Source organism: Mobula birostris, chromosome 10 (assembly GCF_030028105.1).
Source record: "Mobula birostris isolate sMobBir1 chromosome 10, sMobBir1.hap1, whole genome shotgun sequence".
NCBI lineage: Eukaryota > Metazoa > Chordata > Chondrichthyes > Myliobatiformes > Myliobatidae > Mobula > Mobula birostris.
In genome coordinates this window covers 66,317,716-66,461,894 of record NC_092379.1, presented here as the reverse complement: position 1 = coordinate 66,461,894, position 144,179 = coordinate 66,317,716, and the positions used below count along the sequence as shown (strand labels likewise).

General features: G+C 41.7%; 1 protein-coding gene across 3 annotated transcripts; it reads right to left on the bottom strand.

Moving 5' to 3' along the window:
- Positions 1 to 45,642: 45,642 nt before the first annotated feature.
- Positions 45,643 to 126,332, bottom strand: wdr44 (WD repeat domain 44). Of its 3 annotated transcripts, none has more exons than XM_072270385.1 (20): positions 126,131 to 126,332; positions 110,771 to 110,801; positions 101,895 to 101,960; positions 96,641 to 97,322; positions 89,201 to 89,331; positions 79,642 to 79,746; positions 73,415 to 73,551; positions 72,897 to 72,980; positions 70,931 to 71,037; positions 70,037 to 70,188; positions 68,903 to 69,041; positions 65,116 to 65,177; positions 64,375 to 64,491; positions 62,606 to 62,728; positions 61,484 to 61,675; positions 59,631 to 59,732; positions 59,426 to 59,541; positions 59,134 to 59,261; positions 53,568 to 53,693; positions 45,643 to 46,784 (listed from the first exon to the last, which is right to left on the bottom strand). In XM_072270385.1, the coding sequence occupies exons 1-20, from the start codon at positions 126,205 to 126,207 to the stop codon at positions 46,696 to 46,698; spliced, it is 2,766 nt and encodes a 921-aa protein (XP_072126486.1). In that variant the 5' UTR covers positions 126,208 to 126,332; the 3' UTR covers positions 45,643 to 46,695. The 3 variants fall into 3 exon arrangements, with proteins under 3 accessions (XP_072126486.1, XP_072126487.1, XP_072126488.1); XM_072270386.1 differs by having other exon boundaries at positions 70,937 to 71,037; XM_072270387.1 differs by lacking the exon at positions 101,895 to 101,960.
- Between the last annotated feature and the right edge of the window lie 17,847 nt (positions 126,333 to 144,179).

Genomic DNA, 144,179 nt, shown 5'->3' with positions numbered 1-144,179 from the left:
TTCAATTAGTCCTACCAAAATGTGGCACCTCACACTTGTCAGCCTTAAACTCCATCTGCCATCTTTCAGCCCACTCCTCTAACTGGCCTAAATCTCTCTGCAAGCTTTGAAAACCTACTTTATTATCCACAACTCCACCTATCTTAGTATCATCTGCATACTTACTCATCCAATTTACCACCCCATCATCCAGATCATTAATATATATGACAAATAACATTGGGCCCAGTACAGATCCCTGAGGCACACCACTAGTCACCAGCCTCCAACCTGACAAACAGTTATCCATCACTACTCTCTGGCATCTCCCATCCAGCCACTGCTGAATCCATTTTACTACTTCAATATTAATACCTAATGATTGAACCTTCCTAACCAACCTTCCGTGTGGGACCTTGTCAAAGGCAAGTTTGTTGCTAGTTGGGTGCCGATGACTAGTAGTGTTCACAGGGATCTGTGTTGGGACTGCTTCTTTTTACGTTATATGTCAATGATTTGGATGATGGAATTGATGGCTTTGTTGAAAAGTTTGCAGATGATAAGAAGATACATCGGTGGAGGGACAGGTAGTTTTGAGGAGTAGAGAGGCTACAGAAAGACAGATTAGAAGAATGGGCAAAGAAGTGGCAAATGGAATACAGTGTCGGGAAGTGTATGGTCACGCACTTTGGTAGAAGAAATGAAAGAGTTGACTATTTTCCAAGTGGAAAGTAAATTCAAAACACTGAGGTGCAAAGGGACTTGGGAGTCCTTGTGCATAAGTCCCTAAAGGTTAATTTGCAGGTTGAGTCTGTGGTGAGGAAGGCAAATGCAATGTTAGCATTCATTTCATAAGGACTAGAATATAAAAGCAAGATTCTTTATATGGCACTGGCGAGGCCTCACTTGGAGTATTGTGAGCAAATTCAGGCCCCTTATCTTAGAAAGGATGTGCTGAAACTGGAGAGGTTTCAAAGGATATTCATGAAAATGATTCAAGAATTGAATGGCTTGTCGGCCTGTATTCGCTAGAATTCAGAAAAGTAAGGGGTGACCTCATTGAAACCTATCGAATGGTGAAAGGCCTTGACATAGTGGATGTGGAGAGGATGTTTCTTATAGTGTGAGAGTCTAGGCCCAGACGACACAGCCTCAGAACAGAGGGGTACCCTTTTAGAACAGAGATGAGGAGGAATTTCTTTAACTGAGGTGGTGAATCTGTGGAATTCTTTGCCACAGGCAGCTGTGGAGGCCGAGTCTTTATGTATATTTAAGGCAAAGGTTGATAGATTCTTGATTGGTCAGGGCTGGAAGGGATATGGGGAGAAGGCAGGAGATTGGAGCTGAGAGGTAAATTGGATCAGCCAAGTTGAAATGGTGGAGCAGACTCGAAGGGCCATATGGCCTAATTCTGTTCCTATATCTTATGGTCTTGTGTTTTGAAATTATCTGTACAGACAACATGCAGAACAAAGTTTTTCACTGTGTCTCGGTACATGTGGCAATAATAACCAATGACCAATATTCAAGTGGGTGAAGGGGTGATGAGTTTTCTCACAGGAGTGAAGAATGTGGACACCGAACCGGCAGACCAGTGGCTGATCAGTAAGAACAGAGTGAAGCAGACAGCAGTTTCAAAGTGGCAATGGCACTGAGCCCCTGAGGTGAAGTTCGGAGAAAACTTCTGGAACTTTCACCAGAGGCTCACCTTATAGTTCAATTTCAGAGATAACTTCAGACCATCAGACGTAGGAACAGCGTTGGGTCATTTGGCCCAACAAGTATGCTCCACCATTCCATCATGGCTGATTTATTATCCCTCTGAACACATTCTCCTGCCTTCTCCCCACAAACTTTGACAACTTTACTAATCAAGAAACTATTAACCTCCACTTTAAATGTACTCGATGACAACCTCAACAGCCATCCATGGTAATGGATTTCACAGATTCACCACCCTCTGGCTAAAGAAATTCCTTCTCATCTCTGTTGTAAACGGACATCCTTGTATTCTGAGGTTGTGTCAAACATCATCAAATCACAATGGAAAAGGCTGTAAGGCCAATTTATATTAAGACAGTTCAGCAAAGAGACAATACATAATATAATTCATGGGAAAGAAAGCCCAGCCATTCACAGAATATTTATTGCAGGTCATTTTAATGATTTAATTCAGTATTCTCATTTTTAGTTCATTACCAGTTGAGCAGAGGCTTGTTCCAAACCAGTACTGCAAGCTAACAAGTTATAAAATTACAACCGTAACACAATGTTAAATTTTGCAGCCTGGTAATCAGTGATTCATTAAAGGCTGCATGCATTCAGAGTTCAATGCAGCAAATTACCCCTAGGCACTCCACAGGATAACAATATATTGTTAGGGAGAAGGGCAAAGGAAAATGTGCTAAAAGGGATTTTCAGTTGTTAGAGAGTTATTTGTGGCAGCTTTGTCCTTTGTTAATGACTAAAAACACATCCATCGGGGACAAAGCTGCTTCCCTTCACATACATGATATTCTTAGAAGTGTTACAATTTAATGTCCAACCTTGTTAGAAGCTGCAGAAAGTTGGTGGACTCAGCCCAGCGTATCAATGGTACATCCCTCCCACTACTGGTTGCACCAACATGAGGCATTGCCTCATGAAGCCAAGATCAAAGATACCCACTATTCAGGATCAAAGATACCCGCCATTCAGGATCAAAGATACCCGCCGTTCAGGATCAAAGATACCCGCCATTCAGGATCAAAGATACCCACCATTCAGGATCAAAGATACCCGCCATTCAGGATCAAAGATGCCCACTGTTCAGGATCAAAGGTACCCACTACTCAGGATCAAAGATACCTGCTGTTCAGGATCAAAGATACCTGCTATTCAGGATCAAAAATACCCACTACTCAGGATCAAAGATACCACTATTCAGCATCAAAAATACCTGCTATTCAGGATCAAAGGTACCCACTATTCAGGATCAAAAATACCTGCTATTCAGGATCAAAGATACCCACTATTCAGGATCAAAGATACCTGCTACTCAGGACCAAAGGTACCCACTATTCAGGATCAAAGATACCCACCATTCAGGATCAAAAATACCTGCTATTCAGGATCAAAGGTACCCACTATTCAGGATCAAAGATACCCACTATTCAGGATCAAAGATACCCGCTATTCAGGCCCTGCATCTTCTCACACCCTCCATAAGACAGCATAGAAGTCTGAAGTTCCACACCACCACGTTTAAGAAGAGCAGCTATTCAGTTCTTGAACCAACCTGCACAACTCTTATTACTCTCTTATTAGAGGAACAATATTTCCACTTCTATCTGTTCTAACTCAACAAACTTATCTTTAATTTGTTTTTCTTGTAAATGTTGTGTATCTGATGCTCCGTGCCAATGGTGCTGCTGCAAGTAGAGTTTTCATTGCACCTGTGCTTACAGGTACTTACAAATTCAACTTTGACTTTGACCTTCTCTCCCTTGCTTTAAGGGAAGGCACTTCAGATTGATGCTGTTGTTGGACGTCAGAGTCAGTCAGACAGTGCAGAAGCAGTTGCTTTGGTCCACTATGACCATGCCAATCATTCTGTGCTAATCCCAACTGTCTGCTTTCAGAACCATATCCTTCTATCCCTTACCTATTTAAATGTCTGTCCAAATGTCTCTTAAATATCGTGATTGTATCTGGTTCCATCTCCTTCTCTGGGAGCACATTCTAGATATCGAGCACAGTCTGTGTGGCAAAGTTTACCCCTCTGATTCTCTTTACAACTCCTTCTGCCCACCTTAGTCATATGCCCACTTGATTTTTCACATCCTATCCATGGGAAAAAGATCTAGACCATTTAAAGAGTCAAAACCTCCTGTAAAATACAACATCACACAGATGGCATAAATTCTGCCTTGCTTACTTGACCCATTCCATACCAAGTTCAGTGATATCCTTGTCACAGGCTCGTAGATGATTCTAGTTGGTCTATTAGTCCGATATGGTATCGATCAATTGATTTCATTCCAAATGTAACAATGCTTTAGCAATACTTCACTGTACAAAGCTATATGCTGACGTTTCAAAGATGCACACAATGTGTTTTTTTGCTCTCTCTCTCTTTATCACCGCTGTGAAAATGTTCAACTCCATAAATTAGATACACTGCAGGATTTGAACACTTCTCACGGCTGGTCAAACCACTTCACTATCCCCTGGATCAGGTGTTCTCCAAGTGGCCCGATCCAATCTCTAATAATAACAAAGCATATCCCATGGGTAATAATTATTTTGTGATGTAAATTCTGTGGATGGAGATCAGCCAACCTGAGAGGCACACGTCGGCACAGACCCATGGGAAAGCCACAAGCTCAAAGGCACTTTAGAATCCCAGAGGGCTCAAACGTGAGTGTCAGGGCTGTAGATTTTCAACTGAATCAAAGTAGTCATGTGTTAGGATGGCTCCCACCAGCTTTAAGTATCAACTAGACTGTGGAACAGCTCGCACTTGGGTGGGGAGAATGTGGGGAGAGGGGCAGGTGGCACATTGGCTGAAGATGGTGAATTGGAGGTCAATGGACCAGTTGCTGTGCAATGAAGTTCTTTCTTCTATGCGGGAGGGGATGGAGGAGCACAGCAGTACAAGAGCAAGGAATAGCAAGGAACCAAGAGCATGGTATAGAACATAATGAATATAACACAGGAACAGACACTTTGGTCCAAAATCTGGTATAGAACTAATTAAACAAGCAATTAAATTCCTAACTAATCTAGTCCCTGTCGTCTGTACAAGTCCATAAACTCACTCCATTTTCTGTATACTTGTACTTATCTCAGGGCCTTTCAAACTCCACTACCAACCCAAACAGTGCATTCCAGGCACCCAGCATGTTCTGTGTAAAAGAAATGTCTTGACCCACACACTTACCCTGAACTTAACCCCCCTCACCTTAAATGCATGCTGTCTAGTATTAGACATTTCATCCTTGGGAAAGACATACTGACTGTCTACTCAGAATCTTATAAACTTCTATCAGATTTCCCCTCAGCCCCCCAGGTTTGTTCAACCAATGCTCATCTCATAACATGCACCCTCTGATTCAGTTAGCATCTTGGTAAAACTCTTCACGTCTGCTCCAGAGCCTCAACATCTTTCCCATAACCCGGATCTGGGCCGTACCCTCCAAATATCTGGACCTGCATCTCGCTTATTTTGCACTACCTTACTTTCCATTTTTCTATTTTCTATTTATGATTTATAATTTAAATGTTTAATATTTACTGTCAATTTGTAATCCAGGTTTGTAATTTGTAATTGATTTGTAATTTGTAATTCTCACGTACGGATGCGAGACGTGGACACTCACCAAGACAATGCGAAATTCTCTAGATGGTTGCTATACACGAATGCTCCGGCTGGCTCTTGATGTGAGTTGGCAACAACACATGACGAACTTTGAGCTCTATAATAACCTACCGATGCTCTCCACTAAAATCGAGGTGAGAAGACTGCAACTAGCGGGGCACTGTCTCCACCACCCCGAGCTACCTGCCAGCCTAGTCATCATACGGGAGCCCAAGCACGGGAGGATGAACCCTGGGTGCCCTCCCAAGACAATGGTCAACATGCTCCTAGAAGACAGCGGCGCGGCTAATGGAGATGAACTGAACACACTGATGATGGAGAGGGAGAAGTGGAGAGTCCGTCATCGTGCCTGATACCGGCCCCCTAGGCCTGAGTCGACGTAGTAGTAGTAGTGTAATCCAGGGAGTGGGAAGCGCAGAATCAAATATCGCTGTGATGATTGTACGTTCTAGTATCAATTGTTTGGCGACTATAAAGTATAATAGGTGGCCAGAACTGACTGCAATATTCCAGGTGCTGCTAACAAGAGATTTATATAGCTTCAGCATAACTTCCTGACTCTTGAACTAAATGCGTCGGCATTTAGTCGAATTAGTCGAATTAGTGGTATTAGTTCTTCTGCGGAGATGTCTGCTGTTTTTGTGCAGGTTAACAGCATGACCCCTCCCTTCATGTCCACTCCACTGCCCTGGCTGACACCGTAGATCAGCCGTTAATGTTGAACTGCATCTCACCTCCACCCTGCGTCCATCGAAGGTTTCACACCTTGTCACACCCTTGCCTGTCAAATTCTCTCCAACTCCCGACTGAAGTGGTGCTCACGCTCTAAGTCTTCGCAAGAGGCTCCCAGTTTTTCATCAGCCTGTCTCCAGAAATACTTCCTAACTTCAATTTTCAATGAACTAGTTCTAATTTGAAGAATAGATTCCCTGGTTCTATATAATCAAATGCTGAGAAATGTTGATGTGAGAGATTGTCAGAATCCCACTGAAATAATTTATAAAATCCCTTAGTCACTTTGTTGCTCACTGCAAAGCACTCTGAGACATATTGAGGTCACAATCAGCACTTCATAACCAGACTGTCACAAACATCATTGTTAACTGGTGTGGCTACTGGACGCAGTGACTCGATAACTGTTTACCGAGTAACTGTGCATTGGACACAACATCTGAGGTATATTTAAAAAAATAGGCATCTGCAATTGCAAGATTAGCCTCAAATACTAAGGTATATAATAGCTTTCTCTCTTCTCCAGTTCTTCTATTATCCCAACTCCCATCACCCTCTTTCTACCCTTTCCCCTACCCAATCCATCTGTCCATCACCCACACAATCAATCACTGCATCTCCTTCCCCTACTGTTCCCATCTGCCCAGCCACCTCTCTTTGCCTTTCCTTTCCTATCAGATTCCATCATCCTTTGTTGCCTCCACCCTTCACTTCCCAGCCCTGCAATGATTACCACCTTCCACTCCTCCATCTGCCCAACACCCTTCCAAATCTGAGTCCACTTATCACTTGCCAGCCCTTGCCTCACCTCTACCCTTCACCTCTTTAAATTGGCTATCTCCGCTCTGTCTTTCAGTCCAGGTGAATGGTCTTGACCTGAAACAGTTACTATTCCCTCCACAGATGCTGCCAGACCTGCTGAGTTCCTCCAGCATATTGCTCCATATTCCAGCATCTGCAGTCTCCTTTGTCCCTCTATAATAACTTTATTGCACAGACAGATGTATCATTATTTATTCAGCGGGTGTATAATATTCCCACGGATACATCAGATCACAGTATCTTTAGTGTAACATCTTTCCTGCCACTTCAGTAGAGGTGACAGTGGTAACTTCATTAGAATGTTTTCTCTCAGATAAGTGATTACTTATAATTGGAGAGTGTCTCTTGCATCAAAACAAGCACAGCTGCTGCTGAGATAACCCTGGATGTGATGCATTCAGATCCATGGATATCCGAGCCATGCTCATTATCTCATTCGCTTTCAGATCATTCCCAGAATACTGTTTGCTTTATCTCAGGAATAGCCACTAAGAACTGCAATTTGTTAAGTCTTACCTGTGGAAAGTTTCCTGCAGTCGTAAGGAATTTTCTAAAAAAATTCTTTCAAAAATGCTGCTGAGCAGAGAGAGGCAATCTGCAGACAATGATCAAGAGACGGTCGGCAAAGATGGCACACTCTCACCCTCTTGTGTTCAGTTAACAGAACAAGCTACATACAGCTAACACCAGAGGCTGTGATCTGTCAGATACAACCTAAAAAAAAGCAAAGTAATTGTAACTAGCCTTAAAAAGCATGTAATATAGACAGTGAAAGACTTTGTTCATTATATAAATACATGTGACATGATGTGTGGAAAAACTTGGCAGTAAATCAGTAAGTCATACCTGATGTGATTAATTTTCTCTCCACCCCCCAAACCCGGTTACATTACTTCAGAATGCTCATTAGTATTAAATAGCTGATGCTTGCTCTTAAAATAGTATCAACTGGCAATATAATTTTAAAACTGTTATAATTAAATGAAATTGTATATTATCTATACATACACACATTACCGAATGCTCCCATGCCTGGTGCTACTGCCAATCAGCTAGTCACTTGACCATACACAAGCAAATCAGATGAAAGACTTGGCTATTAGTGTGCAAGCTTTCTGTCCCATTCTGTCTCTCTCCTCCTAATACAGGCTCTCCTGATCACAGACCTGTTCAGTGTGTTTATTTATTCCGCCTTTTCATACATGCGTGTGTTAATATCAATCTGAACAACCACTGGTATTTGTGCAAAGTCACCTTTGAAAGGGAACAAAAGGTCTGTTGGAAAACTGAAAGCAGAACCAAAAAGAATTCCTTTTGCAGGAGAAACAACCAGAGGAAATGATCCTCTGGGCATTCTGTGACGGAGCAGATGGGCATAAGGCAACAAGCCAGCACAGAGCACAGGAATGGACTGTGACAATTAGCTGTGGTCATGACTTTAGCTGCGCCAGGATGAGGATGCATCAAGTGAGAGCATTGCAGGGAGTTGCCATGTGAGAGGAAGCCTCTGCAGAGGCAAAAGGGAGAGTGGAGAAAGTCATCTTTCTGCGCCAACTCCCTGGAAAGGTAAAAGCACAGCACTGTGAAATTCCCTGATGTCCTCTGCTTCACTTCGACGAGGCACTCAGAAAGGCGGATGACTCTTTACAGGCTGCAAAGTGCACAGTTCGAGAGGGAGCACAGAGAGTGGATCTAAAGTGCAGTTACCAGCAGTGGAAGGCGGCGGCTCACTGTATTTCACAAGGCTTATTGCTGGGGCTACTACTGGTCACTGTTCATGTCTGGGATAAAAAGCAATTTTTCCATTTGCAGATGGTACCAAATGGGGGGAGAGCTGAGAGGTGCTCAATAGAGGGGAAATCATCAGGTGTTGGGAGCACAGGAATAAATTTGTGGAAATGGTAAATGAATTTGAACAGGAGTAAATGTGAGGCAGTACATTTTGAGAGCAAGGATCGTGGGGTGACGGTGGATGGATTTGGAAGAGGGTCTTTCCATTGTTGGCGCTGAGACCCTCAGAGTACAACAACACTGACCAGTAAGAGTTAACTGCAGGTTAACAAACTGGTGGGAGGTGGGGTGGGGGAGGGGTTGGAGTGAACATGGAACTATACATAGAAACATAGAAAATAGGTGCAGGAGTAGGCCATTCGGCCCTTTGAGCCTGCACCGCCATTTATTATGATCATAGCTGATCATCCAACTCAGAACCCCGCCCCAGCCTTCCCTCCATACCCCCTGACCCCCATAGCCACAAGGGCCATATCTAACTCCCTCTTAAATATAGCCAATGAACTGGCCTCAACTGTTTCCTGTGGCAGAGAATTCCACAGATTCACCACTCTCTGTGTGAAGAAGTTTTTCCTAATCTCGGTCCTAAAAGGCTTCCCCTCTATCCTCAAACTGTGGCCCCTCGTTCTGGACTTCCCCAACATCGGGAACAATCTTCCTGCATCTAGCCTGTCCAATCCCTTTAGGATCTTATACGTTTCAATCAGATCCCCCCTCAATCTTCTAAATTCCAACGAGTACAAGCCCAGTTCATCCAGTCTTTCTTCATATGAAAGTCCTGCCATCCCAGGAATCAATCTGGTGAACCTTCTTTGTACTCCCTCTATGGCAAGGATGTCTTTCCTCAGATTAGGGGACCAAAACTGCACACAATACTCCAGGTGTGGTCTCACCAAGGCCTTGTACAACTGCAGTAGTACCTCCCTGCTCCTGTACTCGAATCCTCTCGCTATAAATGCCAGCATACCATTCGCCTTTTTCACCGCCTGCTGTACCTGTATGCCCACTTTCAATGACTGGTGTATAATGACACCCAGGTCTCGTTGCACCTCCCCTTTTCCTAATTGGCCACCATTCAGATAATAATCTGTTTTCCTATTTTTGCCACCAAAGTGGACAACTTCACATTTATCCACATTAAATTGCATCTGCCATGAATTTGCCCACTCACCCAACCTGTCCAAGTCACCCTGCATCCTCTTAGCATCCTCCTCACAGCTAACACTGCCACCCAGCTTCGTGTCATCCGCAAACTTGGAGATGCTGCATTTAATTCCCTCATCCAAGTCATTAATATATATTGTAAACAACTGGGGTCCCAGCACTGAGCCTTGCGGTACCCCACTAGTCACCGCCTGCCATTCTGAAAAGGTCCCGTTTATTCCCACCCTTTGCTTCCTGTCTGCTAACCAATTCTCCACCCACACTAATACCTTACCCCCAATACCGTGTGCTTTAAGTTTGCACACTAACCTCCTGTGTGGGACCTTGTCAAAAGCCTTTTGAAAATCCAAATATACCACATTCACTGGTTCTCCCCTATCCACTCTACTAGTTACATCCTCAAAAAATTCTATGAGATTCGTCAGACATAATTTTCCTTTCACAAATCCATGCTGACTTTGTCTGATCATTTCACCGCTTTCCAAATGTGCTGTTATCACATCTTTGATAACTGACTCCAGCAGTTTCCCCACCACTGACGTTAGGCTAACCGGTCTATAATTCCCCGGTTTCTCTCTCCCTCCTTTTTTAAAAAGTGGAGTTACATTAGCCACCCTCCAATCCTCAGGAACTAGTCCAGAATCTAACGAGTTTTGAAAAATTATCACTAATGCATCCACTATTTCTTGGGCTACTTCCTTAAGCACTCTAGGATGCAGACCATCTGGCCCTGGGGATTTATCTGCCTTCAATCCCTTCAATTTACCTAACACCACTTCCCTACTGACATGTATTTCGCTCAGTTCCTCCATCTCACTGGACCCTCTGTCCCCTACTATTTCTGGAAGATTACAGCATTTCAGCCCACCTTGTCTGTGCCAACAAAGATACCAATTTAAACAAATGTCATCTGTCTGCATTGATTTTCCCCACCTGCTCATGTGCTGGTCTAAATGACTCTTCAATGTTGCCATTGTTTCTGTTTCCACCGCCTCCTCTGGCAGTATATTCCAGGCACCTACCATTCCCTGGTTCGCACATGTTGTTTAAACTTTTCTCATAAAATTAATGCCCTGTAGTGTTTGAAAAGTTATGCCCTCTAGTGTTTGACATTACACACCATGGTAGTGTAGCTGTTACAGCTTGGGGCGCTTCCGAATTCGGAGTTCATTGCTGGAGTTTGTACGTTCTTCCCATGACTGTGTGGGTTTCCTCTGGATGCTCTGGTTTCCTCCCCCAGCCCAAAGACATATCAATTAGTAGGTTAATTGGTCATTGCAAATTGTTTTGTGATTAGATGTGTTAAATAGGTGGTTTGCTGGGCAGGGTGGCTCGTTGGACTGGAAAGGCCTGTTCTGTGCTCTGTCTCTACATAAATAAATAGTAAAGTGTTTCCACCTTGGGGAAAAGACCCTGACTCTCTACCCTTTTCTCATAATCTTTATACTTCTGTCACACTGCTCTGCAGCCTCCAGCAATAATAATGCCAGCCACATGGCTCCCCATGCACAAAGTCGAGCTGATTTTCTCCAGTAAGCCCACGCTTTAACAGATGTTGGTAATTCCAATCTTTAAGAATCTCCTCTAGTAATTTCCTGAGCATTGATGTAAGGTTCATCGGCCTTTGGTTTGTTGGATTGCCCCTCCTGCCCTTCTTAAAGAAAGAAATCTCATTGATTATTCTCCAATCCATAGAAAAGAACATAGAGGTATTGCAGAAGGTGCAGAGGAGAAATGCGAAGGCAAGGTCAATGGGTAGTATTTAAAAAAAGAAACAAATAAGAAGAGGACTGAAAGCTGGTTAATATTGTTCCATTGTTTAAGAAAGTTAGCAAGGACAAGACAGGGAATACAGTCTGACATCAAAGTGGGAATGCTAGTAGAGGGAATTCCCAGGGACAGGACCTAGCAGCATTTGGATAGACAGGGTCTGATTAGGAGGAGTCCGCATAGCTTTGTGCAGGGGAAGTCATGAGTGATGAACTCCTCAGAGTTTTATGAAGAGGTAACCAAAAAGGTAGATGAGGGAAGAACAGTGGATTTGTCTTTAGTAAGGCCTTCAAAAAGATCCTACATGGTAGACTGATCTGGAAGATTAGGTCCCATGGAATCCAGGAGAAACTAGTTTGGGAGATTGCACAGGGGTAGGAAGCAGAGGGTGGTGGTTAAAGGGCATTCATCAGAAGTGACACTGGTGTCTAATGGTGTGCGCAGGTGTCACCATGGAAACTCTTGTTAGTAATTATTTTTGTAAATGATTTGGATGACAATGTACAAGGCTTCATCAGTAAGTTTAGGAAACATACAAAATTAGGTGGTGGTGTTGATAATGAAGACAGATTACAGGGCGATCTTGATCAGTTAGAGAAGTGGTCAGAAGAGTGGCAAATCACTTCCAGTACAGGTAGGTGTGAGGCGATGCAATTTGGAAAGTCAAACTGGTGTAGGACTTGTGTGATGAATGGAAGGGCACTAGGGAGTGGAATGGAGCTGAGGGACTCAGGAGTACAATTGCAGTTTGTTGAAAGCAGCACCATAGACAGGCTGGTGAAAGCATTTAGCTTGCTAGTTTTCATTCATTAAGTAGAGAAGAAGTGACATTATATTCCAGTTGTGTAAGTTGTTGAGGCTGCACTTGGAGTACTGGGCACAGTTTTGCTCAACCTGTTACAGGAAAGACGTGCAGTAGTGAGGACCAAGAGTGATTATGCCAAAAGTTTGAGGAGATGAGTTATTAACTTCAAACTTTCGGCATAATCACTCAAAGAATTGAACTGCACGTGCATGTAATGAGAGCTGTATAACTCATTTCCTTCTACCTTAGGCCACAGACTTATCAATCATCCCTGCTGAGGACACTTCCTGGAGGTCCAAGATCCATATGCTCCAGGACCGCTGGACTAAGTGTGTAAATGTAGGAGGGGACTATGTTGAGGAATAAATGGGCTAGGTTTTCTAAAATTGACTCCTTCTACCTTGGGCCACAAACTTATCAATCACCCCTCATATTTCTGGTTTTTGCACTTTTTAAAAACCTATTCTATATATGTATACTGTAATTGATTTACTTATTTATTCATTACTTTTGTTTCTTCTTTTCTATATTATGTATTGCATTGAACTGCTGGTGCTGAGTTGACAAATTTCCCGTCACATGCCGGTGATAATAAACCTGATTCTGATTAAGCTGGAAAGAATTACGAGGATTTGGCCGGGATTAGAGGGCCTGAGTTAAAGGGTAAGGTTGGCCAGCGGAGGTCTTTATTCCTGAGTTAAAGGGTAAGGTTGGCCAGCGGAGGTCTTTATTCCTGAGTTAAAGGGTATGGTTGGCCAGCGGAGGTCTTTATTCCTTGGAATGTAGGAAAGTATTGGGTGAATTTATAGAACTGTTTAAAGTTATGAGAGACGAAGAAAAGGAGGATGATAACAGCCTTTTCTCCAGAATAGATGAGTCCAAAACTGGTGGGTCCATAGGTTTAGGGTGAGATTTAAAAGGGACTCGAGAAGCAACTTCTTTTCCATACAGAAAGTGGAGAGTATATGGAGTAAGATGCCAGAAGAAGTGTTTGAGGTTGGTAAAATAGGGTAAAGAAGATTCAAGATTCAAGGTTCAAAAAACTTTATTGTCATTCTAACCGTACATCAGCTCTGCAGGGCAGAATGAGACAGCGTTTCCCAGGAGCTGTGCAAACATAACATAACAAACACAACACTAAGTAATAAACATAACAATAAATAGTAAAACACAACAGCCACATGTCAGTTAAAATCAAGTTATAATTGTCCAGTGCAAGTTAAAAGTGTCCAAAGCAGAGTCAGGTAGAGCAGCTATTTAGCAGTCTGACTGCCTGTGGGAGGAAGCTGTTTAGTAGCCTTGTGGTTTTAGTTTTGATGCTCCTGTAACGTTTGCCTGATGACGGAAGAACAAACAGTTCATGGAGAGGGTGTGAGGGGTCTTTAATGATGTACCGTGTCTTCTGGAGGCATCGACTCTGAAAGAGGTCTTGGACAGAAGGTAGGGAGACCCCAATAACCTTCTCTGCTCCCCTAACCATCCTCTGCGAGGCTTAGCACTTAGATGGGTACTCGGAGTAGTGGGGCTTAGAGTGATGTGGGCCAAACACCGGAATTTGGGTCTAGCTGGATGAACAGTGTGATGAGCATCAAGTGATTGGGCCGAAAGATCTATATCTGTGCTGTAATGCTCTGTGTCTCCCTAGAACTATATATGGTTGAAGTGTTGAGGAAAAAATACAAGTGGTTTTTAATTAATAGCTTCAGTTCTAGTTTATGATTATCAGTATCCAATTCCCTTTTCAACAAAGTTGATTCAAAAAATTACATCATTTGTAATTGGCCCCGATGAAGGGTCTTGGCCCAAAACATCTGCTCGTTATTCCTCCCTGCAGATGCTGCTTGAGCTGCTGAGTTCCTCCATCATTTTGTGTGTGTTACTCTCAATCGTAATAAATTTTTCAACATCTGGACTGTCTGCCCACCAGCATTGTGGTTGCACCTACACCTGAAGAATTGTAGCGGTTCAGGAAGGCAGCTCGCCATCACCTTCTCAAGGGCAACAATGGATGGGCAAAGAAATGATGGCTGAACCTGTGAGCCCATGTCCCTTGAATTGTCTCTGTAAATATTAAAGATAGAGCTCCACCAAATATATGTTTGTAAACATCTCATGGGTATGTGGAGTGTGGTAGGGAAAACTGCCTGTCACCAAACGTTTATGCTTTAATTTTGCAGCAGCTGATCTTCACAGCAACGTGACCACAGGTATTGTATGGCCTGCGTTAAAATGCCACGGCAGGTGCTGACTTACACACTCTTGCTCAAGTAGGCACCACTCTTAGTGGGGAGGAGGATGTAAAATACCTAAAGAGAACCTCAGATTCCTGATTTAGCTTAAGCAGCCCTTGATGCCCCTGATTTTTGAATCAGGCGGCTTGTAGATAACGAACACAGAGCTGAGCTGTGCTGTAATATGTCTATTGTGATTTATTTTCTGTGTTTTCCATCATTTGCATGATTTTTATGCATGGGGGAGGGGTATTTGATGTTTTTCTTTAAACATGTTAGTTCCATGGTTCTTTGTTTTGAGACTGTCTGTGGGGAAGATGAACTTCAGGCTTGTATATGGCATACGTACTTTGATAATAAATGTGCCTTGAACTTTGATGTATCTGTTTACAAGGTAAATGCACTCCAACTTGCATTCATTTTGCAGTGTGAAAACCCCACTCCCTGTACCCTAATGAATACAACCCCTGGCACAATTGTATCTGTTGGTCCACACTGGCTCCCAGGTAACAATCTAATCCTTGTCTGAAATGACTCAGTCCTCCCTCCAGCCCCTCCATTCCTGCAAGCAATCCCTGCAGTTTCTTGCCCCTTGGGCATTCCCAGGATTAATTGTAGCCATACATTCATTTTCTAAGGGATCTCCCCCCAACAAACCTTCCTTCTTCCTTACAGTTACTTCTAAAAACCTACCATTTTATCCAAACATTCTGCTTTTCCAAGTGCAAGTCGCAATGAAGGGTCTCGACCCAAAATGTCAACGTTATGTTCTTTTCCATAGGTGCTCCCTGACCTGCTGAGTTCCACCAGCATTTTGTTTGTACTGCTTTGGATTTCCTCGAGTTTGTGATTCTGCTATTCACTTTGTATTAGCATCAGATTTTGGTCTGATTACATCCACTGATGAGGAACCACAAGCTGTTTTATGACCACACATCCACAATATAAATTCATGAGCACCAAAGGTTTGCCCTTAACAACCACACACATCACATCAAAAGCCTTTACTGATTCTGCAGTCATATGGAGATGAATGTACTGACGTGCTACCAGCAGTGACCAGAGACTCGTGTGCAACACTCAGTTTCATGCATGTTGGAAAGGAGGGTCCCAGCCACTGGCCACTCTGGATTAGATTTAGGTCAACTTGGTGGTGCCGAAGGGGGAAGTACAGCGGGTGAAGGTACATAACAGTAGGGGCGGGTGAGACACAAGATAGAATGAGAAGCACATGAGTGGGGGTCATAGGAGAGGGACAGAGTCGGGTAGGAAGATGAGGAGTAGGAGGTAGGGACCAGAACAAAGGGGAAGGGGAAAGGTGGGGATGTGGAATGTGGAAAGCAGGGAAATGGAGCGGCATTTGGGGAAGATGGTGGGTGCATGAGGATGGAGGGTAACAGGGGAGAGGGACAGTGGAGGCTGGTGGAGGGTGGGAAAGGACGATTGGAAGGGAGGTGAGGACATGGAGAAGAGGAACAGTGGAGGAGGGAAGGGAGGATTGGAGGGGAGGTGGGGAAAGAGGGACAGCGGAGGAGGGAAAGGAGGATTGGAGGGGAGGTGGGGACACTGGGGGGGAAGAGGGACAGTGGAGATGGGAAAGGAGGGTTGGAGGGGACGTGGGGACACTGGGGATGAAATTCAGATTAAAACGTGCTGATGATCTGTTTGCAGTGGAAGGGATAGGGACGTTCTTTGGCTGGACTGATGGCATTGACGCCTGATAAATCTGAAGTCCTGGGTGTTGACAGAGATGGCTTTAAGAGTCTAAATATCTGTCTACCTGCCTTTTAAACACTGTCATTCTGTCTGATTCCACTAACTCCTCTGGCAGCACGCAGTAGATATCAGCCAAAAACTTTTGAAAAATTTTTTCACCTCTCCCTTCCCTCTTCTTCCATTCCCCACTCTGGTTCCCCTCTCAACATCTTTTGTTCTCCTCACCTGTTTATCACCTCCCCCTGGTGCCTGTGGCCCATCCTTTCTCCCACGGTTCATTCTTGTTCTGCAGCTCTCTACTTTTTTCCACCAATCACGTCCCAGCTTCTCATCTTTCCCCTCCCCCACCCACCTACCATCCCCCACATCTGAATTCACCTTTCACCTTCTAGTGTGCACACCTTCCCCTCCCACCTTCTTGTGCTGGCTTCTTCCCCTTTCCTTTCCAGTCCTGATGAAGGGTCTCGTCCAAAATGTTAACTGTTTATTCTTTTCCATAAATGTTGCCTGTCCTGCCAAGTTCCTCTAGCGCCTTATCTGTGTTACTCTGGAACTCCAGCGTCTACAGAATCTCATTTTACTGCTTTGGATATTGTTGGGAACCGATGATCTAGGGGAAAGCTGTAGCGACTGGATCTCTGGCACTGAGTTTGGCTCTGTGGCTGAGGGGGAAGTGGTTGGAAGAGTAATGCCGTGTTGATAGGGGATTCCACAGTTATTGGAGCAGGTAGGAGACTCTGTGGAAGTTGAAGAGAATCTCACATGGGTACTTAGCCTCTAAGATGCTAGGGACAGGATGTCAGCGTTCTGGAGCAGGGACCCAATCGCAGACCCAGTACTGTGCACACAGTGAGATTAATTGAGTAACAAATCCCAAGGTGAAAACAAAGTCAGCATCAAAGTGCAGGCAGAAATCAAAACATCCAGAGAAATCCAAAAACCAGAATCGGGAAACAGACGGAGTCGATATTCAGACGGACAGAGTACAATCCTGAGGTGCAAACAAAGTTGGTGTTAAAGTTCAGGCAGAGATCAAAACTTCCAGAGAAATCTGAAAACCAGAATCAGGAAACAGGCAGAGTTGATATTCAGATGGACAGAGTACAGATACCAATGTTGGAAAGGGTCAGAAAATGCACTGGCACAATCTGGCAACAAACAGGTGAAAACACAGGACTGAAACACACTGAGCAATAAACAGAGAGGCAGGTGATAGGTGGAGCACAATGAGACACAGGTGGCAGTAATACAGGTGATAATGAGAAACAGGTGAGAGGTGGAGTAATCTGTGATACAGGGGCTGGAGTAGAGCAGGGGCATGGACAGGAGCACATGGGGCATGAAAACAAACAAGAGCCCATGGCAATATAAAACCACAGACTGACAGCTAGGGGGAAACACACAAAAAGACATTTCAACTGGAGGCACTGACATGGGGATGTCCTGGATTGGGCCCATAGCTTTCTTAAGAGGAAGGGTGAGCAGTCAGAGCTGTAGTACGTATTGGTAGCAATGATGAGGTCATAAAAGGAAATACGGGATGCTAGGCAAGAAGCTGAAAAGCGGGACCTCTAGAGTAGTTATCTCTGGGTTTCTGCTCTGGCATACACGAGTGAGGTAAGAACAGGATGATTTGGCAGAAGGAAGTGGTGCTGAAGGATTGGTACAGTGGGCAGGTTTCAGATGTGTGGATCATTGGGATATCCTCCGCGGAAGGTATGACCTATACAAAAGGGACGGGTTATATCTGTACACAACGGGGACCAATCTCCTTGGGGGCAAGTTTGCTGTTGGGAGGGTTTAAGTTAGATTGGCAGAGGGATGGCGACCAGAGTGATTGGTCAGAGGATGGGGTGGTTGGTGTAAATGTAGGTACACGATGTAGAGATACAGTGAGGAAGCAGAAGCAGTGAAAGAGCATTATTGCAGTCAGGTGGCTGGGCATGTCTATTTTAATACAAGAAGTATCAGGAACAAAGGTGAAGAGCTTAGAGCATGGTCAGTGCATGAAACTACAACATTGTAGCCAGCACAGAGACTTGGTTGGCACAAGCACTGGAATGGAGTGGCCACAACGTTGTAGAGCTGGATGACCAGAGTTTAGATGCTTCAAAAGAGATGGGAAGGGAGGTAAAAGAGTATCGTTAATCAGGGATGTTATCCCAGCTTCAGAAAGGGACAACCTCATGGAGAGATTGCCTACTGAGTCAGGGTGGGTGGAAGTCAGAAAGAGGAAGGGAGCAATCACTCCATTGAGAGTATTCTACAGACCACACCCCTCCCCAGTAGCAACAGAGGCAGTGAGGAATAGATCAGGAGGCAAATTTTAGAAGGGTACAAAATTAACAGAGTTGTTGTCAAAGTGCAGTGTGCTCATAAATTATTAGGAAAAGTATTAATGCTGACAAGACGATGATGTCGGGGATTAATTGTCAGGGAGAAACCTGCAGTCAGTACAACAGTACGGTGAGTAGAGTCACTGGCCGACATACACCAGAGACCTGCGGTCAATCTAGAACTCCAGCATCATCTGTGCAGAGTTTGCATGTCCTGCCTGTGACTGTGTGCTTTCCTCTGGGTTCTCTCGGATTCCCCACATAATCCCAAAGACACGTTGGTCACTTGGCTATTTGTCTGCTGCAAATATTGTCCCTGGTGAGGGTGAAAGGTATAAACTGGGAGGAGCTGAAGAGAATTGGTAAAATGGTAAACGGGTTTATCGTTGTCCCAGGTACTGAGGTACAGTGGAAAAGCTTGTCTTGCATACTGTTCACACGGATCAATTCATTACACCAGTGCAACAATATAGCGCAAGGTAAAACAGTGGCAGTGCAGAATGAAGTGTTACAGTTGTAGAGGAAGGGCAGTGCAGGTAGTCAATAAGGTGCAAAGTGATACTGAGGTAGACGGAGAGATCAAGATCCTTTTTTATGGGACTAGGGTATCATTCAATATTCATATAACAATGGGGGAGCAGCTGTCCTTGAGCCTGGTGGTACATGCTTTCAGGCTTTCATATCCTCTGCCCAGTGGAAGGAGGGAGAAGAGTGGGTCGGGCTTTTCATTACCAAGGCAATGAAAAGTCTATTAGAGTCCATAGAGGGGAGGCTGGTTTGTGTGACGTGCTGAACTGTGTCTACAATTTTCCAACCCTTATTGTGGTCACCAGCAGAGCAGTTGCCATACCAAACTGTGATACATCTGATTCAATGCTTTATACAGGGCATCAGTGAGGGGCAAGGGGGGGAGGGCCATGCTAAATTTCTTTAGCAGCCAGAGGAAGGTGAGGTGTTGCTGAGCTTTCTGGGCCATGGAGTCAATGTGTCTGGAGTAAGACGGGCTCCTGGTGATGTTCATCTGTCGGAACATGAAGCTCTCAATACTCCCCACCTCAGCATCTTTGACAAACAGGAGAATGTAGCGAATGCAGGATTACTGTGATGGCAGAGGGGCAGAATGGGTCTGTTTCTATGTTGTATCTCTCTATGACTCTGTAGTTCTACTCTCCCTGTAAAAGCATGCATAAGAGGCTTAAACTCATCTGCCATATATAAAAATCACAAAGAGCAGGGGTCTCACAGCAGATTCCTGTTGAACACCACTGGTCACCCGACTCAGGCAGAATATGCCTATCGACTACTATCTTCTGCCTTCCGTGGGTGAGCCAGTTCCGAGGTGCTGAAGGTAAGACGAATCCAAGATAAAAGAGGAAATATGTGCCTGGATTTGGGGAGGTAGGTGAGGTCCTTAATAAATGCTTCATCCTTGATCAGTCCTACCCTTACTCTAGTCATCTTCCTGATCTTCACGTGGAATGCCTTAGGTTTTTCTTAATCCTATTCATTAAGACTTCCATGTTCCTCCTTCTAGCTCTCCTACATCTCTTCTTAAATTCCTTTCTGGGTGCCTCTGGAGCACTATCCAATCTACCTTAAGTATGCTTCTTCGTCCTCAGCTCTTGTCAGCCATCCTACCATACTTTCCCTGCCTCAAGGAGACAAACCTATTCAGGACTCCATGCATGGGCCCCCTAAACAACCTCCGCATTTCTCTTGTGCATTTCCCTGAGAACATCAAATTTGCCCTCCCAATTAAATACTTTTCCATTCCTTCTATTCCTATCCGTGTCCAACATTGTGGAAAAAGTCAGGGAGTTGTGGTCATTGTCACCAAAATATTCATCTAACAAGGGATCTGCCACCTGACTGGGTTCATTGCTTAGGATTAGATCCTGTATGGCCTTTCCTCTAGTCGGCCTGTCAAATATTGACAGGAATCCTTCTGCAAACACCCAACAAATTCTGTCCCACCTAAATCTCTTGCACTAAGGAGGTTTCTCATCAGTATGTTCAATATGGAAACCAGTTATAGGGTACCATGTAGCCCTAATAGTCCAACACTTGAGCATTCCTGATTGTTTGACACCTGGGTCACCGGGTGATGTTTGCTATATTTTCTTCTGGTTGGCTAGGTTTCTGGTTCCCACATTGCCTTCCTACACACCAAGACCCTTTGTTGAAACTCTTCCACTCATCACCTCCCTGGTTCCTGCACCCCCTTTAAATTTTCCAGTTCACTGTGATATTTATTGTAATGCAAAATTGATCCTTGTGTTTCAGCATTTGAGGGAATAGAAATTCACCCTCATAGGGATTTCATAAATTACTTCCAAAGAATATGAGATACAGAGAAAATCTGGCTTTGAAATTTGTGTGAAAAGAAGTAAATTCATCAACACAGACTTTTTTTCTTGATGCATGCACAGATGTCTCTGCATTGCATTTAGAAATTCGTGTTACAATTCTAGGTACACATGCACCTCTCCTCCCCCCACCCCCATTCCCCCGTAAACTTGGGGTTTCCTGTACTGTATAATGTAAAGAAGTGATTTAACAGTGAATAATATCTGTGAATCTGCCAGCCAAATCCCAACATACTGCTTATTGGAGTTTTACCACTCAACCATTAATAGATCAGGAGCTGTTAAGATATTAAAATCCATTATACCTTATCAACCACAAATACTTTCCTACGTCTCAAAGATAAGAGCCCTTAGCTAGCTGTGGCTGTGTTGTGGCTTATGTGTTTGAACTTGAAGCTGTTGGTTAAATCGCCATTTTGAAGATTTGAGCACCAAAACCAGACTGCAGCAGGAGTGCTGTATTGTCAGACATTGGCAGCCTTTCCATTCTCCAAAAGATCCCAAGTATGACTGATAGAAGAGCAAGGTTGTTGTACCTGCTATGCTGCCTTCAAATAATACAACAAAACAATGACCTTCACATTTATTTCACTGGGCTTTCGGGACTTGCTCATGTGTGCCTACAATATTGACTGGACTTGAAAAGTAATCTATTGACTACAGAGTATTTTCAGGCACAAATCACCCCTTAAACACTCAAAAATAAATTCACGTCAAAGATAGAGTTGATTAAAATGTATGGTTTCTTGCTCACCCTATTATTCCCACACCTGTGTCTGCAAGTACATGCTAAAAGTCAAACTGCAGACATGTCAGATGGGACAGAAGGTTATTCTTCCCTCTCAGCCAGTATATCTAATCAGAAAACCTGTAGCTTGAGCAAGGAAGCTGTCACGTACCCCGTGACGGGCTAAAGAGCCAGCAGAAATGGAAAACACTTTGAAGTCCAGTATTGCTACTAAGTAATGGTATTTATTAGTAATATAAATGCAGATATATCAAACAGGTTAGAAATGATTATATATAAGTAAGCGTGGAAATATATGAAAACCAAGCTTCTTCGAGTCTAGGGGTAAATAGATAGTCTTCCGATAATGAGTAAAGTTCAGTTCAGTTCGTGGTATTGAGTTGAGTAGTTGATGGAGAGAGAGAGAGGGGGAGAGATTTGAGTCTTCAGGTGAGCTGACGCTGTCGATCTTCCCGTTGTCCTCTGAAATCTTTTAGAACTCATCAACTGTGACCACAACAAAGGGGACCATTCTTCTGTGATGCAATTATCAACCCAGGTGAGGGTTGGACACACAAATAACTCCCCACCTATCATTCCCTTTTCACACTGCGAGAGCCACTGATAGACCCTCCAAAACCCACTTTTTCTGTGGGCACAACAAAGCACATTCAGTGTCTAAAATCATGTGTCTCCAGATCTAACAGCTGACCTTCTATTTATCTCACCGTGCTGAATACTAGCTGTCCATCAAACAGCTCCTCCCTTCTCTCTCTGTAAGAACACAAAAGCTGCCAGTGTCCTTGTAGAAATTTGCGGATTTCAATCTGCAGGGGCTGCTTCCTTGCAGCACCTTGCTATGATGCAGTGACCATTTGCATTGTATTGGTGTGCTAGCAAAATCATTTTGGGAAAATCTGTGGAACATCCCGGTGAATAAAGATTTCTGATTCATTCAGGAGCTGGTCAGGTTAGAAATGCTTGCCCCACATCGGGTAAGAATTGTTTGGCTCCATTTTGTTCCAGATCCCAGTATCTGAAAACCCTTATGTCAAGAAGTGCTTGGTCTTGAGAGTAACACACAAACTCAGCAGGTCAGACCGTATCCACAGAGAGAAATGGAAGTTTTCACTTCAGGTTGAAACCCTTCATCTTCACTGCTGTTCCAGTCTGCAGGATCCTGCAGTCCAGGTGAAGGGTCTCAACCCAAAACATTGACTGTTCATTTCCCTCCACAGATGCTGGCTGATGCATTGAGTTCCTCCAGCACTTGGTGTGTTGCTCCAGATTCCAGCATCCGCAGCCACTTGTGTCTCCAGTACTTAAGAGTATTTTTTATTTATTAATCAGAAGCAATTGCAAACATATTTATACATTTCCCAAAAAGCAAATACCAATAGAGGGTAATAAGTAAGCATACCAACAGCACATTTGTCCCTTGGGGCAGGTTTCCTCAATAGCAAGGTCCCAGGCTGGAGGTTTGAGCACAAAACTACAGGATGGTATTCCTGGTGAAATGCTGGGGGAATGTCAGAGGTAACATCTTTCAGAGACAAAGAGGAGGAAATGCTTTCCTCTTGCCCTGGTCAATACTGAAACCTCAACCAGCAGTACTAAAACAGACCGTCTTGACACTTATTTTAATATTATGCACAAAAATTGGTTGTAAGACATCTCTTGTCATAGCAATACCTGTTGTTCAAAAAGCACATTCTCTGCAGCTCACTTTGGGATATCAAGGTGGTGAGTAAACACTAGTCTTTCTTGCACCAGCTTCACAGTGGTTACCATGAGCAACAGCCCAGAGCAAACAAGATAAACAATTTCTAATTGTGCATCAGCTTCAATTAGATGTGGTATCAGGGAAAATACACTGCCACAAACAGATGCCAATGTCATGTTCCTTCCATTGGTCATTTCAATGTCATCATGGAAATAGAGAAACCTATTCAGCTAGACACACAGAACAGAAAGGCATTAAGATAACTCACTGCAATCAGATAGTGATACCAAATTCAGAGTGTCACAGTGGCCAACAGAAAGACCAGCAGTAACAACCTCATGCACTTGATACCCAAATCAAAGTCATGCTTTTGGCCAAGAGATATTTATCACCTTTATGACTGGCATTTTCTTTATGATAAATATGTTTTGAAGTCTGGTCATTGGTAAAACTGGTTTGGAGTTATAACCTTCAAAATGTTTAGATGACCCTGAGGTTCTGAGGCTTCCAGTTTTCAAAGGTAAGAACTGTGAGTCACGAAGGAAGGGTCTCATAACGGACAGAGAGCTGATTCAGTGGACCTTACAACACATAGTCGCTCTTGTGAATGACTTTCTGAAAGCACCTGCTGGATGAAAGCTAGAAAAAAGAGGAGTACATAAATTCCACCACGCAGTACATGCCAGACACGAGAAACATCCGCAGAGGCTGCAAATCCAAATCCACTACATTCCTGTCTTTACCCCAGGTCCCACTTCTGTACTCAGTCAGATTGGTTTCCCCAGTCCTCGGACACCTGGATTTAAAAGTTCACACCCTGATGGGTAAATTCCACCAGGACTTTGATCCTGATTTTTCTGTTACTTACGTCAGTTGTGAAACCCTTCAAATCTCTGTTTTCTCCTGATTCTGGAATCTGATAAATCTCCTAAGTCTTTGCTCCACCACTGGTTATTTTCCATTCAGTTCTCTGGCTCCAGAGCTCCGGAATTCCCATCAAAACATTTTTTTTTCTCTTCCACAAGCAAACTCCTTGAACTCTTTGACCAAGTGTTTGCAAACTTGTACCCACGGACTCTTTGATTATGAATCACACACTATTGTACAAAGAGCTGTCCGAGGAACTCAGCAAATTAGACAGCAACTCTGAAAGGAAACAGAGTTGACCTATCAGATCAAAACCCTGAATCTCAGAACTCTGACTATGAGAGTCAGGAGCCAAGGACTAAAGGTCCACAGGCAGCCTGTACTGGCATTGGATGCCTATGTGTGTGAGGGGGTGGGACAGTGAGTAAAGGACTTGTTTTGGCTGCTGTTGTCTTGTTTTGGTCTGTTGTTGTTACTGATTGTGTTGACCATTGTGGGCATGTTGGCACCAGAGTGTGTGGCGATACTTGTTTTGATCTGTTGTTGTTACCGATTGTGTTGACCATTGTGGGCACGTTGGCACCGGAGTGTGTGGCAATACTTGCGGACTGCCCCCAGCAAATAACACGTTTCACTGTATGCTCCCATGTACATGTGCTAAACAAATCTGAACCTGAATCAGACCAGATGCAGGCTCTTGACCAGAAGCATCAACTGACAGTTTCCCTCCACAGATGCTGCCTGACCTGCTGCATTCTTCCAGCACCTCACTTTGTAATCCTGGTTCCAGCACCTTCAGTCTCTGAGTAAGGTTTACCTCCCTCTGGATTACAGCAACAGCAATAGGAGCTATCAGTATCCACATGTGCCCCATAACTAAAAATCTTTGAGAATGAGATCGGGTGGCACTGACAGGTGTTCCCCTCAACCCACATGCCCAGCTTGGACTCAGTTCTGTTAGGAACTGTTCTCTTAGCTCTAGGTGTCGTAGCAGTTCCTTCAATAATAAAGCCAACAGAAAACTGTGGATACTTTCTAGCATAAGTTAGTCATGCACTAATAGTTTCAAAGTGCCAACAGTTTCTAAGAAGAGGTTGCTCTAACACCTTTTTTACACCTGGGGTCCTATTAACTAGAAACTTAGCTAGTCTCGCCACACAAGTACGATGCTACCAGACTGAATCAGAGACTGAGTATTCTGCTGTGAGGGAGTGACTCCCTTCCTGACACCACACTAACCAGAAGGCCTTGGACATGCTCCAATAAAGTTCTACAAGTTCAGCACCATTGAGACAAAGCAGATTATAAGGGACACCCTACAAATATCACTCCCTCCAAAACTAGCATATGGTAGCTTTGGTGTACTCTTAAAAATGCACTGAAACAATTCACCAACACGTTAGTGAGGCAGTTCACGGATCCCACAGGTGAGGAGATTCACTGATCCCACTAACCAAGTCCAACTGATGAGTGATGGGACATTCTCCACATCCTCAGATCATACTACCGCTGATAGAGTTGGGTTAAAGTATCAGCTACAAAGTCAGGTTTCAATTTTCTGATACCGTAACAGATCCAGAGTGGCAGCTGCGTATTGTACCATGTAAGATTGGCATCACCAGCAAATCCCCTCAAATGAGAGCGGCCTCGGGCTGACAGGCAACTGGAATCCACCACCCCCCCACCTCCTTCCACTTCCACTCGCCGGCCATGAACCCTGCTTGTTACTGTCCGATAAGAGAGCTGCTCCAACAACTTTAGCTCTTGAGTCAGGAAACCTGGCTTTGCATAATTTTTGATAGGCTGCAGATCACTTGGTTACAGAGACATACAGCAATGCTGTCTTGTGTACATAAAGCTGGAGTTCTGGCTGTTGGGTTGGGGTTGAAGAGATGACACTACATTAAATATACATGGGGGTTCATGGTCCCACTTTCAAATAAGATTAGATTAGATTATGAAGACACTCAGTCCTCGTTTATTGTCATTTAGAAATGCATGCATTAAAAAATGATACAATGTTCCTCCAGAATGATATCACAGAAACACAGGACAAACCAAGACTAAAACTGACAAAAGCACATTATTATAACATATAGTTACAACAGTGCAAAGCAATATCGTAATTTGATAAAAGCAGACCATGGGCACAGTAAAAAAGGTCTCAAGTCCCGATAGCCCCATCATCTCACGCAGATGGTAGAAGGGAGAAACTCTTCCTGCCATGAACCTCCAGCACCGCAAACTTGCCGATGCAGCACCCTGGAAGCACCGGACCACAGCCGACTCTGAGTCCGTCCGAAAACTTCGAGCCTCCGACCAGCCCTCTGACACCGAGCACCGAGCACCATCTCTGCCGAGCGCTTCAACCCCACCCCGGCCGCCGAGCAACAAGCAAAGCCGAGGACTCGGGGCCTTCCCCTCCAGAGATTCTGGATCGCACAGTAGCAGTGGCAGCGAAACAGGCATTTCAGAAGTTTCACCAGATGTTCCTCCGTGCTCTCATGTCTGCCTCCATCAAATCAGAATTGTGTACTGTGCCCTACTTGACAGATAACAGATATTCATCACCGGAGTGGCCGCTGCGAGCTGTGTCACGCCGCCATCTTCTCCAAAGGCAAGCTCTCCCTCGACAAAACAGGCCATTCAGCCTATTGTCTATATCGGTTGTCTCATCAGAATCATTTCTCCATTAATATCCTTGAAATCTCACATGCCCATCAACACTGCACGAACAACACCCACCCACCCCACCGCCGATTCTCCCGCCACCTGTGTTTTGGAACTCTATTCTCAATATACAGAGTATCTAATTCACAACCACCTACCTTCAGATGTAATATGGCATTGCTGAGGGCGCGTGGCAACTGACTGGCCATTCCCAAGACAGGAAATATAACTAAACACTTTATTAATAACACTTTTTCCATTAAAAAAATGATGGTAAACGATCACCGCAAACAATGAAGAGGAAGCGAAGGTGAAGCTGAGTTGAGGGTCGATGTGTGCGGGTGCAAGGCAAAATCAGAGCAAGGTCAAGGCATATTCGAAATGGAGCTGGAACAAGTGGAGCAGAGAAAGTCGGAGAAAAGGAGGAAAGCCAAATTTGGGTCCCATCTGCCCAAACCAAGAGCAAGGTTTGATTGATCTAAGCGCTGGGTTGATTGGAGAGGTCAGGTACTGGTCAGAACGTGGTGGCAGGGTCCAGGCTCAGAGCATGTCAATACGACAGGGTCTCGGTCCGAGTGCGAGGAGCAACATCGATGTTTGGATGATTTAAATGCTGGGCCAGATCGAACAGGGAGGGTGCCAGGATCAGAGGCAAGGGTCAGGCCGGTTCTGCTTGCAGCTCCAAGATGTTTACTCCACTGAGGCTGAGGCTGAGGCTGAGGCTGCTCCAGGCTTGCAGTCTGGAGACTCACTTTCGTTCTAAATGCTATTTATTTCTCTCTCTCTACACATTCGGTGTTTGTTGGACTTTTCTCGGTGCATTCTTTTGGGTTTCTGGATTTGTAGCTGTAAGGAGAGAATTCTCAAGGTTGTATAATATATACATGCTTTGATAATAAAACGTACTTCGAACTTTGAGCAAGTCATCCACTTTGGAGACAATTTAAGTTGAGAGAACTATTAAAATTACTAAGAATGACTAACACAACTGGAAAGTCTGGTGAGGGACTGGTATAAAATCCATTTTCTATAGCTACCCAACATTGTATCACTTTACATACCAGGGCTATAATTCTTTCATTTTATTAAATAATCGAAGTCCAAAATTCAAGGTAATTTATTATCAAAGTGCATAGATGTTACTGTGTACAACCCTGGGATTCATTTTCTTGCAGGCATACTTAATATATCCATAGAATAATAACCATAATAGAATCAATAAAAGACCGCACCAACTTGGGCGTTCAGTCAATATGCAAATGACAACAAACTGTGCAAGTACAAAAATAAATAAGTAAACAATAAAATATCGAGAACATGACATGAAGAGTCCTTGAAAGTGAGTCCATAGGTTGTGGGAAAATTTCAATGATAGGGCAAGTAAAGTTGAGTGAAGTTATCCCCCTTGGCTGAAGAGCCTGATGGTCAAGGGGTAATAACTGTTTCATGAACTTGGTGGGGAGAATCACGGCTCCTGCACCTTCTTCCTGATGGCAGCAGTGAGAAGAGAGCATGACCTGCGTGGTGGGGTCCTTGATGACAGATGCTGCTTTCCTGTGACAGCACTTCATGTAGATGTGCTCAATGATGGGGAGGGCTTTACCTGTGATAGACTGGGCTGTATCCATTACATTTTGTAGGATTTTCCCTTCAAGGGCATTGTTGTTTCCATACCAGGCTGTGATGCAGCCTGTCTATATACTCTCCACCCCACATCTATAGAAGCTCGTCAAAGTTTTAGATATCATGCTGAATCTTCACAAACTGCCATGCTTTTTTTGTAATTGCACTCTTGTGCTGGACTTAGGGCAGGTTCTTCTAAAATAATAACAGTGAGGAATTTAAATCTGCTAACCCTGTCTATCTCTGATCCTCCAATGAGGACTGGCTCTTGGACCCCCGGTTTCCTTCTCCTAAGGTCAATAATCAGCTCCTTGGTCTTGCTGACTTTGAGGAAGAGGTTGTTGTTATGGCACCACGCAGCCAGATATTCAACCTCCTATATGCTGATTCATCACCACCTTTGTTAGGCCCATGACAGGGGTGTCATCAGCAAATGTGAATATGGCATCAGAGCTGTGCTTAGCCACACAGTCCTAAGTGTACAGTGAGTAGAGCAGGGGGCTAAGCACACAGACTTATGGTGCACCTGTGCTGATGGTGATTGTGGAGGAGATGTTGTTACCAATCTGAACTGAGTGACACCCAAAAGCTAACCAAGATTAGACTAATGGAATACACACTGTACACAGTCATTAATGAATACCATGAAGCATGTTATTATTATTATTACGACTACTATTACTTTTAAACACACTTTAAAAGTGTATGGAGAGTTCCATAAAGTTGGATCAATCATAATGTGGGGTGCCCCTGTACAGGCAGGTAGGTTATATTGATCCAGAACCACAAGATATAGGAGCAGATTTAGCCATTCAGCCAGTCGAGTGTGCTCCGCCATTCCATCACAGCTGGTTCATTAACCCTCTCAACCCCATCCTCCAGTCTTCTCCCTGTAACTTTGATGTTCTTACTAATCAAGAACCTATCAACTTCCACTTTAAATGACTTAGCCACCTGTGGCAAATGAATTCCACTGATTCACTACCTTCTGGCTAAAGAAATTCCTCCTCATCTCCGTCCTAAATGGACATACCTCTATTCTGAATCTGTGCCCTCTGGTCCTAGACATTCCAATATAGGAGACATCCTCTCCACATCCACTCTATCGAGGCCTTTCAATATTAGAAAAGTCTCAAGAGACTCCTCCCCCATGCTTCTAAACGTCAGCGAGTACAGATTTAGAGCCATCAAGTACTTCTCATACATTAACCCTTTCATTCACAGAATCATTCTTGTGAACCTCCACTGGACCTTCTCCAAAGCCAGCACATTTTTTCTTAGACAAGGGGCCCAAAACTGCTCACGGTTTTCCAAGTGTGGTCTGAACGATGCCTTAAAGCCTCAGCATTACATCCTTGTTTTTAATATTCTAGTCCTCTCAAAATGAATGCTAACATTGCATTTGCCTTCATCACCACAGAGTCAACCTCCAAATTAACCTTTAGGGAATCCTGCACAAAGACTCCCAAATCCCTTTGCACCCCTGATTTTGGACTTTTCTCCACATTTAAGAAATAGCCTATGCCTTTATTCCTTCTACCAAAGTGCATTGACAACACACTTCCATACATTATATTCCATCTGCCACTTCTCCCAATCTGTCTCAGTCCTTCTGCAGACTCCCTGATTCCTCAACACTACATGTCCCTATACCTATCTTCATATCTTCCACAAACCTCACCACTAAGCCATCAATTCTGTCATCCAAATCATTGACATATAAAGTGAAATGAAGCAGTCCCAACACAGACCCTTGCGCAACACCACTATCATCAGCAGCCAAACAGAAAAGGTCCCCTGTATTCCCTTTCTTTGCTTCCTGCCACTCAGCCGATCTTCTACCCATCCTATTATCTTTCCTGTAATACACGTGTAGCACCTGTCAAAAGGCCTTCTGAAAATCCAAGTACACAACATCCATCAACTCTCCTTTGTCTAATCTGCCTGTTATTTACTCAAAGAATTCTGACAGATTTGTCAGGCACAACTTCCCCTTAAGGAAACCATGTTGAATTTAGTCTGTGTTATCACCTGCCTCCAAGTACCATGAAAGCACTTCCTGAATGATAGATACCAACATCTTCCCATCCATTGTAGTCAAGCTAACTGGCCTATAGTTTCCTTTTGTTTTTTGCCTCGCTCCCTTCTTAAAGAGAGGAGTGATATTTGCATTTTCCAGTCCTTCACAGGCGTCCCAGAATCTAGTGATTCTTGAAAGATCATTACTAATGCCTCCACAATCTCTTCACCCACTTCTTTCACAATATGTTACGATGGCGCCAATTAACCACAGTGACGTTTTGCGGGCTGTGGATAATACTTCCAAATATACTTTTAAATATACCTCTTTCGAATTACTCTCACTGCAATCTGCAGCATGAAATTTCTCCCTAAGCAATGTACTTTTAAATCAACTTAATGATCTACAGATTTCATGATAATCATGCAACAGGCAGGTTCGGCACCCTTAAACATGGCTGGAAGTGAGGCGGGGTGGCGGGGGGAGGGGGATGGACTCCAAGACGGGCTGAAACACAGAGGAATGAGAGCCCCTCTATCCAGCATCTTGCTAGCAAGTGTGCGGTCAATGAGGAACAAAATTGAGGACCTGAGAGCAAGATTGATGTATCAGAAAAAAATGAGGGACTGTTCTCAGTATTTATTGCTTATTTGTTTATTATCAGTATTCATTTTTCTTTTGTACTTGCACAATTCGTTGTCTTTTGCACATTAGTTGTTTGTCTGTGGGTGTGGTCTTTCATTGGTTCCATTACAGTTCTTGGATTTACTGAGTATTCCTACAAGAAAATAGATCTCAGGGTTGTATATGGTGATATACACGTACCTTGATAATAAATTTACTTTGAATTTTCACTTTGAAGCTAGTATTACACCGGTGTTTTTTAGCACAATTTAATGTATGTCATAATTAAAGTACAGAGTACTGTGATATGGATGCTGCTGAGGGTGAAGATTTTCAGTTGAAGTTGCTCTCTTTTCTGAGGAATGAAGGAAAAACTCTGACTGAATGTTAAAAATCTACGAAATCCTTCAGCTGTTCTAAATTCCAAGCTGGTTTCTGCTATCACATCAGGGGTTGATAAAGCCAAAGCATACCTGCTGAGACCCACGGTAATCCCAAGGTGAGAATGTTCTCTAGAGTCAAGCCCACTCCAAATGGAGAAGAGGAGGACTGGGCTGAGCAGATATCTGATTTACTAGATAAATGGCAGTAGTCTGACAATATAAAGAAGCAGAGACTTATAGAGAGCTTAAAAGGTCGTGCTGCTGATGTAATGATGTAGAGGCAGAAAATATGTTAGCCACATCAGCTGTATGCAGGCTCTGGAAAATACTTCTGGCACTACTGAAAGTTCAGCTGATCTCATGGTGAAGTTCAGAGGAAGGAGAGAAGTTCTCTCCCTACACTTTCAGCTTAGATAAACTGCGCATTTCTTGTGCCGCAAAGGGGGCATTCAACTGTTTGAGATAAATTGCTTGAGAGGGGAACAAGTTGCGAAGGGTGCACTGTCACAACACGTTTGCTCTACGTATTCAAATTGCTCACAAGATGCGTGATCCCCCAACTTTTACTGGGTTACTAAGAGAAGTTAGAGAGGAGGAAAATATGATTGAGGAGTGAAATGTTTCCAGAAGGCGAGTAACATCTTCAGTTGCAGCCTTTGTTGCGGAAGTGACCCCTGATGCCATAGAAATAGAGCTTTTGAGAAATGAGGTAAGGACTTGGTTGATACCTGCTAATGTTGCAGCTAAATGTGACACGTTCACTGGGAAACCCAACCCACATGTGAGAATCACAAAGCAGAGAAATGCTGCTGCAAGTGCCAGTTCTGTAAACACCAGTCAACCATGTCAGACGCATAGTTTCTCAGAATGCAGTGGCTGCTGTAACCACATGGACAAGAACCAGAACTGTGAGTGTTCTGCTCTCGTTCCTTGGGTTCTGTAGGAACTACTGGAGATTTGTGAAGAACTATTCCAGAGTGAGTCACTCTTTGAATCAACTCTTGTGTGGTTATCTCCCCTCGGTGAAGAAAAGGAGAAAGCCAAAGGGTCATATTAATCTTTCGGGGAAAGATGAGATACAAAGTGTGAAGAAGCATTTCAGCTGCTGAAAGAGTTGTTGACTAAAGCAACCGTTCTTGCCTTTGCAAACCCCAGTTGTCATATGTATTGCTAGCCTTGAAGGGTTTGGCGGCATTTTACATCAAGACCAAAGTGAAGGACTGAGACCTGTTGCTCTTATTAGGAGTTTGTTGCCATAGGGACAAAACTACACTGCTCACAAATTGGAGTTTCTGGCATTGAAATGGCCAGTGGTAGACAAACTCAGTGACTTTCTATATAGAGCCAAATTTGAGGTAAGAACTGACAACAACCCACTAATTTATATTTAGACCTCAGCAAAATTGGATGCCACGGATCATAGCTGGCTGGTGGTGTTGTCTGTCTACGATTTCAGGCTTAAATATAGACCTGGGAGTCAGAACATTTATGTAGATGCGTTAACACAGCGCTCTTATGAGATGCCGGTAACTGACCAAGATTGGGAGGACATTCCTGCCTCAGGTGTTAAAACAATGTGCCAGTTTTCCACAGTTAGCAAATCAGAACAAAGACTATGGCCCAGTAGAGCTGTCGATCTTTTGGGAGCTTCTATCCATGCAATTCCACAAGCATATTGCAACCTAACTATGCTGAATACAAAATAGTTGCCTGCCTTGAGCCCTGCTTAATTTTCAGCAGCCCAGCAAGATGACCCTTGTATGGGTGAAATCAGGTCAGCCGATTTCAAGGGGGATATTTCAAAAGTTGAGAACACAGAACATCTTACTATACCCCAAATGATGACAGATGGGGAAAAACTCGACTGAGAAACAAAGTCTCATACAGGGTTACTTCTCCTCCAAACAGAACTCGATGTTCTCAGCTGATTTTGCCTGAGAAGTACGGGAAGATTGTACTGGGTCACTTCATGATGACTCAGTTGTCTGGGATTTGACAAGATGTATGAATGAGTCAGAGATTGTTTCTATTGGCCAGAATGAAGCCTGAAGTTGAGGATGACTGTAAGTCGGGCATTTGTTGTATTCAGAGAAAGACGCAACCTAAAAGAGCTTGTCTCACATTCAAAGTGGGACCACTTGATTTAGTGTGTATAGATTTTCTTTCCATAGAGCCTGAATCAAGTAACACTGCAAATGTCTGGGTCATCACTGATCACTACCCCAACATTTCCCACAAGGGATCAGAAAGCATCCACAGTTGCAAAAGTGTTACGGGAGAAACACTTCATTCAGTTTGGCCTCCCAAGAAGGATGGATAGTGTTTAGGGAAAGGAATTTGACAGCCGTCTCATTCATGACTAAGTGAGCGTGCTTGGAGTCGAGAAGTCAAGGACAATGCCATATCATCTTCAAGGTGCTCCGAGATTCAACAGTACATTGTCAGACATGCTAGGAACTCAATGCCAGGAAAGAGAGCAAATGGAGTCAATGTATTGGACATTAGGTACACTGATATAACAGCACTCAGAGTGAAGCCACCGGCTCTTCGCCGTACTACTTAAAGTTCGGATGTGAAGTCAGATTACCTATGGATCTTTGTTTTGGAACCTCTAGTGAGGACTTGCTACGGAAAACTTCTCAAGTATGTGTCCGATATGAAGAAAGAACTACAAAAACTTATGAATTAACAGCGGTTTCAGCTAGAAAACAAAACCAAGAAAACAACAAGAAATAGGATGAAAAGATTAAATTTTCTCAACTGATGCCAGGAGATAGAATTTGAACAAGAAATTTAGGACTACAAAGAAAGCATAAGTTGTCGGACTGCTGGCTTTCTACACTTTATGTAGAGGAGAGTCAGATCCCAAATTTGCCAGTTTTTCAGTTGAAACCAGAAGTTGGAATTGATCCTGTAAAAATTCTCCATCGGAACCATCTTTTATCTTTAGGGTAGGGAGTACATATTGACCCAGTGTCTGACATAGAACGTATACTTAGTAAAAGAACTCTGCAAAGGAGAGGAAAGAAAATGAAAGAACCAAGCTGAAGTCAAGTCAGACAATAGTACGGTTTTGGTGAAAAAGATATGAAGAGGAAACTATAAAAGAGAAACTAGACAAATTAATTGAATACTATACATGACTCAGAAGATGAGGAAATTGGAATGAAGTATGACTTGCCGTATACAAACCTCTCAAGAGGAGTTGATGAAGAGCTAGCCAAATCTTTCAGTCCAGACCTGGGATAATGGAGAATACAACCAATGGACACCCAGAAGTGATATTAGATAGTAAAAGGGCAATGGACTTCAATATAATTGAAGATGGAGCCTGGTCTTGTCAGAGGGCCAGAGAAACTGAGTTGCAGGAAGGAATAAATAATTGACAGGATGCGACATCTCAAAGTAAACATGGAAAGTCATGGGAAAAGACCCAAACTAATGAAATAGTGATCTGAGAATCAACTATTAAAGGGAGATGAAACTGAAGAAGCTGAAACTGAGATAAGAAATTCCCAGACTTAGGAAATCTCCAGATAGTCTGGCATATGATGCATCTGGAAATCAGAGTGCTGTGTCAATCCCCCTAATGAGATATGCTACTTCCATTTACAAATGGATTGGAGATCCTATGGTCAGTTATAAGCCATATATCTGAATACTCTCAGAACATAAGTATGAACATACTGAGTATAAATGTTGTTATTAATAATTGGCCCTTGTGGCTAACGGGATCAGGGGGTATGGAGAGAAGGCAGGTACAGAGTTCTGAGTTGGATGATCAGCCATGATCATACTGAGTGGCGGTGCAGGCTCAAAGGGCCGAATGGCCTACTCCTGCACCTATTTTCTATGTTTCTATGAGTTAAGTAAGTTCCAAAGCATTACAAAGTCACGAGGACATGCCTTTTTTGGTGGAGGGAGAATGTAAGAATGTAACATTGTGGTTTAAGACCATGTTATTTTATTAGTACAGTTATTCTGTTCGGCAGTTTATTTTCTGCTAATGGACTCAAAATGCAAATCTATATAAAAAAGATGTTGCTTTAATTACATTATACAATTGGTTATTTCATTTTTGCTGTTTAAAATTAAAAAATCAGGTGATTTAGTTAGGCTTGTTGTAATTAGCCAATAGGATTTCTCATTAACATTTTGGCGAATAAGATGATGGGAAAAGAACAGGTAGCCATTTTCAAGAGAGTGCAGGGTCAAAAAAGGAGAAAGATGCATGAAAGGAAACAGACAACAAATATAGTGGAAAAACACAGTGAACTCTCACAGAATTCAATTTGGAAGGACAGACACAAATGTCAGAAAATCTACATGCAGACTATAGTTTCACTGAAAAATGTACAGATAATTTTCAGTTAGCCAGCTAGGACATGACATCGGAGAAAGTTCAACGCCTTTTTTTCCTTAAACATTGCGTGGATATTGAATTTTCTATTTTTTTATGTGGACTGGTTCTTCAGTGCAGAACCGCTTTGGTATCATGAGTAAACAAAGTGAAGCAAACTGGATTGATTACACACAATGAGCTCACTATAGACCAATATATATGTAATGGGCCCTTTTCTTTCTTTTGTTCATTGCAGTTTAAAATATTTTGTCACTACAATTTCAATATAAGTTTATACTGGTGTAAGCCAAATTATTGCTTCCTGGCAAACAGTGAATTTGCAATGGTGTGTTAGTATTCATAAAGGTAATAGTCTTATTTTCCCTTAGAACCATTCAAACTTTTATTTTTTTGTGTTTACCAGAATTATATCAGTCTCAAACCTGTTTATTTACTAGTGATGGCCCTTTCATAATTGTTCCCCATGCATTGTAGAGTTATGTTGTTGTTCGTTTGTGTTCACAGTAATAGCTAACTTATTATGAGCCTATGGTGAGAGGGTTGCACTTAAAATTCCAAGAGCATGGGGTGATAAGTGACTGGGAGCAGGTGCTAGCTGGTACACTTTTGGAAAATGGAAGAGAGTTCATGTGCATTGGAACGGTCTTCTTGAGGTAATAAAGGTAGATGAGGCATCCAATGTTGGCAACTTGGAAGGTTCCATATTAGTCACATAAGTATTTCCAGGTCAAAAGAGTTTCTTTGCACCACACTTCCACATTGAGCTGTTAAGCTGACTCTGGGCATTGAGTGGGTATACTCCTGCACAGAATACACACTTTCCCCAGCTCCATTTTCTCATGAAGATTCCTCGGTTCACTTCACAAACACCAAACCTATCCCTTCCATCTACAATTCCCAGGACTTGTTACCGCTCACTAGATTTATTGCACATCCCTCCCTCTCCACACTTCTTCCCAGCTCCTACACCATTCCCCCTCCAACCTGCTCCTCGGTCCATTCCCTTCACCCATTCTTTCTCCTTCCGCTGTCCCATCCTCTTCCTAGCCCCATGCCCACTCCTTTCTGCCTCTAGCTTTTTCCTCTTTCTCTCCCTCCCTTCTTCTCACCCTCCTTCCATTATGTGATGATCTTAACTATATTCACTCTAGAGTCCTAAACTTAATACAGGACCTTATAGTTATGGGTATCTATAGGCAATCTCATTTTGGGGAGATTATACTACAAACTATAATTCAAAGTCTAATTTACTGAACTACTTTAGGGTCTTCAGAAGGAGTAACCTCCCCCCCCCCACTCCACCCCCAACCTTACTGCCTTCTAACATTTTTATCTATTTTTTTTAAGCAGTCATCTAGTGATTGCCTCATCTGCATATGATGCTTTCACAACTGCATTGATCAGGGCAGATGGCAGGAGCCTTATACTAAAGGATAACGATTTTTTCTAATTAGGTTGCAATCGCATTAAGTCAAAAATGGACAATATTGTATTTCAAGACAATGGCTAAGCCTTACTAATTAAAAACAGCGGTAACATCTTGCCCTGGAACAGGTTCTTCTAATGTGCTAAAAAACTGAGTTTAGCAAAAGGCCTCCTAACCCTGCATAGTGAATATCCATCACAATCTTCACTCCACTTTCTCCTTCACTCCTTTAGTCTTCCCTCACACACACTCTCTCTTCCTCTCCTTCCATTTTCACCACATGCCTCCCTCTTTCTCTCCCTCCTCCTCAACCATCACCCCATCCTCCTCTCTCCAAGCTGACTGAAATTGCCATCATACCTTAAGATCAACCACACAGCCTGTGAGGAATCCATATTCTGTAACAGAGACCTTTCCCACTGCAAGATCATTTGAGTAGTCACCCTCCCCAGACCCCCATGGGCACATGTTCCAGTCAAATTTATATCACAGAACTCTCCAGTTATGTTTCATATAGGGTGGGGGATCTTAATTCAGTAAACATGTGAAGTTAAGAAAGGGTGGGAAAATGTTATGATATATTGTTGATCAGGAACTCAATATATGATTAATGTCAAGCTAAATCCCACCCTTGCCCAAAGCTCAGCAAAAAGATTTTCATCACAACTTCAACAGCGTAGTGGGGTTCTGAAGTGACTCAAAATTCATGAACTAAATCTTTTAAATGTTACGTAACCGGCAACAATGAATATCAATCGAGACAGGTTATATAAAAACAACCAAACATTTATTAAACCCGGATAAACAATAAAAAAAACAAACGAAAATCTTAACCGGAAGTTAACCACTATGCAGCCGTTCAACAAATCGTCACTCGGCACTGGTTCTTAAAGCGTTAAATGCGGAAACAGTTCTTAAAGTGGTAAAGTCAGATATAGTTCTTAAAATGGTAAATTCTAAAGTCCAACAGATTTATACATTCAATCGGGAGAGACTTTTCTGGAGAAGGATTTCTTCATAGACGCGACTTTCCTGTTGGTTCTGTCCAAAGGATTCACGATGCAGGAAATAAACGTTTTAAAACAACTGATCTTAAATTCTAGAGAGCACCTTGCATGAACTCTTTGCTCTTTTGGCAAAAGTTATCTGCGATGCAGGTCACTACTCCTTCAATGAAGACTCAATAAGGTCGATCCTTTGTTAAACTGCTGACCGATACCGACTCTTCTCAATCCTTCGGGTCCTGTACTTCGTTAAAGTCTTCACTCTCCTGTACTACTGCTGGAATAAGGTACATCAACACACCTAGCAAAAATTTCCAGTCCAGCACTATTGTACCTTGCAACAGAACGTAACACTCCGTTTTAAAAATGAAACCGCATCATAAAAAGAAATACGCAACAGAAACGGAGACACATCAATGTTCTAGCTGGAAAACTAAAAACTAACTGCGTCATCTGAGGTCTTCCCTTATATACCCATGGTGCACATGTCATCATGTGACCTCACATCGGCGGGAAAATTACATCAGGTGACCTCCAAAAGACCATTACATCATTCTCCCAAAAAAAAATCACAGATCTCCTGAGGTATGTAACATAAACATTTACATTGCTTCATCCTAACCTAAGTTCTCTCAAATTTTTCCCTTCTGTTTCCTGTGACGGAAGCAAAGCTGGTTAATGAGCTTCCTTCTTCAAAACACTTGTCACCAGGTGTTGGAGGCATTTCTAAATCATGGCATGGATCACTTTGAAGACATTCAGACTCTACTGGCGAAGGAAAGGGGAAATGAAAGCATTGTGATGGAAAGAGAAAAATGCTCAAGTTAATGAGGAAAAGGTAACAAAAGCAAGCATGAAGTAAAAATTTATCATTGACTTATGAGTCCCTTAAATATTTTCCTTTTAAGGTAAACATGGCTGTTACTGCTGGGAAATTCAAGTACAGCAAGATAGAATAAACTTCCATGAAATAAATTACTAACTAAATATTAGGCAATATTGTAGGTATGAATCTACTGCCACAAGTCAATTCTGCTATTTAAGAGATTTCAGAGAAAGCAGTGTACAACTATGGACAACATAGTCAACAACTAGAAACTGGGTTATAATAGCTGGTAATTCAAACTCACAACAAGGCTACTTTCTGAAATAAAATGTTTTAATCAACTCTGGATGCCACACCACAAACACATAAATTGGCATTCATGCATTGATTTACGTGGATTAGCAAAGCTAAATTCTGAGATATTCCATGTTTGGCTTGAGTAATTTAGGCATAAACTGATTACTTTTTAAATAATTATTGGGAATGGAACAGAAAAAATGAGCAATGATGTTATTAAACAATTCACTTGCAGGGTATGGGTGTAGTTTGGAACTCTTGCATAAACAGTATTAATTATTAATAAATAGGAGACAAGTAAGTTTCCATTAGCCACAAGGAATAGGGAAGATTGTTTCTCCATTTCTCTAAGATTCTGGCTGAGCATCAACACATCATCCTTTAGAATGGTGAGACACTTGATTGACTAGTTAGCTTACTTTGACTATAATATTAACAGAAAGCCTGTACCCTTCAAAAACTGTCATAGGACCTTTCACGTGGAGAGATAAATAGGGATTCATTTCTTTTTTAATTCAACTTTTCTCCATTTGTTTCTAATGCTGGTATCATCAGCAAAGCCAGCATTCATCACCCATCCCATAAGTGCCCTGAACAGGCCTAATCAGTTCCCCTCTACCACCACTCTGCTCCGTCTAGCGGAATTAGTCCTTACTCTTAATAATTTCTCCTTTGGCTCCTCCCACTTCCTCCAAACTAAAGGTGTAGCTATGGGCACCCGTATGGGTCCTAGCTATGCCTGCCTTTTTGTTGGGTTTGTGGAACAATCTATGTTCCGTGCCTATTCTGGTATCTGTCCCCCACTTTTCCTTCGCTACATTGATGACTGATTGGCGCTGCTTCCTGCACGCATGCAGAACTCGTTGACTTTATTAACTTTGCCTCCAACTTTCACCCTGCCCTCAAGTTTACCTGGTCCAGTTCCGACACCTCCCTCCCCTTTCTAGATCTTTCTGTCTCTGTCTCTGGAGACAGCTTATCCACTGATGTCTACTATAAGCCTACTGACTCTCACAGCTATCTGGACTATTCCTCTTCTCACCCTGTCTCTTGCAAAAACGCCATCCCCTTCTAGCAATTCCTCCATCTCTGCCGCATCTGCTCTCAGGATGAGGCTTTTCATTCTAGGACGAGGGAGATGTCTTCATTTTTTAAAGAAAGGGGCTTCCCTTCCTCCACTATTAACTCTGCTCTTAAACGCATCTTCCCCATTTCACGTACATCTGCTCTCACTCCATCCTCCCGCCACCCCACTAGGAATAGGGTTCCCCTGGTCCTCACCTACCACCCCACCAGCGTCCGGGTCCAACATATTATTCTCCATAACTTCCGCCACCTCCAACGGGATTCCACCACTAAGCACACTTTCCCTCCCCCCGCCGCATTCCACAGGGATCGCTCCCTACGCAACTCCCTTGTCCATTCATCCCCCCCATCCCTCCCCACTGATCTCCCTCCTGGCACTTACAAGTGCTACACATGCCCTTACACTTCCTCCCTTACCACCATTCAGGGCTCCAAACAGTCCTTCCAGGTGAGGCAACACTTCACCTGTGAGTCGACTGGGGTGATATACTGCGTCTGGTACTCCCGATGTGGCTTTTTATATATTGGCGAGACCCGACGCAGACTGGGAGACCGCTTTGCTGAACATCTACGCTCTGTCCGCCAGAGAAAGCAGGATCTCCCAGTGGCCACACATTTTAATTCCACATCCCATTCCCATTCTGACATGTCTATCCACGGCCTCCTCTACTGTAAAAATGAAGCCACACTCAGGTTGGAGGAACAACACCTTATATTCCGTCTGGGTAGCCTCCAACCTGATGGCATGAACATCGACTTCTCTAACTTCCGCTGGGCCCCACCTCCCTCCTGTACCCCATCTGTTACTTATTTTTATGCACACATTCTTTCTCTCACTCTCTTTTTTCTCCCTCTGAATATACCTCTTACCCATCCTCTGGGTCCCCCCCCCCCCACTGTCTTTCTTCCCGGATCTCCTGTCCCATGATCCTCTCGTATCCCCTTTTGCCAATCATCTGTCCAGCTCTTGGCTCTATCCCTCCCCCTCCTGTCTTCTCCTATCATTTTGGATCTCCCCCTCCAACTTTCAAATCCCTTACTCACTCTTCCTTCAGTTAGTCCTGACGAAGGGTCTCGGCCTGAAACGTCAACTGCACCTCTTCCTACAGATGCTGCCTGGCCTGCTGCGTTCACCAGCAACTTTGGTGTGTGTAACTTGTCATGCTTGAGGGAATAGTTGGAAATCTATTTTTCAGACTTGAGTCACATTTAGTCAAATAGTGATGGTTCTTCAGGGCCCTTCCTCAAGGACAATTGTGAACCCATTTGATGTTTACAGCAATCTGTTAATTTTGTGGTCATTATTATAAATGCCCAATTATTCATTTTCCCCCAATTATCCAGATTATTAGCTAAAATTAAAGCCCAAAGCAGCTGTGGTATGATTTCAACTTAAATCTGTACATTGAAAGTGCAAATCTCTGGATTACAAGTCCAGAAATTTAATCATTGTCATATCCAACATAAAGCATGTGCTTATTGCTCATTTCAAACAAGTTCTCTCCTGAACAATTACATATATAATTAACAAGCTCTCAGTCTAGTTAATTGAGAATATCAGTGATGAAAGATTGTTGACAAATCTTCAGTTTAGGATATTAACCTTCACACCATTATGGTGTCATGCACTTAAACTTGTGGAAATCTGCAAATTGTGCTTTTGTTAAGTGTTGTTTGCCAAAACTTTGTGTTTTGCACAAATCTTGCCAAGATATTTTTCTACATTGAAGCATCAGTGATAGAAAGAATGAATGAATGTTTAAGGTGGTTGTGGTAAGCATTCTTAACTTGCAGAGTGTAGATCCTTACTCCGGCAATTAGTGATACTTCAATTAATAAATTTATGAACTTGAAGTCTTTACTCAGACTTAGATGTCATCTGATTGTTGGTTCTTCCCCTGTGTTGATACTTCCGTGATATTGCTTGGGGATCTGAGCATCACTAGCAAAGTCAGTACTTACTGTAGTTCCAGAGTTCTTCTTGAAAAGGTGACAGTGAACTACTTCTTTGAACCATTGCAGCCCTTCTGTTCGAGGTGCTGTCAAAGTGGGGTGGTTTCAGGATTTAGACCTAGCAATGATGAAGGAATAACAATGTATTTCCTAGTAAGGGTCCTGCACAATTTAGAGGGAAATTGGCTGCCCTTATCTATCAGGGAGTTAAAGGCCATGAGTTTGAAAGGTGCAGTCAGAGTAGCCTGATTGAACAACAGTGGAAATGGTTCATTCAGCAGACAGGCATACTGGCGCAAGAGGAAATGAATATTTAAAGTAGTTAATAGTATACCAATCAAGCAGGCTACTAATTGCTGAAAGGCATCATGAGTTGAGGATTGCTAGAGTAAACAAGTGAGGAAAATTCCATCACACTCCTGATTTATGCTTTGTCATTGGTGGGAAAATTTTTGGGTGTCATTTGGTGCTGGATACCAAGCTTCTGTCCTGATCAGGCAGTCAAAGTTCATGGACATGGTCCCAATAAATAATGATCTCAGAACGTTGATGGTGGAAAGCTTAGAAAGGATAATGCTACAGAATGTAGAGGGCAAGTGGTTACACTGTCCATCATTGAAGAGTCATTGACCACCACTTCAGTAGTGAATATTAGTCAATTATCCTATTCCTGACCTTTGGTCATTGACGAAGCAGCTGTAGAAGACTAGGTTCAGGACTCTGCTCTTATGATGCTTAGTGTAGTTTTAGCCATCTGTGCCAAGCTCTGAAGTTGCCTCCTAAAACCCTGTCACATCAGACTTCCTTTTCAGATAGGCCTCTGAACATATCATTCAATTTCATCTCCACAAACTTTAAACTTCCTTCTGTGACTCCGTGGGCTTCCCGAGGTGCTCTGCTTCATCGGTGTAAATTGCCCCTAGTAAGCAGTTGAAGTAGAATCTGGAGAAGGGACCAGGGAGTTGATGGCAATGAGGGGAGAATATAAAATGGGATTATAGTGAGTGGGTAGTTGATGTTTGGTGCAGACACAGTGGGCCGAAGGACCTGTTTCTGAGCCACATCTTTCTATGACTAAAGTGAGTGGTGAAAACTTGATGCCTTCTGTAGGTCCATGTTGATTAGATTCCCTTACAGCAGCTTGTATCATTTATCTGCATTAAAGATGCAATACAAATGCCAATACAGTTGTTGAAAGTTAATGGATTTCATCTGCCCTCGCCTTAGCAGCAGAATCACAAAGTGACAACCACCAAAACATGCATAGCTACCATATAGCTGAAGTTAAAGATAAGGAAGTGGGTGGGGTGGGGTGGGGTGCGGTGGGGTGGGGTGGGGTGGGGGAGGTTTAGTGAGAGCGACTGAGCCAATGGCAAAATAAACAGAAATTAAGCCATATGGAGGAACAGCCTATGGGCTTAGGACCTGGCTCATGCCCAGTATATTCAGTAATTAGACAACTCAAACCACTTTCATGTTGTTACATGAACAACAGCTACTTGGTAGCAGGATTCCAGCAGGAAGTAAATGCCTAAAGTCAAGGTGTAAAAAAACACATACTACAATGGCCTTTCCAGATAGCAATAGATAGGCAAATAAAATAAGCATAGCTTTCATAACCTTGCAATAAAACCTATGCCAATGTTTTCAGTAAGAGGACCTCAAGAACCTGTAAAACACAGCGCACACACACACTTAGTACTGTGCAAAAGTCTTAAGTTGTATATACATACTACTTCAATAATAAATGTACTTTGAGTACCCCAGTCCTTGTGTTTTTGTGCATAGGTAAGACTCTTGGCTTTGTTTCCACTTTGGAGGAATGGCTTTTTGGCAGCAACTCTTCCATGAAGGCCACTTATGACAGGACTTCTCCGGACTGTAGAGGTATACTTAGGTTCCAATGGTTTGTGAGAGCTCAGGGCTGATAGTCGTCTCAGACTTCTGATTCAGAAGGGACATCAGTTTGATGTATCCTCATCTGCTACAGTTTCCGCGGCTGAATACTGTGTTTCTGGTGCTCAACCTTGCACATTTCTTTGTGCTTCTTCAGAAGAGTTTGGACAGCACATCCTGTCTGCTCTAAAATTTCTGCTTGGGAGAGACCTTGCTGATGCAGGACAACCATCTTGTGTCTTGTTGCTATGCTCACTCCTGCCATGGTGTAAGAATTGATGACTTCAAGGTTAAACTGCCACATGTGCCACACCTTCACCTTTTAGTTTGGGTGTACTTCACCCAGTTTGATTCCTTCCACACCCGTTCCTGTTTCAGTTGATCAGTTTAGTTTATTCAACTCATTATGTCATTGATCATTCACCTGCTTGTTCTCTTTGTTTAATCATGCACTGGGCTAGATACCTACAAAGTAATCAAGTTTTCATTTGAAATGTGGTCCATTGCTTAATATGTTACTTTCATTAACAAAGTACAAAAATTTCTCTGTAAAACATTTAATTTTTTGGAAAATGAATGTTTGGAAATCTAAAGTTTGCTCTTTTCTACTGACACACTAATGCAGAAGGCAAAAAGTAATCACCAAAACCAAAAAGAAACCTAGGATGCCCAAGAGTTTTGCACAGTACTGTGTATACATTTATGGCAAGATAGTGATCCAACTACTTCACAGGTTCAATCCTCACTTCCAGCGCTGTCTTGTCTGGAGTCTGTAGTACGTGCTCCTCGGCCCTGTTTCCACCAGGTGCTCTGGTTTCCTCCCACGTTCCAAAGCCAGACGGATAGATAGGTTAATTGTGTAGGTGAGTGATAGAATCTGGAGGGAGCTGATGGGAATGTGAATGTGGAGAGAATAAGCTGCGAATGAAGCAGAAAGAGTGGTAATAAGCCAGTATGGACTCAGTGGGGTGGAGGGTGAAAGACCTGCTTGCATGCCACATGATGGATTTAATACACTGGAACTTCCGCAGGAGGAGAATTTCATCATAACTCTATTCTTCAGCAGACAGATGTGACCATAAAATAAAGACCCTAAGCACTTGTTGGAGCATCCTTTATTTATACATTTTATTTGCTTTAAACCTCAAAAACCATCAATAACATTTTCCAGCAGCACAAACGCAGAAATGTTATTTCATTGGTAGTTACACTGGCTCTCTTTTTCAAGAGCCATGTGCATCAATAATACATTTTCTCCACCACAAAATTAAATTTCAAAACATTATTTTGTACACATTGAACATAGTTTGTTTTAATATAACATAAAATAGTAAAAGATTGGCCAAAGATTCAATCTGCCCAGTTCCAATAAAGTAAAATCTGACAAAAACAAAAGGAAATCTGATATCCAAAGGTGGTGCAAAAGGGTAAAAAAAAGTATCAGAATTCAACATAAATTAAGCATAAGACTTAGTTAACAGAGTCTTTGTCTTTTGAAAACAACTTGCTTCCACCTCGGCTCTCGTGGATGCAACATTGGATTGAAGTTGCATTGCCCACAGTTTGACTTGGCATCAGTTTTAAAAATAGAATAACTAATTCTACTGAACAGAATACATATAATACTTTCCATTGAACTAGTTCAGTCACAAACTAAACTGAACTTCATTAGACAGCAATCATTTTTAGTATAAGTAATTTGTTCTCAATACACTAGCACAATTCCACCAGAGCTATTATGAACCAGCTTCCTTTACAAGGCACACTATGAGCTAAGGAATAAATTTCTATTCTTTGAAGCAAAAGACACAAGAACCAATTCCCAGACCAGAACTTGCACAGACATACAAATCCTAAACACAAACACTACTGCACTTGGACATAGAGAAACTTGATGGCCTTCCTACTAAGTCCCAGAAAGGTATTTACAAGTATTTTCTTCCGATTCATACTTAATAGCTCATGAGTTCTACTGCAGATCTCCTCAACCAAACCAACTCCATGCTAAACTACTGAAGTTTAAAACAACTTATGAGTTGGTCACTGCAATGCTTTTATTTCTGCTCTCATCTAATTAAAAAGCAAAGAGTTTGGAATTGAATACGATATTCCAGGTAAGAACTCAGCCAAAAATAATTAGTTCTTCTTCTTATTGATGAAAACTTTGATTGCACCAGTGAAATCTGCAGATAAGAGTACTTCAGTGATGTCTGCTTTCAATGCACCTAAATGAAAGCAAAATTGGAGAAAGATTTCACAGCAGTTAGCATGAGCATGTCCCTGCAGGGAATAAAACCTGTACCACTATTTTGATCACTGCAGTTCAAAATGTTCATCAAAAACACATGCAGCTTCCTTCCTTGTTTGTCATTTTAGTGGGGTACATCGAACCCACAGGCCATCTCCAGCCCCTGCCAAAGTGTGCTCCAACTCTCCTCAGTGAGTGGTGAGCCAGCTTCACTCCCAGTTCTCCCTACTACAGCAACCTGGTTCCTGAAACGTGCTCATATTTGATATGATTCTGTGAAGTTTAGGATGTCATTGCTCTCGTCAACTCTTTTGACAACTGGGTTGACATAACCCTAGTTGAAAATGTTGAGTAATTATCTGTGAATGCCCCTACTATTTATAAACTAAAAACTAAATGTCCTACCTAAAGCAATTTAGACCATTTATCTTACACCCCCAAACAGATGTGCATAACTGTATTAAGCTAAGCAATGTATCCTACTGAATGTCACCTGATAGTTTCTTACCCCTCCACCACTAAACTAGCACACTTATGTCTCCCAAGATATCAAACCTTGATGACTGCTTTTGTTAACTGCAGCTTATTTTGATCTTTCCCCTCACCCCCACCCCAGTTGCTCAAACATGTTGTAACTTTAAACTCATGTTCTCCTTTTCTGATCCTCTGTTTGGATCCTTCTAGTCAGGATTGTGGCCCTGCCTGCATTTCCAGAACAACTCCTCTGAACGTCATCACTAACAGCATCCTAACCAACTAAGAGAAGCAATTTATCTCTCCTTTGTAGCATATGATGTTTGACTCCTCTGAAGTCTTCCCAGCTGTATCGAACTGAGGGTGACCGTACTCACCTGCTTTCTACTCTAGCCAGACAAATATTTCTAATGGGTTCTCTTCCTGAATCTGCAAATTGGTGTCCGCCCTTCCAAGGACTACTCCCATTTAGCAACATGATCTCTTGATAACATTCCAGATAAAAATCTATTTTAACACGGGCTTTGACACTATCTCTCTCCATGCCTCTAAACAGTACACTGTATACATATAGCACTGCATGATTGGTCACTTTCCCCAACTAAACTGAGACCAAAGGAAAAGACAAAACTCTTATTTATTTATTGAGATACAATGCAGAATAGGCCTCCGGGCCTTCAAGCCGCGTCATCCAACAACACCCGATTTAATCCTAGCCCAATCATGAGACAATTTACAATGACCAATTAACCTACTAACCAGCAAGTTTTTAGACTGTGTTACATAGGCACCGATGACAACCCTATACTATCCCATATTGGAAACTAGACGTTTGGCATTCAGAGTCAGAACTGAGCTTCAAACCACACATCACCATTACTGGCAAAAATGTACATTTATATTCCCATAACGCTGCCCATCTCTGGGCCTGCCTTGGGTCTTTTGCTCATTACACATGCACATATACATCCTACCCCCACTATCAACAATTACACTCCTGGCTGGTCTTCATTCTCTCTGTTAACTCTGGAAAAGTGTAGCTCAGGTAGTTGGTGGTTGGGTTGAGGTGTTTGCTGATCTTGGCAATACATTTGCACATTTTTCATTCCCATATGAGGAGACATCATCAGTGGTCCACAAGCCAAAAGTGCACTGAGGTCTCATCGTATGATGACGAAATACTTGCAAATGGATTGTCAAAATCAGAGAACAACTCAACTCAACCAACAAAGCTTGCTGCCCATCTCTTTGATCAGAGTCCCATTCAATCATAACCCTGTATTAAGGATGAAGTTGCATCTTAACTGGAGGGGAACCAATATTCTGGCAAGGAGATTGAGGAACCAACTAGAGAGCAGGCTATTCTGGACTGGGTTTTGAGCAATGAGGAAGGGTTAATTAGCAATCTTGTCGTGAGAGGCCCCTTGGGTAAGAGTGACCATAATATGGTGGAATTCTTCATTAAGATGGAGAGTGACATAGTTAATTCAGAAACAAAGGTTCTGAACTTAAAGAGGGGTAACTTTGAAGGTATGAGACATGAATTAGCTAAGATAGACTGGCAAATGACACTTAAAGGATTGACGGTGGATATGCAATGGCAAGCATTTAAAGGTTGCATGGATGAACTACAACAATTGTTCATCCCAGTTTGGCAAAAGAATAAATCAGGGAAGGTAGTGCACCCGTGGCTGACAAGAGCAATTAGGGATAGTATCAATTCCAAAGAAGCAGCATACAAATTAGCCAGAGAAAGTGGCTCACCTGAGGACTGGGAGAAATTCAGAGTTCAGCAGAGGAGGACAAAGGGCTTAATTAGGAAGGGGAAAAAAGATTATGAGAGAAAACTGGCAGGGAACATAAAAACTGACTGTAAAAGCTTTTATAGATATGGAAAAAGGAAAAGACTGGTAAAGACAAATGTGGGTCCCCTGCAGACAGAAACAGGTGAATTGATTATGGGGAGCAAGGACATGGCAGACCAATTGAATAATTACTTTGGTTCTGTCTTCACTAAGGAGGACATAAATAATCTTCCAGAAATAGTAGGGTACAGAGGGTCCAGTGAGATGGAGGAACTGAGCGAAATACATGTTAGTAGGGAAGTGGTGTTAGGTAAATTGAAGGGATTAAAGGCAGATAAATCCCCAGGGCCAGATGGTCTGCATCCTAGAGTGCTTAAGGAAGTAGCCCAAGAAATAGTGGATGCATTAGTGATAATTTTTCAAAACTCGTTAGATTCTGGACTAGTTCCTGAGGATTGGAGGGTGGCTAATGTAACTCCACTTTTTAAAAAAGGAGGGAGAGAGAAACCGGGGAATTATAGACCGGTTAGCCTAACGTTGGTGGTGGGGAAACTGCTGGAGTCAGTTATCAAGGATGTGATAACAGCACATTTGGAAAGCGGTGAAATGATCGGACAAAGTCAGCATGGATTTGTGAAAGGAAAATCATGTCTGACGAATCTCATAGAATTTTTTGAGGATGTAACTAGTAGAGTGGATAGGGGAGAACCAGTGGATGTGGTATATCTGGATTTTCAAAAGGCTTTTGACAAGGTCCCACACAGGAGATTAGTGTGCAAACTTAAAGCACACGGTATTGGGGGTAAGGTATTGGTGTGGGCGGAGAATTGGTTAGCAGACAGGAAGCAAAGAGTGGGAATAAACGGGACCTTTTCAAAATGGCAGGCGGTGACTAGTGGGGTACCGCAAGGCTCAGTGCTGGGACCCCAGTTGTTTACAATATATATTAATGACTTGGATGAGGGAATTAAATGCAGCATCTCCAAGTTTGCGGATGACACGAAGCTGGGTGGCAGTGTTAGCTGTGAGGAGGATGCTAAGAGGATGCAGGGTGACTTGGATAGGTTGGGTGAGTGGGCAAATTCATGGCAGATGCAATTTAATGTGGATAAATGTGAAGTTATCCACTTTGGTGGCAAAAATAGGAAAACAGATTATTATCTGAATGGTGGCCGATTAGGAAAAGGGGAGGTGCAACGAGACCTGGGTGTCATTATACACCGGTCATTGAAAGTGGGCATGCAGGTACAGCAGGCGGTGAAAAAGGCAAATGGTATGCTGGCATTTATAGCGAGAGGATTCGAGTACAGGAGCAGGGAGGTACTACTGTAGTTGTACAAGGCCTTGGTGAGACCACACCTGGAGTATTGTGTGCAGTTTTCGTCCCCTAATCTGAGGAAAGACATCCTTGCCATAGAGGGAGTACAAAGAAGGTTCACCAGATTGATTCCTGGGATGGCAGGACTTTCATATGAAGAAAGACTGGATGAACTGGGCTTGTACTCGTTGGAATTTAGAAGATTGAGGGGGGATCTGATTGAAACGTATAAGATCCTAAAGGGATTGGACAGGCTAGATGCAGGAAGATTGTTCCCGATGTTGGGGAAGTCCAGAATGAGGGGCCACAGTTTGACGATAGAGGGGAAGCCTTTTAGGACTGAGATTAGGAAAAACTTCTTCACACAGAGAGTGGTGAATCTGTGGAATTCTCTGCCACAGGAAACAATTGAGGCCAGTTCATTGGCTATATTTAAGAGGGAGTTAGATATGGCCCTTGTGGCTACGGGGGTCAGGGGGTATGGAAGGAAGGCTGGGACGGGGTTCTGAGTTGGATGATCAGCCATGATCATAATAAATGGCGGTGCAGGCTTGAAGGGCCGAATGGCCTACTCCTGCACCTATTTTCTATGTTTCTATGTTTCACTCAGAAGGGTTTAAACTAATTTGACAGGGGATGGGAACCAGAGCACCAGGCCAGAAAGTGGAGGGATTGAGATGAAGGAAGACGATATGACCAGTAAGAATAGGCAAAAGGTAATAGACACAATAGGACAGACAGGGTGAAGTATGCATATTTTAATGCTAGACATATTATAGGTAAAGGTTATGAACCCAGAGCATGGAACTAAGATGTTATGGCCATAACAAGAGAGAGCGAGGAATGGACGCTTAATGTTCCAGGGTTTCAATGTATTAGAAAAGAGCGAGAGAAGGAGGTAAGGTGGGCTTTGAAATCAGAGATGATATCACAACTGCATTCAAAAGGAGACATAATGGAAGGCTCATCCACTGAGTCTGTATGGGTAGAACTCAAAAATAAGAAAGGTGAAATCACTATTGGGATAATACTACAAAGCCTCCAAAAGCCACCAGAAATGGCAGAGCAAACTTGATGAGCCAAATGGCCTAATTCTGCTCCTATATCTTATGGACATATCCTGAGAAACAGATACTCAGGCAGACTAGGGAAAGATGTAAAAATAGGATTGTTGTACTGGGTGACATCCATACTACAGACTGAGACCTTAGTGCAAGAGGTTTAAACAAGGCAGAATTTGTTAGGTGCATCCAAAAGGATTTCTTAAATCAATATGTAGATAATCCAACAAGGGGGGGGCAGATTGGATCTAGTTTTTGGAAAATAAGCCTGGCTAGGTGACTGACCTTTTCGGGGGGAAAAATAGTTAAGGAGCACTGATCACAACTTCCTGAAGTCTTAAGTTAGCTATGGATAAAGACATCGAGGTAGAGCATTAAATAGGAGCATGATAAATTACAAGGGTATTAGGCAAGGACAATGTAGAGTTAATTGGGAATAGCTGTTTAGCTGTTTCTCGGTGGAGGATGTTTATATTTATTTGCATAGAGAGAGAGGCAAGAGATGCGATTGCTGGCATCTGGACAAGGTCACTCATGCAGAAGATACAGGGGTCCATGACGAATTGGCCATTTGGATGAGGGTAGTAATTGATGGCACTATTCTGGCTGGAGGTCTGCGACTGAGATGTACAGGAAAATGACTGGATGAAAATGAACTACGTCTGCAGATGATACAAAGACTTGTGATGTTGTGGATAGCAAATAAAACCACTAAATGAAACAACAGGATACAGATCAGTTTTAAATATGGGCAGAGAAAAGGCAGATGGAGTTTAACCCAGCTAAATGTGAAGTGTTGCACTTTAGAAGATCAAATGTAAAGTACAAACGTAAATGTAAAAAGTATTAATGGCAAGATCCTTAATAATGTTGACGTGCAGAGGGATTTTGGGGTCCAAGTCTAGCTCTCAGGAGATGGCCACACAGACTGATAAGATGTTACGACAGCTATGACATTTTTATTAGTTGAGGAACTGACTTCAAGAGTTGGGAAATTATGATGCAGCTTTATAAAACTCTAGTTAGGTTGCATCTGGAGTACTGTGTTCACTTCTGGTTGCTTCATTATAGGAAAGATGTGGAGATTTTGAAGAAGGTACAGAGGAGTTTTACCAGAATGCTGCCTGGATTACAGAGCGCTTGCTATAAGGAGAGATTCGATAAACTCTAGAGCGTCAAAGGTTGAGAGGAGATCAGACACATTTTACAACATTATAAGAAGCATAAACTAGAAAAGTCATCATCTTTTTCCTGGGGTTGAAATATCAAATACTAGAGATTATGCATTTAAGAGAGGGCTAAGTTCAAAGGTGATGTGTGAGGCTTTTTTTTTTAAAAACAGGGAGCAGTAGGTGCCAGAATTGGTGGTGGAGGCAAATATGAAAGGAGCAATCAAGATGCTCTTAGATAGGCACATGAATGTAATGGAAATGGAAGGATGTGTTGGACATTTGATAACAATTTTAGTAGTCTGACAGAACATTGTGGGCCAAAGGACCTGTTCCTTTGCTGTACTGTTCTATGTGTTTGCTGGTTAAGCTACGTCTTCCTGTGATAATCCTTCCATTGCCTCATTCTTTTGCTCCTATTTCTTTTAACCATAGAACTCTCTCAATAACAGTACTCTTCTAATTTTGGGCTCGAGCACACCTGAAAGTTATTGTTCTAGCACAACTTCACTTAAATTCTTATCTGAAATATACTCAACCTCTCCCCAACTCTTCCTTGTTGAAACCATCTCTTTTACTATACATTGGTCAAATGCTCTTATTTGATTTGATGCCAATACCTTGCAGTTTCATCTGCATGAAGAGCACTATATAAAAAGTGGTCAAATGTGTTCTCAATGTTGACTTCTTCAATGCTGCTGCTAAATCTGTGATGAAGACTAGCCTCTGTAGAAATTAGACCCATGGGATAACAACCTAAACGGCTGAACGAATTGACCACCATCAAAGCCACCCACAGACGTTCCAAGCACATTTACAATGTGACATTCATGCTAAATGCCCACAAATTAGTGAACAAGAGTGCAACAAAAGAACACTATGTTTATTAGTCAAAGCAATTTCTAGTACATAGCACACAAATAGATAACTTACCAGAAGGTATGTTATCTGTATTAATACCCAAGGCATCACTCTCTGCTTTCTCTGCCTGAGGAACATCAGACAGCATCAAACTTGGATTTGGTGCAAAGATTGCTGAAGTCACAACTGCATTATGGGCTACAAAAAGAGAAGCAATTAACTACAGAATGAAGACCAACTTTGCATACATATATTCAAAATATAGGTTTGTCATGGTGTCGTTATTCAAATGCTGTCTTCTGGCTACGACCTTGATTCAGCGGGGAGATTACACTTTTTCAAGAACATTTTGAGAACATCCCAGCCCTTTCCTCTGTCCACCTGGTAATCTCTTTCTATGAGAGCTCAGAATAAAATTCTGAATTTGGAAGTCAAGTATTATGCAGACAAGTGATACGGCTTGTCCAGCAGAGTCAAATGAGACAAATAAGGCCTCAATACTAGGGATGTGGGCCTGGGAGCGGTCAGACATTAGCTTGCTTATCCAGGAATTGGAATTGGTTCATTATTGTCACAAGTATTGAGATACAGTGAAAAGCCCGTCTTATATACTGTTCATACTGATCAAAATATTACAACAGTGTATTGAGGTAGTACAAATACATCACAGGAAACAGTGCAGTGCAAGTAAATAAAGTGCATGGTAATAACAAGGTATTGTGAGGTCGACAGTCTATATATTATGGTACTAGGGAACCATTTAAAAGTCTTACAACAGTGGAGTAGAAGCTGTCCTCGAGCTACATAGAATGCACTTTCAGGTGTTTTATTTTCTGCCAATGAAAAGGGGAGAAGAAAGAATGACCAGGGTGCAGGGTGGACAGAGTCCATGCAGGGGAGGTAGATTTTCATGATGTGTTGATCTGTATCCATAATTCTCTGCAGTTTCAGGTGGTCACAGAACCAGCTGTGATGCATCTAGATAGGGTGCTTGGCATGTCCTTGTTGACTCTTACCAAAAGCTGATAAGGATTAACAGGAACATGTGAAATTTCTTTAACCTCCTGAGGAAGTAGAGATGCTGGTGAGCATTCTTACCCATGGCATCTATGTGGTCAGACCAGGACAGGCTACTGGTGATGTTCAATCTTAGGAACGTGAAGCTCTCAACCCCAGCACAGTGGATGTGGACAGCAGCAAGTGCACTGCTCCCCATCCTGAAGTCATGTTCTTTTGTTTTGTTGACAGTGAGGGGAATATTGTTGTCATGGCACTATGGTACTAGCCTCCCAACTCCTTTCTGTACTCCGATTCATGGGTATTTGATATACGGCCCACTACAGTGGTATTACCTGCACATGGGTAAATGGATTCAGAGCAGAATCTGGGCACACAGTCATGTGAGCATGAGTAGTAGCATAGAGGGCTGAGGACTCAGCTGTTGTGGAGCGCCAGCAACCATGGTGGGGGCATTGTTGCCTAACCTGGCTGATTGCAGTGTATTGGTCAGGAAGTCAAGGATCCAGTTGGAGAGGGTGGGGTTAAGTCCCAGGTTTCAGAGTTTGATTACAAGTTTTCTTGAAACTGCACTCAGTGGCCACTTTATCACATACAGCCGCTCATTAACGGAAATATCTCATCATGTGGCAGCAACTCAGCACAAAAGCATGCAGACAGTCAAAACGGTTCAGTTGTTGTTCAGGGTAAATATCAGAATGGGGAAAGAAAAGTGATCTAAGTGACTGTCAGTGGAATGATTGTTCATGCCGGACAGGGTGGTTTGATTATCTCAAAAACTGATCTCCTGGAATTTTCATGTACAACAGAGTTTACAGAGAATGATGCAAAAATTCTGTGGGCATAAACGCCTTGTTGGTAAGACAGGTCAGAGGAGAAAGGTTCAATCTGACAGGAAGGCAACAGGAACTCAAATAACCACGTGTTACTACAGTGGTGTGCAGAACAGCATCACTGAATTCACAACACGTTGAACCTTGAAGTGGAAGGGCTACAGCAGCAGAAGACCACAAACAAACACTCAGCCACTTCATTAGCTGTGGAGGTACCGAATAAAGTAACCACTAAGAGTATAGTATTGAAGGACAGCCTGTAGTCAATCCTTTCTGTCCAGACGCTCAAGACACAAGTATAAGGTCAGGGAAATGGTGTCCGCTATGGACCAGTTTCAGCCGTAGATGAATTGCGGTGAGCTGACGTTATCTGGGAGGCTGGATTTAACATGTGCCATAAGCAGCCTCCTGAAGCTCTTCATGATGGTGGATGTCTGCTACTGGGCAATACTTACTAAGACAAATTACCTTATTTTTCTTTGGTACTGATATGATATGCTCTTCTTAAACCAGGTGGGAATCTCAGACTGAAGCAGGAGGAGGTTAAAATGCCTTCAAATACCCTACCAGATGATCTGTATAGGATTGAAGGACACAGCCAGGGCCACCAACTCATCCAGTTGTGGATTCACTCTACAGAAGACTGATTTTTGTCCACAATGGTGACTGTGGGGTCAGGAGTATCGTCAGGCTTTCAGGGAGGCTGCTTCTCTTTTGTTCAAAGTGTGCAAAGAATATACTAAGTTCATTGGGAAGGGATGTGCTGTTAGTGATGATGCTGCTCGATTTTATTTTGGAACCCATTATAATACTTAAGCACTGTCACAACTAATGGCTGGTCTGCAACATGCTTTTGGACTGGTAGTATTTCTCGGCAATCTCGGTTTCCTGTAAAGGTCAAATTTACCTGATTTGAATGCTGGAGTCCCAAACTAGTAGGGAGTGGATCTCCCATATTTCTCCTGGGGTGTCCACTTTATTTTCTTTGGTACACACTTCTCAACATATCAGCTGATAAAGTTCAAAATGGTGATGGCGCATAAAAGCTGGCAGATGAGGTTCTAAACATGGACCAATCTACTGACTCAAAGCAGTTGTGCATAAGCTCATCCATTTCCTCAGACAAGCACTGAATGACTTTCAGTACTGGATCCTCATGTTTCAGCTTCTGTTTGTATACAAGGAGGAGCACAGCCTGGTGGTCAGAGTTAGCAAAGTGTAAAAAGGGAGGGGGTGGTTCAGTAGATATCTTTGGTGTTTGTATAGCAATAATCAAAGGTGTTTAGGCCCCTAGTAGGGCAGGAGATGTGCTCATATTTTGGTAACACAATCTTGAAGTTGACCTGGTTGAAATCACGGACAAAGATGAAGGCAGCCTCAGGATATCCTGTTTCAAGGATGCTGACCATACAGTATCGTTCATTAAGTGTAGGCTTCATATCCGTCTGGTGCAAGATGAAGACTACCATCAGGATAGCTGAACTGAACACCCATGGAGAGTAGAATGAGCCATTAGATATTGCAAGCAGGGTGAGCAAGAACCTGCCAGTACCACAAGGAGCTGATTAAGAAGCAGACCCTTTCACATCAAACTTTGCCTGAGAATGTCACATGGTCCATCTGGTGAACTGAGAACTCCTTAGGTTATATGGTGCAGTCTGGCAAAACAGACGCAAGTTACATTTCCTCAGTAGTCCCCCAAGTTCTCTGTGGTAGGTCAGTCTTGTCCTTAGTTCATCAACTTTGTCTTCAATGGGCTGGATGTTGTCAGAACTAAGCAGGGGAGACTGAATGGGGGAGGGGGAGGGGGTGGTTCTTGAATATATGCTGTTTCAGCATCACCTGCAGCCCAGCCTCTTACCATACCTCAGAAGGAAGTGGCTGCATCTGGTCAGTCCTGGACATCCTGGAGTGGAGCCAGCTGTACTGGAAGCTAAGTAAGTGCTTAAGGACCAGACTGGAAGACCTGGAGTGGATTCAACTGGCCTGTCAGGTAAGTTGTTGTCCTACACTAGCAGAAGGTCCTGAAGAGGAGGGAGCTGACCTAGCAAGCAAGTGGGGAGAATCTAAGGGGAGCGTTCACGTCAGGACTTGGCCCCTTGTGTTCTCCAGGGTTGGGTTTCTGTTCTACAGGGGCCCCAGGCCAGTGGTTTAGGAGAAATTTGTAGCAATTTTGCAAATTTGGAGAATTTTGTACCAATACCAATGAGCAGCATCTCTAGTGCTTTGCTGCAAATTGTCCAAATCTCAGAACCGTACATGTGAGCAGTATTCACTGCTGTTTGGCCGTCTGAGGAAAAGCCAACAGTCTACCAAAGGTCATGCTGGTACAATTTCAAGCTCCTTCTGAATTTCATCACTTAACTATCTTCGCTGGAAGATGGCTTCTCAGATACAAAATGCTCTGATTAAAGATTTTCATGCTGAAACATAAACATGGTTTCTCTTTCCAGAGGTGATGATCTGCTGAATATTTCTTGTTTTCACAATTAGATGGTAATACAGGCTCCACATGGATTCCTGACAGGAATGGGCAGGTTTAGCGGTAAAGGATTATGGTTGTATTACCAAATCAAATTGTGAAAGTAAGGGTCTTTTCAAAAACTTCCACACATCCACACTATTCATTCCTGACTAAACTTGCCTACCAAGCAAGGTTCTCTGAAGACAACCATCTAAGGATTCCTACTCCTTTGCATTTCATACCCACGTAAACCTAGTGATTGATTAATAATCTTCCCTCATAGACGTGGGTCATCACCAAACATTATGGCCAAAGATGCTAATACTGAAATGCTGATTTGAAAGGCATTCTAAGCTTCTGATTAAGACATCTGTCTGACACAGTCACCTTGGATTAGTAACCTCCTTCAATAATGTTAATCCAGATCTATTCAATAGGATTTAGAAGCTCCTTCAAACCTGAGTACTTCATGTCATTGCTAATTATTGTTTAAAATAAATGACATTTTAAAACTTAAATGAAAGAAACCTGTAATCTTTTGTAATCACATGGTTTAGCAAGTAAGTGGATTCATAGAGATTTTAGACATTAGCTGCAAGAGAGATTTCTACTTTTTTTTTTAAATCCTCCACTTTATTAAGCACATCTGTACTTCACCTGAGAAAAGCAGAGTTTCCTGGTGGCCAACCATTTTAACTCCTATCCCCATTCCAGTTCTGACACGTTGGTCCATGACCTCCTCTTCTGCCATCATGAGGTGATTGTCAGTATGGAGGATCAACACCTTGTATTCCATTTGGGTAGCCTCCAACTTGATGGCATGAACATCGCTTTCTCATTCCAGTAATTTTTTTTTCCTTTTGTTTTAAAAAAAAAACCTTTTCCCTTCAACTTCCTCCTCCTTTCATTCCCCACGGCCCCTTACCTCTTCTAGCCTGCCTATCACCTTCCTCCGGTGCCCCTCCTTCTTCCACTTACCTGACCCTTTACCTTTCCCATCCACCTGGCTTCACCTCTTAGTTTGTCCTCCTTACCCTCCCCCACCTTCTTACCCTGGTGTCTTCCCCATTCCTTTCCAGTCTTTTTGAAGGGACTCAGCTCGAAATGGTAGCTGCTTATTTAATTTTCATAAGATGCTGCCTGACCTGCTGAGTTCCTCCAGCGTTTTGTGTCCGTTGCTCTGGATTTCCAGCATCTTCAGAATCTCTTGTGTTTAAATACTTTTAAACGTTTTTCAGAAAAACCAGAACTTCAAAAAGTTTGGAGACAAACCAGTTTGGTGTTAGGTATCCTTAACAGATTATGATTAAGTAATTTCAATTACCTTTAATTCCTTCCCAGAAGTCATTGCGATCTCTTCTTACCGAAGCAAACTTACTGACATCATGGTAAGTACACCAAATATAAATGTATTTGTCTTCAGATCCACTTATGATATATGTATAATCATGACTGAAAATAAAATTTACAAGGCATGTGAAAATGCATAATTTCAGAGGAACACTTCCAAAAGTATATTTAAATTTAAAATATGCCTTAAGTGATAATCATCTGAGCATGGCTACAGAATAGCAATGAGCAGTGAGTGACGAAGCCATGAAAAAAAATTTTCTTACCTGAAACTTGCTTTGATTTGGCTGCTACTATTCATATAGCCTTTATATTTCATAGAAATGGACAAATCTCTAAGATCATACAGGCGAATTCTTGAATCATTGGAGGTCACAAGGATCTAAATTCAAGAATTCAAAATATTAAGATACACTTTTAATGAAACAAAAGCAAGCATTAGATTCTGCTTCCTAACAATTGATTACAGACCTTATTTTCACCAGGCAATGGTTCAATGCCTGTAATTTTTCTCCCAACTCTGTTTCTCCCTCTTGTGGAGCGGACATGTATCTGTGTATGGTACTTCAAATGCTGGACAGAATAATTCAGAAATAAAAAATTACATTGCCTGTTTCATTTAAATAATTGTATTGCGACAAATTGTAAATGACAAGAATCTGCAATGCTTACAAAACATAACACAATCCCTCAAGAATTGCGTACACTCGCTTTGTACCCAGGATGCATTCTCCAAAACTAGAGTGCTAATGGAATCAACACTAAAAGAGGCATTATGTCATTGAAGAGATTTAAATTGCTGATGCTACCATATTGGGAATGACTGGAGGGCTGAGCCCTCATCTGGGGCCCCCACGGCAATGAAATTGAAAAAGAAAACAAGAGAAATTCTGCAGGTGCTGGAAATCCAAGCAACACACACAAAATGCTGAAGGAACTCAGCAGGCCAGACAGCATCTATGGAAAAGAGTACAGTCAATGTTTCGGGCTGAGACCCTTCAGCAGGACTGGAGAAAAGAATGTGAGGAGTCTGAGTAAGAAGATGGCGGCGGGGGGAGGCAGGAGGAAACACAAGGTGATTGGCGAAACCAGGAGGGGTGAAGTAAAGAACTGGGAAGCTGAATGGTGAAAGAGATACAGGTCTGGAGAAGGGGGAAATCTGATAGGAGAGGGCAGAAGGCCATGGAAGAAAGAAAGGGGGAGGAGCCACCAGAGAGAGGTGATGGGCAGGTAAAGAGATAAGTGAGAGAGGGGAGAATGGGGAATGGTAAAGGGAGCAATGGCAAGTGGAGGGGGGGGGGAAGGGGGGAGAGAATTACCAGCAGAGAATTGATGTTCATGCCATCAGGTCACCCAGACGGAACACAAAAATGTTGTTCCTCCAACCTGATTGTGGCCTCATCACAACAGTAGAGGAGGCCATGGACTGACATGTCAGAATGGAGGGTAGAATTAAAATGAGTGGCCACTGGGTGATCCCGCTTTTTATGGTGGACAGAGTGTCGGTGCTCGGCAAAGCGGTCTCCCAACCTAAGTCAGGTCTCACTGATATATAGGACACTGCGAGCACCGGAAACAATAGATGACCCCAAAAGTCTCACAGGTGAAGTGTCGCCTCACCTGAAAGGACTGTTTGGGGCCCTGAATGGTAGTGAGGGAGGAGGAGTAGGGGCAGTGTAGCACTTGTTCCGCTTGCCGGGAGGGATGAATGGAGAAGGGAGTTGTGTAGGGAGTGATTCTTGCAGAAAGCAGAAAATGAGGGGGTAGGGAGGGAACGATCTCCTTGATGGTGGGATCCCGTTGGAGATGACGGAATTTATGGAGAAGCTTGAAATGAAATTGAATAATCTTTCTGTGCTAGCCTTAGTGTGGAGTGACATAACATGCAATTACTGCCTATAAGAGCTGAAGAGAAAGGTGCAGCTACTCAGATGTGAGGCTCAGGACTGCACATTAGGTGGCATAGTAAGGATGAACAGCAGCTTCTCAATGCATTGACACTACACACCTTTTGAATTATATTTTATTAACTTACTTATGGTAATACTTTGTTTTATATGTTGTGTGTGATATATGCTTTGTGGGTGCACTGTAGTCTGGAGGAACATTGTTTCGTTTTGTTGTAAATATGTACAGTTAGATGACAATGAACTTGAACTTAAAGTGATGACGTTTGAAGTATCAAGAGGTACATATCTGAATACCTGCACCGCTTACTGAAAAAAATCAGCACTCTGCTGGATAGCCAAGCGGGGTACCAGCATATTGCAAAATATAGGGACAAAAAGGCACTGAAACAATATTGACAATAAAACAAAAATCACCTCTGTGTCATAGAAGATGCATCTGCCATCATAAGTGCCAATCACAGCATATTTGCCATTCTGGCAGAAGTTTGCTGCTGTTATTAATTTTGTCTGTCCATCAATTTCATTCCAAAGTGCTACCTTCTTATCAGGAATGTTCCACAGACGAAGTTTCCCATCAAGTGATCCACTTAAGAAGTACCTGTCATCCTGAAAAAAATAAATTTCATCAAGGGTGGGATTGAACAACCTCATTCAAACCTGTACGGCTTAATTTTATCTTGGTTTGACAAGAGAAAGTGAAATAAACCAACTGAGCCATGGAGAGACACAATGGAGGAACAACAGGGTCTTGTGGGTTAGACAACATCTCTGGAAGGAGATGGACAGCTGATGTTTTGTGTCAAGACCCTTCTTCTGGACTAGAAAGAGAAGATGGTTAGTGTTATAAGATGGAGGGACATAGAACATAGAAGCAGAGCAGCATAGTACAGATCCCTTGGTCCACAATGTGGTGCACACCTTTTGACCTACTCCAAGATTAACCTAACCCTTCTCCCCCCACACAGGCACATCAAAGAATACAAAATGGAGGACTATCTAGCAGTCTCTCAAATGCCCTTAATGCAGTAGCCTCTACCAGCTTTGGCAGCAGTGCATGCAAAGCATTGACCACTGTCCGTGTAAAATGAACTACCTCCGCTATCTTTGCCGTGCTTTCCTCCAATCACCTTAAATTTTTATTTATTTTTATTAACTCTTTATTAAGTCATTGGCACCTTGGGAAAAAAAGGCATCAGAAATCCACTCCATGCTTCTTATAATCTTATATACCTCTACCATCTCATCCTCCATCACTCCAAAAAGAAAAGCTGTCACTTGCTCAACCTACCTTCGTAACACTGATTCTTGAGACTTCGGCAAAAACATGTCCCACTAGGAAAAGTGCCAATTCCATTGAAAATGAGTAACATTTTCTTATTTAAAATAATCAGGGTTGATCATCTGAGGGTCTTTTGCACAAATGGAACATTTTTTCATATGTTTGTTTTTAATTTTATAAATTATATGATTATATGATAGCCCAATATTTTCAACTATTCTTTAACAATAAGAGCAAACATTTTGCATGCTACTTACCCTTGGGTGAAAAGCTATAGCAGTGACAAAGTCTATATGCTGAAAGCAACACAAGCATTCCCTCCGTGATATATGCCACAAGCGAACTGTCTTGTCCATGGAAGAGGATAGCAGAAAGTAGTTCTAGGAGGATTTTTAAAAAAATGTCAGCGTTATTGTCTTCCACAGCATATACCAAAGTGCTCCGGTGTGAATAGCAGATTTTACAATAAAGGTTAGATATTCTGGAAAATAATCAGCTACACCATTTCTTTTGCTAAAAGCAACAAAAAGATTGATACCACAGCGGGAGAAAAATAGTAACTGAAGTGCTTAATTAGAGCCAATGCTTACACTTAACCAAATAACAATTATTTTCCCAAATTACATTTCTTGTTTTATTAGTCTTCCTCACATCATCCAATTAATAGAATTTCAAGGGTTGAAGAAAATCTCTTTAAAATTGAGTTGCTTGTTGCATAATGTTAGTTGCAACTTTCTACATTTAACAAATGAACATGGCTAATTTAAGGCTGCATCACCAATACCCCTGAACAGAAAATCCTACAGAAAGTAGTGGATATAGCGCAGTCCATCATGTGTAAAGCTACCCCACCACTGAGCACATCCACATGAAATGATATTGCAGGAAAGCAGCATCCAACATCAGCAACCCTCACCATCTAGGACATGAGCTCCGCTTGCTGCTGCCATCAGGAAGGTATAGGAGCCGCAGGACTCACACCACCAGGTTAAGGAACAGTTATTGCCTCTCAAGCTTAAGGCTCTTGAACCGAAGGGGATAACTTCACTCAACTTCACTTGCCCTATCATTAAAATATTTCCACAACCAATGGACTCACTTTCAAGGACTCTTTGATACTTATTGCTTATTATTATTTATTTATCTTTGTATTTGGACAACTTGTTGTCTTCTGCACTCTGGTGTAAAGCCCAAGTTGGTACAGTCTTAATTGATTCAATTATCATTATTATTCTATTATGGATTTATTGAGTATGCCATTAAGAAAATGAATCTCATGGTTGTATATGCTGACAGATGTATTTTGATAACAATTTTACTTTGAACTTTTTTTTGTCAATCAGAAAACCTATTGTTAAACTCCTTATGCCTCCTGTACAACAAGTGGGAGATGCTCACAATGAAATTGAGATAATATATTCAGCTTCCCATTCTCACTACCACAAAGTTCTGACTCCACCTACAGCTGCTCAGGATCTCTCCTCACCACATGTGGAATTCCTAAAAACTCATTCGTATTCCTTTGACCTAAACCACATTGTACTGATCAACCTTTCCTTCTAGTCCCCAAGATCATGTTATAAAATGTAAGGGTCATCTGCTTAAAAATCTTACCTTGTCTTGAACATGACTGGGTTATCGCTTCTAAGGTCTATACCTATCCACCTTACTAATCTAGATAGTCAAAGTTAACAAAGTAATGAAATAATATGAGAAAGTAAGAAATAATTAAACCATCCTTCTATGCTTTCGTACTGGCAACACTTTGACAAGTTTAATCCAACCTTTCTCATCTCTCCCCTGAAAATCCACAACTTCAACAAAAGTGCCTCCAAAACTGTGCACAGTATTTCAGCTGTACAACTCCAATAAAACCTCCCTGTTATTCAGAGCACACAAAAGTCCAACATGCTGTTAAAGGTCATACAAGCTTATTAAATGGTGCCACGGATAATTTCATGCACAAAACACGGCGTCACATAGGCACGGTATACGTGAACAGTGTAGGTCTGCACTATTCCCATACTTTTGACCAAGAGAGATCCAGAAGATCAGCAGTATGCCCCTTGTATTTACAAAATGGGTGCTGCCTAAAAGGTGCAGTTTTGTCTTCAGGATCGGAATCCTCAGTTCCGCTATATGCCTAAGAAAGAAAAAGATAAATTTAGATTCTGCAAGTCAACCTTCTAAATTGCACACATTCAGATTGTGTTGACAATATTTTCAAAGGATACTGATCTTAAAATAATAATTTCACTTGACATTGCTTTTACATTAATACCTATATGTTCACCAAGATAGTTCAATAAAATCTGAAAAAAGTTCTTAAGGGTTAACAAAATATATGCTCAAATGCCAAACTGTAATAGATGGATATTAAGCCTGCAGCTTAGTGGAATCATACAGCTAAAACCAGACTACACTTTAAAGCAGCCCTGGTGAATTACCTAGGAACATTACTGCATTATTTTCCTTTAAATCAGCATCATGGTAATGGAATATGCAAATATATGTAATTTTAAATTAGATTACTTCTATGATGGGAGCTGCCATTTTAGAAATGTCATTACTGCTATTTGCACATGCTCCTTGCTTCAACACAATAGCTCTTCTGTGGTTGAACACAACAGAGCAAATCAGCAACAAAGTGGAAAAGAAAATAATTCAGAGCACATAAATCCATTAATTGCTTCGTGCTATTGCTGAAAAACTAAATTTTAACCCTATCTTTGCTTTACCTGCAAGATGAATCATATTTTTTACATACCGTGTCAGTATCAGATTTCGAAGAACTCAAGCTTTCTTGTGAGGGTGACGGTGACACACGACCTGAATGAAGTTTAAAATATCGTTACCATGAACTAAGCTACAGCGCAAAATATTGGTTTACGACTTAAGATCTTTAGAAAAGGTCAATAAATCAACAACATTGTTTTTGTTTCTCTACCCAAGTTGTTCAATTGTATTACATATTCAAAGCAGAGATCATAAATTCATAATTATTTCGGTACAACCAGTTAAACCTCAATGAATCCATATCTTTTCCAAAACTACCAAGATCCAGTTAAATCAAAATGACAACTATCTGCCAAGTGATCACCAAAAGAAATGAAAATGCCAGTTATCCAAAAGTCATGGCAAAACATTTGATTCTGTTTTATCTACCCTCCCAGATAACCTGAGCTCCCGTGCAAAGATTTTCTTTTCTTGGTGCATGGGATTTGGGATTTTAGTCACTGAAATAACTCAACAGTTTTTAAGAAAAAGGGCAAAAAATAAGTAGACATGGACCAGTTAACTGGACACCAACCGCCAGAAAAATACAAGAAGCCATAAACTATATTAATAACAACCTACTTGGAAAAGCAAAATACTTCTTTAAAAAATGCTTTATAGAAGGGAAATAGTTATCTTACTTTATCTTACACTCTTGGAAAATATAACCAGTGAAATAGGTATGGGGACTGCAGTCCATGCATTTCCCAGAAGCTTTAATTAAAGTGACATGAAAAAGATGAAAGGTCGTTGACCAGGACAATTAACTTTTTCTCTGTTGATTTTGTTCCTAATGATACTTGCAGTACCTACAGTATTTACTTTTGTTTCATTCGATGAGGTGGCATGCAGCTGGGGTGACAGGACAGGAATGGGTATAAAAATAACTAAATGATGTCCCAGTTGTACAAGCTTCAGGAAAACCACACACTCAGAGTATCATGTGCAGTTCTGACCTTGCACTTGGAAGGACGTACTTTGCTTAGAGGCAGTGCAGTGTTGCTTCACTGGCTTGGTTCCCAGGTACATGATTGTCCGACAAGAAGAGAGAGTACAATGGGTCATGTCCACATGGAGCTAGATCAGGCATGAGTACTGAAATGGATGATTCTGAGAGGTATTGACAACTGATACTGAGAGTCTATTTGCTCTGGCTGGCAGGACTCAGACATATAAGGCTTTAGGAATCAAAAGATATCTTGAGCAGTTTGATTCTTTGGATTTCTCTATTAATCTAAGGATATTTAATTGTTGAAGGTACAACTGATGGATTTTTGCACACTTAAGGAAACAAAGGATATCGGACCGTTGGATTCTGATGTTTTAATCCAAGATCTTTTCAGAAGACAGGCAAAAGGCACAAAACTTGTTGCTTCACTGTCATTTTAATAAGAGCTGATAGAGCAAACAGAAATTGAAACAGAACGTGATAGGGGTCAACTAGTGCAGAAAGCCAAGATTAAAGAAGATCAAAATGGCACTGCTTTGTGTTTAGCTATTTTATACCCATAGAGATAAGGAAAATTCCATTCAAAATTATAGATAAGAATTAACCAATTAGAAAGCTACTATTCAATACTGCAGAACCAATTTAACTAATGAGAAAGCACTGTATTTAATTAATGTAGAACAAAGGAGCTCGTTGCTTCAGGGTGTTCCAGAATTATAGTTTGTATCGCCATGAGAGGATATATGCATACAAGAACTACTTAATTATCTGCATGTATTTCAATTGTTAAACTGCAAAGAAAATAATAATTAAACAGTCTAATCTAATGAAATAGTCTAATCCAACAGGAGCAGGTGGGATGGTGGACCCAAGGAGGAAGGAATGTTTGTGCAAGCACTGAAATCAAGAATTATTTTGTTTTCTTATTTTCTTAGAAATGAAAGCAGACAGTTGGTGTTAAGCTGTTGACTTCATATAAATGTTTACTTCTATAAAAAGCGCCCTTCAAAATAAGCACAAAGCTATTTCATTTAACAGCAATTTCCATTTCACTCTAAAGAGTTGAATAGTCAGTAATAAACCAAATTTCTAAACAAATCCTTTCACAATATCAAAAATCAGACATTCCTCAAGTACAAACTTAAGATTAATTTGCTGAACCACGCTGTTCCTGTGATACTGTCTCTCTCCTCCCCACAGCATCTACCCTTAAAAAGATACATCATGCAAGAATGTAAATAGGCTACTCTGCAATGATCTATTACCTCAGCATCACCTTTCTGTGCTATACCACCCCCGAGTACTCCAACATCCAAAAATCTAACAACGACGGCCTTGAACATACAAAGTGATTGAACCTCTTGGGTTGAGAATCCAAAGATTTGCTGGTCTCTGGGTGAATAAATTTCTCCTTATTCTGGTTTGCATGCCTGAACCCTTATTATGCATCTGTGACATCCGTGCCGAAGGAAATCAATTCTGAACCCACTCTGACAAGCATAGAAACATAGAAAACCTACAGCACAAACAGACCCTTGGCCCACAATGCTGTGCCGAACATGTCCTTACCTTAGAAATTCCCTTGGCTTACCCTTAGCCCTCTATTTTTCTAAGCTCCATGTACCTATCCAGGAGTCTCCGAAAAGACCCTATCGTATCCGCCTCCATCACTGCTACTGGCAGCCCATTCCACACACTCACCACCCTCTGCGTAAAAAACTTACCCCTGACTTCTCCTCTGTACCTACTTGCAAACACCTTTAAACTCTGCCCTCTCGTGTTAGCCATTTCAGCCATGGGAAAAAGCCTCTGACTATCCACGTGATCAATGAGACCAAAAAGCCTAGGAGAATTTGTTTCTCTGTAGCGTCATTCTTCCAAACCTGAGAGTACGGATTTAGTCTGTTTAATTTCTCCTCAGATGACAAATCCACCAAACCAGGAACCATTCTATTGAATCCTGCAATGGGGATGGGGAACAAACACCCAGATTGGCAGTTGATTGGGAAAAACACAAAGCTGCTGCTGCCTCAACTTCAGTGATGTAAGGTTAATCCCAGTGCTGTCTGTGTGCAGCATGCACATCTTTCCTACCACTGCACGGGTTTCCCCTTGGCTCTGCAGTTTTATCGCACATCCCAAATAAGAGTTCACTGACATTTTAACTGGTTACTAAAACATATCCCTACGTACAGGTGGATGATTCAAGGATCACGAGGGGTTCATGGGAATATGGGACTGAATTATAGCAAAGTGGTACAAATAGGGACATGAGCCTGAAGCTGCTGATATCTGGAGCAACACCCAAAGCACTAGAACATCTCTGAGACTACTGAAAGCCAGATGAAAGGCCTCAGCCTGAAATGCTGACTGTTCATTTCCCTCCAAAGATGCTTCCCAACCCACTGAGTTCCTCCAGTGCTTTGTGCGCTGGGAGAAATGAGATTGCTTTAAGAATCAGAAGAGCTAACAGACAGAATGGTCTCCCTCTGTCAATAAAAAGCCACCTAAGGCATAAATGCAATTTGGGCTCCCTAACATTCAATGTTACTGGCAGATTTCACCATCCACTCTCCAATTCCTAAACCTTAATTTACTATTTCTAATATCAAGGGATTTGAAGCTCTTGGAAGCTACATATAAACGGGCTCCACCAACTATAGAACTCAAACAATTTATGTCTCCTTGAACCAATGTTTGCACAGGATATTTCAGTCATAAATATACTTCTTCTACAACTTTCCAACTCCACATACAGAAGCTAATACTACAACTGATGCACTCGTGTATACAAAGAGTCAAAGTAGCCCCATTTGGCGATGATGATTACCTTCAGTGTTGTATTTTATTCTCATATTGTTGAAATAGTCCCAAGCATTCTTTAAAACCCAGATCCTCACAACTTTGTCTTGACCGGCTGTTGCAAGTAATCGACCACAGTGTGAAAACTTCATTGTCCACACAGCTCCCTAGAAACAAAATCTCAATTTTCATTTCCTGTGATATGTACAATAATCAAACCACTTTTCTTGTATGGCAAGTTGATTAATAGCCTAGATTCTAAGGGTAGACATCAGATAATATTATCAGCATAATTATAGATCCATGGAATGGTTAAGGCACAGGAAGAGGCCAATCAGTCCCTCAAGCTCTCAACTAGAGTAACTCTCTAGGTTGAAAACCACAATGGATTCTATTCACAAATCCATTCTCTCCGAAACCCTCATTATCCTGTAGACTTAGATCACATATCCCTTTACTTTTTTCTTTGCTAAAAATGTTCCAGCCCCTCCACTGATCCTTAATCCTTCATTCTTGGAACCACTGTCATCTACCTATGCTTTTGCTGAAAACATCATAACCTTCAAGAACTAAATCCAGTTAGAGCAGGATTAGTGTAAAAGCTTGTCATTTGATAAGGCCCAGAACCACATCTTTTTTCTTACCCACTTTCTCAATGTGCCTGCCACTTTTAATGACAGGACCCTCAAGGTCTCTCTGCACTATCATTTTGGCTCTGCCATCTTTTCATAGCTACCATCAGGCAGGAGGTACAGAAGCCTGACGACTCACATTACCAGGTTCAAGAAGAGCTATTTCCCTTCAACCATTCTGTTCTTAAACTAGTTAGCAAAACCCTAAACACTTTGTTTCAGTGAAGTTATCCCACTTGTATAAACTGTAGACCCACTGGTAGTTTGCTTTCAGTACTGATCTGGACCTAAATTCCTAATCTGGATTAAACAGCCACCACAACAGAGTTATAAAAAAAATTCAACAAAATTTGACTGTTTGCATTCAGGAAATTCCTAGCCATTGTACTGAAGGAAGTATTGTCATAAACCTGGGAGTTTCTACCTACTTGACTGTAAAGTAATACACTTGGCAAAAACAACAGAGCAAGAACCAAGAATTTAAGAAATAGAGACAGGAAATAATATGGCCTACTAAAATTAGAACTTACCATGTGTTCTCCGCTGAGATCTTGGACCATTTTAATCTGATCAAAGTCAAAAGGCCCTTTGAAACTGTGTGCTGCTTTAAACTTGACAGGCCTTGTGTAAGGCATACCCTCATCGTCACTAGAAGAAGCATCATCTTGATCCAAATGGAACACTTGAAAACAACAGAAATTGACAATATTAAGTAACGATTCAAGGTCATGAAATGATGAAACATTGCTCTAAGAATGTGATGTTACAAAACTAGTTAGAATTTGTGAAACCAAGTGTGTATTAAACATGCATAAAATGCATCATTTAAACTTCCTTGTTCTTCCTGCGTCGCCTTACAAACCAAAAGATGCGAGTCACCACGAACCATTTCCCACATCCTGGGAGTCACCTTTCAATAATGCAAATCTACAACAGCTACTATGTACCAGTCAGCCTTTAGCCAGTTGCTTATGCAGTCTATTTTGAGCTCTGCACATCAAGCAATTCAAGGAGGCCAAAAGAACTGTTCCAAGAATTTTTCAAATTCCTGGAAAAAGTGCAACTAACTTATGGGACTATCAAGAAAGCATTTGGGAAATACTAAACACAGTGCATCTCCGATGGTAGCCAGTGGAGGCCAGCAGCATCCAATATTCAGAACAACCTATTCTCAACCATCAAACTCCATCTGTGTGAAGTCTATGGATCCCACAAACGTTCACTGCAATTCAGAATTCAACCGTAGAGGAAGCAAGTCATCTCAATTCCAGAGGTCTGCCAAAGGCGGCAGCAATAATATTGTATTTGGAGCAAAGGAAAATATACAGAAGTTAAAGTTAGCCTACTAATTAATCACAAGAAATGACTCTGAGCAGATGTCATTTTACAAAATAAAAAGTAAAGTCATTTATTTTTAAATGTACCTTCACCTCGGACACTTTTAACTTTATTTACAGCTTTTTCACCATATTCTTCAGCAAGATGCTTTGCTCTCTTCACCGATTTTCCCAAAAACTTCTTTAGTTGATTACTAGAAAAGCATTAAATTCATCAGACAATATACATTTTATATCTCCTGAAAGTACTCTGATTATAGACCAGAATGCTGATGTTAAGGCAGCTAGATTTTAATACTCATATCAAACTGTAAGAATGAATAAAATTGAAAACTGTTTCCAGAAGCAACTTTTTAAAGAAGGCTCAACAACAATTTAAAATTCTTTACATTCTGTTTTGTAAAGTTGCATTACACAACAGAAAGGGATCTCAATTTGCTAAAAAAAAATAAGATGCACGTATCCTCTCCTGCTTGCATCTTGTAAACACAGTCAAAAAATAAACTATCCAAATTCTTTCTTCTTGTGGTGAGGTAGGTACAATATTGGGTGAAGACACAAGGAGGAACAGATGGGTGCATCTTACATTGTCTCTTTCAATAATTTCATCATTTTCTCCCCCACTGCTGTTTACAGTCTTCCAGAATCCCAAGTAATTAACGGTAGCATCAAATTAAAGAATAGTCTTATTTGTTATATGTACATTGAAGCACAGTGAAATGTGTTATCAGGGAGAATGTAAAAACTCCTTACAAACAGTAGTAAGAATCAAACCCTCAAATGGCAATTGAAAAAAATACACAATCAGAATAACAATTACATTAGAGAACCATAAATTTTATTTTTAAATTTCAAGGATGTAGTAACACAATGGTCTCAGGGAGGTTAATGGGATTGGATTTGCAGGCATATCCCAGTTACAGAAATCAATTGCTCAAGACCAGAGTAAATCAAGTCTGCCCAAAACAAGCACTCCACATTTTAAAGACAATTGTACCAGATAGAAAGGTTACTTGATCCAACCTACTTTGGTAATTTTCTTCGAAAGGAGCTCCTCAAATTATGCTTACCTGTATAGCCCACTACATTGCAATAAAGCAAGAAGACTCACATTAAGTACAAACGTTTGTATATTGAAACCTCAATCATTTTTGTAACATACAGTATAATCCAAATTTTGTGTTTAAACGCTGGAAAACTATCAGAATTTCTCATCATTATACAGCTATTTGGGTGTATAGACAGGATAAGGAAATCTGGAACTAAATCCCTGGAAGAAGGATACCTCAACAGATTTGCAGCATTCCACCAGGGACTGTCAGGGAATTTATATCAAATAATGCAGGAAAAAAAGTTAGAGGAAGTAATGCTGATCATGCAACTACCAGATTCTGTAAAATTTCTCCTCTTTCAGTAACGTCCTTTAGAAAATATAATCTGCCTTCTTTACCCAATCTGGTTTGTCGCAACTCCAAACAGTGACTTAATTGACTTTTTAAACTGTCTTGTAAAATTGCCAATCAAACCATTCAGTCCAAGGGCAATTAGGCATGGGCAGTAAATGCTGCCTTTGCCAATAAGACCCACATCTGCTTGATTTCTTCTATACCAACGAGGAATTTTGAATGAAGAATATATGCCTCACAGAGACACTTTCATCTGCATGTGTCATTATTAGTTCAAAATACTGCAATTTAAGGATTTTCGGCCTTTATTATATCCGCAATGAAGAACAATGGCAAATGAAAAAGCTCTTATGTGCTGTACCAAATAGTTTGAGAAAGAATGATATACGTTTTGTCTTGCACCATGGGGTTGGAGAATGCAAGATATTTATATTATGTTTCACTAACAGTTGTCAATTGTCAGGACATCATATACATTAGAAATCATGACAAAACATGCTAAAATGCAGACATAGGGAAGATAAAAGTATGCTCTAATTTGTAAATCATAATACTAATTTAAATATAAATAAAAATACTTGTTTTAAAAATATTGCCAAATATTTCTATTACAATGAAAACTGAACATTATGGGAATAAGTTCTTACGTTTTCTGTTTGATTTTATGGCCATCTTGCTCAGTCTGAGTGGGTTGAATCTTCTCTTCATCATCTGACTGTGCGGCATCATTACTAAAGTTGCAAAACCATTCTGATTAAAATCTACTTGTTAACAGATAAATAATAATCATAAACACAAGAGATTCTGCAGGTGATGAAAATCCAGAGCAACACACAAAATACTACAGAAACTCAGCAAGCCATGCAGACTGTTGGTCTAAATTCACAGAAAATCAAATCACTTTCATACATGCTTGGCTCTGTCTATTTCTGACAATCTTAGACATCAGTTTACTTAAGAAAAATTGTATCTTTACAGTTAACACTACACAGTTCAATACAACAGCCAACAGAAATCTAAACTACCAAGAAGACTGATCATAAATTCAGCTAGGATTTAATATAATTTTCCAAAGTGAATGGTATCATCAGTAACAAAGAACAGATTTCTGTGACAGGGAGGGTGTGAGGGCATGAAGGCATGAAGTGAATGATGCTTTGCGTACCTTACATACTCCTTTGTCCGACGCATAATATGTAACGTCAATGGGTTAAGACCTTTGGGAAGTTTCTCCTCAGCCATATTGAGAGGGATCTCTTCCCCTGTATCCAGATTTTTCACCATCACACTTGCAAGAATTTCCTTTTGCGAAAGAAATGTTTATTGGTGGATTTTCAAGAAAATCAAAGGAGGATTAAATGCAGAAAACCAAATCTTTTGATGTGATTTGACTAAGGAATTGTGTGCAGCATTTGTAAAGAAAATCCAAAAAGTTTTTCCGATTGCACAACAACAATTTTATTGACAGTCATACTAATGAAATAAAGATGAGCTGAAGTGCCTGCTTTTATTTTGTATCTTTCTGGGGCTGTGTCAATTACAAGTATGCCTATAAATTTTTAAATTGCAAGCTTTTCTGAAATGTCTGGTCCTCCATGCAGGAGCTCAACAGAAGCAAATGAATAGCTTGGACATAGAGGGGTGATTGATAAGTTCGTGGCCTAAGGTAGAAGGAGATGAGTTATTAACTTCGGATGCTGCCCGACCTGCTGAGTTCCTCCAGCTTGTTGTGAGTTAACAACTTCAAACTTTCTGCATAATCACTCAAAGAGTTGAACTGCATGTGCATGTAACAAGAGCTGTATAACTCATCTCTTTCTACCTTAGGCCACTAACTTACCAATCACCCCTGCCGTGGATACTTTCTGGACGTCCAAGATCTGTATGCTCCATGACTGCTGGACTAAGTGTGTAAGTGTAGGAGGGCACTATGTTGAAAAATAAATGACTCCTTCTACCTTAGGCCACGAACGTATCAATCACTCCTCGTATATCACCAGTGCAGTGTATCCTGTCCAAAGTTAGTGTATCTCTTTTTCAATTTGTGCCTAACATGTTTGTCAATATTCTGCTTTTGTGTGCTATCCACCAAGCTTTTTGCAAGATCATTTTTGTTTAACTCTTTTGCAAGCCATCTGCAATGTCATGTGATCTGGACTCTACCACCAAGACATATTGATTCAACTACGCGACTCCCTTGTCCATTCGTTCCCCCCCCATCCCTCCCCACCAATCTCTCTCCTGGCACTTATCCTTGTAAGCAGAACAAATGCTACACATGCCCTTACACTTCCTCCCTTACCACCATTCAGGGCCCCAGACAGTCCTTCCAGGTGAGGCGACACTTCACCTTTGAGTCGGCTGGGGTGATATACTGCATCTGGTGCTCCCAATGTGGCCTTCTGTGTATTGGCGAGACCCGACGCAGACTGGGAGATCGTTTCACTGAACACTTGCACTCTGTCCGCCAAAGAAAGCAGGATCTCCCAGTGGCCACACATTTTAATTCCACGTCCCATTCCCATTCTGACATGTCCATCCACGGCCTCCTCTACTGTAAAGATGAAGCCACACTCAGGTTGAAGGAACAACACCTTATATTCCGTCTGGGTAGCCTCCGACCTGATGGCATGAACACTGACTTCTTGAACTTCTGCTAATGCCCCACCTCCCCCTGCGTAGGGTCTCGCCAATATACAGAAGGCCACATCGGGAGCACCAGATGCAGTATATCACCCCAGCCTCGTACCCCATCCATTATTTATTTATATACACACATTCTTTCTCTCTCTCTCCTTTTTCTCCCTCTGTCCCCCTCACTATACCCTTTGCCCATACTCTGGTTTTTTCCCCCCCTCTCCCTTTTCTTTCTCCCTCGGCCTCCTGTCTCATGATCCTCTCATATCCCTTTTGCCAATTAACTGTCCAGCTCTTGGCTCCATCCCTCCCCCTCCTGTCTTCTATCATTTCGGATCTCCCCCTCCCACTTTCTAATCTCTTACTAGCTCTTCTTTCAGTTAGTCCTGACGAAGGGCCTCAGCCCGAAACGTCGCCTGTACCTCTTTCTATAGATGCTGCCTGGCCTGCTGCATTCACCACTAACTTTTATGTGTGTTGCTTGAAATTCTAGCATCTGCAGATTTCCTCGTGTTTGATTCAATTGGCAGCTTGTTCATGGGTAACAAAGCATCACCACTCCATCTCCTTTCACAGATGCCTAAAGAGTTCACATGGCTCATTTGGTTGGAGCAGAAGTAGTCAAAGCCCAGAAAACGTTGTACTTCAGCAACAACTGTGAAGTTCGTCATTAGTGAATAAGTGACCTGCGAGGGAGACTTCCTTTATTTGTAACTGATATTTTTGCTTGCTCTACTTCAGTTGCTTCTTCCTGTATCTGCTCACCGCAGCTTTCCTTCAGGATAAAACTATCTCTTAATGTTTTATTTCTCTATTATCATCAATGGAGTAACATACTGAAATTAGATCAATTGAAACCCACATCGAACTTTGTGTCCCAGTACCCTATTTCTGCATCAAGCACAATGAAATGCTGCTCTACTGAAATCTGGCAAATGTCTCCTATTTAGACAGGAGCAGCTTTTCCTCATGACTACATTAACTCCACTCAGTGAATTTTCAGGCAGTTGCTTGATTTTTCAAAAATGCTAGATTAGACAATGAGCATATCTATCAGGTGTTCAATCTCTGGCAAACTAAGTCAGTCCAGCTCAATTCCATGTTTCTTTGAGAGCCACAAGCAAGACTTCAGTGGGAGAGCGGCTTTTTACACTCATCTCAAATTAGAGGAAACTGTCTTGTTTCTCTGTTCTGTGAAAGTCACCTGCATGCTCTTTAATGAGTTTTGCTGATGAAATTATTACCTACAAGGAATTTTACATGGTGCACCTTTATCTCCCATCATTGTTGTAGAATACTTTCAGATATAGGCATTGAATCTTTCTAATCCACTACAAAGAAATCATCACCTCCCTCAATCTTTTGAGTTTCAAATGTTTTTGCAAACTCCAGTGTAGTTCTGATATACGAGAACAGCATGATTCATCAATTTCAAATAGTCATAGTCATACTTTATTGATCCCGGGGGAAAATGTGCTGAGATTAACTGTTTGCTACGAGACACATTGTTGTCCTTGCACTAACTTCCTGGCTTAGGCACATCTACCATGTTTTCCTTTCAATTTTAACCAAGTTTGGTGCCATATACATTGCTTTCAATTGGTATTCTAAATTTGACGTTCATTTCTGCAGGACTCATCTTGTTCAATGTCCTCCTCACCATGGATTCTAAAAATGAACTGTCAAACCACACCATACACACTCTGCTTGCCACACACATCATTTTCTTTTTCAGCAAACTACTATCACCCACAATTCCTGTAACATCTAAGCAACCTTGGCAGTACTTCCTCTCTGCAGATTTTGCACTTTGCTGCACAACCAACATTTGTCTCAGTTTGGAGAACTTTGCGTATCTGTAAACACTTTTGCTACACTGTGGAGCCACTTTCTACAGCTGAATTCACATATTTCACAATGAACATGTCCTCAAAACTGCCAAGTTGCAACCAAACCTTGTGGTTCCATTAAGACTCAGGCAATTAACCCTACTCTTGCTGTGCTCCTTTATCACTGCTAACGATCAATTATTTGATATCTCGGCGAGTTGACAAATGCTCATAATGCTCCTAACGCATCTCCTCAAATTTCAGAGGGGTTTATAGTATAGTACAACAATGTTTACTTTGCTTTGGCCTTTTCTGCCATTGCTAGCATATACCGAGAAGAGCTTACTTCTCAATCTCTGAATTGTTTGCCTGGAAATCCTGCAGCTTAACAGATCTCCTTCGTCCACATGTCAAAAAAAAAACAAAAATCACTCTATATAATAACCATACCTCTACAGTACTGTAGCACATAGCATCGGAAACATCTGTTATAAAAAGTTACTAAAAATGGAGAGAAAAGGGAAACTAGTTCTGCCACTTGTAGAAATGAACTTGTGTACGTATGGCAGATCTCTTACATTTAATAATACTATGGGAGCTATGTATGCTCAAATTAAACACAAAAATATAGTTTTGCATGCCATAGTTCACCCAAATTGCCTCTGGCATGTTTGACCAAGATAGTATTCTCCTTACTGCTGGGAAGTATATTTGAGGATGTAAAGTTAAGCAACTCTTACTTTGTTGTAATGTTATGCAGAATTAAAAATGTAATCAGTTGTCTTTTGATTTCAAATAATAATAATGATTGTTTGGATTGGATAATGAGTGAAATAAGCCAGGAATATTTGTGAAAAATGGCCAAAAAAGAGAATTAGCTTTATTCAAAAAAATTCTTACAAAGCAAAAACTTCCACTAGGAATTATGAAAACCCAAGTAACAATTGTAAATCCATTCAGCTTTTACACAAGTGGTCATGAACAGAACCTTTAATTGATACAACCTTTGTACATTGATAGAGAATACGAAAGGGTTTTCAAAATCACTCCTGAAACACTCATTGAGTACAATGTTGCACATATACTTCCAGAAATAGTAGGGGACAGAGGGTCCAGTGAGATGGAGGAACTGAGCGAAATACATGTTAGTAGGGAAGTGGTGTTAGGTAAATTGAAGGGATTGAAGGCAGATAAATCCCCAGGGCCGGATGGTCTGCATTCCAGGGTGCTTAAGGAAGTAGCCCAAGAAATAGTGGATGCATTAGTGATAATTTTTCAATACTCGTTAGATTCTGGACTAGTTCCTGAGGATTGGAGGGTGGCTAATGTAACTCCACTTTTTAAAAAAGGAGGGAGAGAGAAACCGGGGAATTATAGACCGGTTAGCCTAACGTCGGTGGTGGGGAAACTGCTGGAGTCAGTTATCAAGGATGTGATAACAGCACATTTGGAAAGCGGTGAAATGATCGGACAAAGTCAGCATGGATTTGTGAAAGGAAAATCATGTCTGACGAATCTCATAGAATTTTTTGAGGATGTAACTAGTAGAGTGGATAGGGGAGAACCAGTGGATGTGGTATATTTGGATTTTCAGAAGGCTTTTGACAAGGTCCCACACAGGAGATTAGTGTGCAAACTTAAAGCACACGGTATTGGGGGTAAGGTATTGGTGTGGGTAGAGAGTTGGTTAGCAGACAGGAAGCAAAGAGTGGGAATAAACGGGACCTTTTCAGAATGGCAGGCGGTGACTAGTGGGGTACTGCAAGGCTCAGTGCTGGGACCCCAGTTGTTTACAATATATATTAATGACTTGGATGAGGGAATTAAATGCAGCATCTCCAAGTTTGCGGATGACACGAAGCTGGGTGGCAGTGTTAGCTGTGAGGAGGATGCTAAGAGGATGCAGGGTGACTTGGATAGGTTGGGTGAGTGGGCAAATTCATGGCAGATGCAATTTAATGTGGATAAATGTGAAGTTATCCACTTTGGTGGCAAAAATAGGAAAACAGATTATTATCTGAATGGTGGCCGATTGGGAAAAGGGGAGGTGCAACGAGACCTGGGTGTCATTATACACCAGTCATTGAAAGTGGGCATGCAGGTACAGCAGGCGGTGAAAAAGGCGAATGGTATGCTGGCATTTATAGCGAGAGAATTTGAGTACAGGAGCAGGGAGGTACTACTGCAGTTGTACAAGGCCTTGGTGAGACCACACCTGGAGTATTGTGGCAGTTTTGGTCCCCTAATCTGAGGAAAGACATCCTTGCCATAGAGGGAGTACAGAGAAGGTTCACCAGATTGATTCCTGGGATGGCAGGACTTTCATATGAAGAAAGACTGGATGAACTGGGCTTGTATTCGTTGGAATTTAGAAGATTGAGGGGGGATCTGATTGAAACGTATAAGATCCTAAAGGGATTGGACAGGCTAGATGCAGGAAGATTGTTCCCGATGTTGGGGAAGTCTAGAACGAGGGGTCACAGCTTGAGGATAGAGGGGAAGCCTTTTAGGACCGAGATTAGGAAAAACTTCTTCACACAGAGAGTGGTGAATCTGTGGAATTCTCTGCCACAGGAAACAGTTGAGGCCAGTTCATTGGCTATATTTAAGAGGGAGTTAGATATGGCCCTTGTGGCTATGGGGGTTAGGGGGTATGGAGGGAAGGCTGGGGCGGGGTTCTGAGTTGGATGATCAGCCATGATCATAATAGATGGCGGTGCAGGCTCGAAGGGCCGAATGGCCTACTCCTGCACCTATTTTCTATATTTCTATGTTTCTATATCTTATCTGACTAACAACATGTGACTAACAACTTAGAATTTAATTCAAACGTTTGATTAGTCATATCATATCAATTTGCATTTCTATAAATTATATCACATCTTAGACAGGACTTCTCAATTCTACTAGACATGATAAAATTCACCTCATCTGTAAGTTCTCGTCCCGAGTTTGACCTTGGCCTTTGAGGTCCCATTTCTTCAGTTTCAGGAATACCCGATGGCAACTCACCAGCCTTTTTCCCATTTTCCTGTATTGAAGTTCAAAACAAAAAGCTCCCTCATCAAATGAAAAGGCAGCAATCAGATAAACTCAAGTTTAACATATTTAAAACAAGAGAAAAATCTGCAGATGCTGGAAATCCAAACAACACACACAAAATGCTGGAGAAACTCAGTAGGCCAGGCAGCATCTATGGAAAAGAATAGTTGACATTATGGCCCTTCAGCAGAACTGGAGAAAAAAAGCTGAGGAGTAGATCTGAAAGGTGGGGGAAGGGGAGAAACAAACGCCAGGCGATAGGTGAAAATTGAAAGGGGAGGGATGAAGCAAAGAGCTAGGAAGTTGACTGGTGACAGACAGAAGGCTATGGAAGAAAGAAAAGGGGAGGGAGGAGCACCAGAGGTGATGATGGGCAACGAGATAACATGAGAGAGGACAAGGAGATGGGAAATGGAGAAGGGGGTGGGAGAGAGAGGGATTACCAGAAGTTTGAGAAATCAGTGTTTATGCCATCAGGTTGGAGGCTACCCAAATGGAATACAAGGTGTTGTTCCTCCACCCTAAGTGTGGCCTTATCCCGACAGTGGATCCAAGTTTCACCTATCACCTGCTGTCTCTCTCTCCTTCCCCCACCTTTCAAATCTACTCCTCAATTTCTTTTCTCAAGTCCTGTTGAAGGGTTTTGGCCCAAAACATCGACTGCATTCTTTTCCATAGATGCTGCCTGGCCACCAGCATTTTGTGTGTTTGTGGTATTCACAGAAAAAAAAAGTTATGAATGGTCTGTAATTTTTTTTAAAGAAAAAGATATTTGGCTAATTTCTCTTTATTGCTTGTTAGAAAGGGTTCTGCATTGACCCAGAAAAGATTCCAGACACGATAGAGCACAAAATGATATCTGATTCTAAAATGATTTTAATGGACTAACCCCACTTTAGTAAATATACAGAAAGTTAAGTTTTATGAATTAGCAAATAGTGAAGACAAGTAAGAATTTAAAGCTATTTCCTACAACTGAGAATATTTGCTGATGTGGTCCTTTAGCAATTTCAACAGTGCAAACATGTTTGTAGTGAGACACTGCAAAATTTGGGCTAAACTTGTTAAGTAGCAAGCAATATTAATTACACACAACTGTTGGAACATAATCCTCTCTAACAAGAGTTTGCCTCTGTTTGACGTGACAGAATGGCCACAGGTTAATTCTGCACCAATATTTTTAGTGTCACCAATTACCATAAACTTAGTTAGATTGGATACAAATAATGTGGCGAGAACAGCAGGTCAAAGGGCTGAGTGGTCTGTTAAGTCAATCAGCACTGACTCTCCATAGTCTTTCCAACGCTTACAAGGTGAAAGCCAGGCCTTGGTTTTCATTCAAAAGCTATGGATGTCCCCACAAGGACCACATTTAAGGCTCATCAAGAGCTTCCCATGAGTCGCTGGTAAGGTGTTACATCCTGAACCACTGTGATGCACACAAAGAAGGTGTTCCCACAATATCATTTAGTAGGTTTCCAAAATTCTGATCGAGCAAATGAAATGTTGAGCAAACTAATTCTAAGCCATAACAACAGAAAACAGAAAATGTTGGAAATGCTCAGCAAGTCAGGCCGCATCAGTGGGAAAAGAAACAGTGCTAATGTTTCAGGTCAGAGCTGGGAAGGAAATAAAAGAAGCTTGTAAGAGTGGGGGTGGGGGGGAGATGAATGTCCCATACAGGGTAAAATCAGAGTGACAATAGGGATTAACACTAAACTGAGGTTATCGGGTCAATGAAGAAGTTGGAGAGGATGAGAACATAGACAGAAGAACCAGGCAAAAGAAAGTGGGAGGTATGAAACGCGGAGTACGACAAGCCCAGCACATCAGAGTGGGCATGTCCAGCGGCATATCTAAGGTATGGCAGGTATGGCACGTGCCCTGGGTGCCACTTGCAAGGGGGCGCCACTGAACAGTTTCTATTAAAGACAGACAAGCCATCCTCGGATAGTGACAAAAGAATTTTCTTCAGATGCATGATCTGTCTTTGATAATCATGGGTGAGAAGCACTAGGATGGCCTTATTTCAGAGCATTGTGTAAGAAGACCATGAAATGTTGCTTCACAAAGGAGGAAAGTGCAGCTGAAGAACGGAAGAGACGAACGTTGGAGGCGAAGGAAGCCAAGAAGTTGAGCAAGTTCTTCATGCCCTTCTTTGAAAAGTCCAGAACAAGTAGTTCAACACGTTCCATGGAGTCGCCTGCACCTGCTACAAGCTTGTTAGAATACGAAGGTAGATCAAGTACAAATGCGTCACAAGCCGAGGAGGAAGTCAAGTCAGGTAAATCCGAATATGACGAGATTAAGAGTGAGGCTGCCACAGAGAATGTGGACATGACAGGAGGGGAAGACGATGGTGGTGGTGGTGGTGATGTTGAGTGTACTGACGAGATTGAACCTGACAACACTGAACCTCGTGAACTGGATGGTGTCAAACAGCCTCAAACTGTCGTACCAGAAGTGACTGAATGGCATGGCATTGGACTTCTGAAGCTTGACAAGGATACTGGAAAAGCAATTCTGCCTGACGCGTTGAGAACAGAAATAATAAAGCTAGGTTCAAAATATTTCCCGAACAATGAGGGGCCTTTCCTACCAACAAATAACCGCTCAATGAACAAAACTTGGTTCAAGAGGAAATTGGGAAGTGTCATGGTGAGGAAGTGACTCACTCATGGCTGGTCTATTCCCCTTCTAAAAAGTCTGCATTTTGTATCTGTTGTCTTCTCTATGCTCGGTCAGACCATCAATCCTCATTGGAGCAGGAAAGTGGATTCAACCAGTGGAAAGCACCTGAAAGGATTATTGTTCATGAAGATGCCAAGAATCATCGGGAATGCTTCACACAGTGGAAAGAAATGGAAAGAAGTTTAGCAGAAAACAGAGGAGTTATTGATGCGGTATTTCAGTCACAGATTGAGAAGGAAAAGCAGAAGTGGCGTGATACCTTGACAACAATCCTTCACTGCATAAAATTCCTTGCGACTCAGAACCTGGCTTTGCGAGGACACAGGGAGTCACTTCAGCTAGATGATAACTCCAACATGGGGAAATTTCCTTGGCTTACTGAAACTACTGGCCATCTTTGACCCTGTCATAAAAGAACACCTCACTCATTTGGAAAGTCATCCAGGATCCACGTCTTAGCTTTCACCGGGTGTCCAGCATGAACTCATTCACATGATGGCATTCACTGTTCGCCAGAGTTTACTGAGAAGCATTCGTAAAGCCAAGTACTTGACTCCTGATCAGGCACACCGTGAGCAAATGTCAGAAGTAGTGAGGTATGTGGAAGTTGATTTCGAGAGGAAAACAGTCCATGTTAGAGAGTTCTTCCTTGGTTTTATCCAGATAAGCCAGAAGGATGCTGAGAGCTTGGTTGAAGACATCTTGAAACAGCTAGAGAAGGACGAAATGGGCCTACAAGATTGTTGGTAACAGTGCTATGACAATTCTGCTGTGATGGCTGGACACAGAAGTGGTGTTCATCAAAGAATAAGTGAGAAAAACAACCTGGCAGTGTTTGTGAATTGTGACAACCACTCACTCAACTTGGTGGGTGTACATTCAGCCAAGCAGGATACAATAATGGTCACGTTTTTTGGAACCATCGAAGCTCTCTAAAGAGTCATGAAGGGACTCGACCGTCTTCACAGAGAAATGGACGAAAGGTTCGCTTGTTTGCACGACACTGATGCCAAGTTTGGGTTCGTTCTCGCTTTCGAGGGACTGCGTTATGGCGCCGACAGTCACGACCTAAAGAAGTGCGAAAATTTGGGCAAATTGTACAGCTCTGATATTGATGAACAGTAGCTATATGAAGAAATTTTGGATTGCAGAATGTTGCTATCAAGGCGGGTCAACATGAAAATATCAAAACCTGAAGAGCTTCTTGAAGTTATTGTTCAGTATGGACTGGAGATGAGAGCGTCTTCCCCAATCTTTGCATTGCCCCATCGCAGTTTCCATCGCCAGCTGTGAGAGATCATTCAGCAAGTTAAAACTAATACTTTTGCATTTGAGAGCCTCCATGGGTCAAGGCAGACTCTGTGATCTTGCTCTGCTGAGTGTAGAAAGAGAAGAAACCGAAAAAACTGACTTTGATCACATCATAGACTAATTTGCATCAGTGAAAGCAAGGAAGGTGCAGTTATAATTTTCATGTAGTGCCATCATTTGTCAATTAAAAGATTAATGAGGTTGACTTGTATTTTTGAGCTGATATTATGGTAAAGTTATCTAAAAGATGGGTATCAGATGTTTGGATAGGGGCACAATTTCAGTGCTTGCCATAGGCGCTGTTTTCCATAGATACACCCCAGGCATGTCCTCAACGAAGAGAGAAAGAAGGGGAAAAATAACAAGATGAAAAAGTATTACAGGTGGCTGATATATAGAGAACAGTTTAGTGGAAGTGAGATGGGAAATTAAAGTGTCAGGCAATGGGAAACTCAGCAGCGCTCCTGCAAACTGAATGCACAGTGACCATGCAACGTGTGTTTTGTTCCTCCACTGGAGGAGAGCACATTGGGAACACTAAATCCAGTACTCTGGATTGAAAGAAGTGAAATGAATTACTATTGTCCCTGGAAAAGCTGGATCACTGTACAGTGGGAAGGAAAGAGCCGAAAGGACAAGAGGTGCATTACCTTTGGTTGCATGGGAAAGTGCTCTAAGTGGGGTGGTTGGCGGGAACAGAAGAGTGGACTGAGGCAACGGTCCCTGTGAAATACAGAAAGGGAAGGAGAGGGAAGATGCATCTGGTGCCTCCTCCTCTTTCAAAAGTGGCAGAAATGGCAGATAATCTGTTGAATATTAAGGCTAATGATGTGAGGACTAGTGGAACTCATTGACCTGCTATCCTTGTTCCAGGAGAGAGAAAGAGAGTAGAGGTACAAGAAATGGACGAGATGCAGTCAAGGGCTTTGTTAGCAATTTATTTATTAATTCGAGGTATAGCACAGAACATTCCCTTCTGGCCCAATGAGCTGCACTAACCAGCAACCCACTTATTTTACTGTAGCCTAATCACAGGACAATTTACAGTAACTAATTAACTTACTAACAAGTATGTCTTTGGACTGCGGGAGGATAGCAGAGTCCCCATAGGAAACTTGTGCACTTACGGGAAGAATGTACAAACTTTCTCAGAGGATGCCGGAAATGAATTTTTAACTCCGACACCTTGAGCTGTAATAGTGTCATGCTAACCACTGAGCTACTGTGGTGCCCCATGGAAGAGGGAAGGCTATAGATCAAAAAGAACGCTGACATTTCAGAGACACTTGTTCAGAAAGTCTTGCCATCAGAGTAGATACAATGAAAATGGAAGAACATGGAGAATGGAATAGTTCTTTCCGGAGGCAGAGTGAGATCAAGGCAGCTGTGGGAGGTGGTGGCTTATAAAGATACACGCAAGTCTGTAATGGATACTGGCAGTTAGCCTGTTTCCCATGTGCCCTCAGACCAACCTGCTGTGGTATGAAGGTGCAAGTAGATCATATGCCCAGGTAAAGGTAAGTCTATTGGAACCTGGGAATTAGGAACTGTCAAAACTGTGGAAGGCATTGGAAATGTCATAGATACAAGTGGGAAGGGACTGGACAAGAGGTGAAAGGAGAGAGTTAAGGTCGGAAGAAATTAGTTTGAAGGCAAAACAAGCTAAAAGCACAAACCTGCTTGTGGATTTTAGGCAGGAGATAGAAACAGACTGTTCAGCCCTGGCACGTGATAATACTGGAACTCTTGGAGGAAGATCTCATAAGGAAATGAGGTTCATGGCTGTTCGGACAACAATGGCACAATGTTCGGTGGTGGGGTCATGATCCAAAGGGAAATACAGGGAGCTGTCTGAAAGCTGACATATGGCCTCTAGTGTGGTCCACCAGGTCCAGCAGCACCACCCTGTTAGTGGGCTTGAAGATAATATCGGGGTTGGTTCTTGAGTTGGGTGCTGCATATTTAGGATGGATCAGGGTAGAGTGTGGGAGGGGAGTGGAGGCAAGAACAGACTGAAGTAATGGGTTTGCCTGGACAGTTTTTTTTCTACATTCAGTAACTTCTTCAACTCTATTCACTTTCTGCAGATCAATGGTGTTGCTGAAGGCACTCACATGGGCCCCAGCTACGCCCATCTTTTTGAGAGATATGCAGAACAGTTGGCTTCATTTCTACCACTGGCCCACTCACGCAACTCTTCCTGGTACAATGATGACAGTGGGACATGGACATGTCCCTCGGTTGTTAATCCAGACCCATAAAAATTCAAGTAGCAACCACACATGCTACTGTATCCACATCTCTCCCAGTGTTGACCAGTCAATCAATTCTCATTTTCATAGTCTACATTATATAAGCATACCAGGACACATCATTGCAAACCAACTCCCTCCGACAGCTACAGTGACTTGTTCACAACACACAGTTCATAGGCTATATTCCGTGGGCCTTTTCTTCATCACAGGTGTTCTGACAAAGTCAGTTTCCATATCAGTGCGTTGTCCTTTTACTTCTCATCCAGCATAGCTGATTGTTTCGCTCTGGTCTTTATCCTATTTCCTATATCATCTGGTATGGGAATTTCAAGGCATCTGACCACAAGTCCCCACAGAGGACTGCTGAGAGAATCATCAGGGTCTCTCTTCCACCCATCACAGATATTTACCAGGAATGCTGCATACACAGGGCCCTTAGCATTTTCAATGATCCCTCCCATCTGTCCAACAATCTCTTTGACCCCCTACCATGAGGCAGGAGGTCATAGCATTAAGAGAAGAACCATTAGGATGGGAAACGGCTTTGAATCACTTCACACTTTTCTGGATCGACACCACCTGCCACTTCTTAGTCCAGATCTGCCTCTTATCAATATTCCATTGTAATCTACAGCAACCTTCTATGCTATCCACAACCCCACCAACCTCACTAACCCACCCTTCCCCTTCCTCATCCAATTATAAAAATCACAAAGAGCAGGTCCCAGAACAGATCCCTGCGCAACACCACTGGTCACCAAATTTTAAGCAGAATATAATCCATCTACTATCACCCTCTGCCTTCTGTGGGCAAGCCACTTCTGAATCCACACAACCAAGTTTCCCTTAATATCCTGTCTCCTGACTTCCTGAATGAGCCTACAGTAGGAAGCCTTGTCAAATGCCTTACTAAAATTCATATAGACCACACTGCTATTACTTCATTGAAATGTTTTGTTACTTCAAGGAATTCAATTAGTTTCATGAGGCATGCCCTGCCCCTCACTAAGCCATTCTGACTATCCCTAACCAGACCATGCTTCTGCAGATCCTAACTCTAAGAATCCTCCAATAGTTTACCCACCACTGATGCAGGACTCACTGTCTATAATTCCTAGGACTATCCCTATTACCTTTCTAGAACAAATGAATAACATTTGCCACGTTCCAAACCTCTGGCACTACTCCCATAGACAGTGAAAACACAAAAAGTATTGCCAAAGGCACAGCAATTTCTTCCCTTGCTTCCCAAATAATCTGTGGTACATAGTGTCCAGCCCTGGAGACTGATCTATCCTATGTTTCTCCCCACAAAGGTTCCAGCACATCCTCTCTCTTAACATCAACATGTCCCAGCATATCAGTCTGTTTTACACTGTCTTCACATTCATCTCTCACTGGTGAATACTGAAGCAAAGTATTCATTAAGGATCTCCCCTACCTCCTCTGACTCCAGACGTTTCCTCTTTTATCCCTGATTGGTCCTACCCTCATATTAGTCCTCCTGTTTTTCATGTACATGTAGAATGCTTTGGGGTTTTCCTTAATCCTACTCACCAAGGCCTTCTAATGTCCTCTTCTAGCTCTCCAAATTACATTCTTAAGGACCTTCCTGGCTACCTTGCAACTCTCAAGATCCCCGCCCGACCCTTGCTTCCCAATCCTTATGCATGCTTCTTTATTACTCTTGACTAGATATTCCACATCTTTTGTCAACTCTGGTTCCTTCAATCAACCATCCTTTCCATACCTCACAGGGACAAACCTATCCAGAATCTCATGCAAGTGTTCCCTAAACAACTTCCATGTTTCTGTTGTGCATTTCCTCGAGTACATCCATTCCCAATTTCCACTCCCAAGTCTCTGCCAAATCACTTCCTAATTTACCCTCCCCCAATTAGATACTTTTGCATACTGTCTGCTCCTATTTTTGTCTAAGGCTATGGTAAAGGTCAGGGAGTTGTGGTCACTGTCTCCAAAATACATAATTAGCTTGTTCAATTTTTTCAATCTTGTGATTGATAAACTAAGCAATTTAGAAGCTCACCTTGAAAAGAGATAATACAAAACTCAACACCCACTACAAAAGTGAAGTCAGTTGTTAGTAGTACAAGTTGATCATGAACAAGCTTTCAGACCCCAGATTCCCAGTTTCTATTGCTCGTGTACACTGCTGCCTCACATTGAGTCCGGGATTTTATACTTGTTCTACATGTTGACCCCTTTAACATATTGTTTCATTGATTTACACTTGTACAACTGCTAATTTGCAAAAGTAAAATTTAGCCTGAACTAAACATGGGGTGTATAAACATCTTCAGGTTTGCAGTCATGTGAGCTAATCATTACAATCATGTTGGCCAATTGACAGAAACAACATATGAAAATTTGACTTGGGGCAGAGAAATTATTTCCATTGCATAAATATAATGTTCTGATAAAATAAATTGATTGCAAGAGATGATTCACTGAAATATGTTAAAATAATTCAATTTGTTAGATCAGAGTTAATCAGTTATAAGCATCTGGACCACCTCCAAATATTGAAGGAAACACGTTAAAAGATTTATTTATTTATTTTTAAACACAAAGGAAAAAAAATCAAATTTCCATGCACGCAAAATGCTGGAACTCAGCAAGTTTCTTGAGTGTGTCTGGAATCTCTTCTGGGACTAGACAGAACCTTCCTAACAAACATTAAAGAGAAATTAAACAAATATCTTTTCCTTTGAAAAAAAATTGCCGACTATTGGCTCAACAATCTTTCATAACTTTTTTTGTGTGTGTTACTTAAGATTTCCAGCATCTACAGAATCTCGTGTTTAAAATTTACAATTATTAGTGTGGACAAAGGCAGTCCAAGTTAGTTATCAAAAATGCAAGTATATACAATATTCCTGATAAACAACATTAGTAATATAATCAGACTCATCTTGTTAAAACCTACTGTCCTAATCTTTATACGTTCCATAAATTCACCAATAATACCACTATTGCAGGTAAAATCAACCAGCTGTGCATTTGTACTTTCAAATGGCATCAGCATGCAAGCTGCTCCACATTCACAAGTCTAAGCCCACGTACTAATTAGTGGTAAGCCTCATAAGCATAAACTGAAAAATGGTTACTTCAACATGCTCTGACTTACCAAACAGCTTCAATAAATCAGAACAATTTTCTACTTACCTGTGCAGTAACAACTTTGTCTCCACTAGTTGCGCTTGCAAGATCTAAAGAATGTTGTAGTTCTTTGGTTAGATTTTCTATAGCTGTATTGGGACTCACGAGACCAACAGATGTCTCTGAATCAGGAGGACCTATTTTTAAAAAATTATACCATTTAACAACTAGACATTTGCATTCCAATTTCTTGTATCATTGAATCAGCATTTAAATATTAGTGCAGCAATCAAACTCAATGCCTCAGTTTCAATGGAATAAATTACATCTATAGTTCAGTGTGAAGAAAAATATTGAATTACTTAGCAAGACTGGTGAAATCACTAACTATCCAAATCTAACAGGTGTTGCACTTCCAAAAAGGTTTAGAAATCGAAATGGCAAAAGAAGCTTCTTTAAAAGAAAGATTTCAAATGAAAAGCCTTTGAGTGAAATCGAAACTTCAATTAGTCCAATGTTGGATTTAATTTCGGACACTGTTCAGTTGTGACCTTCCAATTTTGCAATGTGCGCATTATAAATCCATTTGTTCAGAACATTCACAACAAACCAACATTAGTAATACAATCAGAGTCATCCTGTTGAGAATGAAGTAAAAACTCAGTATGTTCTCATCTTTGTATATTATATTAATTCTCAACCGACACCACTGTCGTTGGTAGAATTTCAGATGGCAATGAGGAGCCTTGCAGTAGTGAGATAGGTGAGTGGTGTCACAACAATATCAGTGAGACCAAAGAACTGACTGTGGATTTTGGGAAGGGGAAGATGAGACAACACATACCAGTCCTCATTCAGAGGTCAGCAGGGCAAAGTTGCTGGAAGTCAACATCTCAGAGGGTCTATCCTGAGCCCAACAGATTGATGCAATCATAAAAGCAGGCATGCCAATGGCTCAACTTCATTGGAAATTTGAGGAATTTAGAGTCAACAAAGCCTTACAAATTTCCATAAATGTGTGGTGTAATTCGTTCTGAATGGTTGCATCACAGTGTGGTATAGATTCCATACACAGAGGGTTGTAGACTCGGCATCTCCATCACAGGCACAAACCTTCTCAACCATGAAGGGCGATCAAGAGGAGGTACCTCAAGAAGTCAGCGTCCATCATCAACAGCCCTCATCATTAGGACATACCCTTTGGGAGGGGAGGCAAAGGAGTCTGAAGAAGCACATTCAATAACTCTGCAATGGCTTCTTACCCTCTTCCATCACATTCTGGTACAGTCCATGCACACCATCTTGACATTCCTTTGTTTTTACATTATTTACTTGTTTAGTTGATAGATTTTGTGGCTTTGCATTGTACTGCTGCAAAACAACAAATTCCATGTTGTATCAGTGATAAATCTGATTCTAAATCAACATTTATTCTAAAATATTCCTGCCAATTCTACATGATATTTACAGACATCCTTGTGCATTTTATGAGGAACTTTAGGATAGTATGTTGATTCTATTGCAATTCTACAAACACAAATTATTCTGTTATCCAATTCCAGATTCAATATACACTAGTTTGTTGCCATGAATGGTGAGAATTAGCCAGCTAGTAAAATTACATTCATGTATAGCCTCAGTGTCAATTGGAAGTCTGGCTTGTTTTTATGGGACCAAAACCTGTTTTGAATTTGTCATATTGTGAAAAATAATCACTGAACCCCAACACCAGACCTCCATTAATTAGCCTTTAATTAATACATACTAAGATTGTCCATATTATATTTTTTTATATAGTTTTACTATATTTGCTACATTTGAATCTGGAAGTTCCCCTAAACCTACAAGACTTCATGTAAAAAAGTTTCCTGCTTCCTTTTAAAAAGCAAAATTGACCACCATCTAATCTGCACTCCAGAAAAAAAATTTTTATTAACCAATGTTTGCCACATGGAAGTAATACTGATCCAGAAACTGATTAAATTTGTGATTTGAGCTTTAGTATATTTGTGACCTTTATACCCATTTGCTTACATAGCAATTTATTTCTTTGGTTCTCGTGGATTTCAGAGAAATTTGGTTTGGTCAGTTTCAAGAAGGTTGTAAAGACTGTAGTATTATACCCAGTGCTCAGTACGAAAACTGTGAGTACAAATGACAACAATGGGAAACAGAAGAGATGATTAGCTTTATTGGTCACATATAATTTGAAACATATAGCGAAATGTGTCGTTTGTGTCTAATCAGTGAAGATCGTGCTAGGCAACCAGTAAGTGCTGCCAATCTTCCAATACCAACATAGCATGCCCATAATTTACTAACTCTAAGTGTACATCTTTGGAATATCGGAGGAAACCAGATCACCCAGAAGAAACCTATGCAGTCAAAGAGAATGTACAATTTCCTTACAGACAACAGCGGGAATTGCACTCAGATCGCTGGCGCAGTAATAGTGTTACGTTAACCTCTACTGTGCCATCTCATTTGGCAGGATAAAGCCTGATGGAACCACGTATAGCACAGAAAACTGCAGAATCCATCAGAAAAAATGTCAAATTCTTAATACTTCTGACCTACAATTAATTAAGACTTGACTTTCAAAGGGTTATTGTGAATGTGAAATTGTTATATACAATAACTTATTTGTTACTTGTTGTAGTGTGTGGATATCCTCAGGGTGACTGGCTGTACTGTGAACCTACTTTAGTTTTGGAATAGTAATTCTTTGGCCCAATCACTTGATGGTTGGTCTACATGAAGATGCTGAGCCAGGTGATTAATACACAAGGAAAGGTCCTCCATTAATACGAGGGGAAGGGCTGGAGATGTTCAGCTGATTTGGGATGTACAGTAGCTCTCCACCCGAGTTTTTGGCTAGATCGTTGTACTTAAATTTCTTCGGTGAGGCTTAAACTTACAATCTTTACATACAAGTGAAAATGGTACTCTTTAAGCTCTTGTGCACTATGTGCAAAGATCTAGCTAAAAACTTGGGTGGAGCTACAGTACATCCCAAAGCAGCTGAATATCTCCAGCCCTTCCCCCTCATATTATTTCCTTGTGTGTTAAACACCTGGCTCAGCATCTTCATGTAAACCAACCATCAAATGATGGGGCCAAAGGACAACTATTCTAAAACTAAAGTAGGTTCACAGTACAGCCAATCACCCTGAGGAAATCCACTGACTAGAATAAATAATGTTTGCATGCGTAAGTACAGAAATGCCAAAGCTGTCAATAATGAAAGACAACAGTGGCAGATATTTCTTTACAAAACCCAGGCTATTATCTGATCAATACTAAAGTACTGTCTGTGAGAGAGTGCAATATGTACTCCACCCCTCATACCCTCTCCATGAACTGTTTGTTCTTCTGCCATCAGGCAAACATTACAGGAGCATCAAAACTAAAACCGCAAGGCTACTAAACAGCTTCCTCCCACAGGCAGTCAGACTGCTAAATAGCTGCTCTACCTGACTCTGCTTTGGACACTTTTAACTTGCACTGGACACTTATAACTCGATATTAACTGACATGTGGCTGTTGTGTTTTACTATTTATTGTTATGTTTATTACTTAGTGTTGTGTTTGTTATGTTATGATTGCACTGCTCCTGGGAAACGCTGTCTCATTCTGCCCTGCAGAGCTGATGTACGGTTAGAATGACAATAAAGTTTTTTCAATCTTTGAATCTTGAATCTTGAAATGTACATCAATAGTTACTAAGTTTTCCTGTGTCATCACAAGGTCACAAAAACCAAGCCAGTCATTCTCTCGTAACTTTCTCTGGCCATCCTGAAGTTGGAACGAATTTTTAACATCACAAATTACATTCCAAAAAAGTTAGGTGATAAAACCAGCCACATTCAAAGTTTATTTGATTTCTGCCTCAAATACATTTAAAGCACCCTGTGCATTGGTGCTTCCTGCCCTAAGAGCAAATGCCAGAATATGTCATTGATCATGCTATCACTATGCTCATGATTGCTAATCTAATCAGTCTGATCTCAAATTATCAAACTGGATCAGTCCTGCTTTCTAACAAGGGGCACACCAATCCACATTATTAGGTGGATGCCAGATAACAACTGTACTGGCCAAGGATACAACTTGTTCTGGGGCACAAGTCTCAGATACCAGTGCAAATATCATTCTACCTTTCTCTGAGAGTGAGGTTCTCAGCACGAATGAACATCTGGCCATATTAACCATAATACAATATCCAAGACTCAATCATCAGATTGGTATTTCAGTTCCTCTACAGAAAACAAACCAGTTTTTTTTTTAAATGGTAGAAATCTGTTAGCTTTAAATTCATATACAAACTCAGAGGAATCAAGTCTATGATCATCAACTCTACCCAATGTACCCAAAGCATATCAAGATCCTTCACCTTTAAGAATTCAAAGCTTCTTCCTACGCAACAGAAATTAAACTCGTATGTTAAATTAGTTTTGTGAAGAGTTCTGGAAAAATAAAATTATTTCACCCTGGCATTGCATGCTTAGGACAGTGATTACACAAAAATTATTTCAGCACAATGAACCAAAGAAATTACTCATTACATACACAACCAATATTTTGCAAATCAGGTTGTCAGCAAGAAGGGAATTAAAGTTCAAAGTATGTTTCATTATCAAGTTACATATATGTAACCATTATACAACCCTGAGATTCAAATCTACAGAATAGTAACCATAACAGAATCAATGAAAGACCATCCAATTAGGGCATTCAACCAGAGTGCAGAAAATAACAAACTGTGCAAATGCTAAAAGAGGAAACAATAATATCAATAATTAGCAATAAATATCAATAACATGAGAGGAAGAGTCATTTAAAGTGAGTCCATTGGTGTGAGAATATTTCAGTGATGGGGCAAGTGAAGTTATACCCTTCGGTTCAAAAGCCTGATGACTGCGTGGTAGTATCTATTCCTGAACCTGGTGGTGTGGATTGTCACCTTGTCGTGGTGGAGAAGCTTGTGTGGCCGAGAGCAATGCTGCCTGGAGCTATGCTCCTGGTAGGGTCACCCATGGCGGTAAGGTCGAGGGTGAGGTCCCTGACAAAGAACAATCCAACCAAGACCTCAACGGTGGAACAGGTGGACAAAGTTACTTCGAACTCAACAGCTGTGAAGGCGGAAGAAGGCTGCAACAAATCCATCAGCTCCAATCGTCGTGCCATTGGAATCAGTTGGTTGATTTGTGAACTATCATGTGCTTCTTGGAGTGCAACATCAAATACACATTAAACAAATACCCGCACAGGCGTCTTCACTCTGTGGGCCACTTCTTCAGAATGAAGACTGTCATCCTCGACCTCGAGGGATAGCCACGACAACGACGGTGTGAGTCCTGAGGCTCTTGTACCTTCCTGATGGCAGCAGTGAGAAGAGAGCAAGTCCTGGGTAGTGGGGGTTCCTAATGATGGATACTGCTTTCCTGTGACAGCATTTCAACAGTTGTGAGGTCTTTACCGGTTATGAACGGCCATATTCCTGACTTTTTGAAGGATTTTCCATTAAAAGGCATTAGTGTTTCCATACCAGGCTGTGATGCAACCAACCAATACTTTTCACCAGACACCTGTAGAAGTTTGTCAAAGTTTTAGATCCCATGTCAAATCTCCACAAATTCTGAAGGAAGTAGAGACACTGTCGTGCTTTCTTCGTAATTGCATTTACGAAGGACAGGACAGGTCATCTGAAATAGTAACACCTAGAAATTTAAAGTTACTAAACCTTTCCACCTCTGATCCTCTGATGAGGACTGGCTGATGGGCCTCTGGTTTCCTTCTCCTGAAGTCTATAATCAGTTCCCTGGTCTTGCTGACATTGAGTGGGAGGTTGTTATGACACCACTCGACTTTCACTCTCCCTCCTATAAGTTGAGTCATCACGACCTTTGATTCGGCCTACAATAGTGCTGTCATTAGCAAACTTGAATATGGCATTGGAGCTATGCTTAGCCACAGAGTCATAAGTGTAAAGCGAGTTGAGCAGAGGACTAAGCACACAGGCTTGTGGTGCACCTGTGCTGATGGAGATCGTGGAGGAGATGTTGCCAATCTGAACTGACAGAAGTCTGCTATTGAAGAAATCCAGGACCCAATTGCACAAGGAGGTATTGAGGCCAAGGTCTTAACCTTATTGATTAGTCTTCAGGGAATGATGGTATTGAATGCTGAACTGTAGTCAATAATGAGCAACCAGATGTATGTATCTTTGCTGTCCAGATGTTCCAGGATTGAGTGAAGAGCCAATGAGGTGGCATCTGCCATGGACGTGTTGCTCCGGTAGGCAAATAGGAGCGGATCTAGGTAGTTTTTCAGGCAGGAGTTGATATGTTTCATCACCAACCACTCAAAACACTTCATTGTGGGTTTAAGTGTTACTGGGCGATAGTTATTGAGACAGGTCACTATGCTCTTCTTGGTCACTGGTGTATTTGAAACCTGCTTGAAGCAGGTGGGTACCACTCACTGCTGAAGTGAGAGGTTAAAGATCGCAGTGAACACACCAGCCAGTTGATCAGCACTGGTCTTTAGTATGTGACCAGGTATCCCGCTTGGGCTGGATGATTAATGTGGGTTCGCCTTCCTGAAGACAGCTTCGCTCGTCAGCTTCAAAGACTGCAATCGGTAGGATCATCAGGGGATTGAGAGTCAAAGTGAGCATAGAAAGCATTGACTTTATCTGGAAGTGAAGCCCTGCTGTCTTGCATATCACTTGATTTAACTTTATAAGAGGTGATAGTATTCAAGCCCTGCCAAAACTGTCAAGCATCCTTTGTTGTTTCAAGTTGGTTCAGAACTTCCACTTCACCCTTGAGATGGCTACAAGGCAAAAGTGGTAGAACTGACACTGTAGAAATGATAACAGCACGTCCCATCTCCAAGAAATAATGAATTCCTCCAAATAGACAGGGCGAGAATATTCGAACAGATTATAGGTAAAAGACTGGTCCATTGTGTAAGGAGTGCATTAATTATTGGTTGAGAGCTGTTTATAACTTGTATTGACAGCAATTAAAACTGAAGACAATAGTAAATGGAAAACCACTTAATTATCATGGTGCACAATAGTAGTCTCATCAGTAATGGAAACATGATAAATACCAGATTTTACCAGAAAATACTAGATTTTTCTACCATGATTCATGAACAGGATGGAGCTATCAAGATACTAATTGTTTTGTTGAAAGTTACTCAGCACAGTAGTTAAGAGTATTCCAAAATTGTCTCCAGACAAATAAAACAGCATCAATTAAAACCAACTGTAAAACAATTAAGTAGAGAAATTTAGTTGTAACCACTATGGGTTACAAATACCCATACAAAAACAATTAAATTATTGACAGAACATTTTAAACTTAATCATACAAACATATCAACCCTGCATTATGTTAGTACCCTCTGACAACACCTTTTCAGAGGAGAGCTACAATTTTTGTCTTGTTCTATCGGATTATTTCTCCTTTCAAAGGGTACAGCTGCTCAACTTACCTTCAAGACCCAAAGGACTGTGCACATCCAAGGAAGTTTCACTTTTCTTCTTTCGAGGAGGGGGAGCAGGTCGTACAGGTGGTGGTGGCCGTGGTGGAGGAATACTTGATCCTGGTGGTGGAGGCCGTATTGGTGTAGGTTTCTTGGTGCTTGCTACTATGTCAGGTTCCATAGTTATCTGCCTTGGTGGCTTTGAATCTTGTAACTGTTCCACTGCAAGCACATCTTCCAATGCGAAGTGATCTCCTGAAACATGTTCCAAAATATCTGCTTTGTCTCTTTTGACCTCTGATGGCTGTTTTGAAGATGGACTACATAGGCAGTCCACATTGGATTTATCCGGACACACAGCATTAACACCTTTTGATTCTGCATATGCATCAGTACATGACACCACTGAGGAAGTTTCTAAAGATGACAGAGCTGTCTGAGCATCTGGCAGAACTTCTGTCTGCTCAGTTTTTACATCCAAGTTGCTCTGCTCTGTCAAATTCTTTGGCTTTGCACATAGTGGCTGATCGATGTTGAAAAGTTCAGTAACGTTGCTGAGCAGATCAGATTCAGCTGAAACAGTAAATGTAACCCCATCAGGTTTTGAACTGCACTCATCTTCACCAGTTTCTGAGGACTCAGCTTTCAACCTATCCTTCTGTTGGTCCTCTCCCTCCGGCTGGTTAAGAACCTGCCAAGAATTAAAACTCAGATGTAACCATAGCTCAGAGGAACATACAAAAATCACACAGGTTTCTAGAGAACTAGATTTTTTTAAAGAACTTTTGCAATCCAATTAAATAATATTTTAAAAATATACACACACACACACAGCTTATAAAAAGTATTTACCCGCTTTTAATATGACACACCAAATCATCACTGCTGCAGCCAATTGGTTTCAGAGGTCACATAATTAGTTAAATAGAGATCTGTTTTGTGCGGTCAAGGGGTTTAAATTGATTGTTGTAAAGATACACCTGCATCTGGAAGGTCCAACAGTTGGTGAGTCGGTATGCTGGCAAAAACTACACCATGAAAACAAAAGAACACTCCTAGCAACTCCGTGAAAAGGTTATTGAAAAGTACAAGTCAGGAAATGGATACAAGAAAATTTACAAGTCACTGAATATTCCATCAAGAAATGGAAAGAATATGTCACAGCTGTAAATCTGCCAAGAGCAGGCCATCCTCAAAAACTGAGTGACTGTGCAAGAAGGGACTACTGAGGGAAGCCACTAAGAGACCTTTGACAACTCTGTTGGAGTTACAAGGTTCAGCTGCTGAGATGGGAGATACTGCATAAACAACTGTTGCCCAGGTGCTTTACCAGTTGCAGCTCTATGGGAAAGAGGAAGCCACTGTTAAAAAAACTCACATGAAATCTCAGCTAGAGTTTGCCAGAAGGCATGTGGAAGTCTCTGAAGTCAGCTGGAAAAAGGTTCTATGGTCTGATGAAACCAAAATTGAGCTCTTTTGCCATCAGACTAAATGGTGTGTATAGCTTACGCCAAACACACCTCATCAAAAATCCACCATCCCCACTGTGAAGCATGGTGGTGGCTGCATCATGCTGTGGGGATGCTTCACTGCCACAGGGCCCAGAAGGCTTGTGAAGGTAGAGGGTAAAATGAATGCAGCAAAATACAGTGAAACCCTGGAGGAAAACCTGATGCATTCTGCAACAGATCTGCAACTTGGGAGAAGATTTGTTTTTCAGCAACACAATGACCTCAAGCATAAAGCCAAGCTGGACAGGATTGGGTTAAGAACAGCAAAGTTAATGTCCTGGAGTGGCCAAGTTAGAATCCACACCTCAATCCAACTGAGAACCTGTGGCTGGACTCACGATCCCCATGCAAGCTGAGAGAGCTTGAGCAGTTTTGTAAAGAAGAATGGGGAAAAATTGTAGTATCCGGGTGTGAAAAGCTGATAGAAACCTATCCACACAGACTCAAGGCTGTAATTCTGCCAAAGGTGCATCTACTAAATACTGACATGAAGGGTCAATACTTGTGCAATCAATTATTTTGTGTTTTATATTTGTAACTAACTTAGATCACTTTGGAGAAATCTGTTTTCACTTTGACATGATGAAATCTTTTTCTGTTGAGCAGTGTTAAAAAAAAGCCAAATTAAATGCACTGTGATTCAATGACATAAAACAATGAAACATGAAAATTTGCAAGAGCATTTTTTAAATGCTCTAATTGCCCTGATAAGCAATCTTTCTGAATCTCTGCAATCCATCCAATGAACACTTCCTGTCAGTAAAGAGCACTTAAGGACACTTCCAATAGCCTGCAAAGGAATGTAACTCTGCCAATTGTGCCTTCATTTCAGTTACAAGTCACTGAGAAAATACATTTAATTGCTACAAAAGAGAAGTGAGAGATCCTCCATAAGCATTCTTTCAGTTTTATACCAAAAATTACTCTTTCAACTTTATAACCAGAGACCAAAAGTGAAACTTCACAGCAAAACCAGCCCTGGTATCAGTTAAGACAGGGCCTACACCTTTTGTTCACTTTGCAAATAAAGTACAACTTCCTTTTGATTGTAGTATACTCACTCAAGTCAAAACTAAAGGCAGCTGGTCCATAAAAACATGGTAAATATTTCAGATATTGTACATATATATCACATAGTCGTATTTGCCACAAAACTCCACATAATATTTATCTGAGGTATACACTTATAGAAAAGAAAGGAAAGAAAGAACAAGCAAAAGGAGAAAACTATGTACAAGTAGGGAGTGATCTTTTTTTACAACATATTCATTGACTTGTGAGAATAAAATCAGGCCTATGAGGTGTTACGTAGTTAAACCATTTTTCCCAGTATGAATCAAATTGTTCCAACTTATGATTAACAGATGCTGTTATCTTATGGAAATGTTTGTTTGATGATGAACTTCAATAAAAAATAAATTACAAAAAAAAACATGGTAAATAATTTCAGGTGCTTTTTTTTGCATGACTTGTGTTTCAGCAGTAGACGATGATTTATGTTGCTGAACAGATGATGGCTATAATTGCCAAACTATACCTAGCTCACATAGCTTTCCAATTTTGAGTTTTAAAAAATACAAACCCATGAACTCCAATGAGTGGTTAAAATTCAAAGGATTAACAGCTTTATTTGGAAAGTATCAACCTTTACCCTGGTTGACTCGGAGAGAAAAGATTCTGGATAAAGCAAGAACAAGAAAAACATTGCACCAGGCTTAAGTCTGCAACTAAGTAGCAAAATACTATCTCCAGTCTTACTTTTACCACATAATAGGAGATATATTATATCATGACAGGGGATATACCATGACCACACCTTCGCTGTTGAATCTATGCCAACTCATTTGCCCTGTAACCTCTTTTCCTCCCACATTCTCACTTCCTCCCTCTCTGCAGTCCAATGATTATAGTGGCCAATTAAATTGCCAATCGTATATCTTCAGGTGTCCCTGGAGACACACCAACTCCACGCAGGAAGCACTGGAGATCAGGAATGAACTTAGCTTGCTAGATACACGAGGCAGAAGATAAGCCAGCTGCGCCACTGTGCTGTACAATGTTGCGGTGTAAATACAGCTGCAAGGAAGGCATTTTCAGTACTACCACTAGATACCACCTCCACAGGTTAATAATAAATCATTGCCATAAGCTTGGATGTGTTGCTTGCATGTGGTGATGGTCACTTCCCAGAGAACAAGAGATTACTCAACAAGGAAACAGTAAGTGGCACATCTCTGAATCCCACTTTGTTAAGTACTGGGACTGATATAGAGTTTTGACCTAAAATGCTGACATCTTCTTCCTCCTGACAGATGCTACTCGATCTGCTGACTTCCTCCAGCAGACTGTAGCTCGGGATTCCATTATCTGCACTCTTACGTATCATACATTATTTACTGTACAATGCACTTCCCTCAGAATATAGAATCAATTGTGGCAAAATAACATTTGATGTATGTCAAAATATATGACATCTACAGTACTCACTTGCATCTTGCCCAATGTTCAGAATTAGATAAGTTTAGATGGTAGCAAGTGAGGAGAAATGGGGAAAGCAACTTTCCAAAGAAATCTGCTTGTGCCTAAGATGGTCTAAGGGCAAATAGTTTTAAATGCTGATTGAAGTGCAAGTTTGAGTAAGTTAGTAAATACATCTAAATGTTACTGTCTTTTCTTTGTATTTGCAATAGTTATTTTGGGTAGCTATTCAAGTTACTCATTTCATATAGCCATTGTTTCGGAATAATGCCCTAGGTACCAAGATAGCACATAAGGGTCAAAATTCAAATGAAAATTCTGAATTGAAAATCCAGACTCAAGTGTTCACAATTCATTTGATTTGAAGCATTTTATTTTTACCTCAATGAGTCTAGCGGGGAACACTGAGCAACAATCAATAACAGGAACTGATTAACCTTTGTAAGCAAGGTCTGTTAAGGCCAGTTGTATCATTTCCAGAGCTGTTCTGAACAAAGAAACTGCACAGAAGCCAAGAATAAACCCTTGAGATTAGTACTGAATAATTCAACTCAGCTGTGGAGTACATGTGCACAGTTGAGTTCAATTTAGACTAGCAATTAATTGCATTTGGAAACCTGTGTTTTGTATATTCTTGGTTTGCAAATATTCATACAATTTCTTGAAAGCATAGTCACATTCTGAAAAACTGAAACAACTTTCATCATTAATTGCTTCTGTAATGTCAAGTCTATTTTCTTGGCTCGTGCTAACAGGCATCCATTAGTCTCGTAAGACCATGGATTTGCACCTTGGAAGGTTTCCAGCGTGTGGTTAAGTGCCTTGCTCAAGGACACTACACGCTGCCTCAGCTGAGGCTCGAACTAGCGACCTTCAGATCACTAGACCGATGCCTTAACCACTTGGCCATGCACCAACACCTTAGCTACTGCTAAGTCAATGTTTTATTAACTGAATGAAGCATCTAACTAATTTTGCATCTCAAGTCTTTTTGAAGGCACAGTTGCATGAAATACAGCGATACAAGTAGCATATGCAGGCCATGATCAAATTATTTTCTCAGTGTCTCCTCCTTTTGCAGGTGGAATCTTGATTCTGGACTCTGAGCATCAAACTAATGTGTGCTGTTATGATTCTGTAGCCCCAAGATCAAAGCCATTGTGACCAAGGAGGTCATTTACATTCTGAAACTGCTTCATTGAAACTGTAACACCTCATGTGCTGGTTATGGAAAACAAGAAAATATCTGTGTAAGCACAGGCAAAATAACTAACCTTATCTTTATAATCCTGTTCAAATGAAAAACCTTGATGTTTTTGTGCTTCATTGTTTATTTTATCCTGAAAAGGAAGAATAAAGGTGTGATACTATCATTCACCACAATCTAATTATCCAAAATATGGATATGAGGCAACAATACCTTTGATGCATTATATAACACTTTAAAATGTTTGAAAATTAAATGAGGGAGAGCTTAATGTTTCCACATTTGATTTAGAAGTGAGTTTCATCTGAAATTAATGAAGAAGGCTGCCATTGCACTATCAGAACACATAAATAATATCTTTACAAAGGGCTAACAACATTAATCAAATGCAATAATTCTAATAATATAGCTTTCATAGTTCAAATTGTGGATGGGGAGGGAAGTGCTGGCAGGACCATAATCATTTTGAACAGCCCCTTCAGTGATTTAAAGGGTATAACTGATCAAAGCCAACCTTCTAATCCAAAACATGAGCATTAAATAAGCTAAATGAAGAGGAAATGACAGTCAAGATGTGAATTAATATACTGCATATTGAATAGCATTTCTGGTGTGGAAGTGAATTCTGAATCTTTAACAGGATTAACCTATTCTATACAGCCATGGCTATCCCAACTCCACTGATGACCTTTGATACCATTGCTGAATATTATGCCCAGTTAGTAAACAAGTTGTATTTAATGCAGTAAAACATAAAATTGTTTCACAGGAAAGCTGTCACTGTACCACTCAACAGATATTAGGCTAGGTAGGTCTTGGGAGGAAAGGTAAAAGAACAGATTAAACCTGGGAGGGGATTCCATTGCGAGGAGCTGCACAAACCATCTCTGGTGAAGTGATTAAAGCTACAGATATGAAGACATCATAACTAAAGGACAAGGTTACTTCAGGGGGAGTTTGCAGGCTATAGAAGAATTATGACAAAATTCTGGAGTGTCTGAAATCATGCTAAACCAGAGCCAGATGAAGGTCATCGAGCACAGTGTTGCTCATTGAATAGGACTACCTGAGAACTAGGATGTGGGTAGAAGGTGTTCACAATTAGTTCAAGTGTCTGGAGGATCAAGACGAAATGTCAGTGTACCGTAATAACCAATCTGGTATTAGCAAAGTCAGGACAGGATTTCAGGTCAATCCGAAGTAGTAGTCTTGAATGACAAGGATAGGCACAAGTTCTTCCCAGGATCAATTATAACAACATTGGTGGTGTGGTTCTTCCCAGGGTCAATTATAACAACATTGGTGGTATGGTGGAAAACTTGAAAAGTGGGCAAAGGATTGGCAGATGGAAGTCAAACAAGTGAAGTAAAACCAGGGTAGGACACACACATGGTCTGTGGAGTATTGTCCACCAGAGAGACATTTGTGAACAAGTGTATAATTCTCTGAAAGTGGTAACACATGCAGACAGGATGGCGAAAGCAGCATATGGCAAGTTTGCCTTCATCAAAAAGATGCACTGATTGCATGAGGTAGGACATCATGTTACAGCCACACAAAATGTTGCTGAGACAACACATGGAATATTGTGTGCAATTTTTGTTGCCATGCTACAGGCAAAATACGATTAAGTAAGAGAATACAGAAAAGATTGATAAGGAGGTTGCAGGGATAGGATGGTCTGAGTACTAAGAAGAGATTAGGTAGCTGGGACTGCTGTCTCTGGAGTAAAGAAGGTGGAGTACCTTTTCAAAACTTAGAAACTCATGACAGACATACATAAAAGTGTATGATCACAGTCTTTTTCTGAGGATACTCAGCATACATTTAAGATGAGGGAGCAAGATTTATAGGAGACGCTGAGGGGCAAGTTTTTCCACAGAGGATGGTGGTTATGTAGAGGCAGATACAATTAAATGTTAAAAGATACTTGGACAGCTAAATGGATAGTAAAGGTTTAATGGTATATGGAACAAACACGGGCAAATGTGACTAGCTCTGCAAGGCTCTTTGGTTGGGAAAGATAAATTAGGCTTAAGACCTGTTTCCGTGCTACATAACTCTAAGACATTGGACCAAGAAGAATGCAAAGTCAGTGCCACTAAAGGAATGAGTCAGAGATTTAGATATAGCCAAGGCAAGAATAAAGAAGGAAATATAAATTGAATTATCATTTAACATAAATAAAGATAAACTATAGACTAAATTGGAAACAAACATTTTTTATACTTCATAGGAATTCACATATGGTTGAATGTCAATAATTGACTATTGTTAATTATTGACATTCAAACATGCATGGGAGGGTTACTCATGTTATACAAATACAGAAATTCAATGTAAAGCAATCAGTGATTCTGCTTTTGCATACCAAATTAAGCAACAACATGGTAGAAAAATGATATATTTGCATTGAATTACATATATCCCTCATCCAACTTTACTGTAACATTAATACTAGATGACAGCCAACAACCAACGTCAGCTGAATGGAATAGCATGCAAGCCTAGTGGGAGCATGAATTCAGTAAAGAGGAAGGAGGTTCATGTAATTTAAGCAAAGGGAAAACAAAGGCAACTTCACAACTGAAGCAGCAAACTGGAACTCAGCTGTGACCAGATGCCGATAATTCCAATGCCATGTGGGAATTCATGGACACTTCACATTTCCTGGTTAAAAACATTTGTAGGAAGTGGCTCAACTTGTGCAAACTTGAACTTCGGGTTTTGGAATGACTGGAGGCTGGAGTCACTACTCAACATAGAGCAGTGACAATTTCCTTAATTTAGTAGGATGAAGAGAGAGGCAGTGCAGCTATCTTCCAAGTTTGCAATGTTCTCAAACTACTTGTCAGTACTGAATATTTAAAGAGGACAATAACACTTTTGGGAAACCAGGAGAACATGATAGAACAGTTTTGCACAGGAACATGCCATTTGGCCCACAATATCATACTGAAATAATTAAATTAGTAAATCAAATGCCCAACTAAACTAATCCCTCCTGTCCATATTTTCCCATTTCCTGTACATTCGTGTGCCGACTTAAGAGCCTCTTGAACAACTCTATCATATTTGCCTCCACCATCACTCCAGGAAGCAAATTCTAGACACCCACCGCTCTGTAAAAAAATCTTGCCCGACATACCTCCGTTAAACTTAACCCCCTCACCTTAAATATATGCCCTCTGGTATTAGGCTTTTTAACCCGGGATAAAAAGATACTGCAATCTATCTATATCTTTCATAAATCTGTGAACAGCCAGATTTTCCCCAAGCACTACAAAGAAAATAACTCAAGGTTGTCCACCTTTCCTTATAGTATATGTCCTCTAATCTAGGCAGCATCCTGGTAAACCTCTTCTATACCCTCTCCAAAGCCTTGACATTACTTCTTCAAATCGAGTGATCAGAACTGAATGCAATACTTCATATGCAGCCTAACCAAAGTTTTATAAAGCTACTTCTTAACTCTTGAGCTCAATTCCTTGATTGATAAAGACAAGCATGCCATATGCCTTTTTTAACCACCTTTTCGACCTTTGTAGCCATTTACAGAGAAACTAATTCTGAACCCAAACAACCAAATCATTGCGGATTCCATTTCACTTAATCTTCTCGATGAGCCTCCCATGAGGGACCTTGTCAAACACTACTAAAATAGACAAAAGCCACAGCTCCACCTTCAATCAGTTTCATAGAAACATAGAAAATAGGTGCAGGAGTAGGCCATTCGGCCCTTCAAGCCTGTACTGCCATTTATTACGATCATGGCTGATCATCCAACTCAGAGCCCCACCCCAGCCTTCCCTCCATACCCCCTGACCCCTGTAGCCACAAGGGCCATATCTAACTCCCTCTTAAATATAGCCAATGAACTGGCCTCAACTGTTTCCTGTGGCAGAGAATTCCACAGATTCACCACTCTCTGTGTGAAGAAGTTTTTCCTAATCTCAGTCCTAAAAGGCTTCCCCTCCATCCTCAAACTGTGGCCCCTCGTTCTGGACTTCCCCAACATCGGGAACAATCTTCCTGCATCTAGCCTGTCCAATCCCTTTAGGATCTTATACGTTTCAATTAGATCCCCCCTCAATCTTCTAAATTCCAACGAGTACAAGCCCAGTTCATCCAGTCTTTCTTCATATGAAAGTCCTGCCATCCCAGGAATCAATCTGGTGAACCTTCTTTGTACTCCCTCTATTGCAAGGATGTCTTTCCTCAGATTAGGGGACCAAAACTGCACACAATACTCCAGGTGTGGTCTCACCAAGGCCTTGTACAACTGCAGTAGTACCTCCCTGCTCCTGTACTCGAATCCTCTCGCTATAAATGCCAGCATACCATTCGCCTTTTTCACCGCCTGCTGTACCTGCATGCCCACTTTCAATGACCGGTGTATAATGACACCCAGGTCTCATTGCACCTCCCCTTTTCCTAATCGGCCACCATTCAGATAATAATCTGTTTTCCTATTTTTGCCACCAAAGTGGATAACTTCACATTTATCCACATTAAATTGCATCTGCCATGAATTTGTTACCACCTCAAAAAGTAAATTAGTAAGAAACGACTTGCCCTGCACAAAGCCATGCTGACTGTTCCTAATTAAGCCATGGTTTTCCAAATAATCATAAACCCTATCCCTAGGAAAACTCTCCAGTAACTTCCCTATCACTGAGGTTAGATTCATCAGTCTACAGAGGCCAGGATTATCTCATTGCCCTTCTTGAATAATGGAACAACATCAGCTACTCACCAGTCTTCCACGACCTCTCCTGCGACTGGAGAGGATACAAAAACATTGGTCAAGGCCCCAGCAATGTCATCTCTTGCCTTCTTTATAATCTATTGCATATTCCATCAGACCCTGGAGAATTATCCACTTTAATGTTCTTTAAGAGACCCAACATTACCTCTCCTTCATCTTGAAATTATTCAGCATATTAACCTGCTCCTTACTGAACTTCCTATCTTCCACAACCTTCTCCTTGGTAAATACTGATGCAAAAGATTCATTTAAGACTTCTCCCATATGGGCAGAAGTTCCCATTTGCTTCAAAAAGGCAACAATTATACTAGCGCCTAAGAAGAATAATGTGGGCTACCTTAATGACTGTCGCCCGGTAGCACTCACATCTACAGTGATGAAATGCTTTGAGAGGTTGGTCATGGCTAGACTGATCTCCTGCCTCAGCAAGGATCTGGACCAATTGCAATTTGCCTATCGCCACAATAGGTCAATGACAGACACAATCTCAATGGCTCTCCACACAGCTTTAAACCACTTGGACAACACAAACACCTATTTGAGGATGCTGTTCATCGACTATAGCTCAGCATTTAATACCATCATTCCCACAATCCTGACTGAGAAGTTGCAGAACCTAGGCCTCTGTACCTTCCTCTGCAATTGGATCCTCGACTTCCTAACCGGAAGACCACAAACTGTGCGCATTGGTGATAACATCGCTGATGATCAACACTGGCACACCTCAGGGGTGTGTGCTTAGCCCACTGCTCTAGTCTCTGTATACTTATGACTGTGTGGCTAGGCATAGCTCAAATACCATCTATAAATTTGCTGATGATACAACCATTGTTGGTAGAATCTCAGGTGATGATGAGAGGGCGTACAGGAGTGAGATATGCCAACTAGTGGAGTGGTGCCGCAGTAACAACCTGGCATTCAACGTCTGTAAGACGAAGGAGCTGATTGTGGACTTCTGGAAGGGTAAGACAAAGGAACACATACCAATCCTCAGAAGGATCAGAAGTGGAGAGAGTGAGCAGCTTCAAGTTCCTGGGCATCAAGATCTCTGAGGATCTATCCTGGTCCCAGCATACTGATGTAGTTATAAAGAAGGCAAGACAGTGGCTATATGTCATTAGCAGTTTGAAGAGATTTGGCATGTCAACGAATACACTCAAAAGCAGGATCTCCCAGTGGCCACACATTTTAATTCCACATCCCATTCCCATTCTGATATGTCTATCCATGTCCTCCTCTACTGTCATGATGAAGCCACACTCAGGTTGGAGGAACGATACCTTATATTCCGTCTGGGTAGCCTCCAACCTGATGGCATGAACATTGACTTCTCTAACTTCCATTAACGGTCCACCTCCCCTCCATACCCCATCTGTTATTTATTTATTTATTTATTTATTTACTCTCTCTCTCTCTCTCTCTCTCCCCCTCTCCTTTTTCTCCCTCTCACTATACTCCTTGCCCATTCTCTGGGCTCCTCCCTCCCCCTTTCTTTCTCCCTAGGCCTCCCGTCCCATGATCCTCTCATATCTCTTTTGCCAATCAACTTTCCAGCTCTTGGCTCCATCCCTCCCCCTCCTGTCTTCTCCTATCATTTCAGATCTCCCCCCTCCCCTTCTCACTTTCAAATCTCTTACTATCTCTTCTTTCAGTTAGTCCTGACAAAGGATTTTGGCCCGAAGCGTCGACTGTACCTCTTCCTACAGATGCTGCTACGTTCACCAGCATTTTTTATGTGTGTTGCTTGAAATTCCAGCATCTGCAGATTTCCTCGTGTTTGCACTCAAAACCTTCTACAGTTGTACCGTGGAGGGCATTCTGACAGGCTGTACCACTGTCTGGTATGCAGGAGCTACTGCACAGGACCGAAAGAAGCTGCAGAAGGTTGTAAATCTAGTCAGCTCTCACTGTGGGCACTATCCTACAAAATACTCAGGACATCTTTAGGGAGCGGTGTCTCAGAAAGACAACGTTCATTATCAAGGACCTCCAGCACCCCCGGGCATTCCCTTTTCTCACTGTTGCCATCAGGTAGGAAGTACAGAAGCCTGAAGGCACACAACTGCGATTCAGGAACAGCTTCTTCCCCTCTGCCATCCAATTCCTAAAGGGAAATTGAAGTTCTGGGGACATTACCTCACTTTTTTAAAAAATATACAGTATTTCTGTTTTTGCATGTTTTTAAATATATTCAATATACATAATTGATTTACTTGTTTATTTATTATTAGTATTTTTTATTTTATTTATTTTTTATCTTCTCTCTGCTGGATTATGTATTGCATTGAACTGCTGCCAAGTTAACAAAGTTCACATCACGTGCCAATGATAATAAACCTGATTCTGATTCTTCTGCCTCCACATAAAAGTTCCCTCCTTCATCCTTGAGTGGTCCTGCTGCTCCCCAGATATTGTCCTGCTCTTGATGTATGCATATACCCTTGATGCTGTCAGCAAATGTTGCAGGGAAGCACAAAGTACAAGAATGCTTATTTATCAATCAGGAAAAACATTCTTGTAACCAGCAATACCAGTTCTACACAGTACATATCCTTCTTGATGTTGTGAAGTCTATCAGGGAGAAGATTTGGGACGTTATGAGGTGGTGCTGGGGTTGAGATAGAAAATAGACTTGATTCATTGCTCTCATTTGAGCAAGAATGACCAGAATACATCTAACATAACTATTTCAGGAGCTAGGGAGGAAGTTTAAAAAAAACAAGATGTCAAACACAGCAATCTACAGATTACTCTCTGTAAAAGGGACAGTAGGTTTATAAGGGTTAATGCATGACGTTATAAAAAGATGCAGGAGAGATTCTGACTTCTGAGATATTAGCATGAAGTGATCTGCTCTAAGAAAACAGATACTGTACATTTCACGAGTTGAGGAACATTTGCGCACCATAAGGTTAACATACTATGGGATTGATTTTATGGGACACTAACAACCATTGGCAAGAATGTTACCACAGTGAAATCTGTAGACTGGCGAGAAAACAGGTGGCAAAGACAGCAACCACAGGAGATCGTGGAGTAGCTACTGCCAGTCCATGAGCTGCAGTCATAGAGCTGGCAGGCAGCAAAACTGAGCTGTACAATTCCACTCAGTGGTGAACAATTGGCGCAAGAGGGATTAGGGCATAGTGTTCTTCTCAACCCAGTCGACACCAGATCTCTCACCAGTGAGCCATGGGGCAACTCATTATTGAGGCAGTACCAGTGGTCAGATATTCACATCATATGGAAAATGGATCCAGTGCTTAATCTCACCATATTTCTGCCATCCAGCTTCCTGATATAGCAGCAACAGGAAGAGCAGGAGCTTACTCTAGGTTCCCAGCATAGTATGAGCAGATGTCTTTTTTTAAAAATTGACAGGATACACACTTACAAGTGTTCTGGCTCAAGGATCATGAGTACGATTACAAACTGGCATTCTGCAGGGTGGCACTCAGAGACGTACCAATTAAGTATTGTTGGAGTTATTATCTAAGCACTAAAGAAAATAGCAACTTTAAAATAATATGTCAAAATTGGAGAGGAACCAAAGTGCTCCAGAAGAATTAATTATTTTTGAATGAAGGATTGATGTTAGCAAATATATCAGGTACTCAATACCAACAATTCACCACAGGCAGCAAAACCTGAAATGTTTTAAGAGTATAGTCTAAGAAAGAAATATTGATAATTTACACATGGAAGTGACTCTTTGAACCACAATGGTAACTTACCATAACAAAATAACTTAGTTTACAACTCTAAAGATTCCACATGAATAACTCATGACCCCTAGTGTACTATTAGACCATGTGAATAACCTTTAATTTGAATATATTTACTTCTCCTGAACAAGCTCACACCCAAGTAGGCTATAGTAAAACACAATATGAACACCAGGTCAGCTTCCATCTGCATGCCCATGCTTGTGCACTTTCATTTACTACTTGCCACAGATGGCTCTGGGATCTTTCCTGATGTAGTAACAGACAAACCCAATTTGATTTCCTAAAGTTATTAATTATAGCTTTTCATTTTAGGTTTATTCTTTCATTCTTACCAATCCCCACTCTCCCTTCCAGTTATTAGAATAGGGGGGGAGGACCAGAGCTCTAGTCTTCAAAACCTACCCTGTTTGCTAGATTTTGATAATAAGGTGAACTTGCAGAACGTACCTTGGTTGAGGTAATGATCTTTGTTGGTGACCTAAGGGAAGAGGGGAAATAAAGAGGTGTTATTCTGACATTGTAATAATTGCAACATCTTCATTTTACAGTTAATGGCAACCACAACCTGTGCACTGCTCTGAACTAGGAGTCAAAGAAATACATTGTTGCTTTCACAAGTACATAGAAAGAGCAGCTAAACATCAATTCTTTGCTGACCATCTTTGTGCTTCTACACATGCTGCCTGACCTGCTGAGTTTTTCCCAATTTATTTTTTTGCTCCAGATTCCAAATTCTGAAGGGCCTGTATTACGCTGTAGGTTTTCTATGTTTCTGTCTCCAGTCTTTCATCTCTAGACACCAGTTCTGCTGTTCCAACAGGAAATTTTCCGTACTGAAATTAGAATTCTCTAAAACTGAAAGGAATGATTTAGAAGCATCACACTTATCTCAAAAACTGCAAACAAAAATCATTGTGAATAAAAATAACTCAGTCGTTTCCAAATAAGCTAAGTATCATTATACATCAGCAAAATGATTTCAAATTGTTTGTCTGCAAATAAGTGTACAAATGTTCAGAATTTTAAACAAAATCCCCTATGCATATCTATTATGTATTAAATCACTATGTAGCATTTCCTCAAGGTAGACAAGAAACCACTTATTTGATATAAAGACCAAAATTCTTGTTTCAGCAGGTCAAAATAATTTTTTTGATTAACCACCTCTTTTCATGTTATATCTTCACACCCCTAAATCCCCTCTGCTTGATCTCCCTGACATTAAAATCTGACTTTTATTCACAACTAAGTCTGCGATTCTAGAATTATCCTTCTGGTCTTCCATGTCAATTCCAGATGGAATAGTGTTGTCAAATAAACAACCTCATACTCAATGTCAGCAAGACCAAGGAGCAGATTATTGACATCAGAAGGAAACCAGAGGTCCATGAACCAGTCCTCATCTGAGAATCAGACGCAGAGAGGGGTGGCAGCTTTAAATTCCTTGGCGTTATTATTTCAGAGAATCTGTCCTATGCCTGGTGTTTAAGTGCAATTAAAAAGAAAGCAGTACGGCAGCACTTCTGCAGAGATTCAACATGACATCCAAAACTTTGACAAACTTCTATAGTCATGTAGTGGACTGGCTGCATCAAAGGTCCATTTATTATCAAAGTATACACCTCTGAAATTTTTCTTCAGATAGCCTCAAAACAAAGAAAGAAAAAAATGACAGCTCGATCACCAATCCTCAAATCCTCACTCCCCACACAAAAAAAAACCAAAAATGGAACAGGTACATTGACCCCAAATCTTCCTCCCCTGCACACTCATAAAAAGAGGAAGATAGATCGAAAAACACAGATTATTACAAAAACAAGATTGAAAAAAGTCAATAGTCCAAGTCCATATCCATAATGCAGAAAACATGGGTAACATTCTCCTGGTGCAGCGGCAGGACATACAGGCTTCCCACTTCAGCAGCAGAGCAAACCCACCAGCGATCAAAAGGCAGTCTCCCCTCTCCAGCAGCACATAGATCCCACCAGCAATCAAAAGGCAGTCTCCCCTCTCCAGCAGCACATAGATCCCACCAGCGATCAAAAGGTAGTCTCCCCTCTCTGGCAACAGAGCGATATCACCAGCGATCAAAAGGTAGTCTCCCCTCTCCAGCAGCACAGAGATCCCACCAGCGATCAAAAGGCAGTCTCCCCTCTCTGGCAGCAGAGCGATATCACCAGTGATCAAAAGGGAGGCAGCCAACATTTGCCTCAAAGTTTCGATCTCCCTTGTCACTTTAATTGGTGAACAATGGAGGCTTTACTCACCAAAAACATCAGCTCCCAGCCTAGTATGAAAACACCAATGTCCTTGAACGGAAAATATAACAAAACCTGGATATGGCTCAGTTCATTAAGGGTGAAGCCCTTCCCACCATTGTGCAAATCTACATGAACCATTGCCGCAGGAAAGCAGTATCTATCATCTGGGACCCCCAACACCTTGGACATGCTCTTCTCTCACTGCTACCATCAGGAAGGTGGTACACAAGCCTCAGGACTCACACCACTAGATTCAGAAACAGTTATTACCCCTCAATCATCAGGTTCTTGAATCAAAGGGGGTAACTTTACTTAACTTCACTTGACCCATCACTGAATTGTTTCCACATCTATAGACTCACTTTCAACGACTATTGATCTCACGTTCCTAATATTTTATTGCTCATTTATTTTATTATTTCTCTCTTTTTGCATTTACGTAGTTGTCTTTTCAACACTGGTTGAATGCCCAAGCTGATGCAGTTTTTCATTGATTCTGTTACGGTTATTTTTCTGCTGTGGATTATTGAATACGTCTGCAAGAAAATGAATCTCAGGGTTGTATATAGTGACATCTATGCAATTTAATAATAATTTTACTTTTAACTAAATGTGGATGCTTCTGTTCTTCCTGAAGGACTGAATGCATTAAATAATTAGCCAGATGACACCAAGTGTAAAGCAACTTTACAATGGCAAACCATTTCCAATTCAACAATACAACTCAGACTTTACTTCATTGTTCATTTGAAATGCAAACACCAAACCTGATGTGTTGGGAGTCTGTTCCCGAACATTTTACACCTTCTTTCAATTAATTTCATGTCTTCCACCAAATTTTACCTTGATTGATATATAGTTTCACAGTATTATCTATGCAGATCTAGAATGCTAAACCATACACAGAGTGGGGGCAAATACTGAGCATTCAGAACACAAAAATTCACACAAAATTATTCCTAAGTGGCTTCTGGAAACACATGGGCTATATCTATAATTGTGATATTTATTCTTTGGCTCCTATTAAAAAGTCAAAATACACTGATAGAAAATTAACCTTTGAAAGAAAAGAATACCAGACCATTGAGAGGAGAAGGGTTGAAGATGGAAAATAAAATTATTCCAAAACAAACTTGTGTATGGTAAATGTTCTTCCTTTCTTTCTCTCTCTTTAGCATTTCCTTGTCCTAAAATTTATACAACATTGAAGTCAATTTACAATCCCAACTTCTAGTACCGTCTACTTGTATTTTCAGCAGATTAAATAATATCTTTGTGCCTTATTTTGCATCTCTAATAATGGTTCGATGATAAAATAGAATACAGTATAAATTATTTAAATATAATAATTTTGGCCCCAATTAAATTCTGTGACGTAGAAAAGCAAGAAGGCACACAAGCCGAGAAATTCAAAGGCATTGGATTAAATGGTTGCTACATAGTGTGCCAACCACCATTTTTGCCCGAGGCCTGTAGCTGCTAATTCAGTACTGCCTAAAGTCAATGCACTCTGCCAGCAAACCAACTTCATGTACTTAACACTGAGAAACACAGCATCATCACATTTCTGGGCAACAGACCATTTAAAACAACGATTGTGAAACTCATTAAGCTTCAGAAGCTTCAAATGTTTCAGCTTGACAAGTATATTTATGAACAAGAATTCTTCTAAAAACTTCAAATCAACATCAACTACATCAGTAAAATATTCCAAGAATAATCCCAACAGAATAAAGGCCACAACTGCTGAGGTCAGTAACAAAGGTTGGGACAGTGATCACATGATTAAAGGTAGCACCAGAAAGCTTATTAAAATGAAATTAGCCACAGCACAAACTCCATGTCAACAAAAACTATAAGAAACTAGGCTTTCTGACAGGTCACAGAAGCAAAGACAGTCCCTGTAAAGCATCAAAAACCACAAACCTCAAAAACTGAAATGGGTGTTAGACTTGCTGAGATACATCATAGCAGTGGCAACTATGACTGTTAATGTCACCAACTTATCTCTCAACCATCTAGGTACCTGATAAACAATGCTTTAATCAGCAACAAAAATCAACACTTGTGCATCAAACCAGGATACAGAAAATATTGAAATAGCTTTTGCTTTTCTGTTCTATAATAACATGCTCTTGTACGAAGGGAAAATGTCCTTTAGCCCGATCTTTGAATGGCAATGACAAAAAAAAGCTTAGAGATATTCGTGAATTTTAAATGTATGTAGCTAAAACACAGTACTTATACACATATGACAGTTTATTTAGCATTCAGAGTTTGTATTAAATTATACAACATAATCTCCATCAGCACAGGTGCACTGCAAGACTATATGCTTAGCCCCCTGCTCTAGCCATTTTATACTTGTGACTATGAGGCTAACCATAGCTCAAAAGCCATATTCAAGTTTGCTGACAACACCACTGTCATTTGCTGAATCAAAGGGGGTGATGAATCAGCATATAGGAGGGAGATTGAAAACCTGGCTGAGTGGCTCGATGACAGCCAGACCAAGGAGCTGATTATTATCTTCAAGAGGAGGAAACCAGAGGTCAGTGAGCCAGTCGTCATAGGAGGATCAGAGGTGGAACAGGTCAGCAACTTTAATTGCCTTTTAGTTCAGAGGACCTGTCCTGGGCCCAGCACATATGCAATTACAAAGAAAGCACAGCAGCACTCTACTTCCTCTGAAGTTTGAAAAGATTCAGCATGACATCTAAAACTTTGACAAACTTCTATAGATGTGTAGTGGAGAGTATATTGACTGGTTACATCACAGATGGGTACGGAGACACCAAAGCCCTTGAACAAAAAATCCTACAAAATGTGTTAGATACGGTCCAGTCTATCACAGGTAAAGTCCTCGCCATCATTGAGCAGATCTACATGCAACATTGTCACAGGAAAGCAGCATCCATCAGAGACCCCCACCACCCAGGATATACTCTCTTCTCACTGCTGCCATCAGGAAGAAGATACAGAAGCTTCGAGCTGAATCGTTGCAAACTCCATAAGTCAGGGAGAAGTCTAAAAAAAAGAGCATTTCGCAGAGGCTTGGTGCATTAGTGTCAGAGCAATTGATTCACAGAGAGAGCGCTTTGCACAGATTGGGGAAAAGAGTTTAAAAAAGGAGCATTTCGCAGGACTTGGAGCAGTAGTAGCGGACCAGTCAATTTGTGATTCATTGGGAGCAAATAAAAGTAAAGCAGGGTCAAAGTGGAGTGGCCATTGTGTGCGTGGACCAATGTAGGAGTAGGAACTTGAGGCTTTGGCAAGGAGGCAAAAGTACGGCTTTTGTAGTGGTTAAATAAAAAGTCACTAAATTACAGCAAAGTAAATAAAGCAGAGATGATGCAGGATCAGGTGCTGTGCTGTAGCTGCATGATGTGGGAGCTGGTGGACCCCACTGTGGTTCCTGGTGACCACATCTGCAGCAAGTGTTGGCTGCTTGAGGAACTCAAGCTCAGTTGTTGACCTGGAATCTGAGCTTCAAACTGCTACACATCAGGGAGGGGGAGAGTTACCTGGATTCTCTGTTTCAGGAGGTAGTCACACGCATTAGATTAGCTGCCTCAAGTTCGGTCTGTGGTCAGGGATAAGAGGGTGCAACTGTGAGTGAGATGTATAGTGAGATCCAAGAGACATTGCTGGAGGAGCCTCACTCCTTAAGCTTGTCCAGCAGGTCAGAGGTTCTTGATTCCTGTGTGGAGGAGAGTGGGGGCTAGAGGCAGGATGAGCAACTTAACTGTGGCACCGTAGTTCAGGGAGCCATTCAAGAAGGGGGAAGAGAAGTGGTAGAATTAGGGATAGTATAGTCAGGGGAATAGACAGAGTTCACTGTCACAAGGATAGAGCATCCCAAAGGCTGTATTACCTGCCTAGTGCCCAGGTTCAGGGTATCTCATATGATCTGCAGAGGAATTTGCAGTGGGAGGGGAAACAGCCAGTTGTCATTGTCCATGTGAGTACCAACGACATAGGTAGAATGAAGAAAGAGGTTCTGTTGAGGGAATTTGAGCAGCTATGGACTAAATTAAAAAGCAAAACCAAAAAGGTGGTAATCTCTGGATTACTACCTGAGCTACGCGTAAATTGGCATAGGGTCAAGAATAATAGAGTTAAACGCATGGCTCAAGGATTGGTATGGGAGAAGTGGGTTTGAATTCATGGGAAATTAACACCAGTATTGGAGGAGGAGGAAGCTGGTCTAATGGGACGGGCTCCACCCAAACCGTGATGGGACCTGGATCCTGGTGAATCACATAACTACACCTGTGGACAGGGCTTTAAACTAAATAGTAAAGGGGGGAGGTTCAACAGATTGGAGAAGTATGGATAAAGTAAAAGAGAAAATTGTAGATAAAGTAAAAGCAAAAGAGAAAAAAGAGAAAAGTAAGAGTGGAGTGAAGAAAAGTCAAGTGCAAAAGAAAAAAAGATTACAAGATTTTAGAAGCACAATGAGTGTAAGGGCACTTTATCTGAATGCCTGTGGTATTCAAAACAAGGTCAGTGACTCGTGGTACAAATCAGTACAAAGGGGTATGATTTAGTGGCCATTACAGAATCATGGTTGCAGGATGGAGAGGATTGGGAATTAAATATCTAAGGATATCAGGTAATACAGAAGGATGGGCAGGAAGGTAAAGGAGGTGGGGTAGCATTCTTAATTAAAGATGAGATCAGGGCAATAGTGAGAGACAACACAAGATCTAAGGAGCAGAATGCTGAATCCATCTGGGTAGAGATTTGGAATAGCGAAGGAAAAAAAATCACTGATGGGAGTTATTTATAGGCCACCGAATAATAATATTACAGTGGCACAGGCAATAAACAGAAATATCTGAGGCATGTGAGAATGGAACAGCAGCTATCATGGGGAGCTTTAACTTGCACATAGATTGGGTGAATCAAGTTGGTTGAGGCAGTCGTGAGGAGGACTGAATGCATCTGTGATAGCTTTCTCGCACAGCATGTTATTGAACCTACAAGGGAATGTACTATCTTGGTTCTGTCCAGTGCAATGAGACAGGTAAAAATCAGTGATCTTGTAGTTAGGGATCCTCTTGGAAAGAGTGATCACAATATGAATAAGTTTCTCATACAAATGGAGAGTGCAATAGTTCAATCTAAAACTAGTGTATTATGCATAAACAATGGATTCAACAATGGGTTGAGGAAGGATTTGACTAGTATAGACTGGGAACCACGGTTGAAGAACAGTCGAAGACTTTCAAAGAGATGTTTCACAGTGCTCAACAGAAGTATATTCCAGTTAAAAGCATGGATAGTAAGGGTGGGGAGGGCCCTCCTTGGATAACTAAGGAAATAAAAGAAGGCATCAAACTGAAAGCTCGTGTGTACAAAGTCACTAAGAGTAGTGGGAAACTGGAAGATTGGGAAAACTTGAAAAAGCAACAAAGAACCACTAAGCGAGCAATAAAGAAATAGAAGCTAGATTATGAAAATAAATAGCATAAAATATAAAAACAGATAGTAATTTTTTTATAATTACAAACATATATAAAGCTGAAAAGGGTGGCTAAAGTGAACATTGGCCTTGGAGGATGAGAAGGGGTAATTGATATTGAGTAGTGAGGAAATGGCTGAGGCTTTGAAATTACTATTTTGTGTCAGTCTTCACAGTGGAAGACACGTCTAACAAGCCAAAGAGAGATGTGATGGGATGGGAGGTGAGGACCGCGATACAATACAAAAGAGGTAGTGCTGAGCAAACTTGTGGGCGTGAAGATAGATAAGTCCCCTGGTCCTGATGGAATGCATCCCAGGGTACTGAAAGAAATGGCAGATATTATAGTTGAGGCTTTGGTGAAAATTTATCAAAATTCTCTGGAGTCTAGGCAGGTCCCGGCAGATTGGAAGAAAGCGAATGTCATATCACTGTTCAAAAAAAAGGGTGCAGGCAAAAGGCTAGTTAGTTCAACATATGAAACTATCATTAAAGAAGAAACAGTAAGGCATCTGGAAAGAAATAGATTCATCAGGCAGATGCAGCATGGATTCAGCAAAGGCAGGTCCTGTTTGACAAACTTACTGGAGTCCTTTGAGGATATAATGAGTGCAGTGGTTAGAGGGGAACAGATAAACATTATTTACTTGGATTTCCAGAAGGTATTCAATAAGGTGCTGCATAAAAGACTTATCCATAAGATAAGGATGCATAGAGTTGGGGGTGATGTATTAGCATGGATAGAGGATTGGTTAACTAATAGAAAGCAGAGTTGGGATACATGGATGTTACTCTGGCTGGCAATTAGTGGTGAGCGGTATGCCGCAGGGGTCAATGCTGGGCCCACAACTGTTCATGATATACATTTAACAATCTTGAAGAGGGGACTAAGTGTAGTGTATCAAAGTTTGCTGTTGACTCTAAAATGAGTGGAAAAGCAAATTGTGCAGAAGATACAGAGAGTATGCAGAGAAATAAAAGGTAAGTGAGTGGGCAAGGGTCTGGCAGATGGAGTAAAATGTTAATAAATAAAAGGTCATCCATTTTGGAAGGAAGAATAAAAGATCAGATTATTATTTAAATGGTAAAAAATTGCAGTATGCTGCTGTGCAGAGGGACTTGGGAGTGCTTGTGCATGAATCACAAAAGGTTCGTTTGCAGGTACAACAGGCTGTCAAGAAGGCAAATGGGATGTTGGCCTTCATTGCTAGAGGGATTGAATTTAAGAGCAGGGAGGTTATGCTGCAACTGTACAGGATACTGGTGAGGCTGCACCTGGGGTACAGCGTGCAGTTCTAGTCTCCTTACTTGAAGAATGATATATTGGCTTTGGAGGTGGTGCAGAGGAGGTCCATCAGCTTTACTGCCAAGATTAGGGGGTTAGACTTGAGCTGCTTGGGACAGTACTCGCTGGAATTCAGAAGAATGAGAGGAGTTGTTATAAAAACATAAAATTATGAAAGGGAATGAAAAGGTAGAGGTAGGAAAGTTGTTTCCACTGGTAGGTGAGACTAGAACTAGGGGGCATAGCCTCCTATTCGGGGTAGTAGATTTAGGATGGAGATGAGGAGGAACTGCTTTACTCAGAGAGTGGTGAATCTGGTGGAATTCTCTGCCCAATGAAGCAGTGGAGGCTAAATATATTTACAACAAGGTTGGATAGATTTTTGCATAGTAGGGGAATTAAGGGTTATGGGAAAAAGGCAGGTAGATGGAGATGAGTCCATGGCCAGATCAGCCATGATCTTATTGAATGGCGGAGCAAGCTCAACAGGCCAGATGACCCACTCCTGCTCCTATTTCTTATGTTCTTAATGAGACTCACCACCACCAGGTTCAGGATTAGTTATTACCCCTCAACCAGCAGGATCTTGAACCAAAGGAGATAACTTCAACTTTATTTCATTATTCAAATGTTCCCGCAACCCAAGGACTCACTTTCAATGACTCTTCATAATCATTGCTCATTTATTACTTCTTTCTTTTTGTATTTGCACAATTTGTCTTTTGCACTCGTTGAACACCCATGTTGGCGCAATCCTTCATTGATTCTACTATAGTTATGGATTATTAAGTATGCTTACAAGAAAATTAATCTCAGGGTTGTATGTGGTAGTATAACCGAATAATTGTTCTTAACGCCTCTCCCCTTTGTCGGGTGGATGGAGGGAAGGTGTCAATTTCTTGGAATTTTACAGATGTCAGTTTTCAGCATTACTCAAAACAACATAGCATCAACAGAAATTAAACCCAAAAGAGAGATTTTGCTTCAGCATTTAAAGCATTTCTCAATGGAAAACACAATTGCCTCAACAGCTCAACAATTTTATAATCCATAACTGAATAAAATCTCAAATAATTGAATAGCTTGAATAAATAAGGCAGGCATCACAGGAAGGCACAGTATTATTTAAATAGTGATAGATTGAGAAATGTTGAATTCCTTCTAAACAAAACACAGGTCCAGCAAATATAGGAAGGGCTATAGTATGCAGGCATTCAATGCAACAGGAATAAACACATCTTGCTACGATTACACATGGCCTATTTTCCAAAAAACCTCCCCCACCACAAAACAGTCATTGACCTCAGCAAATCAGGCAGATTATACTCCCATGTAAATTTTTTTTCCAAAATCTTCCAGATCTTTAAATTCTCCCCACTTCAAAATCAATATTAATCATTTTAATGCTGCAAATCTGGACAGGGAAAAGTTTAAGGGATATGGCCCAAATGTGGACAAATGGCACATGCTTAGATGGGAATCGTGGTCCTTATGATTGATCTGGGTAGATCGACCTGTTTCTGCGCCGCATTATCATATGGTTAAGTTGGGCTGAAGGACCCATTTCTGTGCCATATTACCATATGGCTGATCTGGATTGAAAGCCTGTTTCTGTGCCATATTACCATATGGTTAAGTTCGACTGAAGAGCCTGTTTCTGTGCCAAATTACTCAATCACAATTTAACATTTTTCTCATTCTCATCTCACTCTTCAACACAATCCTAGCAACCACCTTCCAGCACACATCTTTGAAGGTTTATATTAAAACTTAAATGATTAACTATTACTGTAGTTTAAAAGCAAAATTGACTTCAACCAACCTGAATATCAAGCATTGAGTTGTCTGCTTATAATATCTTCCACAATGTGGAGTGCCTCAAGCCAAGGAAACAGGGCAATTTTCCCATGGCAAGTTAGCACAAACAGTAATTAAATGAACAATTAATACGAAGAGCATCTATTGACCAGCAGAACTCTAACATTGTGTTGGAGTCAATTATGTTTATATCATCATTATTTTAATGGAAGTTGCTTCAATCACAGCAACATGCCAAAAACAGATCAAAAATTAACACTGAAGTCCAGGTGGAGCCATTGCTGATCCACTGCCCATAATCACCACTCAAAACATCCAAGCCACTCCATCTGGATGTGCATGCCCATTCTTATTGTTCTGAACAATCCTAAAATCCAGTAATGTGGTTCAAGCAAAGCAGGTAAGCAGGCACTACAGTTAGAAACCATCCACCCCAAAGTTTTAATGGTTGAAGTCACTCTCCAAAAACATTTTCCAGATACAAAAAAATCTTAACACCAACAGAACCATTTAAAAATATTAAAATTTTAGAAATATATATAAAATCAAAAACTTAACAGCATAATTTAAAACTCAATATAGAATAATTGAAAATATAACTCCCAATATGCATCCTAATTCCCAAGGAAATTAAAGGGCATTTTATCAAAGAAATAATTCTTTGTGCAGTGCTGAGTAACTTCTACAAGGCTGACACTGAAACAAGCTGATCAATTCATCCTTCCAAGACCATTAATAGGGTGGAGACTCTTGTACTTGACAGTGCATGCGCTAATGTCCTGGACACAGCCACACCACCCACATTAACTGAATACATCTGGCTCACTTCTACAAATTAATACTGCTCCAGATTCAGCTAAAACCAAGTCAAATCTATCTCAAGTATCCTATCTTAATTGTAGTTATATCCTACCTTATGTCACCTTGCTGTGAACCCAAATCAGTCCTCATGCACAAATTCTACCTTGGAACTTTATAAAATTTCACTCATCATAATGAAAGCTTTCAAACATGTGTTTAAGCAACACACATCAAAGTTGCTGGTGAACGCAGCAGGCCAGGCAGCATCTCTAGGAAGAGGTACAGTCGACGTTTCAGGCCGAGACCCCTCGTCAGGACTAATGAAGGAAGAGCTAATAAGAGATTTGAAAGTGGGAGGGGGAGGGGGAGATCCAAAATGATAGGAGAAGACAGGAGGGGAGGGATGGAGCCAAGAGCTGGACAGGTGATTGGCAAAGGGGATACGAGAGGATCATGGGACAGGAGGCCTAGGGAGAAAGAGAAGGGGGAGGGGGGAACCCAGAGGAAGGGCAAGGGGTATAGTGAGAGGGACAGAGGGAGAAAAAGGAGAAAGAAAGAATGTGTGTATATAAATAAATAACGGATGGGGTACGAGGTGAGGCATTAACGGAAGTTAGAGAAGTCAATGTTCATGCCATCAGGTTGGCGGCTACCCAGACGGAATATAAGGTGTTGTTCCTCCAACCTGAGTGTGGCTTCATCTTTACAGTAGAGGAGGCCGTGGATAGTCATATCAGAATTGGGAATGGGACGTGGAATTAAAATGTGTGGCCGCTGGGAGATCCTGCTTTCTCTGGCGGACAAAGCGTAGGTGTTCAGTGAAACGATCTCCCAGTCTGCGCCGGGTCTCACCAATATATAAAAGGCCACATCGGGAGCACCGGATGCAGTATATCACCCCAGCCGACTCACAGGTGAAGTGTTGCCTCACCTGGAAGGACTGCGTGGGGCCCTGAATGGTGTTACGGGAGGAAGTGTAAGGGCATGTGTAGCATTTGTTGCCATGAGCATGAGCACTTGAGCATGTGCCACACTCAGGTTGGAGGAACAACACCTTATATTCCGTCTGGGGAGCCTCCAACCTGATGGCATGAACGTTGACTTCTCAAACTTCAGCTAATGCCCCACCTCTCCCTCGTACCCCATCCGTTATTTATTTATATACACACATTCTTTTTCTCTCTCTCTTTTTTCTCCCTCTGTCCCTCTGACTATACTCCTTGCTCATCCTCTGCGTTTTCATCCCCTCCCCCTTGTCTTTCTCCCTGGCCCTCCTGTCCCATGATCCTCTCGTATCCTCTTTTGCCAATCACCTGTCCAGCTCTTGGCTCCATCCCTCCCCCTCCTGTCTTCTCCTATCATTTTGGATCTCTCCCTCCCCGTCCCACTTTCAAATTTCTTACTAACTCTTCCTTCAGTTGGTCCTGATGAAGGGTCTCGGCCTGAAACGTCGACTGTACCTCTTCCTAGAGATGCTGCCTGGCCTGCTGCGCTCACCAGCAACTTTGATATGTGTTGCTTGAATTTCCAGCATCTGCAGAATTCCTCGTGTTTGCGTTTTTAAACGTGTTTAAAGTAGCCAGGTACTTCAAGGACCAATCATGACATCTATTTTCCAGTTCCTGACAATACAGGCCATAATCCAATTAAAAAGTACAAGTATTAATTCAGATGATACGGACAGGAGCCAGGTTATTCTACTCATACATGTACAATGTACTACAGGCAAAAAAAGTGCAATTGCAGCATGGTTTCACTCTCCAAAGCATAGGCCAAAGTAACCGGAATATTTTAAGCAAAAATATTTTTTCCACATATTGGATCAACAGTTCCCAGACTAAGGATTAATCATAGTTAATTAAATATGCATTCCTTGCAAAACAAATCCAATTTCACTCTCACGGAAGGAGCAACTTCCTACCTCAGTTTATAACAAGTCCTCTGACAGGCTCAACTACTGCCACAGCTTCTTGGGCAACAAACCTCTACTGTGGACCCATATCAAAGTCAGGTCTTCGTGCTCAAATAGAGCTCATGCTGATACATGTCATTACACCACACAAAAATATCATTGTGAGACAAATACTTCACTCTGGCTTACCACTAGTACTACCCCGCAAATACTTTCACAACCCACTGCTAACATGAATATATCTAAATGAATTGCATTATTAGCAATTTGTATTTTGCCATCACAGGTCACTTACTTCTTTTAAATGACAACAGCATAATCCATTTCACCTTTAAAGCTACACATATCAAAGTTGCTGGTGAACGCAGCAGGCCAGGCAGCATCTGTAGGAAGAGGTGCAGTCGACGTTTCAGGCCGAGACCAGTCCTGACGAAGGGTCTCGGCCTGAAACGTCGACTGCACCTCTTCCTACAGATGCTGCCTGGCCTGCTGCGTTCACCAGCAACTTTGATGTGTTGCTTGAATTTCCAGCGTCTGCAGAATTCCTGTTGTTCACCTTTAAAGCTATCACTTTTTATCAATTATGTGACTGTGTTCAACTAAAGTAAGGAAATCATAATCAGTTACCTAAGAAATAACTGACTGCGATTTCTATACTTTCTAGCATAGTCTCATTTTCTTCTGCTATAAAAATACAGAGGTATACTTGAGTTCTTTAACGTGAATTGGAAGCTTTTTTTCCCAATATTTCTGTACTCAGCCCTAATGTAAACACAGATGCAATTATAAATGTTAAGTACCAGAGACCAGTACATTTTTGGTAAAAACAAGTTTTTATTGCTGCGCACTTTGTACTGTTCTGCCACCATGCCATTTAACCTCTCTCCTCCCAACAGTTAAGGTGCTGACTCATGATGGGTTACAATGCCAGGTCGCCCCTCTCTCAAACTGTAAGCTGTTTAGGACTGATCAGCGTGCACAAACTGATTATTTGTTCTACCATAAAGCCTGACCCCATAAAGCTGTTGACATCCAAGAATCTCTTCATGGAAACTAAAAGATAAAAGAAGCTCTGGGCAATATTACTCCAACTGAAAAGTACTGAGCTAACTGCAGTGCTTCTCCTGTCATCAGGGCTGTGATCACCTCATGGCTTCTGCTAACATTGGCATATTTAAATTCCTTCTCGCCTGTTCCAACTGAAACAGAAATTCTCAACTGACAGATCAGCAAAACTGTTCAGCTACAGTTTAGAAATAAAGCATACACATAAAGGAACAGAAAGCAAAATTACAGAGACAACATGAGTAACGCTCTGAAAATAATCTTTTACTGGTGCAGCTGCCACGTGAAATATCGTTACTAATTTTGACACTCTTCACAAGACAATGCTCATTGAACATGTCTTTTAAATTTATAATGTTATAAATCATCCTCCATGGTCATTGTCTAATCTTCCCTCTTCCACTGGGCAGAAGATACAAAGGCCTGGGTACAACAGTGGGGTAGCAGCTGTTCTTAAGGCTGGTGGTATGTACCAGCCTTAAGAACAGCTGCTACCCCACTGTTTGGAATGGGTCTCCAGGACAATTAGAAGGACTCTTGACCTCACAATCTACCTTGAAATGATCTACACTTGATTCTGTATTTGTTAGTGTTTTACCTTGGACTACCTCAACGCACTATGTAATGAAATGACCTGTATGACAAGCATGTGACAATCATAAAGCAAAGCAGACCAATAACAACTGCAGCGCTCATTATACATTGAACCAAAGTGTGTTGTGACTTGAGAGAATGGGCCGCACTAACATCAGGTGAGTGAATGGGTGGTTGTGGGAACAAGTGAAAATGAGCGGAGACGTGTGGTGATGAGGGACAGTGAGTGGTGGAAGGAGATACAGGTCAGTGGGGCAGGGCAGACGGGGGTTTAACTAGAATGCAAGACAGCGGGAGGGAGAGAAGCCAAAGGGAGGTTAAATGGGGGAGGAGCGACTAGGGCACAGGACAGAGGGGGATGGGAGGGGAGGGGTAATAAGTTGCCAGGGTGCCAGACAGAGGAAAGTATGCCGGCCCGGAGGACACGGGCATCAGTCGGGGGTGCGGAGGTGGTAACGTACTGACGGGTGGGGATGGAGGTGAGACATTATAGGGGAGGGAGCAAGAACGCTGGTTTGCGGGAACCTAATTGCACAGCCACGGGTTCACCGCACTCCGGCCTCCCCCGTTAGCCCGCGCAACCCCCTAGCCCCCCATCACTTACGCAACCGGCGACGGGACAGGGTTAACCTCCTCAGCCGCGTCATAGAATTCCTCGGCGTCACTGTTATCAGACGCCATTTACATCCCGGGAGGGGGAGGGAGGGGTTGAACTGTCAGCCGCAACCGCCCAAGTCACCGCCGGAACACGCCAGCTGGTCTCTCCGAGAGCGAAGCCTCGCCCGTGTGCGTGTACGTGCGCGTGCACGCACGCTGACGCTCACGCGCGCGAATGGCCGTTCCGAGACCCTCTGCGTCACCAGTCGAAGACTCGGCTCCTCCCCGCGACGAGGCAAAACTTCGCGAGAACTGATAGCAGCCGGAGGGGGAGGGAGAAGTCAGCTGGTAGGTTCCGGGCCGATGAGGTTGAGGATTTACTGAGGGGTTATGCTATATCACTGCAGTTGTTTTAGTGCCTGTTCAGGTTGGAAATGGCCGGGGCAAATGATTTATAGTGGCACTTTAGATCTAGTGTCCATAATTCAATCGTTTTAAACTATTGCGGGAAGAAATTGAGATCCTAAACTGGGGAAAAACTAATCATAGGCATTGGGTAGACTCTTGAAAGTTTGAGTGGGAGCGGCTGTTTGTGGGTTGTCTAGTAAGTGGGAGACTTTTAAGAGTGAGATGTGGAGAGTTCAGAAGGCTAGTGTGTACCTGTTAAGCGAAAACTGGCGGGAGTAGGGATATTGAAGGGAAAAAAAGTGTATGTTAGATGTATACTACTGGATCCCGAAACAGTAGAAGAGATACAGTACATATAAGGGAGAAATCTGGAGCAGCGGGGGCTAAAGAGGATTTGAGATAGCTGGAGCAGATAGGGTTAATGAGAACTCTAAATATTCTATAAGACTATTAAGTGCAAAAAGGGTAGCTAGGGAGAGAACAGATCTTCTTAACGATCAACGTGATTGTTTCTGTGGATGGAGCCACAACAGATGGACAAGGTCTTAAATACTTTCCATCGTATTTACCTTGGAGAAGCTGAGGAATTAAGGAAAATAAATGGTGATGGTTAAGAACATTACAAAAGAGGTCATAATGGTCTTGAATATATTAAGCTGGATGAATTCCCAACATAACCAAGTATATGCAACAACATTGAAGGAAAGCAGAATGAAGAAATTGCAGACGACCTTGCAGAGCTATTTTCATCATGATTAGCCACAGGTGAGGACTCAAAAGTCTGGAGCTTAGCTAATATGGTGTGTATGTTTAAAAAGGGCTCCAGGGATTGGCCAGGGAACTACAGGTTGGTGAATCTTCCATTACTGGAAAGTTCTGTAGGGATTCTTAGAAAAAAGATCTATTTGTATTTGGAAAAGCAAGTACTTGGTTAGTATTGACTACGGACAGGCAGCAGTGGGGTTTTGTGTTTGGGAAATAGTGTTTCGCACATCTGAGTTTTTTTGAAGAGGTGAAAAAAGAGTACTTAAATGTGTGTTTTAAAAAACCTGATCTGCAGGATCAAACATAATAGAGGGAAATTTGAGTAGAGTGAGGAGCTTTTTCTGATACCTACCTTAGCCTGTCCCTGTTGTCAAGTTCAAGTTTAATTAGCCAACCAAAGCATTGTTCCTCTGGGCCCAAGCTGCAAGACACATTACCAACAGCAGACTGCACATATGGTGATGATTTCAGAAAAAGTGTGCAGTCACAAAGGAAAAAATATAATTAGCCCAAGTCTCTGAGTGGCATGTCCGTGGATTATCCTGGTCCAGTTTATTTTCCCACTGAGCGATCACCAGAGGGCAGCACTAACAGGAGTCTCCAGCCTCTAAGCTAGCATGGGCTGGGGGCTGGACACCCAGCAGAGGCCCTTGCATTCTCCCACACCACCTTGGCTCTGCTCTCCTCCCCTGGGCACTGCAACAGGCGACCCTGTGGCCTCAGCCTAGCCCTCACCACAACCGAGGCAGTGAACCAGACTTGCAGTAGTCTGTTTTACCTCTGTCCAACAGGGTCTCGCAATCACAAAGGAAAACGTTCAGGACAATCACAAACTCCCTTTGTTTTTACGCGCACCTTAGCACAATGGTACGCAACAGGTCCAGGTGACAACACAACAGCAAGTCCAGTTCTTTTGCTATCGAGCAACCTGCTGATGGGGTAGTCCTGCAGAACTTGATTATCCAACATAGAATTGAAAAAAATTTACAAGAGGTACACCTTTGATAGAGCCCAGGGTGGGTTCTGCATCCACATGGGCTTCCATCTTGCCCTTAATGTTCTATTTTTTTCAAGTATTATGCCAGTTAATTGTAAACCTCACAGATATTTTTCTCAGATTACGTGCCAATTTGTTGAGCGATCTTTGCCTCTAATATTCACCCCATAATTATTTGCATTCCTTCTCAGATGTTCAAGGCATCAGAAAACTCTGTTTATTTATTCTCAAATTTCAATACTCCTTTTATATTTAGTTTTCTTTTGTACTCTGATGAGAGTTACACCTGAAATCTTCACAGCTGTTCTTTCTATAAATAATGGCTGACTTATTGAATATTTTTATCAGCAGATTCAAAAGTTCTGAAATTCACTGCCAATATCCCCACCCCTCCTTAGTTTACTTTACATCTTTCTTTAAAACTTATTTCTTTGACCAAAACTTTAGCCACCTGCCTTAACACTGCATGTCCTTGTTTTGCTCAACAGCATTATTTTGTTTGGTTGCTCTCGTGTCTTGGAGTTGTTTTCTTCTTCAGATAAAAGTAATACATAAATAACAATTATGTTATTTCTTTTTTTATATCAGATTTCAATCAATTACAGAGATTTTCCTTCCAAAAATATACCTCCATTTCAAATTATATTTGCCTGGTGTTAGAATTTAAAACTGATTTCTCTTTTTGCTGAGTGAAATGCAGTAACCACTATTTTTGTGTTGTTTTGCATCACTGAGGAAATTTGATCAGGCATTTCTGGGTATGAATCATCCTTGCACTATGACGTGATTTCCATTCCTTGGGTGCATATCGTATGTGCATTCCTTTGAGAACAATTTGCGGGAACTTGATTTATGTTATCAAAGGAGTGAAGTGAGCAGCTTTGAGCAATCCAGAATAATCTGGTTTTATGTACAACTCTTATCAGGTCAGTTGCTTTCTTATAGTGTACTGATTCTCCCCAACCACCCCTATCCATTCTCATGATCCTCAAGATCCCAATCACCTAGCCAACACTGATTCTTCAAGATACAAGCCACTCTCTCCCATTGTTCCAACTCTGTGATAAGCCCAGTTGTCCATTAGAAATCTTGCTATCCCAGCATCCTTCCTCAGAGTCAACCCACTCTGCTACCAACTTTAATAGCATTATTATTAATTTCATAAGCATTTTAATTCCTTAAAGCTACCCACATCAAGTTACGATATACAGTCACTCCTTATTGAGAGAAACATCTCTGGTTCCATCATGCTGAGCACCAGTTCCCCCTGAGGCCACAGGCTTACCCCGCTGCTGTTCCTGCTGCTGACTCATGACTGCCCAGCTAGATCCAGTTCAAACTGAGGCATCAAGTTTGCTGATGACACAACAGTGGCTGGTCTCATCCATAATGTTGACGAGACTGCATAGAACCTACTGGTAGAGTGATGCACACACAACAACTTGAGTCTCAGTGTACACAAGACCAAAGATGATTGTGGACTTATTTTAGGAAGGTGCAGGCTGGCCGTTCCTCTCAAGGAATACGACAACTCTGTGGAGAGAATTAGGAGCACCAATCTTCTGGGAATGCACATAATGGATGATCTTACCTGGTTCCTCAGCACAACCTCTTTGGTCAAGAAGCACAGCAGCATCTGGGGAGATGGAGGCAAGTGAAGCTCCTGCCCCCATTTAACCAATTTTTAAAGGAGAACCATTGTGAGTGCCCGGACCAACTGCAGCACTGTTGGGTTCGGGAATTACAAAGCATCTGACCGGAAGTCCCTACAGAGGACTGCAGGGACTGCTGAGAGGATCAGCGGGGTCTCTCTTTGCCCTTCAGTGATATTTATCTGGCGTGCCCGGTACACAAGGCCCTTAGTATTGTCACTGATCCTTCCCATCCGTTCTAACTATCTCTTTGACCTCCTCCCATCAGGCAGGAGGTACCATAGCATTAGGAAAAGAACTGTTAGGATGGAAAAAAGCTTCTCCTCCAGGCCATAAGACTACTGAGCTCCTGCCACCATGTCTCATCACACATGAAGTGCCAGTAGAGTTGTACTGCTTATTTTTTATCTTGTGTTATTTGTTAGTTTACTTGTGGTGATATTACTTTATGTGTCCTGTGTGTGCATTATATGTACCATGTGGTGCACCATGGTCCAAGGGAAGATGTTGTGGAGGGATTGTCCACTGAGTCAGTGTGGGTTGAAGTCAGAAACAGGAAGGGAGCAATCATTCTATTGAGAGTATTCTATACAATTTCCCCCATCTCCCCCAAACAGCAACAGAGACACCGAAGAGCAGATCGGGAGACAGATTTTGGAAAGTAGGAAAATAACACAGTTGTTGTCATGAGGACATCAACTTCCTTAAAATTGATTGGCTCCTCCTTGATGCAAAAGATTTGTGTTAAATATTAAGCAGAATGTGTTAACTGTTCTTGACACAATATGTAGACAGACCGACTAGAGGAGAGAGCGTACTACAGATCAGGTGACAACTCTTGGTGTGTGAGCAGCTTGTTGACAGTGACCACAACTCCCAGACCTTTACCATAGCCTTGAACAAGGATAAGAGTAGATCATATGAGAGAGTATTTAATTGGGGGAAGGGTAAATATGCTATTAGTGTTGGATGGCAGGGTAGAGATGGGTCTCTACTGAAGGAGGTATAAGGCACTCTTCCCTCCGCTAACCTGCAGGTCACCCTTGGGCAAGGTGTAGCAGCTGCTCAGGCCCTGATCAGAGTCACGTGAAGCCATGGCAGCAGGTGGTGGATGGTCGTATGAGCAGCTGTTTCACACCAGAAGTCCTGGATGTGCGATCGCTGACACCAGGCAGGCAATCTCTGAAGAGTATTGATAATGTCTGGGGTCACCATCTTGTAAAGACCCTGCCCAGAAGAAGGCAATGGAAAACAACATCTGTAGAAAAATCTGCTGAGAGCAATCATGGTCAAGACTATGATCGCCCACATCATATGACACGACACAATATGAATATAGAGAGTGTCAATAGGGAACAGATGTACTCGGAGAAATGTGGGTGTAGCTTAGGGAGCGCTCGCAAGGCATTCTGGATAGATTTATCCCGTTGAGGCAAAGAAAGGATGGTAGAGTGAAGGAACTATGGTTAACTAGAGATGTAGAACATCTAGTCAAGAGGAAGAAAGAAGCATATTTATGGTTTGGGAATCAAAGATCAGACAGGTCTCTAGAAAGTGAGAAGATAGTGAGGAAGGAGCTTAAGAATGGACTTAGGACAGCTGGAAGAGACTCATAGATAGGCACATGGTTGAAAGAAAAATGGAAGGTCATTTAAAAGGGAAGGGTTGATTTGATCTTAGAGTAGGGTAGAAGTCAGTACAACCTTATGGGCCAAATGGTTTGTTGTGTGCTGTACTGTTCTGTGTTCTAAGGTAGGACTGGTCCTAAAGGGGGCATGAGGTATCCTCAGCAGGCAAGATAAAACAATTTTGGAGGTATATTAAGAGCAAAATGTAGCCAGAAAGGCAGTAGGTCTCTGTGATGTCAGTGTAGTGATCTGTATAGAACAATGGAAAGCAGTGGAGGTCATAAATAAATTCTTCTCGCCTACATTTACTGCAGAGAAGGACATGGAAGCAAGTGAGTTGAGGGGAGGGAGTGGTGGTATCTTGGAGCATTATTAACATTATGCTCCATTACAAAGGTGGTGTTGGGGATCTTGAAATGCATAATGGTGGATAAACGTCCAGTCTTAATCAGTTGTACCCTATGATGCTACGGGAAGCAAGCGAGGAGATTGCTGGGGGCCTTGGCAGAGATCTTTCCATCTTTGTAGGCCACTGCTGAGGTACTGTAAGACTGGAGGATATGGTGTGTTTAATAAGGGCTTCAGGGATAAGCCAGAGATCTACGGGTCAATGAGCCTTACATCAAAGGTGCAAAGGATATTGGAAGGGATTCTGAGAGACAGAATTTAGTTGTCTTTGGAAAGGTAAGGACCGATTAGAGATAGTTAGCAATAAAGCAATTCATAGGAAGCACTCAGTGGTGGAACAGCAAAGAGATCAGTGACATTTCAAGTTGTGACCCTACATCAGGACTAAGTGTGTGATGGGAAGAGACCCAGCATAAAGAGTTGAGAAGGAGGGATAAGATGGAGTCTGTTAGATGACTAGTGGAATTGAGTGAAGTGGGGGATGAACATAGAAACCTACAGCACATTACAGGCCCTTTGGCTCACAATGTTGTGCCGACCATGTAACCTACTCTAGAAACTGCCTAGAATTTCCCTAGCGCATATCCTTTATATTTCTAAGTTCCATGTACCTGCCTAAAGAGGCTCTGAAAAGACCCTATTGTATGATGGACAGATGGAACCAGGTGGGGAAGGTGGAGACAATACACCTGGGTGATCAGTGGAAACGGATAAGGAAAAATCAAAACAAAACACAAACAAGTCCTGCTACTCCAGAAATTGCTCTAGTGAACTTGCTGCATTCTTTCTATGCCAAGTATATTCTTCCTTAGGTAAGAAGAACAAAATGTACTGTACATGGTCCTTTGGATATTTTCTTCCCATGACCCCGTTTAATCGTAGCACGACATCGTTATTCTTTACTGAAACCTTCTTTCTGTGAAGGCCAACATACCATTTGCAATTCTGGCTATTGTACTTGCCTGTGTGTTTGTTTTCAGTATCTGCTGCAGAAGGACATCCACATTTCCCAGTCTCTTATCTTTCAATAATTCACTGCCTTTCTCTTTTTCCCATTGAAGTAAATACTTCGACATTTATCCTTCTGAAGCTGTACATGCAAAATATTTTCCATGTTACAAACCTTTCTAAATTCCTTTGAAGTTCTTACGGTATAGTTTCCTGCAGGTGACTATGAAACATTAACCCGGGCAGTTGAATCAAAGCTGCTTCATGCTGATCACACATGGAAGAAGGATTGAGCTGGTACAGAATATAATCTAGATGGAGAATTAAATGCCCATTGTCAAGAGTGGCTTGACACCACTAGTACCAACCAAACTGGCAAGTTCAGGAGGAAATGCCTGCCAGACAGTCTGCTGCAGGTAATGAGAAAGCTAACACAAGAAATAAATCACATAATGTTGTCCTTCTACCATCCACCTGTTGCAAACACATTACAAGTATTCTTTGAGAGGACCAACACACAGTTTATATGGGGACAGTCATAACACGCCGAGGACATCCTTCATTGTCTTTGTCATCATCATCATTCTAATCCAGGGGTTCCCAACCTGGGGTCCATGGACCTTTTGGTTAATTGTAAGGCTGCATGGCATTAAAAATAGTTGGGAACCTCTGCTCCAATCTAGACAGTAAATTATGAGAAATTTGGTGGCTTGAAATTGGGTATGAGGTGCTGAAAGCCATCAGCAGCAGCAGAGTCTTGTCCCTTAAGCCAGGCATGGTGACAGCAGAACTAACAAGTCTAAAAATTTAGTCCTTATCAGCTAAAGGTGCAGAATAGAACAAGCCTTCCCAACAGCAAGCAACAGACAGTAAATCAGGTGAAAGTCAACAGCAGATACAATTTCATTGGCCCTCCATTCATCCCTTGAACATCTCCACAGTGAACATGGATACTTTAAGATAGATAGATAGATACTTCTTTGATCCCAAGGAAAATAACAGTGTTCGTGTAGCATTCCAAATGCAGAGATATACAAAGATTACAAGAGAAGTAAAAAAGAATCAAAAAGTTACTTTAAAAATAAGATGTACAAGATTTACAACAAAGATTACAAGATGATTTCCCCAGTTGACTCATTATATAGCCTGGCGGCCGAGGGTAAGAATGACCTCATATAGTGCACTTTGGAGCAGTGCTGTTGTCTTAGTCTATTATGAAAAGTACCCCTGTTCAGCCAAGGTAGCATGCAGAGGGTGAGAAACATTGTCCAGAATTGCCAAGTCTTTCTGTAGGGTACTCTGTTCCACCAAAGCCTCCAGTGTGTCCAGTTTTGACTCCGATAACAGAGCCAGCCTTTCTAATCAGTTTATTGAGCCTGTTGGCATCGCCAGTATTGATACCATTGCCCCAGCACACCACCACATAGAAGATTGTATTGGCAACAACAGACTGGTAGAACATGTGAAAGAGAGGCCTGCATTCTCCAAAGTACCACAGTCTCCTCAGGAAGTAGAGGCAACTCTGGTCCTTCTTGTACACAACCTCTGTGTTGGTGCCCCACTCAAGTCTGTCATCCAGGTGGATCCCCAGTTACTTGTGGGATCCTCACCACATCCTCGTCATCAATAGTAACAGGGAGCAAAACAGACGTGGTCTTCCTAAGGTCCATCACCTTCTCCTTTGTCATACTGATGTTGAGCTGCAGATGATTCAGCTTGCATCATTTTGCAAAGTCCTGCACCGAGGCTCTGTATTCATCCTCCTGTCCTCCTTTTATACACCCAACTATTGCTGAGTCATCAGAGAATTTCTGCAGATGACATGACTCAGTGTTGTATCTAAAGCCTGAGGAATACAGGGTAAACAGGAAGGGAGCCAATACAGTTTGCTGTGGGGCCCCAGTGCTGCTTATAACCATGTCTGATACACAGCTCTGAAGCCGCGCAAACTGTGGTCTGCCAGTCAGGTAGTCCATTATCCAGGATACAATGGAAGTGTCAACCTCCATTGAACAGAGCTTTTCTCCCAGTGGTGAGGGCTGTATGGTATTGAAGGCACTAGAAAAATCAAAAAAGCGTGATCCTCACAGTGCTGCCCTGCGTATCCAAATGGCAGTAGGCCCAGTTCAGCAGGCAGATGACTTCATCATTGGCTCCAATATTCTGGTAAGCAAATTGCAGTTGATCGAGGGCTGATCTGACCCAGTGCCGGAGGTGAGCCAGGACCAGCCTCATTGACTACTGTTCTGCATTCAACACTATCATGCCCTCAAAGCCATTTAAAAAGCTCCAAGACGAAGCCTTGATGCTTCCTTGTGCAACTGGATCCTCAGTTTCCTCACTTTCAGACCCCAGTCAGTTCGGATTAGCAACAACATCTCTTCCACAATTGCCATCAGCTCAGGTGCACCATGGGACTGTAGCTTAGCCCCCTGTTCTACGCACTTTATAATTATGACTGTGACAGCTCCAATGCTATATTTAAGTTTTCTGACAACACCACTGTTGTTGGCCAAATGGTGAATCGGTGTATAAGATGGAGATTGAGACTGAAAGACGCCAATGTCAGGATGCTTGTCATTGATAACAGCTCGGCCTTTAACACCACAGTACCAACCAAGCTGACTGTCAAGCTCCACAACCTAGGTCTTAGCACATCAGCTTGTAACTGGATCTTAGACTTCCTTATTAGATGCAACCAGGTGGTGAAACTAGGCAAATGCACACCAACTCACTCTCCCCTCCCCTCAAAACACTGAACACCGGTGCCCCATAGGGGTGTGTACTGAGCCCACTTCTCCACTCTCTCTTCACCTATGACTGCACTCCTATTCGTGCTACAAACTCAATCATCAGATTTGCAGATGACACAACTGTGATTGACCTAATCGTTAGCAATGATGATTCTGCATATAGAGAGGAGGTGCTGAAACTGTCCGATTGGTGTAGGAACCACAACCTATCACTCAACATCAAGAAGACAAAAGAAATGATAACTGACTTCAGGAAGACGAGGTTCCAAACAAGCCCCACTATTCGTAACTGATGAGGTAGTGGAAAGGGTCTCCAGCTTCAAGTTTTTGGGGATGAACATCACCAAGGAGTTCTCTTGGTCCGTTAACATGACCTTGATAGAGGGGAAAGTAGAACAGTGACTATACTACCAGAGGAGTTTAGTAGGGGTAATCTGCCCCAAAATTACTGGCCATCTTTTATCCGTGTGTGATAGAGCATACTGACATACGGAATGACAGGTTGGTACTCTAGCTGCAGCAAGACAGATCACAAAGCACTCCAGTGAGTGATTAGGACGGCTCAGCACACCGCTGGGACTCAACTACCGGACTTCAAGACAATCTACAACTGCCAATGCCAACATCATTAAAGACCCATCTGATCCCAGACACTGTTCAATTTCCTGCCATCTGGTAGGAGATACATAAACATCTTAGCCAAGATAGTAAGACTGAAAAACAGCTTCTTGCCAAGGTCTGTTGTGCAGCTGAATAATGCTACACCCCAGCTTGCCAATGACCTTTGAGTTATGGACTATTGGAGTCACCTTTTGCATGTAAATATGGGATCTTTAAATTATTGTTAAATTTTATGCATTGTAGATATCTGTTTTGCATAGACTGGAGTAGCACCATAATCTCATTGTCTTGAGCAATGACAATAAGGTTCTATTCTAACTGGCAGAATTGTGGCACAACAACCTCTCACTGAACGTCAGCAAAAGCTGATTAATGACTATGGGAGGAAGAAACTAGAGCCACTCCTCATCAGGACATCAGAGGTGGCGTGAGTCAGTAACTTTAAATTCCTTGGCGTTATTTCAGAGATCTGACCTGGGATCAGCAAGTAAGTGCCATTGCGAAGAAGGGACAGTAGCACTTCTACTTAGAAGTTTGAGAAGATTCAGCATGGCATCTAAAACTTTGACAAACTTCTATTGATGCACAGTGGAGAGTAATTGCAACCTGGTACGGAACCACCAATGCCCATGAATGGAAGAATCTTCAAGAATTAGTGGATACAGCCCATTTCATCACAAGAAAAGTCCACTCCACCATTGAAGGCATCTACGAGGAACACTTCCACAAGAAATCAGCATCCATTATCAAAGACCCCCACCATTCATACCATGCTCTCTCTCCCTGCTGCCGTCAGGAAGTAGGTCCCACACTACCAGGTTCAGGAACATTTATTAGCCTTCAACCATCAGGGTCCTGAACCAGTGTGGATAACTCAGGTCACCTCAACACTGAACTGACTCCACAACCTATGGACTTACTTTCAAGGATTCCACTACTCATGTTCTCAATATTCTTTATTAATTATTATTTTGTATTTGTACTGTTTGTCTTTTGCATATTAGTTCTTTGCCAGTCTTTTGATGTGTGTAGCATTGCTTCTATTGTATTTCTTTGTTCTACTGAGAATGCCTGTAAGAAGATGAATTTCAGGGCAGTATATAGTAACATTTATGTACTTTGATAATGAATTTCCTTTGAGCATTGCACATTTATACATAGTTAGTCATCGGTGATGGTGTACAGTTAAGCAACTACCAGGAGGAGCAGGCTAGAATATACATCCTGACCGTCAATAATGTTGGGGCCCAATCTGTGCATGCCAATTACATCTTGGTTTTCTTCTGGAATCTCCAACATCACAGAAGACAGCCTTCAGCAAAGTGGATTCACTCATAATATCGAGAACCAGCTGACAGAGCTGGATACAGCAGACTATGGAACCAGATCACATTCCAGTTGTAGCACTGACAACTGGAGCTGCATCTCTACCCAAGCAGTTCTAGTTTATTTACAACACTGGCATCTATCCAGCCATGTGAAAAATTGTCCAAGTGTATGCTTTCAACTAAAAGCAGCACAAATCTAATCTGGCTAATTACCATTCAGTCAGCATACTCTCCATTATCAGTACAGTAATGTGAATGAAGTTTCTGTCATGGTTATAAAATGGCACATAATCACAAATATTTTATCCAGTTATACTTAGTTTGGGTTATTCCAAGATTACTCAGTGCCAGACTTCATCTTACCTTTGGTCCAAAGACTAAACTAATCAACCAAGGGGTTATGATAGGAAGCCAATCACATCAGCCCAGGACATATCGACAGGAATTCCTCAGGGCAGTTTTCAAGGCCCAATCATTTTCACTACCTTCTGTCATGTCAGAAGTAACAATGTTTGCTTAAAATTGAACAATGTTCAACATCTCAGTAAATGAAACTGTTATGCCTGCATGCAGGAAGACCAAGACAATATTCAGGCAGTTGTTGAGATGTGTTCATGTTATGTGTGCCAGGCAAATATGACCATTTTTAACAAATGACATCTAATTGCCTACTCTTGACATTCAATAACATCACCTTTCTCAGGTCCTGCACCGTAAGCATCTGGGGGTCACCACGGACCAGAAACTTGACTGGACCAGCCACACATGTACTATGTCCACAAAAGGAGGTTTCCTCATTTCTTAACTTCCAAAGATCTTTCCACATCAGCAAAGCATGTCTACTGTCCTGGATTAGCAAAGCTTTAATGATATCATTCAGGATAAAGCAGCTGACTTGGTTGGCATTTCATCTCCATCCCAACCATTCACTCTTTCCACCAATGCGATATTGTATCTGCAGTGAGTTGCACCTATAAATGCATTTCAGTGCTCCATAAAAAGTGGAGAATGTTAATCACAGGCCTTTGTAAGCCTAACTTCAAAGACCCTAAACAACACTCAAATTCATTTACTTGCGTACCAACCACAAGTGAAAATAAATGTTAAGAAACTTGAATGACACATTTTGGTTATCGGTTATGTTTTGCACAAATCATGAAAGGCAGTCACAAACAAACCAATGCAATGTATTTGGATGCATTCAAAATAATATACAGTAATTTTTGCTTGGCCATACATTCTCTCAATGCCTTGTATATCAATGTGTCCCCTCTACGATGCAGTGATCTCCCAGCTGCATTATCCTGATGAATGGTTGCTTTTTTTAGAATGGAGGAAGTTCAAATGGCTGAGAGTAGTATTCTGAATCTGCTCAAATTCTGTATTTCCTTGTGTAGTCGCAGTCTGAGCGAGATGACTGATGGAAAATTGTGAGAGTAAAACTGATACAGCTGTGGTGGTATTCTGAGAGTGCACATAAGATTACTGTCATTCAGCTTCCATTGAGGTTGACAGGTTGCTAGGATGGACCTTCAAAGCTACCACCAAGAATGAAATCTACAGCCCTGTATCAGATCTTTCACAGACACCACCCCAGTGTTGGCAGGAAGCTGGTGCCCATGTTCATGTAGGAATGGATAGATTCCAGATTTCATGAAAACGTCTGTGTGAGGTTGGCACAGGTCCTTCTTGAATCTCAGACACTGCACTCAAGCTTTCAGGCAAGTCAGGAAATGCCCCAAACATCTCTTTTGTGGGTACTTTCAACAACCCTGCTCATCTCAGTTCTTCACAACTTGTGTGTGATCTAGCCATATGGGTGATTATCATATGAGATAACCTGCCTTATTGTCAGCACTAGGCCAGCGTAGGCTCTACTGTCATGGTTAGCAGCTGTTGCCCATCTATGACTGTCCTTGGAAACCGGGTGCTGAGCCACCCTTTGAAGCATTGTAATCATGGTAAAAGTATCAGAAATGCAAGAGGATTTAAGATTCCTTATGCAAGAATTCAGAAGAATGAGGAGATCTCTAAATTGAAAAGCCTGAAGTAGATGTGGAGAGGATGTCTCCAAAAGTTGGGGAGTCTAGGATCAGAGGCTGCAATCCCTTAATTGCTTCAGAGCAGAGGTGAGGAGGAATCTCTTCAGCCAGAGACTTCATTGCCACAGACTGCTGTGAAGACCAAGCCAGTTGGTATATTTAAAGCGAAGACAGATAGGTTCTCAATTAATAAGGGTGTCAAAGGTTACTGGGGGAAAGCAGGAGAATGGGGTTGAGAGGGATAATAAATCAGAACGGTGGAGCAGACTCAATGGGTTGAATGGTCCCATTCTGCTCCTACATATGTTATGGTCTTATTATCTATGCTGATCAAAATTCCTATTTGGCTCATATCCCTCTAAACCTTTTCTATCTGTGTACCTGTCCAAGTAGCCAGCTGGTGGTGCAGTGACATCAGCACCAGACTCCGGAGCGAAGGTGCACGAGTTTGAATCCAGTTGGCCCACTCCTGGACACGCTTTCCATCCGTGCCGGGTTGAGTGTCGAGCTTGCAACTCGGCCTTGTAAAAAAAAAACTGCTGTGAGGCGGATGTGGGGGACCTCCCACAGAATCTTTCCTCCAAGACAACCACTTGAAAAAGTGGTCGCCTACGCTCTGGCAGAGTATGGCACATACAGAAAAACCTGTCCAAGTAGTTTTTAAGTGTTGTTAATATACCTGCCTCAGCTACTTCCTGTGACAGTTCATTCCATATACTGATGACCCTTTTGGTCAACAAGATCCCCCGCAGGTTTCTATTAAATCTGTTCTTTCTCACCTCAAGTCTATGACCTTTAGTTGTCGATTCCCCAACCCTGGGATAAAGACTGCCCATTCACCCTATCTTTCCCCATCATGATTTTATGCACCTGTGTAAGATCATCCCTCATCCTACTATTCTCCAATTAATATAGCCCCAGTCTGTTCAACCTGTCTACATAACTGTCCACCAAGTCACAACAACATCCCTGTAAATCTCCTCTGTGCACTTTCCAGCTTAATGACATCTTTCCAGAGCAGAGTGTCCAAAACTGAACATAATATTCTAAATGTGGCCTTACCAACGTTTTGCACAACAGTATTATAATGTACCAAATTCTATATTCAATGCCATGACTAATGAAGGCCAGTGTACCAAATGCCTTCTTTGCTGTCTTGTCTACCAGCATCACTATCTTCAGGGAAATGTACTTATAACCCTATATCCCTCTTTACTGAGTATGGAGTTCCTGGATTTAAAGTGAAGAACAGCGATATGTTTACAAATCAGGATGATGTGTGGTACTAAGTAGGAGCTACAGGTTATGGTGTTGTTATAACCCTGGCAAGTTTCCCCAGTCCGGATGAAGGGTCACAGCCTGAAACATTGACTGTCCATTTCCCTCCATAGATGCTGCTTATCCCCTGATGTCATCCAGCACTATGTTTGTTGCACTAGATGCAAGCTCTTGTGTCTCCAACTTTGCCCTTCTTGGTGGTAAAGGCAGCTAATACATGAAATGGTATTAGACCGGCAAGTAATTACCTTGCTAAATAATATTAGGGCAAATCAATTTAATGCTACAATTCAATTGTAGAGCACAGAAAACATGTGATACCCAGCTGTATTTCTCGGTCAACGTAAGTTAGGTGACACTATTAAACAGTGCAATTCATTTGTGTCAAATAAATTGAAAATGTAACTTGGAAATTTTGTTTTTCTTCTATTCCTAATGGATGTGACTTTGTGAAAATGTATTTGCCGCACAGTCCAAGAAATTCACAAATTGTTTCCAACACCTGTAAGTGTTTTTTTTTATTATCAGTCTTTCACTTGAATGAAAAGGTGTTTAAGTATGCCAAGAAAAAATGATGTGGCTCAGTTCACATTGTTACTGAAAGAAATTCAATGTTGAAAACATTCAGATACAGAGAACCACTGAGGAATGGATTTAACTGATTCACTAACGCAAGAAGAGAATTTAAAACACCAAAAAAAAGTCATGCCTTAAATGAGCAAAATGATATATTGATCTGTAAGGAAGCCAGGTTAAAACAGTGGAGGCATTGGTATACTCTGCCTAAATCCTCTGAATACTCGACATGTTCCTGATGATTGGCAAACTACAAAAGGAATGCCACTATTGCAGAAAGACAAGAGATTGTTAAAAATACCAGGCCAGTTAGCTTCACACTTGCCTTATTAAGAAAATAAAATCAGTATATTTAGAAATTTAGGAGTGGACTCCAAAGTTTTACATCAGTTGGGTCCTACTATAACATGGTGCAATGCATAATGGCTATCTTTACTAAAGACACTAAAGGGTGATCTATAACATGGGGAACAGACATAATTTGTTACAGCAAACAACAGGAATTCTGCAGATGCTGGAAATTAAAGCAACACACATCAAAGTTGCTGGTGAACGCAGCAGGCCAGGCAGCATCTGTAGGAAGAGGTGCCGTCGACGTTTCAGGCCGAGACCCTTCGTCAGGACTAACTGAAGGAAGAGTGAGTAAGGGATTTGAAAGTTGGAGGGGGAGGGAGAGATCCAAAATGATAGGAGAAGACAGGAGGGGGAGGGATAGAGCCAAGAGCTGGACAGGTGATAGGCAAAAGGGGATATGAGAGGATCATGGGACAGGAGGTCCGGGAAGAAAGACAAGGGGGGGGATGGGAGATGAACATCGACTTCTCTAACTTCCGCTAGGTCCCCACCTCCCCCTCGTACCCCATCTGTTACTTATTTTTATGCACACATTCTTTCTCTCACTCTCCTTTTTCTCCCTCTGTCCCTCTGAATATACCTCTTGCCCATCCTCTGGGTTCCCCCCCCCACTGTCTTTCTTCCCGGACCTCCTGTCCCATGATCCTCTCGTATCCCCTTTTGCCTATCACCTGTCCAGCTCTTGGCTCTATCCCTCCCCGTCCTGTCTTCTCCTATCATTTTGGATCTCCCCCTCCCCCTCCAACTTTCAAATCCCTTACTCACTCTTCCTTCAGTTAGTCTTGACGAAGGGTCTCGGCCTGAAACGTCGACTGCACCTCTTCCTACAGATGCTGCCTGGCCTGCTGCGTTCACCAGCAACTTTGATGTGTGTTGCTATAATTTGTTACAGATCTGGTGCTAAAAAGGAACAGAAGCAGAAGTGTGCTGATCAGTTCATTGAGTCTGTTTTATCATTCAATAAGATCATGGCTAATCGGATTTTGACCTTAACATACTTGTCCTACTGTTCCCCAATATTCTTTGACTCTCTTGCAGATTAAATGTTGGATAGTCTTCACCTTGAATGTATTTCATAACTCCACCTCCACAGAAAATATCAACATCATCACTTCAAAGCAACTAAATCTTCATTCCTTGCATTGCACATGCATTTTGAATGCAGTGTACCATCTAAGTGGACTGGAGCTTCCAAACCTGTGACCTCCCTCATGATGAAGGACAAGGGTAGCAACAGCATGACGACACCTCCTCCTAGCTTCCCCACCAAGCTGTGATCTATTGTGACTTGGACATCCACCACAATTCCTACAGTGTGGCTAGGTCTAAAACTTGGATCAACTCCCTGACGGTACCCTGCGAGTGTCTTCACCAGAAGGATTGCTATGCCTTGCCACATTCTTAAACAGGAAAAGAGAAAAAGCTCCCTGCCTTCATTGTTTTCAGTTCTTGTTCCAATTGACTATTGACTTTATCAGCTATTGCTGAATGGGACTTAACCACTGTTAGTTGTAGTCACAAAATCACCACTTAGATGTGTTTTATTCTTGCTTTCTTGCCAACATGACTGGAGTACTTGATGCTGTTGGAAATGCAATAACCAACGTATACAGATTGGACATCTCCAAACTGCAATTAGCTACTAACCAGATAATTTATCTATATGATGTAGGTTCAGAAAATAGTAAAACTCCAAAACCTCAGCACCCTGGGACTGACAAATTTTCTCAACTATTAGTACTTAATTCTATTAATAGCCTAACACACTTTGATTTTTCCCTTTTAATATATTATACATTCATAATATATTTTCTAGTAAATCTATTGAATTAAAGAAAGGGGTAAATAAAACTGGTATGTTTCATCCTATATTTTGCATTGACCAGCCCTCCAAACCACAGCTCTGTCTACATGCCTGCCCATGTTCCTGACCCCTAATGTTCCCAACCCAAGAACAGGGTCATATTCCTGCCTCTGGTCCTGACAGCACACCCAGTGCACACTCTGGGGTCCAAGTTTTTGGAACCTCAGCTCAGTCTACTGGCTAATGAATGAACCAGATGCCAAACCAACATACAGATTCTGGGTTACTGGAGTTCCATCCTACTTCCGTATCAGGTCCTCCCCAGATTACAAACACCCAACTTTTTGTATAGCCCATACACACAAATATGTACTTTTAGCATCTTCTGCTGTGGGAACTTGGTTGGTGGCCACATTTCCAACCTGTGAATCATTTTGGATTATGAACAGTTCAGAGGAAGGAACACTGCCATAACCAAGGAAAGGATATGTATC

Excerpts from the sequence above, each read along its gene's own strand:
- wdr44 (XM_072270385.1), bottom strand. The coding sequence starts at position 126,207 with ATGGCGTCTGATAACAGTGACGCCGAGGAATTCTATGACGCGGCTGAG. Across the intron at positions 97,323-101,894 it reads AACAGGATTATAAAGATAAG|GTTCTTAACCAGCCGGAGGG; the intron begins GTTAGTTATTTT and ends AATTCTTGGCAG. Across the intron at positions 59,262-59,425 it reads CAAATCAAAGCAAGTTTCAG|TCATGATTATACATATATCA; the intron begins GTAAGAAAATTT and ends TTTTATTTTCAG.